The sequence below is a fragment of the Erinaceus europaeus genome, chromosome 5 (genome assembly GCF_950295315.1).
Source record: "Erinaceus europaeus chromosome 5, mEriEur2.1, whole genome shotgun sequence".
NCBI classification, from domain to species: Eukaryota; Metazoa; Chordata; class Mammalia; order Eulipotyphla; family Erinaceidae; genus Erinaceus; species Erinaceus europaeus.
Genome location: NC_080166.1, coordinates 124,112,141 through 124,226,621, shown reverse-complemented (window position 1 = coordinate 124,226,621; position 114,481 = coordinate 124,112,141). Strand labels below are relative to the sequence as shown.

Sequence of the window (114,481 nt, the reverse complement as noted above, 5' to 3'; positions counted from 1 at the left end):
TCTTGTTTCTGTAACCTTGCTGAGGAAAGCCATGTGTTCTTTAAAACTCAGTATTAGTTTTCATTCCTGTTATCAACCCCCAAGGTACTCAGCTAGAGGTTTCCAAACATATTCTGTTCACAAAGTGCTTAGTGCCTCAGTAATTTTCCCCACAGTCTTAGGCTCAAAGAAATGTTGAACACCTCTTTTACTAAGTACTCAGGCCCAAGTAACCTGTTAAGTATTTATGTCTGGCAACTTAGTGACTGGTGGGGAAAATTATACTCCCCAATTAAAAGAAAACTTATATTTTTCATTCATTTTTTGAGTCACCATAATTACATACCAGTGGGCAGTGTGCACCTATGAACACGTAGTATGCAGTTTCTTGAGATGTGGAAGCAGGTAGGGCACATACACCGTGTTTCCTGCAACAGTTATTTCTGTGGGTGCTTGCTTTGACTTATATTGTAAAACTGAGCATCTAGAAAGTTGTGGTATACATACACAATGATACTACTTACCTGTTAAAAATGATGAAGTCACCTTTGTCACCTCCTTTTAGACGGAGCTTGAAGGTATCATGCTAAGTGAGATAAGCCAGAAAGAGAAGGATGAATATGAGATGATCCCATTCATGTACAGAACGTAAGAAGCAAGAATAGAAAGTGAGGTACTCTCTTCCCTGATCCAGCTTTCTGTTTTTTTTTTCCAGCCATGACATCATCTCCCCAGACAATAACTTGGGTCCACCTGTGTATCTAATTTCAGGGTTAGGGGAAAAAAAACAAAACTAGTATAGCCACAGGCCCTTCAGAATATAACTAAAATATGCCTACTAGCTATCTACAAAATGGAGGACCCCCCAACTCTTCATCTGCATTACTCCAGTCTTTAGGTTCATGATTAGTCAATGATTTGTTTGGCTTTGTATGTTAACTCTCTTTTCAACCACCAGGTTCCAGATGCTACCATGATGCCAACCAGACTTCCCTGGACAGACGGCCCCACCAATGTGTCCCGGAGCCCTGATTCCCCAAAACCCCACCCTACTAGGGAAAGAGAGAGGCAGGCTGGGAGTATGGATTGACCTGTCAATGCCCATGTTCAGCGGAAAAGCAATTATAGAAGCCAGACCTTCCACCTTCTGCACCCCACAATGACCTTGGGTCCATGCTCCCAGAGGGGTAAAGAATAGGAAAGCTATCAAGGGCGGAGATGAGATGTGGAGTTCTGATGGTGGGAATTGTACCCCTCTTATCCTATGGTTTTGTTAGTGTTTCCTTTTTATAAATAAAATTAAATTAAATTAAAAAAGAAAGGGGACACATTAAGTAAAACTTGGACTGGCTTGGTGTATTGCACCAAAGCAAAGGTCTCTGGGAAAGGACAGTGAGTTGGGGTCTGGGAGTGGGCTTGAGATCCTGGTATGTGATGATGGACCTAATTTGAGGGTGAGAATGTTTTGCAGACATCTTAGTGAGATGAGAAATTGTACCCATGTGCCAACAACTGTACTGCAAACCATGAATATCCCAATTAAAAAAAAAAGATCAGAGAGAGAGAGAGAGAGAGAGAGGGAGAGAGAGAGGAGCCAAAGGACCACTCCAGCACATGCAGTATCCAGTCTGGAGCCAAGAGTCTCAGGAAGGAAGCTTCTTCACTCTAGCAGTGGAGTGACATCAGCAGAGCTGTCTTCCCAGCTGTGAGGGTGTCTCTTTTACATCAAGTATCAACAGGCAAGTTGTGGCTCTCAGTTTAGGATGTGTACATGGGCCTTCCTGAACCTTATGGCCATTGGCCCAATCAATCTCCCTCACGATCAGGGGAGGGGATGGGATACAGAGTTTCTGGTGATGGGAATTGTGTGGAGTTGTACCCCTCTTATCCTATGGTTTTTGTTAGTGTTTCCTTTTTATAAATAAATTAAAAAAAAAGATTATAGAAAAAAAAACAACAACAGGTTAAGGAGGAATTAGAAGAGTCAGCCTTTGGAGCAAAGCAAGAGAGGATACAGGGTGACCCATTAATAAATTATTATTTCAGCAGGACTCAAAAGGGGAGGGGGTTGGAGATGACAGTTTGATGGTGAGTGGGTGAAGTATGCTGGCAGTACAGCTGAGACAACAGTCTTGTTTCCTCAATGAAGGGATTTGCAAAAAAAAAAAAAAAAAAAATCATCTCATTCTGTTTTGGTTCAACTGTGAATGGGCTAATGCCTTTCACTTCCCTTTGCTCCGATTCTTCATTTGTGTACAGGAAGCCGGTGCCTCACAATATGCTGCCTTTGTATGCTAACATTATGCTGAATTTATTCAGTTTCTAGTACTCCTCCCCACGCCTCCTTTTTGGTGGTATTTTTAGGATTTTCAATGTACAGTATTGTGCCATCTGGAGGTAGTAATTAACTTGACTTCTTCCTTCCCATTCTGGGTTATTTTAAGGCCCTTTCCTTGTCTGACTGAGGATTTCCAGGCTTAATAGGTGAAAGGCAGAGGCAGTCTTGACACAAGAGTTGGCAGAATTCCCTCTCTAAGCAGCTACTCCAAATTTCTTCTTACACTTCAACGTCCCTCTCACCTACCCTTCACAAAACTCTGTTCCAGGACACTTCATTTTCTCCTCTCCTGAGTCACTAATTTTTTTATTATTAAAAAAAAAAAAACTGATAAATTAATTTTATTGTTAGCTAAGAGCACTAGTCAACTCTGGCCTCTAGTGCTGCTGGGGACTGAACCTGGAACCTTGGGCATGAAGATTTTAGCCACTGACTGCTCTTAATGACTTCTTTTGCCAGAGCACTTGCCCAACTCTGGATTTTGACAGAAGGGAATGGAACCTGGAGTTCTGGAGCCTCAGGCATGGAAGGTTTCCACATATCCACCCTGCCGCTTGCCATCATTTTAAAAAATCTCACACATTTCTGTTTGCCAGGATTGGGTTTATCAACAGAACCCAGAAAGCAACTGCCAACAGATTTTCCATATTCAAGATTTGCAGCACGTTCCACGTTCATTTCCACTTTTTAAAAATTTCATTCTGGAAGGGCTGCATCCACTTTCAATGCCCAACTCCACGGGGAGGGGAGGAGAGGGGAGGAGAGGGACACGGGGAGTGGAGAGAGAGAGAGAGAGAGAGAAAGGGAGAGAGAGATGGAGTGTGTGTGTGTGTGTGTGTGTGTGTGTGTGTGTGTGTGTGTGTGTGGTTGGGGGGTTGTGAAATCACCCTGGCTTTCAGAAAACTGTTTAGTGGGAGGGACCTAGGGGTGAGTCAGCAGCTGCAAAACCCCTTCTGTAGTCTTAAACCAGAAATTCATATTCTAGCAAAGATTAAGCATGGGAAGAACCTGCACAGAGCCCCCATCAGCCTGTTAAAAAGTCAGAGGCAAAGGGAGTGCGTGTTTTGCAGACAGCTATCTAGGTGAGATGAGAAATTGTACCCACGTGCTGACAACTGCACTGTGAACCATTAACCTCCCAATAATGGAAATAAAATAAAATAAAATAAAATAAAATAAAATAAAAAATTCAACCCCCCCCCCTGTAATATAAAGAAGCTGTAAAACCCAGAAAGTCAGGTGAGGGGGGAGGGGTAAAGGACAGGGCAAGTTCAATCACAGTTTACGCCAAGGTCCTTACACCGGGTGCCGAAATAGCTCAGTTGGGAGAGCGTTAGACTGAAGATCTAAAGGTCCCTGGTTCGATCCCGGGTTTCGGCAGCGTCCATCCAGTTTTTTTGGACTAAGGATTCCGGCTTCGTAGAACCCTTCAACCACAGCCTCCCAGCTCAGTAGAGTTACAGTGAGAGAGAAATAGGAATCCAAAGGGAAGGGAGACCCGACAACTTCCCTTCTTGGCCTCGGGGCTGCTGGGACGCGCCGCTTTCGGAGCGGCGCCATGGCGACCTGGGCGCTGCTGCGCGTGCGCGGTGTGGGGTCCTCGCGCGCCCCCTGGTGGTGAGAGCGGGTCATGTCCTCTCCTCTGAGCTCCGTCCTGGAGGCAGATGGTGTATAACTAAATTCTAGTTTATGTTGCTGCTGTGTGTGGATTTAACCTGGGATCTCAGAGCCTCAGGCATCAGTCTTTTTGCATAACCATTATGCTGTCTCCCCAGCCCACTCTCAGGTTTTTGTTTAGCCACCAATCTTCACAGCTGCCCCATGAAGTAATACCAGACTCTTCATTGCAAACCTCACCCCTCTTGGATGACCGCAAGGATTCAATATTCCTCCTGCCACTCTTCTGACTCACCCTGGCCTGAATACTACTACATATGAGTAGTTTAGTTTGGGGGCTGTTTAGCAGAGGAAATAGAGCGTGGGTTGTCTCCTAAGTAGTTAGTACCAGGCAGTTCTGGGACAGATCTTTGCAACAGGAGGAGGTAAGAGGGGGAAGCATGTTTTCAATGGAAAACATGTGACAAATGAGAAGTCCTTGTAAGGCCTAATGTTCACCTCCATTCTCAAGGGAAAGATCGAATACCTCGCCTTGGTTCAGACAATTTACTCAGGTTGGAGGGGGAAGGCATCGATCAGCTTCTTACCGAGATCCTTGGAAAGCTTTCAGGAAGCAACATAGGACACCTGCCAGAGTCTTCTGAAGTTTTTTCTCCCAACCATGTACTAACCAGGATCGACTCTGCTTAGCTTCTGAGATGAGACAAGATCAGGCAATGGTGGGGGTGGGAGAGTTGTAAAGGGGGACGGGGTGGTATGATTATAAAATCTGGGGAATTTCTTACCTTGTCTTTCAAACCCAATCCCAACTCAGGGTGTTCATTCTGGCGGTGGGGATTCAGAAAGTGTTTTGAAAAACCCACTTTCTTTTTTTTTCACTATTGAAAATTGAGATATATGGTGAGACATTCAAACAACAAAGGAGATACAGAATGGAAAGTCCATCTATTTGAGCTTCATGCCTAGTTCCTCCTTGCAGAGGCGGCAATTGTTTGTACCTTCCAGAATATTCTCCAGTAAATAACCTTAGTGCATACAAGGGTGTGCTCATTTTGCAGAAGCTATATTCTTGTACATATGACTGAAGAGCTTTTGCTGAAGATGCCCATTACTTTGCCCTTTTCATACACACAATACAGAACTCACTTTCTTAGTCAATTGTAAACCTGCGCTGAACTTTTAAACCCTACTTAGTGGCCTATAAAGTATCCAGAGATAATCTCACTCAATTCAATGGTGCTTACACTCCCGACTTTATAATCAGCTTCTTTTATTTTTTAATTGGCTTAATCTTGGTTTACAATTCAAGAATGAATTAAATTCCAAGGGTATGATTGGGAAGACTAGAAATAGCAAATGATCCATCAAATACATCTACATCTTACAAGTCTGATAGTTTCTTCCAGGAACAGTTATTAACAGGGGAAAAAACAAACAAACAAACAAACAAATAAACAAAAACACCAAAGTGTTTTATTCCTTTGGCAAGAAGAAGGTGGGACTTGGTTAGCAGGTTCAGTTGTCTCCACCTGCAGGGAGAAATCTTGGGTGGTGAAGCAGGTTTCTCTCTTCCCCTCTCTTTCTCTTTTAAAATATTGATTTTTAAATCTTTATTTATTGTATAGAGACAGCCAGAAATTGAGAGGGAAGGGGGTGATAGAGAGGAAGAGAGACAGAGCGACACCTGCAACACTGCTTCACCACTTGCAAAGCTTCCCCCTGCAATGGGAGGCCAGGAGTTTAAATCCAGGTTAGCCTTGGACATTGTAACATGCACTCAGCCACCTCTCTTCCTCTCTGTCACCCACTTTCCTCTTGATTTCTGGCTCTCTTTATCCAATAAATATATAAAGGTAATACCAGAAAAGGAAAAAAAGAAACATCTTCCTTTGAGGAGCTGGGTGGTGGCCCATTCGGTGAAGCATAAGTGTTACAGTGTTCAAGTACCTAGGTTCAAGCCCTTGGTCCGCACCTGCAAGAGGGGAAGCTTCACGAGTGGCTAAGAAGGGCTTCAGGTCTCTCTCTTTCTCTCTTCCTCCCTATCTCTTTCTTCCTTCTCCATTTCTGTCTCTATTCAATAAATAGATAAATAAAAAAATTGTAAAGAAAAAATAGTATCAGTAGTAAAAACGAAATAAAGATCTTTTTAAGCACTTGCTTCACCAACCTGGTGAATTACTCCGAGATTCTCTGGATTCCTTTCTTCCACTTTTTCTTCCTTGAACATCTCAAGCCAGGTCTAGCTTTCAGGCTCACTCTTGACTTTTTTTTTCCCCCTCTTCTTAAGACTGGTCCCCAGAGTTCAAATTAATTTGAGCTCCCCCATTTCTCCCCACCCCTCCAAGAATTTGTATCTACTAGGCACTGGCTTGATTTCTTTGATGCTGTGCCTATTTCCTTATGGAAACATGCTCCCTAAAAAAAACCCAAAAAACAAACAAAACCCCCCCCCAAAAAAAAAAAACAAAACAAAAAAACAACTTTGATTTCAGAAAGATAAACGTCAGAACTTTTATATTCTAGCTAAGAGTCTTGCAGAAGCTTCAGCCCTTCAGTCTAAGTGAAATGGAGTGTTACTGCATTTTAAGAGGTCAACAGGAAGCTCAGACCAGGTAGGAAGGAGAACAGTTAAAAACCCTAGCCCTGCGCTGCTGGAAACAGAGAAGATGATGGTGACTCCACAGCTGAACCCACAAGAAGAAAGGAAGGCTCAGAAAATACTTTGTCAGAGAGAGAGAGAAAAACTGCAAGACAGTCTGATAGCAGCTTTCTGCCTTTTACATCTAAGCTTTTGGGTGGGTGATAGCACAGTGGTTATTCAGATGATTTTCATGCTTGAGCCTCTGATGTCTCAGGTTCAGTTCCTGAGATAAACGATAAGCAAGAGTTGAGCAGTGCTCTGATGCCTCTCATTAAAGAAAAAAATATATTATACATATGTATATTTGCATATATATGGAGAGAGAAAGAAAAGCAATGAGGGCAGGGCTTGAACCTGGGTCATGCACACTGTAAAGCAGCATACTATCCAAGTGAGCTCTATTGCCAGTTGTAAAATAAAATATTTAAAAAAAAGAAATTTGAGCTCTCAATTTCATTCATGATGGGAAGGAAGCAGGGCACATGCCGGCCTGGCTGCACAGTCCCGATAGGCACCCACTGCAGTGACTTGGGTTTCTAAGCTGGAGCTCACACTAGCATAGAGAGACATGCACACCTGTTGGTATGTTTCATATTGGTTTTCCCCCTTCCCCCCAACTCTGAGAGAATTGGTTTGGCCCTTGCTAGTTTCGCACCCCTCTTTCTCCCCACCCCGTATGCTAAGGAAGGGCAGAGTCCCAGCAGCAGCAGCGGAGGAAGAATGATAGGGAAGCACATGGTGTGGTGATTTGCCCGCTCATGAATAAAGATTAAACTGCAGCTTCTCAGCCCAGTTGTGTGTCCCCGAGTCTCTGTCTCTGTCTACCACCATGAAGCTAGCCCAGCCTGCTGGAGCTCCGAACTTTAACAACAAATGGTGCCCAATGCAGGAGCCCAATGCCAGCCCGCATGAGCTGGCTTTCCGCCGCGTGGCACGGGGCATTGGGCATGGGCTCCCTCCACGCTGCTCAGCCGCTGGGAGCATGGTAGCAGACATGGCAGGGCCATGGGGCAGGGCCGCGACAGCCTATCCTGGCTGCCACCCCGTGGCACCTCGGCCCACGCCTTCTGCAAGGCTGGCCCACATGCCCTCGTGCTATGAAGTCTGGAAGGATCCTGGACCACCTGGAGACCGTGGGTTCCCTGCCAAAACTGGGCCCCCTGGCCGAGATCCTCAGCTCGGGTCTGAAGGCAGACGAGCTAGAATACGCAGAGATTCGTGCAGAGATCGCAACCTACAATTTCTAGAAGTGAAGTTGCCCAAGAGGCCACCACTAGACAATGCACTCCCTGAACGGCTAAGACAATACAGATCTGAATTCGTGTTTGAAATGACATGTCTTCATAACAAAAGTTTCTCTCCTTGTGTATTGAAGACCATGTTTACCTGTGTGTTTAAAGTTTGGTAACATTAACTTTAAAGTTAAGAATGTAACTTTAAGGCTATATTCTTACCAGACAAAGTTAAATGAAAAAAGTTTTCAATGTAATTATCATAAAGATAAAATAAACTTACATTTAAAGTCTGAGGTAAAAATTAGTTTAAATATGAATATATTTTAACTAAGTTGGTCAAAAAAAAAAACCTGCGCACACCTAGGGTGTGTCTCCATCTTGAATGGGTGTAACAAAAGGTTAAAAAGACGTTGTTGATATGTAAAAGTCTCAAATTCCTTCTCAATTAGAAACATTAGATTGCGCTATGGTTATGCTAATAATTCTCATGCCTGAGGCCTTTTTCTTTCTATGGTTCATGTTTGCCTTTCCACATTTTATTGTGTGAACTTTAAATAGCCTTGGAATCGTGCTGGAAGAGACTTCCAATTGTGATAGAGTTATCAATTGTGGTAAACTTCTAACCAGCTATAAGTTTTGTTTCATAAGTAAGTGAATTGCAACTGTCAAGCTCTCTACAGAAAAGCAGAATTCTGATGGCTGACATTTCCCGAGACAGACGTATAATTCTTCGGTGGACATCTGCTTTGGCCTCGCACTTCTATCAGACTCACTGGTACACCTCGGATACTTTGCACAAAACTAGCAGCTTCCCTTATGCTGCTGGGTTTCTCAAAGACTGTAGCCATGCCTTGGGACTCTAGGCCTCACCCTCCTCCCATGCTAGAAAATGCTCGTCGAGGCAAGTATGCCCCCCAGAGGCAGAAAATGTTTTTTTTAAGCTGATAAAGTTTTGCCCACAGAGGCAAAAAATGGCCCCCTCAGGCCTTCCCTTGGCAGCACACTGGTTCTTGTTACTCACTTACATGTTTCTCCATGTTTGTGCCAGTTTCTTTTTTGAAAATGCCTGTACGATATAGGTTTCTGTTCACCCCACACCCCTGATACTGTAGTCATTTAGTTAAAAACAGAAGGGGGAATTGTTGGTATGTTTCATATTGGTTTGTCCCCCTTCCCCCCAACTCTGAGAGAATTGGTTTGGCCCTTGCTAGTTTCGCGCCCCTTTTTCTCCCCGCCCTGTATGCTAAGGAAGGGCAGAGTCCCAGCAGCAGCAGCGGAGAAAGAATGATAGGGAAGCACATAGTGTGGTGATTTGCCCGCTCATGAATAAAGATTAAACTGCAGCTTCTCAGCCCAGCCGTGTGTCCTCGAGTCTCTGTCTCTGTCTACCACCGTGAAGCTAGCCCGGCCTGCTGGAGCTCTGAACTTTAACAACACACACCAAACAAAATGGCATGCTTTTTTCACTGCGGGAGAAGAAGGAAGTGGAGGAAGACGGTTCAACAGAAGGCAGAGAAGGCTAGCCTCAAGGTAGCCCTGTTGCGTGAATACCCATGGAGGGGCAAGTATAAATGATGAGGACAGAGGTGAAGGGCACCGTGTGGAGATGGGCAGCCTGCTCTGATCAGGCCTGAGCTCCACCTGCTGCTGTCAACAGACCTAAATTCCAGAACTGTTCCAGACTGTAAAACAGAGAAAGGCAAAAATACCCACCGTAAGCCTTTTCATGGAGAGACCGGTGATGGAGTACCAGGTACACCCTGAGCTTAGAACACCAATACACGGGTATGTAGGCTGAGCTCTTGTACTTTACTGTATCCTGCTAATCTGGTTTGCTGCCTGACTGTTAAGAGCTCTGTCATTTGTCTAAGCAGGGAGCACATAGTAGAGACTCAATGCATTTAAAAAAATATTTATTTATTTATTCCCTTTTTGTTGCCCTTGTTGTTATTGATGTTGTTGTTGTTGGATAGGACAGAGAGAAATGGAGAGAGGAGGGCAAGACAGAGAGGGGGAGAGAAAGAGAGACACCTGCAGACCTGCTTCACCGCTTGTAAAGCGACTCCCCTGCAGGTGGGGAGCCAGGGCTCCAACAGGGATCCTTGTGCCGGTCCTTGCGCTTTGTGCCACCAGCGCTTAACCAACCCGCTGCGCTACTGCCCGACTCCCTCAATGCATTTTCATCTAATGCCTCGCCTTTTTCTCCTCCCAGTGGTGCTTCTCCACCATGCCAGAGTGTCTGCCATATTTATTTATTTTTTTGTAAAGGATTTTTCAATTATTTAAACATTTTTGTTAACTTTTACCATTTCTTTTTAAAAATTATTTTACTTTATTCTTTATTTCCACCAGGGTTATTGCTGGGGCTCAGTGCTGGCACCACAAATCCACCACTTCCGGCAGCCATTTCTTTCCTTTTCTTTCTACTTCATTTGATTGGACAGAGAGAAATTGAGAGGCGAGGAAGAGATAGAGAGGGAGAGAGAAAGGGAGACACCTGCAGCACTGGTTCACTGCTCACGAAACTTCTCCCCTGCAGGTGGAGAATAGGTTCTCAAACCTGGGTCCTTGCACATGGTCATGTGTGTGTTCAATCATGTGCACCACTGCCAGACCCTTCCTCAATTAATTCTTTTAGATGAGTCATTTATTTCAATGAGAGAGAGTTAGAGGGAGAGGGAGAGGTATCAGAGTAACACTCCAGTCACATGCAGTGTCATGGCTTAAACCTGGGGCCCTAGGTTTGCAAAGCATGCCCCCTAACCACTGAGCCATTCCCCCAGCCTCTATGGTCATGGGTTTACTATTACATTGCATACCAAGAGAACTAATGCTTCTAGGGTGTAGACTGCAGTCCCTCATTCTTTTCTAAGTCTTAAATCACCTTGCCCTTTGCGGACCACATTGATGACTCTCAAGAAATGTTTCTTGACATCTGTTGATTTGGCAAATAAGCAACTTTTAGAGGACTCAAAAGGACCATGTAGCTCATTCAGGATTATGGGTGATTCTTACTTATTTGTATTTAACTTTTTTTTTGTTTTGTTATTATGTATGGGGACAGATGTCAAGTAGCTTTATTGTGGTGATAATTTTGAAATCTGTACAAATAGCAAATCAGGTACACCTGAAGCCAATACAATGCAATGCATCATTTACATTTCAATAAGCAGAAAAGGATCACTTTAATGGGGTAGTATGCAGAAGCACATCGGAATAACTTGGGGGTTACCTCCCTGCCCCACTAGGGAAAGGAAGACACACTCTGGAAATATGGATTGACCTGTCAATGCCCATGTCTAGTGGAGAAGCAATTATGAAAGATAGACCTCCCACCTTCTGCACCCCATAAAGATCTTGGGTTCATACTCCTAGAGGGATAAAGAATAGGAAAACTTCCAATGGGGGGAACGGAATGGGATACAGAACTCTGGTGGTGGGAATTGTATAGAATTGTGCCCCTCTTATCCCACAATCTTGTTGATCATTATTAAATCACTAAGAAAAAAAAAACTATGGGATACCAAGACCATCTCACTGTTAAATGCCATGTCATCTTAATAGTCTCATGATATTTATCATTTGATAAATTTATAATGCAGAAAAAAAGAGAATTACTTGGGATTTTCAAGATATTTTTTATTAGTGCCTGGGTTCTTTATAAGATGAATTAACTCCATTGTGTTGACTGCGGTTTGATCATTGTTGGGTAACTGATATTCCTATCCCTCGCCTCCTGGAGAATTTACAAATAATTTACAAATCTGGGTTTGTAAAAAACCCTTAACATAGAATTATCAGATTTAATTGTATGGTACAGTAAAGCCTAGCCATGGGATTTTCAAAGTAAACTGAATTTCCAAGTAACTTGGTTATAGTAATAACTATCTATTGCCTTCTCAAACTCTAAGACAGCAGGAACCTCACCCATTCTCTGTATAATCTGTATTTCTCCCAGTCCCAGAACCTCTGGGGTGTGGCTTGTTTTCCTTCATGCTTCTCTCAATTTGTATTATTTGATCCTGCATCTGCTAATCCCAACCTAAGCAATGCAACCAGTGCCACTTCGACATGTTTCACTTGCCGGGCTAGCTTTGTGGGTGTTTCTTCTTCGGCACGAGCTCTCTGGGTTGGAGAGAACTCGACCAGAGCCAACCTGGGCTGTTGCTTACTCAGCGATGCGGGAGAGGGACCAGGAACTTGTGGCGAGCAGGAACACAATGCCATGCCTTTATTGATCAGAGACAACGCCTTTATATATATCTATCTTTAACCGGAAGTGGCAAGTAGGAAAAGGAAATGGCTAGGAGAGGGGGTGGAGAAAAGAGTTCAAAGGTAGAAAGCTTCCATAGCAGCTATTATGTTATGAAGGTTCTAACCAGTGGGGTTGACCAATACCCTGCAGGCAGGATGGGTCTCAGGCAAAATAATGATTATGTAAATAGACCACAGCATCAGAGCGGGGTGGAGGGGGGGGCTGCCCGACATTCACTTAGGAATATGTCCAGAGATGCCAGGCATGGAATGTCAACCTTTCAGCTCCAGCATTCTGGTGAGAACGTTCCTAGCTCATAGGAGTCCTCAATTCCATTTCAGGTGGTGCACTCCCTAACAAAGCCACAGAACCTAGATATAGAGCAGGGCCCATGAGACATAACACATGTGCACACGTAGCCATAAGTTAGGGAAAATGTGTACCTTAAAGTAAAAGTGCTCAATAGTTTGCAGTGACTCGGTAAGTCCAACAAGAAAGTAGAAAGACAGCATAAAATATTTAATCAAATAGTTCCTACTTTGACCTAGATGCCCTCCTTACGTACTTCCTATTTCACTTCCCTCAATCACTCTAAGGCTAACCTTGTCAGATAAAGTAAGGACTACAAAAGCTGGATAAGGGCAAGAGACTGGCACACTTTAATGACGGCTCTCTTGGTCACTACCAGGCCACCTCATCATCCAGGGTCCTAGTCAGGGAATCCTGAGATTCCCACATATATATGATGTGCCTAGCCCTCTAATAGGTCCCTCTCTCTCCACCATCACTGGTCACCTCCATCAGAAACAGTACTGTGGACCTCTACAGGATCTTGCCCTTAATGTGGAACAACAATAGTAGGGACTGCCCCACTTTTTGAAGGGAGGCTGGGTCAACATACTCTGCCACTCGAGGAAGACAGGTCCTGAAACGAATGTTCTTGAAACAAATGTTCCTAGCTATGGCCACTGAACGTGAGCCCAGACCTACAGGGATGCAGAGGTTACACAGGCTTCTGTGCTGATTATGGGCCCCAGATCAGATCAATGGGGTTTACAGTTAACAATATTTATATACTTTTCCTATATTTGGGTGATACTCCCTTCCCTGATCCAGCTTTATAGTCCTATTTCCAATTCTGACACCATCTCCCCAGACAATATCTTTAGCCCATCTGCATATTAGCTGTCAGGCTCAGGCAAAAATTAGTAATGTCACAGATACTTTGGAATATACCTAAAAGAGACTTCCTAGATTTTTCCAAAATGGAGACCCCAAATCTCATCTGCTATATTTTTGCCCCTAGGTTCCTGATTATTAAACAATTTTTTCTGCTTTAATATCTTAATACTTTTCAGCCACCAAGTTGCAGATGCTACCATGACACCAGCATGACTTCCCTGGGCAGACAACTTCACCAATGTACCCTGGAACCCCACCTCTCCAAAGCCCTGCCCCACTAGGGAAAGATAGAAATAGGTTGGGAGTATAGATTGACCTGTCAACACCCATGTCAGTGGAGAAGCAATTACAGAAGCCAGAACTCCCACCTTCTGCACCCCATAATGACCCTGGACCCATAGATGGGATATAGAACTCCGGTGTTGGGAATTGGGAATTGTGTTGCTTTCATCCAATGAACTTGTCAATCACAATTAATTCAAATATATATATTATATATATATATATATATATATATAATATATATATATATTAACTAGACTTAGTGAGTAGATCTGAATTCTGGACAGAGAGACCCCTTTAACATTCTTCAATATAGCACAAACATAAAGCTGGAACTCCTTGCTAGTACTCCAGAAATAAAGAACAAGAGAGAGAGAGAGAGAGTATGGATTGGGGGGGTCATCTTAGTGTAACAGAGACAAGTTGAGGCATTTTGGGAATGAGAATCTGACAGGGCACTAACTGAGATTAATTTCAGTCATAAATCCATGAGTTAGTATGGTTAATATTCAATAAATGTCTTACCAAGAACAGCAACAATAACATTCTTTCCATCTTTGAAGCTGCTTAAGATGTTCTAACCTCTATTTTTGAATATTTGATTTAAATAACTTCATACAAACAGCCTTTTGAAAGAAAACCTTCCAGATGTAACTGGGAGACTAAGAGCTGAATGAAGCTCTCATGCTTTGAGAGATGTAAACAAACAGTCCCCATGCAGACAAGTCTCAATAGAAACCCTTGGCCGAATCACTGATTCATTCTGGCTGGCTCTGAGGCTTCACCGGCAGTGTCCTTACAGGTGTGCTTGGGAGGGGCCTTTGGGAGAGCAGTCTGGATATGACAGGCCCCGGCAGCTCACAGACAGTACTCTGGTCAATGCCAGTGTTCAATCATCAGGTCCAGGCCACTTGCTAAATATGGCCTCCTTGACAGTTTAAATCATCATTCCTGGATCTTAGCCTGAGTCACTGAGTCTTGGGGAGCGGCCACCCAACACTCTCACTGTCTTCTAATGCATAATGCATCCCTCTCTTCATCACCTACCTGACTGCCAAAAGATGCAAAGCAAGCAAGGAGTTTTCCTTTCAAACCAAAGACTAAGTCTCCTCCAAGGAAGGGCTGTTCAGTTCTCAAGTCCAGCTGAATGGAAAGTCTGACAGGTAAAGAAAGGACTGAACTGCTTTACCAGGTATTTGGTCAGTATCAGCCGTGATTCATTTGACTAAGACTTTTGAAATAATTCAACATACGTTTCCCTGATATGACAGTGATTTGTCTCTTGCTCTCCCTACGCCTGAAGTGAGAGTATCTGCAACTGGCAGGCCGACTCAGGAAGAGAACAGCAGTCAAAAAGCTTTTGCCAAGCTGACAAGTCAACTGCAGGAAGCAAAAGGGCTCTGAGAGACTGGAGGGCGACATTGAGTCATGGGCTCTCTGTGGCATCCTGATTATCTTGTGATTTGTTTCAAGGGGGTAGAAATCATAGGCAGGTCAACTGGCTAAATGGAAAGGTGTCAACACAGCTTCTCCTGAGTTGTAAGAAACTGCTGTTTGCAGGAAGTGAGATCTTCCAAGAATATTCCTTAGGAAACCTTTTATTTATTGGTTCCACTTTGACCCCCTCCTGTATACTTCCTCTACCACTGGCCTGCAAATCTTGCCCTCACTCAGAATTCCCAGGTTTTAAGCAGCTGCTTTGCAGAGAGAAAGTCAGGAGATGACATCACGCTGCCATCTTGGCTCCACCCAACATTTTATTTATTTATTGGATAGAGATAGAGAGAAACAGAGGGAAGAGGTAAATAGAGAAGGAGAGAGAAAGACAGAGACTTGTAGCACTGCTTCACTGCTTGGGAAGTCTCCACCTATACGTAGGAACCAGGGGTTTGAACCCAGGTCCTTGCACATGGTCACGTGTGCACCACCACCCAGCCTTTAGCTATTCCAAGGATAGCCTTTTTTAAATAATCTTTTTTATTTTATGATTTTATAAATGACATTATTTTATTTGATAGGACAGAGGGCAACTTAGAGGGGAGGAGGATATAGGGAGGAAGAGAGAAAGATAAACAAGAGGGGGGAGAGAAAGATAGACATATGCAGACCTGCTTCACTACTTGTGAAGTGACCCCCCTGCAAGTGAGGAGCCGGGGGCTCTAACGAGGAACTTTATGCCAGACCTTGCGCTTTGCACCACCTGCGCTTAACCCAGTGTGCTACCACGTGGCCCCCAGTTTTTACCTTTTATGGATGGGTGGGTGGGATGATTATTCTAGAAAAGTTATCACCTTGAGGCTAGGCACTTTGTTGAGTGCACACATTTACAGTGCACAAGGATCCAGGCTCAAGTACTTGGCTCCCACCTGCAAAGGGAAAGCTTCACAAGTGGTGAAGCAAGGCTGCAAGTGTCTCTCTGTCTCTCTCTCTCTCTCTCTTGCTATCTCCCCCACTCCTCTCAATTCCTGTCCCTATACAATACTAAATGAATATATTTAAGAAAAGAAAGAAAAGTTATAACCTCAATTCAGTGTTTGACTTTACTACAAGGTGGATGTTTAGGTCTTGAGTTCAAATGAAATGGAATGAGTGACTTTTTAGTTCCTCATCTCATGAAAAACCAGCAATTCAGGTCTTATTTCGATCTGATGCAATTGTGTGGGAGGTGGTGCAGTAGACAAGATGTTGGGCTCTCAAGCATGAGTCCCAGGTTCTGTGAGAGGCAGTAACTCTAGAATAGTTATAAGTATAGTTGCTTTTTGAGTTTGAGTTTTAAGAATAGTTTAAATATAGTTGCTTTTTGCCCTCCTGCCCAGTGAGGTGGAAAATTCCTTGCCCTTTTCCCCACGACAGAACCTAAGAGGCCATCAATTATTTTGACAGACCCTGCAGCGAGCAGGACTCATCATGACCTCTGCAACAGAATACTGTTACCAGACAGTTAAAAATGGCCTGACAAATGATGACCTGATAGATTGCAAACAGATGGTCAGTGGTCCCAATAAAGAACAAAAAAAATGTGGTGACCCCCACTTTGGCTGGGACCTATTGGTCTGATATGATGTCTAAAACTAGCCCATGCTTTGCTCTGAATAGATCAGGCTTTTGCTAAGTTTGAAATGATTGGATATAGGCAGATAAGGTGATGTGTTCCCCCTCCCTGAGTGTAGTCTGAATTCCTATAAATTGTATGGTTTGAGCTTTGTTCAGGGTCGAGCTTGGTAGACTAACACCAGTCACCATCTCGGCCCGGATTGCAATTCGTGAATAAACATCTTTTACTTCCTTGCAGTGGATGGTGGTTTGATTCCACTCGCTAACATTTGGAGGCCCCAGCGAGATCTCCTCGGACAAGTGATTCCCGAGGACACCCCATCCCGGGTCCGGACCCCAGGAGGCCTTGGAAGCTTTGCCCGGCGCCGGTAAGTCAGGCCTGATTTTTCTTTTTGAGTACGGTACCGTCTGTGTGTCCCTGCAGGGCTTGGGGGTCTGTGGATTGCGGGACGCCGCATTGAAATCCCAGACTGCAGCACTGGGAAGTGACGACTTCCAGGCTGCTTGGGTTGGGTGATAACTGGATCTGAAACAGGGTCCGCACCCTAAGGATCTGAAACAGGGTCTGACAGCCCAGGGTTGGGTGATAACTGGATCTGAAACAGGGTCCGCACCCTAAGGATCTGGAATAGGGTCCGACGGCCCAGAATATTAGTTCTGTCTCTTGTGGCCACTCTTTGTGTCTGTTCTCTCCCACTCTCAATGTGGAATCCAGGGTGTTAGATATTGTCTAGACATTTGTTAATATCAGATTGATTAAGCGCGCTTGTCTGTCTGTGTGTGTCTTGTCTGTTTGTCAGTCTGTGTTTTGTGTTCACTCACTTTCACTTTGCAGGAATGGGCCAGGCAGCAGCTCTAGTGCAGGGACCACACCCCTGCCCTGCCTAGGTGTGGCTGTTACCCCAGACGGGCCCGTGAGTGCTCCCTCCCTGCCTGCTGTTCAGGTCTCAGCTGCAGGGGCATGCCTGGCCGGCTTGTGAGCCCCCCAACATTTAAAGCTTTCTGCCCACTCATGGTAGCTGAGTTTCCCTGTTGTCTGTTATCCTAATGATTGTTGAACTAGATATTCTCATTGCTCTCCTCTTCCATTAGGGTTTGGTTTCTGATACTCCCCAGCTGGAAGAACAGGCTCCTGGTAATTTTAGTTTTTATCTTTGGAGTACCTAATTCCTGGCCTTTTGCTGTTTTGGTCTGGACCTGACCTGATCTTCAGCACTGCCTGACAAGCTATGTTTTGTGAGTGAGTGTTTCAAATGACTGAATTCTTGGGTGTGTGACCCATTTTGGAAGAAACTTGGTCAGGGTAACTCTTAAAGATGGGCACAGCAAGAGTTTTGTGAAGATGAGCTGAATGGAGATGTCTGGAAACTGTCCTTAATCCTCTTGGGCTTCTCGTGGAGAGAAGCAGAAAGAATTTGTTTATTCCTCTTGTTTTTTCTAGGGCTGGTTAAGGTCGTCCTAGGAGCTGTTAGTTTAAAAAAAAAATCTTAGTGTATAAATGTGAGATGTTTCATCTTGAAAAACTGTGTGAGTGCAGATCTAAATTTGTGTTTGACCAGGTATGTTGCTAAGATGTGTCTGTACTGGTTAAAAGCTGCTCTTTTCCCTTAAACAATCAGCCCAGATATATAAATGATAAAAAGGTGACTATGATGCGTCTTACATGTTTATATGCGTGTTTTAGGTTTGTTTTTGTGGCCTGAAAAACATTAATCTTAAGGTTAAAAGTGTAAGTGACTTTAAAGCTATATTCTTATCAAAGTTCTTTAAAAAAGGAGTTTTCAGTACAGTTCTTATGTGTTAATATAAGGGTAAAAATTAATTTGCTAAGGCAGCTAAAGATTTAAAGTATTAAGTATTTAATGTGACAATTCTTCTCCAAATTGATATGCAAATTATCTATGTATTTAACTGATATTGGTCCACAGCAAATTTGCATTTGTCTGACACTGGAGATGTTTTGAGAAGTCACTAGTATGTGTTAACTCTCTAAGTAATTAAAGCTCGTTTAAAGTTTAAAAAAAATTAGTTAAACTGAATTTGGTTTAGAGATCCTGGTTATGGGAATTGCTACAGGAGGTTAAAAAGATAACTTTTAAATGTATGCTCTTTAAAATTCAAACAGAGCTTCTCAAGTTAGGTATCACACACTGAAGATGTGTCTCTATCTCCTGTGTAAAAAATGGCAGAAAAGGTTATTGACATGTAAGAGTTTTAAAATACCTTCTCAACTAAAGAAGTAGAACTGGATTAGGTGAGTGAAAAATAACACAGTGGTTATACTAATGATTTTCTAGCCTAAGGCTTTTGCTCTGGTTTTCCTCTTTATTATCTTTCTGCTTTTAAAAATTATCTGGTTTGTTTTAAGATGCTGTCAGAGATTTATTCTTGGCAAATGGTGTTTTTGGTCTGATAGAAAACTTGTTTTGGCAAATCCTGATTTAACAAAATTATTGTTTTGAATATTAATTTATGAGGTTTATTTTAGCCTTTTAAGTTGCCATATTAGAGCTCTAAGGGGTAAAATCTATTAAGAGTTTTATATCTATGCCTACTCATGATAGCTTTGTGATGAGTAAAGATCTTAACAAAAACTGTTTTAATATTGTGCTTAAATTGTTTAAGCAGTTTTAAATAATGCTAAAGAAATGGTAATCATTTTATCATGTCAACACATTCGGTATTGACTTTATATACTGTACTGGTATATTTGTTTGTTAAAAAGGCCTTCTAAAATTATATAGAGATGTATAGGCCAATTCTGGTCATTAGATTGTCAATTTTGGTAAGCTCTTAATCTGGTTTTGTGTATGTCTTACTGGTTACAAATGTACAAGTACAGCAGTGATACCCCTTCAATCATATTGCCAGACTCTCTTAGGGGGTCTCCAAGGGGCAGTAAAATGGCCCACAAATCTCTCTAAGGTAAATAAAATGGCACTAAATTTGGCCTTTTGTTGCTCAAATCTGCCCCAGGTGTTAAAAGAAAGTTACAGAAGACAGAAAGATTTTTTTTAAAAAAAAGCTGAGAGATTGCTCAGAAGGTTTTTTAAAAAAGTTGGCAAATGTTTTGACATTAGACTTAAAAAAAAAAAAAAGAAAGAAAGAAAGTCAAAAAGATGGGTCTAGGGGTAGAGAAAGACCAGTGATGCTACTGAAAAGAAAAAAGACACTAGAAAAAAGGCTGTTTTACCAACAAGCCATTTAGACTGCTTGTGGATGAACTTAAAGGCATAAGCCGGGGAGTGCTGACCCAAAAAAAACTTGGGCCATGGCACAACATTGCTTATTTGTCAAATATTGGGCCCAGTAGCTGCTGGATGGACAAAATGCCTGAGGACAATAGCACCTGTGGCACAGCTGGTAAGGAAAGCAGACAAGCCATCACTGGGGCAAGTCCAATGCCCACCTAACCTGCTACCAAGTTCTGTTCCTAGACCAGCCGTGAGTGAAATTCAGTGCTGCCACCGGCCTGAACCCTGCCACCCTGATGTTGGAGATGGATCCTGAGGCTCCCCACAAAAAACATGACTACCAAGAGGTATGCCTTTGCTACATGGCGTGTGCATGGAGCACGTGGGGAGGGAAGATTCCTGACTCCCACCGGGAAGATGACCCAGCACAAAAAAAAAACCTACTGGAGGCCACATGGACCCTGCAAGAAGCAGCCGTGACCCATTGTTCCGGACATCAGAAAAGAAACTAGAGGGCAGATGAAGCAGCTTGTGCAGCTACACAGCAAGCAGGGCCAGCCTTGGCATTGATTCCACTAGACTCCCTGCTTCCAAAGGACCCTGGATACAGTAAGGAGAAAGATAAGATGGGCGAGAGATTAGGACTAGAGACTAAATAGATTTTACAGAAGTAAAATCAGAGACTTTTGGGTATAAGTACTTGCTGATATTTATAGACACATTTTCAGGTTGGGTAGAGGTTTACCCAATAAAGTCCGAGGGGGCATAGACGGTGAGCAAGAAAATTTTAGATTAAAAACAGTGCCCAGGTGGAGAGTTCCCTCTCACCATTGGTTCTGGTAAACAGACTTTCACTGTTTTTGTGCCTCAGTTAGTGGCCCGAGAAATGGGAACAAATTGGAAATTTCATTGTGCTAATGAGCCCCATATTTCTGGGCAGGTAGAGAGGTAAATTAGATCCTAAAGGAGATTTTAACTAAATTAACCCTTGAAACTGGCAGGGGATGGGTATCGCTCCTGGCTCAGGCCCTTCTGAGAGTGCACTATTTCCCATTTGTAAACAAACTGTCTCCCTTTGAAATGGCTTTTTGCAGACTGCTGCTGTCATGATCTGTAATTCTCTTGTCTCTGATCCATTCCACAACTGTTATCAAGTTCTTACAGATCTCCAGCCTATATTGCAGGACAAAGTAGAATGTTGTGCTACGAGTCTTTGGGAAAGACCTTATATCGTGATCCTGAGTACACCAACTGCTGCAAAGGTTGCCGGAAAGTGCCACTAGATTCATCACACTCGTTTAAAGAGGACAGTTGCGGAGCCCACTGAAACAGAAGACTCTTAAGATAATGGTTCTTAGAACCGGGTATGCTGAGGCTTCAACAGAAAGAGAAGATGAAGATGAATCAAGGATTTGATTCCCAGCTAAGACGAGTGGGGAATGTGAGAGGCAGTAACTCTAGAATAGTTATAAGTATAGTTGCTTTTTGAGTTTGAGTTTTAAGAATAGTTTAAATATAGTTGCTTTTTGCCCTCCTGCCCAGTGAGGTGGAAAATTCCTTGCCCTTTTCCCCACGACAGAACCTAAGAGGCCATCAATTATTTTGACAGACCCTGCAGCGAGCAGGACTCATCATGACCTCTGCAACAGAATACTGTTACCAGACAGTTAAAAATGGCCTGACAAATGATGACCTGATAGATTGCAAACAGATGGTCAGTGGTCCCAATAAAGAACAAAAAAAATGTGGTGACCCCCACTTTGGCTGGGACCTATTGGTCTGATATGATGTCTAAAACTAGCCCATGCTTTGCTCTGAATAGATCAGGCTTTTGCTAAGTTTGAAATGATTGGATATAGGCAGATAAGGTGATGTGTTCCCCCTCCCTGAGTGTAGTCTGAATTCCTATAAATTGTATGGTTTGAGCTTTGTTCAGGGTCGAGCTTGGTAGACTAACACCAGTCACCATCTCGGCCCGGATTGCAATTCGTGAATAAACATCTTTTACTTCCTTGCAGTGGATGGTGGTTTGATTCCACTCGCTAACAGGTTCCAACCCTAATATCACATATGCCAGAGTGATGCCCTGGTTCTTGCTCAGTCATTAGTAGATATAACTTTAATGTTTGTTAAAGATTTTGTTTATTAATGAGAGAAATTGAAAGAGAACCGGGCATTACTCTGGTACCTGCACTGGCAGGGACTGAACTCAGGACCTCCTGCTTTAGAGTCTAACACTTTATCCATGGTCGCATCTCCCAGATTACTAAACACACAAACAGACAGACTAAAGCAACTAAAGTGGATGCAGATGGTTGTTTTCTCAGGGAAGAAGGAATTCGGACACTTTTCTGTACGATTGGGGGGGGCCCACTGTGGTTTTGCGTTGTCAACAGAACTAGTTCTGAATCCAGAGGGACACCTTCAACCAACGGGCAGCATCTCCCTGGGTGGAGCTTGCTTCCCCTTTGCCGCCATGTTGGAGGCTGCTTCCCAGCCCTGGGTAGGCCTCACCACCAGATTAGATTAGTTTTTGTCATTACCCTTTTTCAGTTTCTGTCTTTGACCAGAGGTTAATTGTGTGTCATTTCTCAGGGGAACGAGGTACCAGCGTTTTAATTCCTGATATTTTATGAATCGTGGGCAGCTAATTAAAACTTAAAGATTAGAAGAGGAAGAGGCCATTTGCAGGACGGTGGGAGGAAAAGAACAAAGGGCTAGCTGTTCTTTTCATTCCGGTCGCTGAAATGAAACTTCGTATGGAAATAGCGTCTTGGGTTGTCTGACACAGTGAGCATTCATTCATTGTATTGATTTCCATTTCCCAGCTCCCGGTACAGTATCTGAAAGCTAGGGAGTGGTTAACAGAGATGACTGCAAATGTTAACTAGCACAATTTGTGTCTGAGGGCTCTGTGCGACCCTTGTTTGACTTCTGAGGGACATCTTAAAGTCAGATAGGAACCACTTCCAGTTTCTATTAGATGTCCTTAATTGCCGTCTCAGAACTCGAGATGTATGCAGATCTTCTTTCCTTATTCTTTCACACAATGAACTGTGAGAGTCTCTCCATGCTAGGTTAATGAACTTGCACAAAACAGTGGGCTTTTTGTTGTCTACTTCCTTGCTACCTGGTTGGCTGTCTACTTCATTGCTTCAGACACCATTGGTATCACTAAGGACTCCTGTTTTGGGGATGTGAGTCAAGGAAATTGCTAACTCCTACCACATCTTCGTACATATCTATGAACGTATTTTCAGCGCATGTGGTCCCATAGACATGTAATTTGGAAGGTCAAGTGAGCCTGCCCGAGTTTTAGCTCCTACCCACCTCCTGACCATGTGTCCCAGTACAGGGCAGTACTCACACAATAGATTACAGTGGACATGGGCCAAACAACTCTTTCTGGTTTCAATTTCCTGTGTATATCAATATATTTCTTGGTACAAAATAAGTTCGCTTTTCTGAAGAGGCATAGGTGAAATATGGGATTAAACAAGTGTCCAAATTCAAGTTCTTTGGGTACATAACTGGGCCTTGCTGGATATTTATAACTCCAACTACTAAAGTTTAGATTTGTTTTGTTTACTTTCTTTTCTTTTTTTCATCCAGAATCAAATAAACATCTCTTAGGGCCTAGGGACCACTGTTCTTGCTGAAGATTCACCAGAAACGATATAGATAATGCTCATTTTATAGAAATTGCAATATAGTATTGCAATTCATAATAATATTCATCTAGTACTGTGCAGTGAAGGTAAAGTGTGGAGGTCCTCGGGACTACATCATTAGCAATGGAGGTCAAGGAGGCTTCCTTGACTAAATGACATTTCTGCTGTTACTTAGAAGGTAAAGAATTGATTCTGGGGGTGGGGGGCAGGGCAGTGTGCACCCAGGTGAGTGCACACATTACCATGTGCAAGGACCAGGATTCAAACCCCCAGTCCCCACCTGCAGGGGGAAGCTTCACAAACGGTAAAGCAGTACTACAGTTGTCTTTCTTTCTCTCTACCGCTCTATTTCCCCATCCCCTCTCAATTTCCCTCTGTCCTATAAAATTAAAAAATAATAATAAAGAAGGAATGAACTCTTCAGAGGAGGGAGTGATGATGGTGCAAGGAAAATGTGCATTCCATCCAGACTGAAATTGGAGAGAATTCAGTGTGCTTTAAGAATGAAGACAAGACCCAAGAGACAGACATTGAGGGAAGTCAAATCATGGTGACACTGGAGTAAATGCTAAGGATTTAGGATGTTTGTTTTAGATGGTGCTGGAATCCACTCAGGTACTTAATTTTAAGCAGAGACACTAGATCATCAAATTTGCTTAAAAACTATAGTTTTATAAAGTGAACCAAGTGGAGGAGAAGAAGAATAGATGTGGGACTTCTGTATAGACTTAGTTCAGACCATGGGGGGGGGGGGGTTTGCTGAGTCCAACATAGCATTGTTAAAAGGGAACAGTTTTGGGAAAACTCTAGAAAGGAATGTCAACAGGATTTGGTGACTGATTGACCAAGGAAAGAGAGAAGAAAAGTGCATAGAATGATTCCTAGGTTTCTGGCATAACAGTTTTAGAGCTGTTTCCTGAACTTGATTTACAAATTGAAGAGTGAGATCATGAATCAGTTTTGGATGTGTTGGATCCAACGTGTCTGTGTTATCTCCAAGTTGATGCAGCAGTTGTATCTGTAAGGGCTGGAATGCAGCTGAGGGAAGCAATGAAGAGAACCCAGCTGTGGTTCACAACCAGCCACTTCTGGTGGCATGAGTCTCCCTGATTATATGGTTTTTCTGAGACAAGCCTTGGTTGCCCTGTGGCTACAGAGAAGTATGAGCTGGTAGAGTACACGGCTTGCATGCCTGAGGCTCCCAGTGTGATCCTTGGTGCTTGCTGCCTGTGCCAGAGTGATGCTCTGTCTTCCCTCCCTCTCCTTTTCTCTTATGAAGCTCTTTCTACACCATAAGAAATAAAGGAAATCTTAAAAAAAAAAAAAAAAAAAAAGACTGTTGCTTAAGATAATCCAGAGTAGAGACTAAGTCACTTGGACAGGGAAAGTGGCAAGAGGATTGTGAATTTTTGCAAAACGAAAATGGTGATCAGTGTGACCTTTTGGATAGATAGGGAGAGAAGCAAAGGCAAAGAGGAAGGCAGAGAGGGTTGATAAGAAGCAAATGAGCAAGAGAGTTAAATTTAGTTCTCACAATATTAAAGTTCCCAAACTGCTGGCTTTATGCAAATCTCGTCTGCTAATCAGGCCCATGTGGCCCTGCCCTCCTCTTTGCTCATTGGCTCTGACAAGTCATGTGTTCCCAACAGGAGCGCTCATAAATAGGGTGATGTTCGCAGGTTCCAGGGTTCATGACTAGTATCTCTGGAGACCGCTATTCTTTTACTATAGAGGACTTGCACAGGAAAGTAAGGGGAATGGAAGGTTGTGGTCACCGAGTTGAGTAGCTACATGTTGTCATTACTTTACCTTCAGAATTCTGTAGAGCTGTCATTTTTGGAAATGACAGTAGTTGGTAAGGTGAAAGGCAAGAAGAATACCTAGAGGATGGCATTGGTAATAGCAGACCAGAGGAACTTACTAAACGTGAGGTTAAGGAGGTGACAGCCCAGATACTGGATGGTTGTTTGCAAGGACTCTGAAGTCAGAAAGTGCAGTGGTCAGTTGACAAAGTCTTCAGAGGATGAGGAAAAGTTATTCGAAGTCAGAGGAGGACAGAAAAAAAAAAAGAATACCAGTGGCTGGCAGAATAAAATGCAAAAAAGTGTGTATGTGGAATTATCTAGAAGTTTTTTTTTTTTTTTAATTTCTTCATTGGAGGATTCATGGTTTCCAGTCAGCAGTATTATCTAGATGTTTTTTAATATTATTTTTTTATGGCCACTAGAGTTATCACTGGGGCTTGGTGCCTGTGTTGGGAAATTGTGCAGATGTGGCCGAACATTGGCAGGGCCCACAAACCACTATATTTCCATGCAAATATTATTTACAGATCCCCACCAGGTTATCCCATCAGGGTATTGCTAATTCAGTTTAAACCATTGCAACAGTTGCTAAGGACGCTTCCACCTTCCCAGCATGCCTTTTGCCTCTCTCCACCCCCTTTCCTATTCAATCCCGTCCTGACTTGCCACTTGCAGAAGTCTCCTATAAATGTCGCTTCTGTGTGCGCCTTTTCTTTTCCTCTCTCTTTTCCCCTCTCCTTCCCCTCTCTCTTTCTCTTCTGCATCCTGACCTGGAGAAGGGCAGGTGTGTATAGCCAGAGGTGGCATTTTGCTAGCTCCATGTGGCCTAAACTGCTGTGCTCACACACAGCTCTTGGGCATCCATGTGGATAAAGATTTGCGTTCCTGCTCCGCCAGGAGTTCCTGGTCTCTTCTCTCCCCCCCCATGACACAACCCAACAGCCTGCACTATGAATCACCCTTCTTGGTGGCCATTTCTTTCCTTTTTTTAATCTTCCTATTTATTTTGACAGGACAGAGAGAAATTGAGAAGGGAGGAGAAGATAGAGACAACATCAGACTTGCTTCACTGCTCATGAAGCTTCTCCCCTGCAGTTGGGAACTGGGGGCTCAAATCCAAGTCCTGGGGCATGATAATGTGTGCCTCCCCACTAGAAGCTCTTCCTTCCTTCCTTCCTTTCCTTCTTTCTTTCTTTCCTTGGGGAGGAGTAATTTACAGTCAACAGTACAATAAGTAGTTTGTACATATGTCATATTTCTCAGTTTTTACATAACAGTTCAACCCTTTCTAGTTCCTCTTCTGCCATCATATTCCAGGACCTGAACCCCAGAGTCTTTTACTTTGGTTCAATACACCAAACCCAGTCCAAGTTCTGCTTTGCATTTTCTTATTTTTCAACTTCTTTTAAAAAAATTATTATTGGTGATTTAATAATGGTTGACAAGATTGTGGGATAAGAGGGGTACAATTCATACAATTCCCACCATGAGTGCCATATCCCATCTCTTCCGATGGCAACTTCCCTATTCTTTATCCCTCTGGGAGTATGGACCAAAGATCTGTGGGGCACAGGAGGTTGGTGGTCTGGCCCTAGAAGCTCTTTCTAACTTACTTTTTTTCTCCTCTTTGCCTTATGTCACCACTCACCATCTTGGAATTTAGCAAATAATGGCATATCATGAGGGAATTTTAGAGACAAAGTCATCAGTATACTTTAAGATATATAATTTACACTATGTTAAACATTTTTTTTTTTAGAACTCATTTTTGATGTTAGTTTATTTGCCATTGTTGATTGGTAAATGAATTCCCTTTTTCACTGTGGTCTTAAAACATCTGTCTTTCCTCACCATTGCAAATAAGACAAACTGTGAAATCTTTAGCACAAAGAAGCACTTCTTAGTTTATGTGAATCACATGGCACTCATTAGACATTGAGAAGTTTCATTTACATAGAAGAGTTGAAACAACAGCTCATGAGGTAGTTGTGTGTTTTGCCATCCATAAAATCCATACTCCAATCCCCTTATCGTATGGGAGGAGCTCTGGAATTAGAGGAAGCTCCTTCTCTAACTTTCTCTCTGCCTCTTTCTCTGCCTCATTAAAAAAAGTTATTAACTTTATTTATTTACTGGATAGAGATAGCCAGAAATCAAGAGGAAGGGGGTGATGGAGAGGGAGACAGAGAGACACCTGCAACACTGCTTCACCACTCACAAAGCTTTTCCCCTGCAGGTGGAGACTAGGGTCTTGAACCTGGGTCCTTGTGCATCGTAACATGTAGGCTCAACGAGGTGTGCCACCACCAAGCCTCCTCTCTGAGTCTTTATCTGAATGAAAAAAGAGACTTTGCCATGTGCTTCTGATCCAGGTTCAGACCTCCAGTACATCACATGGGAATGCTATAGCACCGGAAGAAGTCGAGTGCTGTGGCATCTCTCTATCTCTCTCTGTTTCTATATGAAAAAAGGCAGCCCAGAGCATTGAAGCCCTGTTGATAAGAACAACAAAATATATGCCGTCTCTCACCATACAGCAACTATGTAATTTACCTAGTAGGCAATTTCTATTTGCATCATTCTTTTTACATTTTTCAACTAAATTATGTTGTCTCTTCTACTGTGATTATTTATTTATTCAATTACCTAGGTATATAGCAGTATGGACTCATGGATATTTATCCTTTGGATTATAACCCATTATGATAATTTACTTTTTTTTTTTTTTTACTTATTTGAGGCTAATTATTTTTGGCTCCTTTAAGTTGACTCCTTTGGCATATATATATATATATGTGTGTGTGTGTATACATATATATATATATATATTCTGTATTTATTTATTGGATGGAGACAGCCAGAAATCAAGAGGAAGGGGGTGATGGAGAGGGAGACAGAGAGACACCTGCAACACTGCTTCAGCACTCACAAAGCTTTCTCCCTGAAGGTAGGGAGGGAGGGCTCAAACTTGGGTCCTTATACATTGTAATATGTACATTCAACCAGGTGCACCACCACCCAGTCCCAACCTCTTTGTCCTTTATATATTTACATTATACTTTTTTTTTCTTTTAACCAGAGCACTGCTTAGTTCTGGCTTATGGTGGCGATGGAGACTAAACCTGGGACCTTTGGTGCCTCAGGCCAGAAAATCTTTTTTGCATAACTATTATGCTATCTCCCCAGCCTCCCCAACATTATTTTTATCCCTTTTTAAAATAACTTTTGGCACTGAAAACTATTTCAGACTCTTTTTTGCTTTTACTTCCACACTCCTAGAATCAACACATTTTTCTAATATCCCAAGTTCATTGTAATGGAGACTGATATTTGGAAACCAAGATCTAGAGGCTAAGCGAGCAAATAAAGCTTTAATTGGCAAAATAAGAAGCAGACAGAAGAATAGAAGATAACCATTGGCATTTTGGTCTCAAACCTTGTGCACGGTTCTGGTCTCATAGAGATCTGTTATTTATAGCCGTGCAGCAAATTGTCCCCACACTTAGCAACTTTAAACAGACATATGACATCTCACCATTTTGGTGGGTTAGGTAATCCAAACTCAGATTCCCAGAGCCCTCTGTTTTGGGGTTTCTCAGGCTGTAATCAAGGTGTATGGGGGTTGTAATCACTTTAATATTCAACTCGGAGGGTTTACCACCAAGCTCCTTTCATTGTTGGTTGACAAGGTTTTTTTCCTTGTGGGTTGTTGGACTGAGGATCAGTGTTCCTGACTGTCTCGTGTCTGGAGACTGGCCCCAGTTTTTAGTCACGTGGTACTCTTTGGCATGGCATGTTGTTTAAGGCTGAGAAGGTCGTAGAGAGAGTTTGCTAGAGGTCTCAGACTTTTTATTACCGAATCAGCACGTGGCAGCCTATCTTTTTTGGGGGGGGTCCATGCCTGTGCTACACACTTGTTCTCTTTCAACTTTGGTTGCATAGAACAGCTCTTAGTTTTCTTCCTTCTTTCCTAAAGGGCTGACAAGAAAGACATTCAGCTATGGAAACTATGACCACATAATTCACATTCTAGAATGAGTTATATTTGCCTTTCTGAAGTGCAGCTTCTCTAAAAGAACATTTGACCAAACACCTCCTCTGACACTGAATAAGGTAATAACTACTGCCACAGGTTAGGAGGGACTTTCCAACTGGTTACAATTGTTAGAAGGATTGTGGTGTCTAACCTGGATGTGCTATTAACTTTGTTTAAAAGAGAAGCAACTTTTTTCCTTTTTAATTTAATTTAATTTTTTTTTTTTTTACCAGAGCACTGCTCAGCTCTGGCTTATAGTGGTGCAGGGGATTGAACCTGGGACTTTGGAACCTCAGGCATGAGAGTTTCATTAGGCTATCTACCCCTGCCCGAGAAGCAAATATTTAAAATATTTGTTTCACTTTTGTTTATAGATGTTATTATTTATTTTGGATAGAGACAGAGAACATTGAGAACTAGAGATAGAGAGGAAGGCAGAGAGAGAGAGAGAGAGAGAGAGAGAGAGAGCTTGTGGAGCTTCCCACTCCTGCATATGAACCCTTATTCTTTTATTTTAATTTATTTAAAAGTTTATTTATTTATCATTGTCTTTATTTATTGGATAGAGACAGCCAGAAATCAAGAGGGAGAGGGAGAGAGACAGAGAGATACCTGCAGCCCTGCTTCACCACTCGTAAAGCTTTCCCCCTGTAGGTGGGAACCGGGGGCTCAAACTCTGGTCCTTACGCATTGTAATACATGCTCTCAACCAGGTGTGCCACCACCCGGGCCCTGATCCTGATTCTTGAGCATTGCAGTATGTGCATTCTACAAGTGCTCCTCTGCCTGGCCCGCAGAAACAGACTTTTTAGAAGATGAGAAGTAGTGTGGAAAAATGAGACCAAGCCCAACTCCCCTTATTTTCCAGATGAAGAAACTGTTGAAAAACATCTAGGAAGAACGTGGCAGAACCCAGACACCAAGAATCCAAGAACCAAGAGTAGGGTAGCAGGTGTCGTGTTCCTTCTCCAAAACTCAGCTGGAGCCTTAGACGATTACAAAGAGTGCTTCTGTAAGAGACATCATCCCAAACTTTTTTGCATATTGAACATTCATTTATGCACTTACCAGACCTTTGTTTTGTTCCTGACACTTGGTGGGGACACAGCAGTGAGTGGAGTACTCTGTCTCCATGCTTGGTGTAACATAGAGACTCGGGTCTCAAAAAAACCCATGTGCTGGGGTCTCTGGATGCCGGGGGGTAGAGTTTTGTTCATGTCTCAGGGTTACTAAATAAACCTCATTGCACCATTAGTAGTGAGGGAAAGAGGTTTTTTTTGCTATTGTTGTTTTAATTTTTTTTTTCATTGGGATGGTTTACAGAAAAGAGGTTTTGTGTCATTGCGGACTCATGACAACTATCTCACAGTGAGGTGCTGCCAAGTGTTGTTGGAATATCTCCTGTGGAATTTCTCTGCCCAGTCTTGGCTCGGGCTCACTGTCCATCTGTTGCTGGGTATGTGTGCCTACAGTTATGCCAAGTGTAAGCGTCTTAAGGGTATGCATAAGTCTTGAAATCTCCCATAAGTGAATGCGCTCCTAATATGTAGACCACATTCTATCAGACTTGTTATCTCCAACTCTAGTGATTACATCAGATTCTATGTTTACTCTGAAAATCCTGACCTTACCTCAAGGATGTATGCGTAACCTGTGGATATCAAATAAGGTCTTTGTTAGCCTGAAGGTCTTTGGACCTGTTAGCTGTGTTTACCCTCATATTAGCCAAATAATCCCCTGGAGTCAGCAATCAGAACTGCAGAGAAATCAGAGAATTTCTGACCAGGAGAAACAGCAGGTATTATAATCAGGGGTCTATCAAGAAACCAGGGATGCTCTAGCATGTTGGGAGGATGAATTTGTGAACTCACAGTCCAATGAGCAGAAAGTAGAAGGGTCTTGTGTATATGGTTCAATGCATGCCATTTTTTCAATTTTTTAAATTATATTTATCTATTTTCCCTTTTTGTTGCCCTTGTTTTTCTTATTGTTGTTATAGTTATTGTTGTTTTTATTGATGTCATTGTTAGATAGGACAGAGAGAAATGGAGAGAGGAGAGGAAGACAGAGATGGGGGAGAGAAAGATAGACACCTGCAGACCTGCTTCACCACTTGTGAAGCGACTCCCCTGCAGGTGGGGAGCTGGGGGCTTGAACCAAAACCCTTACGCTGGTCCTTGTGCTTTGCGCCACTTGCACTTAGTCTGCTGCACTACTGCCCGACTCCCGCATGCCATTTTTAAAAGTATGTTTCACAATCTGAGGACAAATGGCATGCCACAGATGTTTCCTTGGCAATCCCTGGCATGTTGGTATGCTTCTGGATTCTGCTTGTGAAACCTTCTGTTTTTATTATCACATTGGGTTCGCTTGTGTTGCTTGCTCTGTGTTCTGTTTGCACATCCACTGTTGGCTGGGCACCCCCTGGCTGGGCACCCCCATGCCTCCGGGATATTGGTTTGGTCCACCACCCCCCCACCCCCGCCCCTGGGACATTTGGTTTAGTCATCGCTGGTTTGTGCTTCTTCCTTCTCCCTGCCCCCTAGCCAACGTATTTCTTTTGTTCCTGACTTCCACGGAGGCGATGCAGGACAGAACTGGGTTGTGATTAGATTAGATTAGTTTGTTGAACCGCATCCCCGCTCATGAATAAAGACTGAACTGCGTTCTCAACTCAGCCATGAGTCTATGGTCGTCTCTGTCTCCCGCCCGCGAAGCCAGCCCTGCAAAAATGACACTGGCAGTCATTTTCATGGTGATGCATAAGGGCATTTTGTATGGGACAGTCCTGGCTCTTGCCTGCTATATTCCAATAACACCTCCACTCCAAATCAAAAACAAATGCCCCAGCAGTGCCAAGGGTGTGTACCACGGTGAGCAGAAAATCTCAGCACAGGTTAGCAGACTAGCATCGACCAGCTGTCGGGCATCTGAGCTCCCCCCGAGAAGCAGGCAGAAGCAGGACGGGGCTTTCCAAGCACTTTGAAGCACTGCACGTAGAGTAGAAACCTGGGACATACGAGTGGGGCTGCAGATTCAGTGCATGAGGCGGACGTGAGAATTGCTTCCTGTGAACATAACAAGGAGTTCTCCCTTTAGAGTAGCAGCTTGTTAACTTCTCCTCTTGCAAATTTGGCTCTGGATGAGGGCGGACTAACATTTATTTGTTGCCTCAACTTCAAGAGAGGAATTCACCATGCAAAGGCAGTAGTAAACAAAATGGGCGAAAATGTTTACACAATCAACACCACTGGTAAAAGAAAACATGCTGTTTGTTTATTTATAAGGCAAGGACTAACAGTTATGAAATGGGGATCTTCGCTTGATGACTGTGAGCAAGTTTTCAAAGTAGAGTAATGGCAGGTGTCTACCTGGGTTCATCCCCTTGGGCTGCCATAGCAAAAGACTACAAACTTGCGTGGTTTGTACACAACAGAATGAACGCTTTCACAGATGTGGAGCCTAGAGTCTGCACTCAAGAAGAAGGCCAATGGGAGTCTCTCTGGATGCCCTAGGGGAGAGCTTCTTCTGTCCCATCATGGGTGGCTCCAGCCCTTTCTTTTGCAAACTCTGTCCTTTGGAGAATCGGTGCATTGGTCATATTCTGATGATTTGCCTCTGGGTCTGTTCCCTGTACTTGGGATATTCACCTCCCTCTCTACCCTTTGGATCTGGTTTCTTAACATGACTCTTGGTAACCTTGTGTCCTCCATTTACTGTCCATGTGTACTGTGAATAAAGGAAACCTGATTCTTTTCCTCCTTGTCATTGAGACCTTGGTGCCCAGAGCAGTGCCCTGGTGCCCAGAGCTGGTGTATAACAAACATCCTTAAAAAAAAATATTTATTTATTTTCCCTTTTGTTGCCCTTGTTGTTTTTCATTGTTCTTGCAGTTATTATTGTTGTTGTAATTGATGTCATTGTTGTTAGATAGGGCAGAGAGAAATGAAGAGAGGAGGGGAAGACAGAGAGGGGGAGAGAAAGATAGACACCTGCAGACCTGCTTCACTGCCTGTGAAGCGACTCCCCTGCAGGCAGGGAGCTGGGGGCTTGAACGGGGATCCTTACACCATTCCTTGAGCTTTGCTCCACATGCGCTTAACCCACTGCACTACTGCCTGACTCCCAACAAACATTCTTTTCAATAAATATATCAACAAGGAAGGGAGAGTTGGTGAGATAGCTCACCTGAGAGCATCTACAGGAAGCTTCAGTGCTGTAGTGTCTTTCTGTTTTTCTCTAAAAAACTGGAGTGGTGAAGCCCTGGTGATGCAAAAATAAATAAATGAATAAATGAATCAAATCAATAAAGACAGAAAGAAAATAGTAAGGAAGGGTAAGCTGATGGAAGGTAAGAAGCTCAAATTACTCTTGATGTATTGGATGGGCTCACTTGTTTAATTTTCCCAGTAATCTGATCAGAGCAGTCTTCTGAACACCTTCATTTGGTAAATTGCTGGGATATTGTACAGATGTCGTTGAGTTAGGCAGGACCCACAAACCACCATATTTCCATGCGAGTATTATTATTTACATATCAATCTTCTGCCTTGTTTTAAAAATGACTCCTCTGCCACCATATTACCCCCTCAGGGTATAGCCCATTCCTGCGAGCTAAAAAACTGTAGCAACCATTGCTATGGAAGCTTTCTACCTTCCCAGAGTGCCTTATTTTCTCCACCCCCTTTCCTAGCCAAATCCGTCCGGACTTGCCACTTCTGGAATTCTCCTATAAAAGTCACTCCTGTTTCCACTCACTCTTTCTCTTCCGCATCCCGACCTGTAGAAGGGCTGGCATGCATAGTGGGAGGCGGCCATTTTGTTAGCTCCACGTGGCCTAAAACTGCTGTGCTCACAACTGACTCTGGAGTGTCTGAATGAATAAAGATTTGCGTTTCAGCTCCACCACAAGCTCCTGGTCCCTTCTCTCTCCCTCGACGCAACCCAACAGTAAATGGTAGAAAGAAAGACAGAGAGAGACATGAATGTGACCAGACTGCCTTACAGCATCTTCTGAGCAATTACTTAGAATGAAGGTAACATAATTTGTATGAAATTGACAATCCCAGGATGTCAACTGAAATTGAGAGAGGAGGAGAAGATGGAGAAGGAGAGAGACACCTGCAGTCCTATTCACCACTCATGAAGCCTTGCCCCTGCAGGTGGGGACCAGGGGCTTGAACCTAGAACCTTGTGCACAGTAATGTGTGTGCTTAACCAGGTGCACCACCACCTGGCCCCTAATAACACCTTTCAAGCAACTGGAAAATTTACTGTTTACTTACAGAATAAATAGACACCTTTCAAAATAAAGCAAGAGCTGTGTTTAGTTTTAGCTGTGTGTTGTATGCATAGCCTAGGCTGGGTTTTCAGGTAACCTGCTTGGAGATGGTGCCTAGTGGGGTATAATCAACACAGGGCTGAAGGAGAAGCTAGGTTAACATTTTTTGTGTCTTGGAGCTTGGGTTAAACTCCAGGAGTTACAAGATTTTGAACTTCAGATTTTTTGTTTGTTTGTTTACAGTGTAAAGTCAGAATACTGCTTAGTCACCAAGGGCATACACTGCTTGTTTGTCCACTAAGAATCAGAGATATCCTGAATGTGTTAAGTTTGATGATCTGATTCATACTGCCAATTTGGCTTTTGAACATTCTGCAGAGCCTCTGATGCTCTGTGATACTGCCACCAACAGCTACTGTTTGTTTCTTCAGAAGGAGAGAGAATGCCTCTCCTTGTGTGCTTCTTTCTTCTGCTCTGGGAATTGTCTCTGTGTTTCTCATTTTCTGTTTGCTAAATGTTTACTCAGGGATGTGTATGCACAGTTCCTGCTTTTTTTGTTTTCCTGTTTATTTCTGCTTCATCCTCTTAAGTTTCTTTGACAGTTTTAACTGTGGGGTTAAATTGAAAATCCGCTCATTTCCATCCACTAAACCACATTCTCTTGCACTCTCTTGCATTCTCATGCTGTGGGACAGTGCAAGGTGCTCAGTGTCTGATGGGTTTCCTTGTACATTTTATCCACACACTGACCTTGGGGCCTTACTTGTCCAACATAATTCCCCTACAAGGAGAAAGGAGACTGACTTATCCATCCATCTATCCATTTATCCATATAGCTATCTGAAGGGAAATAGACAGATTTATTTTAAGGAATTATCTCACCTATTCTGACTTTGGAATGTTCAAAATCTCCAGGTGAGCCAGGGTTGGAAACCCTGGGTTGGAAGAGCTGATATGGTAGTTCAAATTCAGGGGTTGTTTGCTGACAGAATTCCTTCTTGATTGGGGGATATCAATCTTCTATCTACTAAACCCTTCAACTGGAAGAATCAGACTTACTAGGGAATATAATCTACCTTATTGAAAGTTCCACAGCTATTTATTTGCTTTATTGTACAGTTATTACCATATTACATGGAAATATTTATTTTCATTCAGGTAAAATTGGCTTACAAAATTGCTTATGTTTAAAGGGTACACATTCATACCTTATTAAAATATTTTATCACACCATACCCTCCACCAGTGTGCCAAGATCCTTTCACCAGAGTTCATTAAAAATCCACCAGTTTGATTGGGAGAGGTAGTAGAATGGTTATGCAACTCTAATGCCTGCAGCTCTGGGGTCCTAGATTCTACCCCCATATGATCATAAGCTAGAGCTGAGCAGTGCTCTGATAAAGATAAAATTAAATTAAATAAATCCACCAGTCAATGAGAGAAAGAGAGAGAGAGAGAGAGAATAGAGTACTGCTCAGCTCTAACATCTAGTGGTGGTGCTGGGGATTGAACCTGGGGCCTTGGGGCTTCAGGCATGCAGATTGGGTGTGCTAAGCACTGCACAATCTTACCGACAACCCCAATCCCAGTTTAAATGTTAATTTCACTCCGTAGAAAACACCCTCACATATATATCCAAAACAATAATCCACTGAAGATTAGGGAGTACAGTCAGGTGTGCACATCAGTCACACCTTCCTGCTAGTTCAGAAATCAGACTGAAGAGTCTTCTATACCAGATGTGTTCCCTGCAGGTCTTGAATGGAGCCCAGGACATGTGCGGCCATGTGGCGGGACACTGAGATGTGCCTACTATGTCCCCTTTACAGCTCCTGCAGAAGCCTGTTCATCCATCTTGCCTATAACCAGGGCATCAGAAGGGCATTGAAGTTTGCTGTTCCAGATCTCCCCTGGAGAGCATGTGGGACTGGCCCTCACAGTGACCTTTTCTTCTCCCAAGATATGCAGATGTGCTTCGGAGTCTCACCTGTGTTGTCATAAACTTCAGGGGCTCATGGGGTGGGAGTGGGAGGCAGCGAACACGATCTTGTCAGCAGGAAGCTGCACTTGTCTCCAGGGGCTGCTGAGAAGTCAGTTGCACAACCTCCCCAAATGGAAGGAAGCATAGACAATGGAAAGTGACCCCGAGTCCTAAGGGTTAAGTCTTTTCCTGGGTTTTCCCACCCCTACCTCAGCTAAGGTTGCTTCATTTGCTTTGGCAAGAGGATGTGGTAATGTTGGGGGTCATAAAACCAAAGATTAAAACAGCACCTCAACCAGCTCCAACCACCCCAACTGAACGTCTACTGTGGGGGAGGGCTGTGTCCTGGCAAATAGAAGTGCTTCTCTTTGTCCCGCTGCAGCCTGAGAACTGTCAACAGGTGGGCCACAATATCACCATTGCAGCAAACTGCAGTGAAATTTGGTGTTGGTTACACTAGATTGGCCCTTCCTTCCTTCCTTCCTTCCTTCCTTCCTTCCTTCCTTCCTTCCTTCCTTCCTTCTTTCTTTCTTTCTTTCTTTCTCCCTCTCTTTTTCTTTTTTATTTAGTTAATTAAAAATTTTAATTACCTTTATTTATTGGATAGAGATAGCCAGAAATCAAAAGGTAAGGGGGTGAGAGATAGGGAGAGAGACAGAGAGACACCTGAAGCCTTGCTTCATCATTTGCAAAGTTTTCCCCCTACAGGTGGGGACCGAGGGCTCAAACCTGGGTCCTTGCGCATTGTAACCTGTGTGCTCAACCAGGTGCATCACCACCTGGTCCCCCTCTTTCTTTAATTTGTAATTGGCATTTAAAATTGTATAACTGTGTGTTTCTAGAGTGCTGTTTTGGCATTTTTTCCAAAGTAATCACCTACAACCCTTAAGCTCCACCCCACCTGATCCCCTACCCCCATCTGTGGAACCCTATCTTGATTACTTCCCATCAAACACTAACAATTTAAAAAGCAGAAGAGGTGAAGAGAAAATTGCCAAGGGAGCATTTTGTCTGAAGGATTTTCAGCAAGTAACAGGTAAACAAAAGTAAAATGCAGAAATAGTGAAAGTACATTGACTACATTCTTGAGATCTTTCTAGTTCTGGGTAATTTTCTTGGGCCCTGGCCCAACCTTTTCTCCTCTCTCCAATCAGATCTTCTAACACCTCTGCAAGTTCTAATCCTCCCCGGAAACAATGGATTTTTATTTGTACAACTTGAAGACCTAGCTTTCAGGGGAATCTAGGGAGTCCCTGCTTTGACAAAGAGCGAGCTAGAATTCAGTATAGCGGGTTAGGATCTGACTGGCTACCCAGGGTCCTGGGATCACTGTGATCACTGTGCTCTGACATTCTTGGGGAACTAGCCTGGGATGGTTTGGCTGATAGAAAAAAGTCATTACATTGAACTGGTGATCTCTGGAAGCCTCTGAGTTGTAGTAGGTAGAAATACAACTTTGGCTTTCTATTGGTATTTGAATGCCAAACCAGATTTCACACCCATGTTGTAATCTTAGCAATTTAAAAAGAACTTTGACTTTGAATTATAAAGCCAGAGCTTTCACAGTGTTGCAATCTTACTGCACAGCATGTCAAGTCTGAAATAGAACATCTTCATCAATAGGGTCTCTCTTCACATCGCCTGTTCCTATGCCTTCGTATATCCCAAATATTGACTTTACCACCACCCCCACTTGAAGAAGATCAACAAGATCTGTAAATGTTTTTTTTTTAATTTTTTTTAAGGCTTCTGAGGTGGGTGGGGATGTTGACAACACGCCATAATCCATGCCAATGACAACAAGTGTCTAGTATAGCTATTATGCTCCAGGCTGGTGACTCTGGTTTGCACTTTACAAGGTCAGGAGATTAGGCTGGGTAACAGCATCACGTCATTCCACCGAAGACACCTTGATGTTGACAACAAAATGAAGGGTATGAGAGCAGGAAGAGAGAGGTCAGTTGATAGTGCTTGGAGACAGACAGGTGTATTGTTCCTTTCGGGGAAGATGCTACTATCTAGATTTCTCATATACCACAAACTTCACATGCAGTATCGTAAGTCTTGTAGGATGATCTTTGCATGAATTCTGCCATACTGAATTCTCTATAGCCAGGTGTATAAGAGATTTATCATAATTGTGATATGAAATGTCTTTAGGAAACCTCTTATTACTCCAAGAAGTTTCAGACAGATCATGTTTCCCTGTCTCTCAGTTGTGGAATGATTAATGTATAGAGTGAGTGGCAATAAACATTTAACAAAAATAATAATATCAGACTCAGGACATGGCCCATAAAAGTCTCACCCTATGTCCATATGTCAAAATTTTTACATTTAACTTTTGATAAATACTCCCAAACCACTCAAATTTAAAATTTGATATATGAAATGCATTTCATTTCAATTTAGAACTGAAAAAAATGAAATTATTTTCTGGGCATGTGTACACTCTTGCTTTTGGGCATGGAGATGATGTAATCTTTCTGGAAGGCAATCTGGGAATATTTAGCAAAAGTATTAAAGCTAACATTTACTTTAATATGAGAGTCCTGCTTCTCAGAAATTGACCCATGGAAATGATTAAAGATAAGAGCGAAGATTCACCAACAAGACTGTCAAAGAAGTAGCAACACAAATGAAACAAACTGTAAGCAATACTAAATACTAAATTCTAACATCATGATGATTCCTTGCAGAGTGAGTTATTGTGGAGACCTTAAAAAATCATTTGAGGGAGACAGGCGGTAGCGCAGTGGGTTAAGCGCAGGTGGTGCCACGCACAAGGACCTGAGTCAAGATCCTGGTTCCAGCCCTGTGCTCCGCATCTGCAGGGGAGTCCCTTCACAGGCGGTGAAGCAGGTCTGCAGGTGTCTATCTTTCTCTCCCCCTCTCTGTCTTCCCCTCCTCTCTCCCTTTCTCTCTGTCCTATCCAATAATGACAACATCAATAACAACTACAATGGGATGCATTGGATCGACCTTCTCATGGTGTATCCCGTGAGTACCCATTCATTGGGGAAACTGATGATCCTTCCTAGCCGACTGAATCCACATGGATCCCAGTCACTTTCAAAGCCAGCAACATGCAGCTCCTGACAGCTTTCAACCTGATGCTGTTGACTGGCTACGGAAGAAGGGCAAACGCTAGAAGAAGAAGAACAACTACAATAATTACAACAACAATAAAAAAAAAGGGCGACAAAAGGGAAGATAAATAAACATTAAAAAAATCATTTGAGACGTGATACCTGATAAATTTTTCCATGGAAAACAATTATGATATAGAATGTACTATGATTACACAATTGTTTAAATTTATGTAGAGGTAGTGAAAAAATATTGTAAGTATAAATGTCAAACTATAAGCCATGATTATTTCTGAGTAGAGGAATAATTGATGATACTGTCCTTTGAAAAACACATACATATATATAGTGTCACTTTTTTTTCTGCCACCAGGATTATCTCTGCTTGTCTGACAAATGTACTGCTTCTAGTGGACATTTTAATTTTATTTATTGTTTGTTAGTACAGTGAGAAATTGAGAGGTGTGAGTGAGAGAAGAGAGAGCAAGAGAGACACCCACAATACTGCTTCTCTAAAAGTAAAGCTTGCAGTTGGGAACTGGGGACATGAACTTGGTTCCTTGCACATTGGAATGTATGCACTCAACCAGGTATGCCACCACCTGGCGCCTTTATACCACAACTTTCTTAACCACTCATCTGTCATTAGACATTTGGATTATTTCCCAATTTGGGGCTATTACAAACAGTATTGCTGTCAGCATAGTTCACTCATACCACAGAAGATGGTTATACTATTTTTATAACAATATTTGTTTATTATTATTACTGTATTTTATTTTAATACAGATGCAGGAAGAAAGATACAAAGAGAAAAATCACAGCACTGCTCAGCTCTGGGACCTCAAGGCCTCAGGCATGAAATTCTTTTGCATAACCATTTGCTGTTTCCCCAAGTCTCACACTGAAAGTAGAAGACTGGGAAGTGGTGTAGTGGTGCTATGCATATGTGAGATCCTGAGATTGATTTCTCACACTGTCACAATGTTACAGAAACAAACAACTGCACAGATTTCAGGTTTTATTTATTTCTTTAATTATTTATTTATTTTCCCTTTTGTTGCCCTTGTTGTTTTTCATTGTTGTTGTTGGATAGGACAGAGAGAAATGGAGAGGGGAGGGGAAGACAGAGAAGGGGAGAGAAAGATAGACACCAGCAGACCTGCTTTACCAACTGTGAAGCGACTCCCCTGCAGGTGGGGAGCTGGGGGCTTGAACTGGGATCCGTACATGGGTCTTTGTGTTTTGTGCCACATGCACTTAACCTGCTGTGCTACCGCCTGACTCCCAGATTTCAGGTTTAAGATTGGTGGGCTTTCATATAAGCACATACCAGTGAAGTCATTGACCAAGTTGACATCATGAATGTGTTAAGCATGCCCCAGAGTTTCTCATGAGCCTTGGTAATCCCTTACTCACACTCCGTCTCCTACTCTTTCCCCAGGCAGACACTTGCCTGCCTTCTATCACCTGAGGTTAGTCAGCATCTTCTAAATATTTATATACATAGAATCATGCAGTATGAACTCTTTTTTTTGACTTTACTATCACTTTATTGAGGAAATACTGATTTACAGAATTGCATATTTCTCTATTTCCCTAAGATAGATGTCAGTTCATCTCACCCTTCAGAAACCATCATCTTGTTCTACCACAGGACTTGGGATCCCCAACCTCTCTTTAGAGCTTCTCCTTCTTTACTTCAGAGTCCCAGGATCCAGCATGAACATTTTTTTTTTGTCTGACTTCTTTTACACCTCAGTTTGAGCAGGGGTGGTTTCTTCTGGACTCTCTAGCATCTACACTTCAAGAAGGTGGTCCATCTTCTGAAGAAAGTAATGAACAAGATGGAACCAGATGTGTTCTAAGGTCAAAAGTCCTCTTGTCTATTGCCTCATGCCCTTATAGACCACATTAGTTAAGAAAAGAGACCAGGAAGCTCTAGGGTGGGGCCTCACTTTCCTGCATGTTTCTCTCAATTCATACCAAATAATATTGCATTCCATGATCCCAACCTAATCAATGCAACGAGTACCACCTCAGCATGCTTCACTTCAGACTGTGTCCAGAGACATCAGGTATGGAATGTCAGCCTTTCATCCTCATTACTCGGGTGAGACCTTTCCTTTCATAGGATTCTCTGATTACATTCCAGGAGGTTCACTTCCTAACAAAGTCCCAAAACCTAGATATAGACCAGGTCCCATGAGGTAGAGCATATGTTCACATGTATCCATAAATTAGGGCAAAATATATTCCTGAAAGCAAAAATACACAATAGTCTGTAGTGAGTCAGTATAAAGTTCATAATGAAATAGTGTCTACTTAGACTTAGATACCCTCCCCACCTACTTTCTATTATAGTTCTCTCACTCAGTCCAAAGCTAACCTTATCAAAGCAAGGACTGCAAAAGCTGAATAAGGGCAAAAGACTGGTATACTTTAACGATGACTCTTTAGTCACTATCAGGCCACCCCATCAGCTGGGGCCCTAATTGGGGAGTCCTGAAATTCCCAAACAGACATGATGGGCCCAGGCCTTGAATAAATCCCTCTTTCTATTGTTACTGATAATTTCTATCAGGAACAACACAATAGACCCCTTTGTGGGCCCCCCCATAGGACCTTGCTCTCAACGTGGATCAACAATGGTAGAGAATGTCCCATCCTCCAAAGGAAGGATGGACAACATACTCTATGCTACACCTGAGGAAGATGGGTCCTGATATTGGGGCATCTTGGAATGTTCCTACTCATGACCACAGAATGTAAGCTCAGATCTACAGGGATGCAGAGGTCACATAGGCTCCTAAGCTGAATATGGGCCACAGATCACATCAAATCGATGGGGTTCACAGCCAACAATATTTATTCCCCTTTCCCCTTTCCCATATTAGGGAGCTACTCTCTTCCCTGATGCAACTTTCTGGTCCTTTTTCCAGCCGTGACATCATCTCCCCAGACAACTTGGATCCACTGGCATATCAGATTTCAGGCTCAGGGAAAAAAAAGAAAAAAACCTAGTATAGCCACAGGCCCTTTGGAAGTTAACTAAAATATGCCTACTAGCTATCTACAAAATGGAGACCCCTCAACTCTTCATCTGCACTATTCCAGCCCTTGGGTCCATGATCTGTCAACAATTTGTTTGGCTTTGTATGTTAACTCTCTTTTCAACCACCAGGTGCCAGATGCTAGCACGATGCCAACCAGACTTCCCTGGACAGACAACCCCACAAATGTGTCCTGGAGTTCTGCTTCCCCAGAGCCCTTCCCCACTAGGGAAAGAGAGAGACAGGCTGGGAGTATGGATCGACCTATCAATGTCCATGTTCATCGGAGAAGCAATTATAGAAGCCAGACCTTCCACCTTCTGCATCCCACAATGACCTTGGGTCCATACTCCCAGAGGGTTAAAGAATAGGAAAGCTATCAGGGGAGGGGATGGGATACAGAGTTCTGGTGGTGGGAATTGTGTGGAGTTGTACCCCTCCTATCCTATAGTTTAGTCAATGTTTCCTTTTTATAAATAAAAAAAAAAACAAGGGCAACAAAAAGGAAATAAATATATAAATAATTATTTAAAAAAATGAAAAGAGACCAAACTCTTCTTTCCTTTGGGGTCACATTGGTAAAATGGTCTCCACTCTTTTCTGTAATGATGAGCATTTTCAGAATTTGAGATAATGAACCTTCTGAGCACGATGGACTCCTTGTGTGTGACTTCTCTCTATGACTGCCTTACTACTGTCATGTTTTTATGTTAATAGATGTTAGAGTACACTGAGCATGTTAGATTAGCTTCAGGTGTCAAATGCAAGGATTCCACATAGTTTTACTCTATTTTTTAATTGCCATTAGGGTTATTGCTGGGGCTTGGTACCTGCTGGACAAATCTACTACTCTTGGTGGCCATTTTATTAATTTACTCATTTATTTATTGATATAGACAAAGAGAAATTGAGAGGGAAGGGGAGATAGAGAAGGAGAAAGAAAGACTCCCACAATACTGTTTCACCATTCATGAAATTTATCCCCATAAGGATACCAGGGGCTTGAACCATGAGCCTAGAGCATGGTAATGTGCGTGTGCTTTATTGGGTGCACCACTGCCTGGCCCTGGTATGTCATCATTTTGATTGAAGGAAGTTTCACAGTCTTCCTCTGCTCTGTATTTTGACAACTGCCAATTATAGAAAAATACTTTCAGTATATAATTAAGTAGGGGATAAAAGTAGATTATAACAATGTGTATACTATAATTCCAATTTGATTAAAAAGATTATAGAGGAAATGAATAATTACACTCATTTACAGTGATAACGTGCCAGAGGTTCATTATAATAATTTCTCAGTGGTGTGCTCATGAGTGGTTTATACTTATACTTCACTTTAAGTGTTTTCCCAGAGATTCTAAAATGAATGTGTAGGCTGTAAAGAGACAGAGTGTGAGGGAAAAAATGATATTAAGACACAGGCTTGGGCTTTGGTTTGTAGGAAATTGGCATATTATACGGAATAGTCCCAGTCCCTTTCCTCCACTAACTTAAGCTCAAAGTTGAAACAGTAGTTGAGTGTTATCTATCACTCATTCATTCACTTATTCATCTAACAAGAATTTTTTTTTCCATTCAGTTGCTAGATGCTAAACTATTGACATGGACCTACTTTCAATTAAAGCAATTCCTCTCCTGGCAAAATATAAAGGAAGCAAATGCACCCACCCAAAGAGCCCTATGTACACCTCTATTCATAGCAGCACAGTTGGTAATAGCCCAGAGGTGGAAGCCCAAACTTGGAACCCAGATGCATGTCTAAGAAAATGGTGTTGTTACACAGTGGAATACTACTCACTTACTATACATGATGAAGTCCTCTCTTTTGCCTCATCTTGGTCGGAGCTTGTAGGCATCATGTTAAGTGAGATAAACTGAATGAGAAGGATGAAATCTCACTCAGGTGGGACTTAAGAAACAGAACAGAGTAAAACTAGCACAGTGTTTGGTGTATTGCATGAAAGCAAAGGACTCTGGGGAGGAGGGGTAGGGTGTGGTCTGGGGTGCTGGTGAATGATGGTGGAAAAGGAGCTAAGTTGGGGGTAAGAGTGTTTTGCAGACACGTCTCTATCACAGGGAGAGACGAGCTTGTGCCCATGTGTCAACAACTGTACTGTAATCCACTACTGTCCATCTTCCATAAAAGAAGAAGGAAAGGAAGGGAGAAAGCAAGGAAGGAAAAAAGGAGAAGAAAAAGGTGGATAGATGAACAAAATAGTAGTCCTCGTTCCTTGGTAGGATACTTCTCCAACTGATTAGTGACCTGCTCTGTGTTTTCAAAGTGTTAGCCGAGAGGGACTTCAGATTTCAATTTGGAAGCACATTTTCCAAGAGAAGGTGCCATGTGCTTTTAATTCTCAAAGATGTGGAACCCATTCCAGTGACAGATGCCATATTGCAAGATTGGGTTGGGCCTTCTATCAGGAAAGTGAAAACCAGGATGGGCCTTGCAGTGCTCTGGGCCGTGATGACTGCCTTCTACTGCCACGAAGGCTGACGCTGTCACTGTCAGAGTTTCTGAGTGCTGACTTTTGATCTTATGATATTTGTGGTTTCCCAAGCACTTGTCAGAAATTACACAGGGTAGTTCCATGTGCACTCTTTACTTGGTTTCTCTCAGTGGTAACATCTTGAGAAACTATGGTATAAAACAGCAGATTCTGGATATTTCACTACCTGGGACAATGAACAAGAGACAACTGTCACTCCTCACTGGTCTCCTTTTCCTTTTTTCTTTCTATCAGTTTTCTTGCTGGGGCTTGGTGCATGAGGAATTAAGTCACTCCTTTGCTTTAATCCTGTGTCTTCTGTAGATTAACTTGGACTCTAATTTCTAATGGAGGAATTTTCTCAGCCACTTCCATGTTGTTGCTCCATGATTCAACTGAGCTTTGCTCCCATCAGTTCTCACAAACTTTAACATGTTTCAGTTTATCAGTTCTTTATGGGAGCTGTTGCAAAATATTTACCATCCGTGTCATCTTGGACCACTCACACAAGTTCTGTGAGCTCAAATTTGCTCAGCAGAAACTGAAGCAATAGATGTTTATTCATCTTATTATTTTAAAGGCAAGTTTTGTTTTATCTTTTGCATATACTTTATTCTTTAACTCAGCAGTTTCCAGTTCCCATGTGCACTATGACCTTGCTTGTTCAATATCCTTTTTTTTTCTTTTATTTTTCAGGGAGAGTTAACATATTTTCACCAAGAAGATTGGCTGACCCTCCATAATGTCTGCATATTTTTCTGGGTTCTGACTTCAGCCTGCTAGGGGAAGAACAGGGCTCTGAACCCCAGTTCTATGAGGGACTACTTGAGAATATGGCTGTCTTGTTTTGTTGTCACCTGCTTCCTCCATGAGAAGGGAAGAGTTTTGAGGGAGCACCAGGGAGGAGTGGGAAGAATTTTGAGAACACACCAGGAAGCATCACCCACTGTGAAAGAGATTTTAGAAAGCCATACCTGGAAGACAGAATAGAAAAGACAATCTTGTGGTCTGGGAGGTGGCACAGTGGATAAAGTGTTGAACTCTCAAGCTATGAGGTCTTGAGTTCAATTCCCCAGCAGCACATGTACCAGAGTGATGTTTGGTTTTTTCCTCTCCTCCTATTCCTCTCATTAGTAAATAAATAAAATATGAAAAAAAGAAAAGAAAAGACAATCTCAATGGATCAATGAAAAGTTGACTCCAGATGGAACTAAGGTGGGGAATAAATTAAGCAAGAGATCTCAGGGAAGAGCAAAGGTAGATAGCATAATGGTTATACAAAGAGACTCTTATGCCTGAGGCTCCAAAGTCCCTGGTTCAATCTCCAGCACCACCAAACCAGAGCTGAGTAGTGATCCGGTAAAATATAAACAAACAAATAAATAAATAAATGTTCAACTACAAGGAGGACAAACTATACAGAAAAGTAGCACAAAACAAAATGATTTCTTAGAGGTTCTGGTTATGTCACTGTAAGAGCAGCTCATAGAAATCCAGTATTTTTAGGGAGTCGGGCGGTAGTGTAGCAGGTTAAGCTCAGGTGGTGCAAAACGTAAACACCAGCATAAGGATCCAGGTTTGAGCCTCCGGCTCCCCACCTGCAGGGGAGTCATTTCACAAGCGGTGAAGCAGGTCTACAGGTGTCTTTCTCTCCCCCTCTCTGTCTTCCTCTTCTCTCTCCATTTCTGTCTGTCCTATCCAACAACAACATCAATACCAACAACAATAACTACAACAATAAAACAACAAGGGCAACACAAGGGAATAAATATATATATATATATATATATATATATATATATATATATATATATATATATATAAACAGTATTTTTGTAGTCACAGAGGTCTGTGGAAATGTATAAACACCAACTGACTGTTTATGCAATAGCAGTGGATTTCATAAGGAGGAGGAAGATTTGAAGGCTGTTGTGGGAGGGCTGGTCATGGGTCCAAGAAGGGAACCTAACGGTCAGTCCCTTTCTTGGGGCTGTTGGTTCATTCACAAAAGATGCAGGGGTGTGTGTGTCAATATGTAAATTCATTCAAAGAACTGAGGCAGATAATATGCAGGTGCAAATAGATCTGAAGGTGCAAATAGTCCAAGACTAGTCATGTGAGGGAGCACTGCTCAGGTTGGGTTTACAGTGGTGCTGACAACTGAACCCGGGACTTTGGAGCCTCAAGCATAAGAGTCTCTTTGCATAACCATTATGCTATCTACCTTTGACCTTCCCTGAGATCTCTTGCTTAATTTATTCCCCACCTTAGTTCCACCTGGAGCCATCTTTTCATTGGTCCATTGAGATGATCTTTTCTACTGGACTTCTGTCTTCTGGGCATGGCTACCTTTCTAAAATCTCACTCACAGTGAATGATGCTTCCTGGTGTGCTCTCAAAGCTCTTCCCACTCCTCTCTGGTGTACTATATATGTTTAAGCCAGTGTGCTACCACCCAGCCCCCTGCATATATACATTTCTTATAATTAATGGTGGCAACTCCTCAGCTCCAAACTAAGAGATCCCTGTAAATATAGCAATCATCACTTACTTAACTTGGCAGGCATTAATATGAGTCTAAGAAAGAACATTTATCTTCATTTCTAGGTGTTAGCACTGTATAATAGTTAAGAATATTTTCCTTACTGTCTGGACACTCATCGGGACATTAGAAATGGACTTACTCTATGACCTAGCAATTCTTCTTCTGAGGATATATTCAAAGGGCACAAAGACACTTTCCCAAAGAGACCTGTCCACACATATAGCAGCACAAGTTATAATAGCCCAAGCCTGAAAGCAACACAGGTGCCCAATGATAGAAGAAAGTTGTGGTATTATATACAACAGAATACTATGCAGCTGTCAAAACGATGAAGCCATTTCCTTTGCCATATCTTGGGAGGACCCTGAAGATGTCATGTTGCGTGAGATAAACCGGAAAGAGAAGGATGTGTACCAGATAATCTCACTCATAGGTTGAACTTAAGAAGCACAAAGAATAAAGGAAAATATAAGGTGAAACTTGCCAAAGTGTGATGCATTGTACCCAAGTAAAGGACTCTGGGGAAGGAAAAGAGGGTTTGGGCTAGCGGCCCTGGATGTAAGATGGTAGAAAAAGGACCTAGTTTCGAAGAATGAGGGTCTTGCAGACATCTATCATGGGGGAGAGAAGAGTTTGTATCTACATGTCTACAGACGGTACTGTCAGCTATTAACCCCCAATAAAGTAGAAAAACAAAAGAAACATTTCCATACTCTAAATTTAGAAGTACAGATGTAGTTACCTGCTGGTATGCTTTAAAAACCCCTTCTGTTTCATTTGGTTTAATCCCCCCTGCATTCTATTTACATAACACTGTATTCTATTTACATAACCTCTGTTAACAAGCTCCACCCTCCCTCCAGGGCATTGGTGGTTCAGTGGCAGAATTCTCGCCTGCTTCGCCCCCTCTCCTTGTCACACCCTGATTTTCACCAGTCACTTTTCTCTCCACCCTCTCTGCATCGCATCCTGTTCCCACACTACTGGGCTAGTATATTTATAAGGACAAGATTGTAGTTTTAGTTAGTTTAGCTTAGCTTGCTATAGTTTGCACTGCATCCTGCATGAATAAAGAGATACTGCGTACAGCTCAGCCATGAGTCCCTGGTCTTCTGTTACCCGCCAGTGAAGCCAGCCCAGCGAAAACAACAGTTACCAGAAGGAAAAACTTAATAGAAACTTTATGATTAGCTTGTTGGATTTGATGTGTATAGTAGGTATGAATATATTTATGTTTGCATGCTTGTGTGTCTCTGCACATATGTTCCCCTGTGGGATGACCTTTCAGCATCCTGATGGGACATTTCCCCTGCCTAGATGTTCACTGCAAGAGAGGAAGTAATGTCTTTTTTATTTCTCAGTTTTTAAAAAATATTTATTTATTCCTTTTTGTTGCCCTTTTAAAAAATATTTACTTATTCCCTTTTGTTGCCCTTGTTGTAGTTATTATTGTTGTCATCGTTGTTGGATAGGACAGAGAGAAATGGAGAGAGGAGGGGAAGACAGAGAGGGAGAGAGAAAGACAGACACCTGCAGACTTTGTTCACCGCCTGTGAAGCGACTTGCCTGCAGGTGGGGAGCCGGTGCTTGTGCTTTGTGCCACAAGCACTTAATCCGCTGTGCCACCACCCAACTCTGTGCCCTTGTTGTTTTATTGTTGTAGTTATTATTGTTGTTGTTCTTGATGTTGTTGTTGCTGGATAGGACAGAAAGAAATGGAGAGAGGAAGGGAAGACAGAGAGGAGGAGAGAAAGAGAGACACCTGCAGACCTGCTTCACCATTTGTGAAGCAACTCCCCTGCAGGTGGGGAGCTGGGGGCTCGAACTGGGATCCTTAAGCTGGTCCTTGCACTTTGCGCCACCTGCGCTTAACCCGCTGCGCTACCGCTAGCCTCCCTTCTCAGTTTTTTAATCTTTGTTTATTGAATAGAGATGGCTGATAAATATTTTTATTTATTTACATATTGCATAGAAACAGAGAAATTGAGAGGGAGAGGGACTGCTTCACCACTTGTGAAGCTTTCCCCCTGCAGGTGGGGACCGGGGACTTGAACCTGAGTCCTTGTGGACTGTAATGTGAGCACTTAGCCAGGTGTGCCACCACCTGGCCCCTAAGGCAGTAATGTCTTTAACATTTTGTGAGAACTATGGTGGTTATCATGGGGGTGGGGGGACATTTCACAGGACTTGGATAGTGGATACAAGGTAGAACTAGACCCCTGTCACCTTACCATCTTGTAAACCACTCTTAAATCACTCGTAATAATAAAAAAGGAATAAAAGTAGTATGCACCATTGATTAGGAAGGTGATAGTTCAAAAAAGAAGGCAGTGGTTCACCAAACAAACATAAAGGACACAGTGAGTCATACAAATTATTCACTGGTGTAGAAATGTGAAATATTGCCCCACTAGCTCCAATTTGATTATGGAGTTAATAATTGTATTCACTCTTTGCTGAGTGTCACAATAAGTAATGCAATGTATTTTTTTTTTTTTGCCTCTAGGGTTATTTCTGGGGCTCAGTGCCAGCACCATCAATCCACTGCTCCTGGAGACCATTTTTTTCCCCTTTTGTTGCCTTGTTGTTGTAGCCTTGTTGTGGTTATTATTATTGTTGATGTCGTTCGTTGTTGGATAGGAAAGAGAGAAATGGAGAGAGGAGGGGAAGACAGAGAGGGGAAGAGAAAGACAGACACCTGCAGACCTGCCTCACAGCCTGTGTAGCGACCTCCCTGAAGGTGGGGAGCTGGGGTTCTAACCGGGATCCTTACGCTGGTCCTTGCACTTCGTGCCACGTGCGCTTAACCCGCTGCGCTACCATCCGACTCCCAACGCAATGTATTTATGGTGCCATACAGAGTCCTTACAGTTACACTTAGTAGGTGCTATCATCTTAGAGTCACAGAGGAAAGTGACACTAAGAGAGAGGGAGCAGATTGTCCAAGCCCATTCAACTCAGCAGCAAAGCCAATAAACAAAGAGGTCTGTGTTGCATTAGATCTACGTGTCAGCTTTACTAGTTGACAGGCAGTTTCTCTATGTAATGACATCCTCACAGGTACCCATCATTTAAAATTTTAGCTTAAACTGCTTTATAATGAAACAAAAAAAGAACTCTGCACCTGGTTGAAAAGTCTAAAGGTCTAAAGCCATAAAGTGAAAATAAATCTCTTTCTCTTTCTGATTCCCCTGCCTGTTAGATCACTTTCTAAAGACAACCCACTCAAGAAGATTCTTGTGTATATTCAATACATGCAATATTATATATGAAATATAGGCAGCAGTGTGTGTTCAGTACATGCAGTATTACAGATTATGTATCTGCAGCGCACACCTTTACACTAGATCTCTCTCTTTCTCTTTCAGTGTCTCTCTCCCTCTCTCCTTTGCTCTCTTTGTCTCTCTCTTTACCCTCACCCTTTCACAGGTAGATTGCAGTATAGTGAATTCACAATTATGTACCTTAAGGTTTTGAAGTGCTGGTTTATTTTGATAAGCTGTCAGGCCCTGAAGAGTCGTCATTGCACGTTCATAAGCTCTGGCAGCTCTGACAGCACTGATGGAGCCTAGAAGATTCACATTCCCAGTCTGCACATCCCTTGCAGAAAGACCAGAGGAGTCTGCTGGATTTGCTCAAGAGCAAAATAAAAATCGGAGGGTACACATGTCTACAACAAAAGAATGAATGTAGAAATCAATGATGTACAATCCAAAATTTTAAAAGACATTTCCAGATGGTTTGATTCATATATGGGATGAAGAGAACTGATACACATGAACTTGCAAAACAAAACAAAACAAAAACAAACCCAAAACCCCCAAAACACAAACAGAAACAAACACTCTGCTTCTAAGACTTGTGAGAACTATAGTGGTTCTCTTTGGGAGCTAGCACGGTGGGGACACAGAAGTTTTGGTGGTGGGTGTGATGTGGGACTGTACATTGTCATCCTACAATCTTGTAACCCATTATTAATCACAAATAAAAAGTGTGTATGTGGTGGGGGGAGACGCTTGCTATGCAAACACAGCTTTGAGCATGGACTGTTGAAAACCCCAGAAACCACACAGCCCACTTCCAACTCGCCAGTCCTCTGAGGAGCAAATCCCACCACCAGGAAAGGCAGAGCTCTTAGATGTACAAAGCAAGAGAAACCTTTATCAAGACAGATGCTCAACGGTTAGGAAACAATTTGGTCACAGGGAGGGAAAAAAAACAAACAACTAATCTCCTTTCCCCATGATGTGGCAACAGAGAATAGATCAAAAAACATCAGACAGAGGAGTCCATTAGGGGCTCAAATCGGGGAGGATTTTCACACTCAGAAGCATGAAGAAAAAAGCAGGCGACATGCTAAAAAGCAGAAGAAAAATAGAGACGATTTCTCTGTATTAATCTTAGCAAACCCACTCTGAACACACTTATCACCCCATCCAATTGCATTCCGGGCTCTGAGTCATTTGTTTCCTCCTTTGAATGCAGGGAACGCAGGGTCTGGCTCCCCCCTCCCCTCTTTTTTATTGCAAAGATTTTACTTAGCGCTAGCCATAAATTTTGTCATCAGTCAACACATAAATGTAGACCATTATTCAAATGGCACAGTCCTTTCTTCCCCACAAATCACTACGGAAGAAGGGCAAACGCTAGAAGAAGAAGAACTTGTGTATTTACAAACTTTATAATCTATACATAAATGTATCTATCAGTTAAAGGCTAGCACTTAGATACAATACAGTAATCATGGTATCTGAGGCTTTGCACAAAGCCGGAGATGCATTTTTAATCACCTTTCATTTGAGTGAACTCATTAACCCAGAAGTTCTAAGTCCCCAAGGGAGATTTTCAAATGCACTTGTAGAAATAGTGAGATTTTAAAGAAATATCTTCCATGTCCACATCTTGCTGTCGTTTCTGTACCGTTTCTTCTTCCAGCTGCTTTCCTTTGCCTGCAAGAGGGGACTGGATAAGGTGAATGTTTCGCTTCACTTCTTTGATGTACTGAACTTTCTGTAGCTCTTAATTTTAATTCAACCTGTTGATTATAAATTTAGCTTGACATTTCTGTTTGATCTCTTCAACTCTCTTCATTGCATCCACAGTCTTATTCCATAGTTCTCGCTGATATTTTGACAGGTTCATTTCTTCATTTTTCAAATTCAAATGAATTATCCACTATAAGCTCTTTACCTGCTGCTTTCCGGAATGCTTTTAGTCCACCTGACTTGGAGAGGATTGCGTTTCTTTTTAAAATTTTTACGACATTTTGACTTACAGAATCTGAACACGTTGTAGTAGTTGCGGACGAACATCATCCCTTGGCAGGGGTAGATGGGCCCCGAACAGAAATAACACTTCTCTGTCTGCATGGCGAACCCGCGTAGGGCCTCCGCGGCCCAGCGCCGAGTGCGACGTCACACTGCTGGCTCCCTTTTTACAGAGTCTTGCATGTTCTCTTGGTCGCATCCGCTCCCCTAGTCTCTAAAGCATCCAATTCTCTTTCCTCTCGCCAACACGCATTGAATCTGTGTCTCGTGGAAAATGGGGTCAGGTGCTGAAATGCAAAATAAAAGTGTACAGAACCATCTCTTTACATTCAGCTCCTGGCTGGGACTGTAAAAGGACAGGATAAAGCAAATTACCTTCTCATGCTGTCCTTTTCTTCTCCCAGATCCTTCAGTTCTGTGGTACACAGGGTCTCTCTCTCTCTACTGGGCTTCAGACCATTCCTTAGAGCAGTCCTGAATCGTACGCTGACTTCTTTCAGCAATATGTGGCCTCTCTACACCTATGAGCTAGCTCCTTCTGGAGTCTGCTATTCAGTTGCCATCAAAGCCCTTTCCTTTTGTAAGGCAATGCTTCATGACTGATGCCTATGAGCTGAATTTAGCTGGGCTGATGTCCTGAGGTCTGTGTTTACTCATACCAACTTCTCAGGAATTCTTGAATTATTCTCTACAGCCTGGTTCATTTACGAACAATAACTCTGTTGGGTGTGTCTTGCCTTTAGATTGCTACAGACATTTGAGATAGTCTTGAGAGATGCATATATTTGTAAAAGGATATAGTTTTTAAAAAAATTTTTTAAAAATATTTATTTATTTCCTTTTTGTTGCCCTTGTTATTTTCATTGTTGTTGTAGCTATTATTATTGTTATTATTATTGTTGTTGATGTCGTCATTGTTGGATAGGACAGAGAGAAATGAAGAGAGGAGGAGAAGACAGAGAGGGGGAGAGAAAGATAGACTCCTGCAGACCTGCTTCACCGCCTGTGCAGTGACTTTCCTGCAGGTGGGGAGCCAGGGGCTTGAACCGGGATCCTTATTCCTGTCCTTGCACTTGGTGCCAAGTGCGCTTAACCTGCCCGCTGCTCTACTGCCTGACTCCCAGGATATAGTTTTTGTATATATCTGTAAAAGGATACAGGCTAGCATAGGTAGAGAAATATAGGTAGGGAAATATTATGCCAGACCCTGGGTGGATCAGCTGATTGAAGAGCTGGCTGCAGGATTAATCAATAGAGCTGAAGAGTTGGAAGAGATAATAGTGGTGACAACTCAGATGGAACAGCATGTAGAAAAACAATGTGTACAAATATGTAAGGGTCTTGTGGAATTTCATCAAGAGGAATAGTACCCATATTATATGAGGCCCCAAATGGAGAAGAGAGCAGATTGGGCAGGGCTCTTTAAAGGAATCATAGCTGGTGAGTTTCCTAGTTAGGAGGAAAGCCTAAGCATCACAGTACAGGAAGTTCAACGTGTGCAAATCATAATTATTCTAAAAAGACTCACCCCAAACCTATTATAATTAAAGTGCTAAAAATGAATTCTTACTATGAAGCCCCTCTAGTGTGTCTTTTTGCTCATTTGTGATTGCCTTTTTTAAATTCAGTGTTTCTATTGCAAGTGTTTCTATTGCAAGTCCTTGTTATAAAATCGTTTTTTTGTTAATCAACTGCTTTACACTCATTTGTACTGACATGAAGGCAATCTGGTGGAATTAATGCATGGGCTTTTTTTAGCAGACTTTTCAAACATTCCCTTGGGATTGTGCTGGATTCTTTTTTTTCTTTTATTTATTTTAAAAATATTTTTAAAAATATTTTTATATTTATTTACTTATTTGTTGCCCTTATTTTTTTATTGTTGTAGTTATTATTGTTGTTGTTATTGATGTCATCATTGTTGGATAGGACAGAGAGAAATGGAGAGAGGAGAGGAAGACAGAGAGGAGGAGAGAAAGATAGACACCTGCAGACCTGCTTCACCACCTGTGAAGTGACTCCCCTGCAGGTGGAGAGCCAGGGACTTGAACCAGGATCCTTATGCCGTTCCTTGCACTTTGTGCCACGTGTGCTTATCCTGCTGCACTACCGCTTGACTCCCAATTTTTTTTTTTTACAGATAGATGCAGAGAGACAGATAGGCAGAGAAAATGAAAGCGACTTCAGCAGCCAGGCTTTTTCCGTTAGTGCAGTGGGTGTCATACTAGAGCATGAGCTGCACACTGCAGAGGAGCACACAGTCTTAGTGAGCTATTTCACTGACCCTGGGATTTATTCCTATGCATCAGTTTTCTTTTTCTTTCTTTCCATCAGGGTTATTGCTGGGGCTTGATGCCTGCATGACCAGAGCCAGGGGGTGGGAAGGGAGCTAGACACAACCTTTTAATTGTAGGGACTTATTTTGGGTCTAACATGCTGTGCCTTTATGCCCACAGAGAAAGTATTCTCAGAAATTCTCTCAAGTCATTTCCCTTCAACTGCCTTTACACACCCTGATGGCTGAGACAGTCCCATTCTCCCCCTCAATAAACAGAACCTCGACAGGTGTTCCACCGTTACTGATCTCAGGTTGCTGTTTGCTTGTTTTATCAGAGAGAAAGAAATCGAGAGGGGAAGGAGGTGATAGAAAGGAAGAGACACCTGCAGCACTGCTTCACTGCTTGTGAAGCTTCTCCCCTGTAGGTGGGGACCGAAGATTTGAACCCAAGTACTTGTGCATGCCAACATGTGCTCTCAAACAGGTGTAGCACCCCCAGTCCCTGCAGGCTGATCTCGCTGTCTCCAGAATCACTGGGGAAAGGCCCTGCTTTCCCAGACTGTAGCTTGGCAATGCCCAACTTGCACATGAATCCAAAGCTGTCACTGGCAGACCCTTGCTCCAAAGAGTCCTGAGGGCCATTCTCACAATCTCCATGACAGTTCAGATTTCTGGTGGCACACTACCTCATGCAATTAAAACAGTCTGCAGCATATCCCAGCTGAACAGGAGAGCCACACATCACCCTGTGGAAGGAAGCAGGTCCCTCATTGTGGAACAAAGCAGTGCCTTGTTCCATGGCCCTAAATCAATGTTGCTTTCTGTCAGGGGAGCTGGGTTACCTCCTGCAGTGGGCTCCCTAGCACATCAGAGAGCAGTCAGGAGTGCATTGTCCCGAGCAAAGCTCCCTTGTCTGCTGACTGGCTCTTTCACTGGGAGTCTATTGACTCTCCAGGAAGCCTGAGGTCACAAGCTTGGCTGGAGCACAGGAGTTCAGAGAATGAAGATGCCTTTGCCCTCTTGAACCAAAGCCAGAAACTTTATCTACTTCATTGTGCACTGTGGGTCATGTGCTCGCAGGGAGGCTTTCTCTGTTGCTAATCCCCCTAATGATGGCTGCTCCCAGTCCCTCCAGGCCCCATGGCCTGGCAGGCTGCATCATATAAAGGCAGCCTGGCGTTTGGCTTTTGAACTGAGTTCAAGGCAATTAAAGTCAAGGGCTAAGGAGGGGGAAGGTGAGGGGAGCTTAGAAATATCAGCCTAATAAGCTGCCTGACGGGAGAATTTGGCAAATTAACTCAATTAGACAAAGCCTGATTTAACAGGGGGCAAGAGGAGGCTGAGGAGGGCTCCGCTCATTAAACCTGGATCTTCCAGGCGTTGCTAATGGAATAAGATTTGTTTCGGCCGCTTGGGTCACAGAAAGCTATCTGTGCCTGTGTACGTGTATATGTGCTCACAGACAGAGGTGCTGTGATTCTTTGGGGCATTACTTTGTTTTTCTAAGAGGAGAGAAATAGAAGGCATAACAAAAATTGACTCTCAAACCAAGACCACCTTCCATTCCAACAGAAACCCATCCTACCCTGACAGTCAGACACTTGAGTGAACCATCCAAGAAGTCACCTTAGAAGTCAAGGAGGAAGCAGGTTAGAAGTAAGGGAGTGGGAAGCCATGTGGGCCTGGAGCTGGGGGCTTCTGCTCGCTTCCCTGGGCTGTGACATCCTGCCTGGGGTCTGGGGACAGTTCCCCCGGGTCTGTATGACAGTAGCCAGCCTGCTGTCCAGGGAGTGCTGCCCACCACTGGGCGTGGAGCTGGCCAACATCTGCGGCTCCCAGGAAGGCCGTGGGCAGTGCACTGAGGTGCAAGCCGACACCAGGCCTTGGAGTGGCCCCTACGTCCTGCGAAACCAGGATGACCGAGAACGGTGGCCGAGGAAGTTCTTCGACCGGACCTGCAATTGCACAGGTGAGGGGGAGGCCAGTAGCCCCTGGGAACTTTGACCTTGAAGGGAAGGACTGTGGCTGGGAAAGGAGCCCCCTGGGAAGGAAGAGATGAGACTTGAGGTTTTGGAAGGCCAGTCTGGTTTGTGCTCTGGGCGCTTAAGTAAGGAGTGGGAGCCAATCTCCTTCCTTCGCACCTTCAAGTACATCGTGCTATGGCAACTAACTAGCTCTGACATGGGCCAAGGCAGTTTATATGAAGTCCTGCCAACACACCATTGGCTTGTTTGTTGGAAGGGGAAGCTCAGGAGCTCAAGAGGCAGCTTGGAATGCAGAGCAAGTCTTCTCAAGATGGACTGGTGCCCCCTCCTTCAGGACTATGTTTGCACTTGTTGGAGAGAGGCTGGGTGAGGCATGGTATTCACAAGGCAGGCATCCAGGACAGGTGCTCTGTGGTCCTATCCTCCATGTTTTTAAGGATTCCAGCAGATGCCAAGTGGGGGACATCTTGCTTGTTAAGGGGATGGCTGGAGTTTGTGTGGGGGACTCTTTGTCAAAATTGAGGGGGACTGCATGACTGAGAGAGGGGAGGGCTATCAGCAGTTCACAGTAGCTTGCTTCACTCTGCTCTGCTCTCCTCTGGCTGGGATCTAGGCCACTGAGCATTTGCCCAGCAGCTGTCTCTAAGATCTGACTCTTTTTTCTTACCAATTCTCTTTGAAATCTCTGTGTTTCATGTTCTCACTCTGGCCTTTCTAAACCTTCTCCAGTTCTCTTCAGTCTGCTCCCCTTTGGAGCTCAGCACCTATGCACAGCTGTGATAACCACATAGAGCCTGGCAAGGCATTTGAAACTCACAAAACAAAGGTGACAAGTCTGGAAAAGCCCTTAGACTGTTCTACAGAGTCCAGCTACATAAGAATTTTTTCTTTTCAAGTTGTGCATGTATTTTGTGATGTTCTTTCATGATGCTGGTACATCAGAAAATGCAAATGATTGACTTATATAAGGGTATTAAAAATAAGCTGAGAGAATGTACAAAGGATTTTGATTCCGGTATAGAAATAGTAGTGTTATTTGTTTGTTTTTAGCTTTAAAAAAATCTGGCCTTGTTTTGTAATCATTTCATTAATTCAGAGTTTTGTTAAATTTCTGTTAGTTCTTGATGAAAATTCCATGGTTAATTCTCTGCTAATTCATCTTGGTAATTCTGTTAGTTTTGCCCTAGAAATTCATAATGACAAACATTTTTAATATCAAATAGCATAGTGATATGTGGTACCCATCTTTCTAAGTGGGCCAAGCATTTGCTTCTAAAGATGCTATCTCAAAGATTCTCATGACTTTACAGTCTAATGAGAAGAAGCAAGTTTTACATAAACTGTGCAACTGCAAACTGCACCACACAGTAGCTATTATGTTCAAAAAAAGGGAAAAAAACCTAGAACACATACTTCTAGGCCAGTTGGTGATAGAGTACTTCACCTTACAGAGACTGGGCATCGCCATTTTATAGAATCCCGGGGCAGAAATTATTAGATATTGGAGAATCACATATAGTCATTAACCCCTCTCATCATCTTCCTTGTCTTCTTGACTTGGCTAGCAAGTTATTTTTGTAAAGCGAGTATAGAAAGGATAGAAGGGATAATTCTTTTTTTAAAATTAGTTTATTAATTTTAAAAAGGAGACAATAACAAAACCGTAGGATAGGAGGGGTACAACTCCACACAATTCCCACCACCAGATCTCTATATCCCATCCCCTCCTCTGATAGCTATCCCATTCTTTATCCCTCTGGGAGTATGGACCAAGGTCATTGTGGGATGCAGAAGGTGGAAGGTCTGGCTTCTATAATTGCTTCCCCACTGAACATGGGCATTGACTGGTTGATCCATACTCCCAGCCTGTCTCTCTCTTTTCCTAGTAGGATGGGTCTCTGGGGAAACGAAGCTCCAGGACACATTGGTGGGGTCGTCTGTCCAAGGAAGTCTGGTTGGCATCATGCTGGCATCTGGAACCTGGTGGCTGACAAGAGAGTTAACGTACAAAACCAAACAAATTGTTGAGCAATTATGGACCTAAAGGCTGGAATAGTGCAAATGAAGTGTTAGGGGGTACTCACTGCAGGGTATTGTGTACTTTTGCTTTCAGGTATATATTTTGTCCTAGTTTATGGATACATGTGAACATATGCTCTATCTCGGAGATCTGGTCTATATCTAGGTTTTGGGACTTTGTTAGGAAGTGAACCACCTGGAATAGAATTAGACAATACTATGAAAGGAAAGGTCTCACCCGAGTAATGAAGCTGAAGGGTTGTCATTCCACACCTGAAGTCTCTGGACACAGTCTGAAGTGAAGCATGCTGAGGTGGCACTCGTTGCGTTGATTAGGTTGTGGTCGGCGAGTACAATATTACTTGATATGAATTGAGAGAAGCATGCAGGAAAGTGCACCCCACCCTAAGATTCCAGGACTGGGGGAAATATAGGCTCTATAGTGGAAATGTGAGGTTCCTGCTGTCTTAGGGTTCAGGAAGATAATGGATAGTTATTGTTTTGATTATTCTTTTTTTTTAATTTATTTTATTTATTTATTCCCTTTTGTTGCCCTTGTTGTTTTATTGTTGTAGTTATTATTGTTGTTGTCGTTGTTGGATAGGACAGAGAGAAATGGAGAGAGGAGAGGAAGACAGAGAGGAGGAGAGAAAGATAGACACCTGCAGACCTGCTTCACCACCTGTGAAGCAACTCCCCTGCAGGTGGGGAGCCGGGGTTCGAACCGGGATCCTTCTGCCAGTCCTTGTGCTTTGCGCCACCTGCGCTTAACCTGCTGTGCTACAGCCCGACTCCCATGGATAGTTATTGTTATCATCACATTATTTGGTAATTGGGTTAACTTTGAAAAGTTCCCTTGTTAGGATTTGTTGTATAAGAAGGGATAATTCTATCCTCATTAGCCTCTCTATATCCCAAGGATATATATAGATATTCCTCTACAAGTGTCCATGATTTAAGATCATAGTGACTTTCTTTTAAAACAGACAAGAAACACCTTGCCCTGAGGAGATTAAATACACCTAAAAGGCTACTGAGCCAGAAACAGGATCTGTCGTGTATGTGTCCATGCTGTGTCAAACATCACGAATCCACAGCCCAACCCATGGAAGGAAGGCTTCCTCAGGGCATATGGTCTCCATCTTTAGTCAGTGTCAAGATTACAGCTGTTCCCAAACCCCTTGTGACTGAATTCCTCTTCTCCATCATGATCTGCTTAGACTTATTCAGGATCACAGCTCTTTGCAGACTATTTTGGGATAGCTCCTGGCCTCTGAATCTCAGAGCATCATATTCAATCTTCAGTGGCTAAGCTGGACACTTATTTAATATGCACAGTAATCATCAGTCTGTGATGTGTCATGTAGCTCAAAGCAAGACACTTGTCTTGTAATCTGTCTTCTCCGAAGAGTGAGTTGCTTGTCTTCTGAGGATAGTTTTTGTTCATGCTGTGGGAAGCAGTCTTCAGTATATAAAGCCTGATCTTGAGTCCTCCAAAGCCTTCCTACTTGGCAATCTGGTCATTGTTTTGCAAATGGCACTCCATTTTCAACCCCCACCCCACAAGATTCTTCTGGGGACAGTCAAAATATATTAAGAGATACCCATCTTCAGATGACAAGACTTAATTAATGACTTAAACCTTGTTAAATTGATGGCAAATAATTGCATGATAAATCTCCTGCTGATGGCCTAGATGGGTGTCTCTACACCTTCCTCTTGTGAATGGTGCTTCAATGGTCATGAGAATGCTAATATCTCTTTGAGATTCCAATTGTAACACTACTGGATAGATACCTATAAGTGAGGTTACTAGGTCATAAAACCATTCTATGCTTTAATATTTTGATGGAACAGCGTGGTGCTTTCCACAGCAACTGTACCATTTTGCATTCCCACACATTTCTCCACGTTCTTGCCAAATGGCATATAGTACAAATGGATACTATTCAACCTTAAAAAAAAGAAATAAATTCTAAACTATGTCACAACATCAATAGTCCTGGAGGTGATTGTGCTAATTGAAATACACAAGCCACAGAAAGATAAATAGTACATATTTCCATTTGAGATATACAGTCCAATTTATCAACTCAAAGAGTAAGTGGCATGGTGGTTACCAGGGGCTGGGGGCAGTAGAGGGAAATTAGTAGTTATTAATCAACAGGCAGGATATTTCGCTTAAACAGGATGAGTAAGTTCTAGAGTTCTGTATAACATTGTGCTGAAAATCAATATAACGCATTGGATACTTAACATGTGTTAAGAGGAAATTCTTACAATAATAATAATAATAATAATAATAATAATAATAATAATAATAAAACATAGCATAGTCTATACGACCTCAAAGTTGATGAAAAGATTTGAGGCTCATAAGGAGAAATAAGTGTAAGCTCTGATGGGGGAAATCCCCTAAATTAAGACTTCAAGTTCTCTAGTGAGTACTTCTCTATTTTCTATAGGACTAAAATAAAACACAAAAAGACGGCACTTAATTGTCAGGAAGACGTGAATTTCAGCAGATCTTGGCATGAGGCCTTCACTTTGAGTCTGATTTGCCAGTTGGCCTTTCTGAAGATAAACTGATTACAGCTGTGCCTCTTGACTTTGGAGAAACGTGTGCACCAAATAGTTTTTGAACAGTTGTCTGAGAACTTGTTTGTACAAGTGACTAAGTGTCTCCATTTTCCAATCTCTGAAATGGGGATAATGATGAAACCACACTTGTAAAAAAGCCTTTTGAGCTCTGCAGATGAAAGGCCCCTTGGGAGTGTAAAGTATTGTTATTAAAATAATAGAATCTCTAATTAAAAGGGATGGGCTATTTAGAGCACCTTATAAATCCACTAATCAGCGCTCTTATTTATTCTAATAGCTTCTGAGTTGGAGCTATTGCAGTTCATGTAGGAACGTGCATTGTTTGGTTGTTCTCACTCTCTTTCCATTTTGACTTCAGTCCTTCGACTTTTTTTTTTTTTTTAATTTCACTTTTGTTCAAGTACATGCTCAAGGTTAGATGGATAGGTATCCAAGGATCCTTTTTTTTTCTCTCTCTCTCTTTCCATTTCCCAGTAAAACAATGCAGTCCTTTCCTCTGTATTTCACTACTGATATTGGTGGATTAAGGCAAAGAATGAACTCATGCAAACTTGATAGAAACTACAAAGGAAATCTAACTTAAAGGAATACACATTTTGCTTGCTGGAGTTTCACATTGTTGCTGCACTTTTCAGACGTTACTGGCATTCGAACACTTTCTTTCGACTGGATTTAGGAGTTCAGAAATGAAAGGGGCCTGACTTTAGTCATAGCTTTGGCACATTTTCTCTGAGACATGCTGGAAATGAGAAAAAAAATATCAGTGAAGACACTTCTGGGTCATGAATGAGTGCAAATGCAGACACAACCACCATATTAGTATGTCTACACTGCTCTTTGAAGGCAGCACTGGTTTTGTGAAAAAAAGTGTCTTCGTTTAGCATAATCGAGAATATCTCTGGTCTTCTGAGTTAGAATTATTTATTTTGTCTTTTGTCTTTCATGACACCAAGTTATTTATTTATTTGTTTGTTTGTTTTTGCCCTGTGTTTTCGCAGTTAAATTTGTTTATGTATATATTTTCTTGTTATGACAGTCCTTGATATCCAGTAGGTGAAGGTACTATGCCTCATTTCTAGTTTGTTCCCATTCTTCCTTTCACGTTGTACTATGTGTGCTTAACCCAGTGTGCCACTGCCTTTCTCCTGCTTGCTAAATACCCTTTAGTCAATTATTCATAACTCTTTTTTTTCTACATGCATCCAGTGTATATTTAATATTGGCCATACTAGGGCCCACCGGTTACCAAACAGAAATAAGTTTTGGCATGATTTTAAATTTTTTTCTTTCATATTTATTTATTTTTTACTTTATTGTGGGGGGAGTTAACTGTTTACAGTATGGTCTTTAACACATAGGCACAGCCTCTCATCTTTTCTTGATTGGTGTTTAGGAGACAAAACCAGATCTCAATGTCCTTTCATCCTCTTTCTTTCTCCCTTACCAGAGTTCTTTGCTCTAGTGCTATATATCAAACTCATTTAGAGCTTCACCTTATGTTTTCCTAGTGGAGTATTTGACATGACTTTTAAGAGGTCATCAGCATAGTAGAGGAATAAGGGGGATACAAAGACAACTATTTATGATAGTACTTGATGTGTGGTCTCTAGCTATACTAGTAAAAATAACACCTGACATAAAACTTTCTCTGAGCCAACCATTATTTGTAGTGCTCTAGTAGGTTCATGTACTTGCTTTACATTCAGACTATGAAGTGGAGCCCTTACCCTAATATGACAGATCTGAGAGGTTAAGTTCGACATTATCAAGTGTGACAACGTATCTGAATGGACAGGAAGTTGCCAGAGCACAGAGGGAGGCTTGCTTCATGTTGGCTACCCTTTAGGTAGTTGATGCTATAATAGAATTCTTGTTAAGTGAGTGAGCAAGGGGTAGAATTAGTTACTGATGACTTTTTGACTTCTAGCAGCCAAAAAGAATCATGGTAAAAAAAATGCAAGAACCTTAAAATGTGATTTCAGTGAGATGACCCAAAATTCAAAGATACAGTTGTTTTTCCTTTGAATATAGAGATGTATTGAATTGATTATTATTTTCTTGACAGTTTTGAAGGAAGGGGGCGGCTCTTTTATTGAAGAGTACTTCTATTCCTCAGAGTCTAGGTAGTTTGGGGAGTTAGCTGGAATTCAACTTAATATTCTTCAAATCCACTTCATACAATTGGTGCTCAAAGATACTCTATTCCTGTAAAAGCTGTGAGGAAAAGTGAAATGTTTTCATCAAAGATAATTTTAAAACTAGATGTTGTACAAATTTAGAAAGTACTCAGTGAAAATGAAGTGTCCAAGCACCATGAGGCCTGACGTATCTATGCCTGGTGCAATTTTAAGTTGCTTCTCAATAAAAATAATTTGTACTTCGTAGCTTCACTCCGGTCATCAATATAGATTTTAACATTAACTCCATGGTTGTAAAAAACAAAACGCAGCTATCTGTCTGATTGTTACTCAGTCTTGGAATGTGCTTATTTTTTTCTTATGTTCTCATGTAGTATTTATTTATTTATTTCCATAAGGAAATAAAGATAATTGAGCTTTGTAAAGGTTAGTTGGCTATTTTGTATTTGTTAAAGAGCATGGATCCCAAATAAACAATTGCTTGAAAAAACATTTGTGAGACTAGCAAGAACATCTTCTGTAGCCATCAAAAAGCCCATGGGGTAGTGATTTAGTGGTAGAACACTGGACTTGCATACATACATTCTGGTGTTCCATCACTGCCAGAGTGGTGCTCTGGTTCTTTGTCCCCAACCTCAGTCTCATTAGATATAGAGAAACAGAGAGATCTCTGGAGGGTGGGAGGGGAATCTCTATATTTTCTTCACCTGGCATAATGCTGATTTTCTTTCTTTTTTCTTAATTGCCTCCAGGGTTATCACTGGGGTTTGGTGCCAGCCCTACTAATCCACCACACCTAGCAGCCATTTTTTTCTTTTTCTTTTTATTTGATAGGACAGAGAGAAATTGAGAAGGGAGGAGGAAACAGAGAGGGAGAGAGAAAGACACTTGCAGACCTGCTTCACCACTTGGGAGGTGAACACCCTCCAGGTAGGGAGCAGAGGCTGTCCTGCTGATTAGGGATGTCTAGGTCACTATGCAGAGTTAAAGGGAAGAATATTCCTAAAACTCCACACAAGTGGTGACTTTTTGGAACCTAGGTGCTATCTTTTCCTATAACCAAATATAGTCTTTGCTTGCTGTTGCCATGGAGATTGCCAAGGGTGATAGCAATGGGGGGATGCTTTTAGTATGTTAATGAAGGCTGGATGAGTCTTTAGGTGACTGTTAGTCCCGTTATGCTGCCATCTTGGATCAAACTTGTTCAAGCTGGTTCTTGGAGGCTTTTTGTCCTTATCTTTGCTAACGGGGCTTTGTCATTTTCCCTGCTTCTTTAGCTCAGGGAGTCGCTAGGAAACTCATCTGCTCATGATTCTGGAGGCCTGAAGTGCCAGGTCTAGGGTTTGGAACTGTCTGTGTTCTCCCTTTGTTTTTGTATGTTCTTCCCACTGTATCTCTGTGTCTAAATTTCCTCTGCTTTTCAGGACATCGGTCCTTATATTGGGTTAGGGCCATCCCTCATAACCTCCGTTTAACTTAATGACCTCTTAATGCCCTACATCCAAACATAGCCATATGCTAAGGTACTAGGACTTAGTGCCTCAACATATAAATGGGGGAGAGAGTGGTGACACACAGTTCAGTCCGTCCCAGCATGTGACTTATTTCCTACTCTGTATATGTGGAGGGGAGATACTGGGAGTTGAACTCAGTCTTATATATATCCAAACATCTACTGTCCCACTGAATTACCTCCCTAGTCCTCATATTCTGTTCCTCTGTTGGATATGCTGAGGGGCATTCTTGAAATGTTTAGGTCACTTAGAGATAAAAACTTTGCAAGAGGAGAATAAGGGAATAGAATAAGGGATATAAATACCTTCCTTTCCATATCTACTCTGGTACTCAAATTTAAAACTCTCTCGCCAACTATATGAACTTACTCCTTTCATTCCTCATCTTTATTGAAACATACCAGGAAACTTCGCCGGCTACAACTGTGGAGAATGCAAGTTTGGCTGGACTGGTCCCAGCTGTGATCAGAAGAAGCCACCAGTCATCCGAAAGAATATCCATTCCTTGACTCCTCAGGAGAGGGAGCAGTTCCTGGGTGCCCTAGACCTGGCAAAGACCACCACCCACCCCGACTACATCATCACCACGCAGCACTGGCTAGGCCTCCTGGGACCTGACGGGAACCAGCCACAAATCGCCAACTGCAGCATTTATGATTTCTTTGTGTGGCTCCACTACTACTCTGTGAGAGACACATTATTAGGTGGGTTCCCCCCTTAGTTTAAGGTACATTATGATAGATATGGAATTGTCCATAGACCATGGGAAGTCATTTCATATGAGGGAATGAACAAGGAGAGAGCAAACCTCAAGGAAAGATTTGGTTTATTCAAAGTCACAGAGTTATCGAATGGTGCCTGGAGTTAGAATGGAGTGACTTTTCCAACTGAAAATATTTTTTGCTGTAGTTTGTATGTGTGTGTGTGGGGGGGGTGTCAAAGTCTAAGCTCTTCTATTTGAAACTGTTAATCCTCAAAGGCATGAGATGGTAAAGGGGAAGCAAATTCCTTTTGGTGCCTGGAGAAAACCTTTCTAACAGTGTGACCTTGCAAGCTCTCTCTGACCTTTCCTGCACATTAAAGGAATTATCCAATCATGTGGTAAAGCACATGGTGCTTCCTTGTACAGAGCTGGAGTGTTTGCATGAAACACATGCATCTCACTAAACATGCATGTATTGTCTTTAGACCTGTAATTCATTTATTACAGGAACCCCAACTTTTGTGGGTCTGGGCTGTCCTGGAAAGGCCTCAGATGAGTCCTGTAAGATTGGATGCTGGAGCAAACGGTGCCCTGCAAATTGGGGTCTGCGTAGGATGGGGAGTGTGGGGGGGTGTTGTCTATCAGCACCTTTATTCATCTAGTTGCTCCAGATTGGTTCTCAGTTCCTTTCAGTCAGGGGGAAAGTTGTAGGACACTTGTGTTAGGAGGACTTGAATCCAGTCCAGGTTCTGAGATGGAACAAAACCATTCAATACCGTGACCTCTGACATATTCTCTACTTATGTCAAGACCAGGGAACTCATAGAAGTGCAGGTTTTTTTAAATTTCTTTATTGGGGAATTAATATTTTACATTCGGCAGTAAATACAATTGTTTGTACATGCATAATATTTCCCAGTTATCCATATAACTAGGAAATCCCCACTAGGCCTTCTGTCATCCTTTTTGTACCTGTATTCTCCCCACCCACCCCAGAGCCTTTTACTTTGGTGCAATATGCCAATTCCAGGTCAGGTTCTATTTGTGTTTTCTCTTCTGATCTTGTTTTTCAACTTCTAGAAGTGCAGGTTTTAACCCTTGCCTATACCTTATAATTACTCCATCTGGGGAACCCCTTGTTAGAGTGAGGGGAACTGAAGACACCAAGGGCACTTTGTGTGTCTCTGTGTGTGTGTGTCTCTCTCTGTGTGTAGATAGAATCTTGTGTGTATGCTATGTTACTGCTTTTCCATATATGTCTGTGTAGGGAGAGAGGCTGAGAGACAGAGAAATGGAGAGATCTCACAGTACTGGAGCATCTTCCAGCGCCACAGCACTCCCATATGGTGCTCAGACTCAAACCTTGACTATGTGTGCAAGACAAGGCTTGTACTCTACACGGTGAGATATCTCTCTGGCCTCCACCAAAAGTACTTTGAGTGATGGCATTCTCATCTGAATGAGAATGATCTGTCCATGTGTTTGCCACTGGCATCCAGATCTGATTCTTCCTCCTCATTGTTTTTTCTCTGAGAACTTTAAATTTTATTCTCTGGAAGAACTGCCTCACCAAGAGTGGCCAAAGCAGTTTTCTCCTCAGAGTAAGGCTTTGCAAAACTTGCCTCACAGGGAAGCCTCTGTCTTTCTTTATCAGTAGATATGGAGGCGTATAGCTCCTGGCTATAAACCTGTATGGTTTTCCTGTCACTACTCAAGAGGAATTTTTTGCTTTATGTGAGGGTTGTCATCTCTCCAGAGGCAAAGAAAACTGCAGTTTCTGGCCATATCTGGGAACGAAATTTATATTCACGTCTGCTCGGCTCTGTGAAGTTATTATAGGTACTTGAGAAGGGAACTAACATTAGCTAAGGTTTCTATATAACCATCAAAAGCCATTATGAAAGAGAGAAGAAGGATGAAACAGGCAGTAAGAAGGTCATTAAATTGCCCAAAGCTTTTCACTAAAATTGGCAGTTCCAGTGCTCGGCCAAATTGGTTTGAATGTATTTTTCTCTCTTCTGGTTTCAACAGCCATGCTTGTCAGTTAGTGATTGGAACTGATTGATGGCTGGAGCAGAACCCTTGGAAGTTCTTTTTGCTTCTATAAATGCTAAAAGAGGACAAAGGCAGCCAATGAGGCTTTATTATTAATGAATCTCTCTCTTATAAAGTCCTGTATTTATAAGAATAGGTAGGGAAATGTCCTCAGAATTTTTATTTCATCTAGGTTTTAACAATCTATTCCTCTGGACACTTTAAAAAATCTCTATGAAATATTGCCTTAAAATTAAATTTGTGATTAAAAATTAAACTATTCAAGTGACCTGCATTTCTCTGATCTCTGCTGCTGATCAAAGATGTGAGAGATGATGTGAGTTTATCCTAAAAGCTGGTTGTTTCTGAAATTGTTGCTTTTTATTTCAGAGAAGTAAATAACCAAAGCATTGTTTGATTCATTTTTTTGTATTATGTTTATTTATTGGATAGGGACAGTAGAAATTGAGAGGGAAGGGGGTGACAGAGAGGGAGAGACAGAGGGACATCTGTAGCACTGCTTCACCATTCATGAAGCTTCCCCCTGCAGGTGGGGACTGGTGATTTGAACCCAGGTCCTTATGTACTATATAACATGTGTGCTCAACTAGGTTTGCCACTACCCAGCCCCACCCTCAAACGTTTTTGATGATAACATCAAGGACTTAAAAATAAACAAACAAAAAAACCAAACCTGGAAGCAATCGAGGTGCTTAACAACAGGTGAGTGGCTGAGAAAGTTGTGGTCTATATACACAATGGAATACTGCTCAGCAATTAAAAATAAAAAATTCACCATTGCACCATCTTGGATAGAGCTTGAAGGAGTGAGATAAGCCAGAGAGAAGGATAAATATGGATGACCACACTCCTAGACAGAACTTGAAAAATAAGAAGAGAAGGGGGAACACAAAGCAGAAATTGCACTGGGTTCGGTGTATTGCACCGAAGTAATGGATTCTGTTGGAGGAGGGGCTTATAGGTCCTAGTACATAATGGTGGAGAGAGATCTAGCCTGGGGGATAAGAGCTTTGCAGAAAAACGTAAATTTTATACATGTACCAACAACTGTATTTATCGTGAACCATTAATCCCTCTAATTAAAAAAAAAATGAAGCCCCTGCTCTTTATCTGGAGGGGACACTTCATGAGTGAAGCAGATCTGTAGGTATCTATCTATCATTCTCTCTATTTATATTCCCTTCCCCTCTCAATTTCTCTATGTCCTATTGAATAAAATTAAAAAAAAAAAATAGCTGCTGGGAGTGGTGGGTTTGTGGTGCTGGCACCAAGACCCAGTAATAACCCTGTGGGGAGGGGAGAAGAAAAACAAATATACAAAACCGTCATGAACTTAATAGTCCCACGAAAACATCCCAGGTTAAATATAATATCAAAAACACTCATCTCTGATATGTTTCTCAATTGTTTTAGGACCAGGACGACCATACAAGGCCATTGATTTCTCACATCAGGGCCCCGCCTTCGTGACCTGGCACCGGTACCATTTGTTGTGGTTGGAGAGGGATCTCCAGGTTGGTGTAATGTAGCCATTTACTTATGTAAACTTTTGCTTCACCTACATTTTGGCCGAGACCCCCATGGGTCTCTGCTTTGTATCTCTTCCGGTTGTACCTGATGGCATGGACCAGATGACAGTGTGCCCTTTGCATTTAGCGTCTCACTGGCAATGAGTCCTTCGCTTTGCCCTACTGGAACTTTGCCACTGGGAAGAACGAGTGTGACGTCTGTACTGACCAACTATTTGGGGCGGCGAGACCGGAGGACCCGACTCTGATTAGCCAGAACTCCAGATTCTCCAACTGGGAAATCGTCTGTGATAGGTAATGGCCTAAATGATCATCTTTACTTACACCAGAGAGATAAAGTCTCTTCTTTTGTCAGTTTCAAATGCATGCTAGCTTCTGTTTATGGTTCCAAAATTTGTTTTCCTAACACTGGTGGGATGCAAACAAATCCTGAGTTCCTGAATTAAAACAGTAACATCAACAATTATACGTTTGGAAATCCTATCTGCAAATTGAGGACACTTGGCCAGCATTTTGAAATCAGCTGCTTTAAAATTTGGAGTAACTCCTGAATTCCGTCAGTATTTCTTAAGCACTGATGATAGTCTAAGCAATGTTCTCGTGCTGGGAATACAAGGAGGAGTCAAATATGGTTTCCCTTTTGCGTACACAGGCAGGGTGCTGTAGACACATGGCGGCATAGTGCACGTTGTAGCGTAGATGCTGCATGTGCAAAGTCCAGAAGAGAGTGTTGGGAACCTCCAGAACTTGGTGGAAGCACCAAATTTATAAGAGTGGATGGGAGGGGGATGGATGTGTCTGCTACCCTGGGTGGAGGGATCATTACGTAGGATGCTAGAAAAGTCTTTGCAGGTAGTCTAAGCCTGGACCACAGGAGGCTGGAGAACTGAGAGGAATGAGAGATGAGGGCAAGGATGAATGGCTTTTGAATGACCAGAGAATTCATAAACTGCACTCTGAGCAGCCCACAATCCATGAGGGATTCCGTCCTGTCCTCAGAGAGCCTTTGCTTTGTTTCTGCTGCCCTGGGACACTGCTCAGAAAAAGTGCCAGCAGGCTCCTCTTCTGCTGCCTGTTGTTACTCATTTTTTCTCCTGTATTATCTTCCTGTACTTTTTTGTTTATTTTATCTGTTATGACAGAGAGAAATTGCGAGGGGAATGGGAGATAGGTGGGGTATGAGAGAGACACCTGCAGCACTGCTTCACCATTTGTGAAGGTTTCCCTCCTACAGGTAGGGGTTTGGGGGGCATCTTGACTCCAGGTCCTTCCACATGGTAATACGTTTCCTTTTATCTAGCCCTGCTTTTTCTCTCTATTTATATCCCTTTGTCTCTGTTGTTTTGTATTGTTCTGCTGTTCCAGGGCACATAGATTTATTGCCAGCTCTTTTTTTTTTTTTTTTTTTGATTCTTTTTATTCCACACACTGAGAGAGACTTCAGCACTGGAGCTTCCTCCAATGCCATGGAACTCTCATGTGATATTGAGCCTCAAACCAGACTATGTATATGGCAAAGCATACACCCTACCCAGTGAGCTATTCTCTAACTTTCTTGTAGCTTCTTTTTTTAAAAAAAAATTATTTATTACATAGAGACAGAGAGAAATTGAGAAGGGAGGAGGAAGACAGAATGGGCAAGAGACAGAGAGACACCTGCAGACCTGCTTCACCACTTGTGAAGCTTTCCCCCTGCAGGTGGGGACCAGGGGCTTGAACCTAGGTCCTTGTGCACTGTAATGTAAGCGCTTAACTAGGTGCGCCACCATGTGGCCCCAGCCAGCTCTTTTTAAAAAAATTATTTTTATTGGGGGATAGTTTACAGTACACAGTAAATACAGTTGTTGGTACATGCGTAAACTCCTTCAGTTTTCAACAAAACACTCAACCCTGTCCCCCACCCCCCACACACCCCTAGGTCCTCCTCCATCACCATGCACCGGGACCTAAAAGCCTGCCCTCCCCCAAGTCCCTTACTTTAGTGCAATATACCAACCAGCTCTTTCTTGTTTATTTATTTTGGAGACAGAAAGAAACTGAGAGTGAAAGAGGAGATAGGGAGAGCAAGAGAGACATCTGCAGCACTGCTTTACTGCTAGTGAAGCTTCCCCACTGCAGGTCAGGACCTGGGGCTTGAACCTGGGTCTTTGCCCACTGTGATGTATGTGCTTAACCAGGTGTTAACCAGCCTCCATGGCCAGCTCTGAAGATTGGCCGTGCTCGTGCTTTGCGAAGTGGGTAGGCCTGGTGAGACCTAGCGGGGACATCATTTCTGCATCCTAAGATTCATGTACAACTCCCCCGACAGTGCTCTGCACCAAGCAGGGGAGTCACAGGTGCTTTCCACGGGCCTTAACTTGACTCAGTGCAGTTGATTCCATGTCTCCTAGTGCCTTGGGCTGTCACCAGGTGATGTGTGAAAAAGGGATCCTTACAGCTATATCTAGGGAATTCTCAGTTGTTGTTAATTTTTGTTGTACCAGGGCATTGCACGTGTGCTATGCCATGACTCACTTTTCAACTTTCTTTTTTTTTTTTTTTTCCACAAGGACCCAAGTTCAAGCCCCTGGTTACCACCTGCAGGAAGGAAGTTTCATGAGTGGTGAAGCAGGGCTACAGGTCTCTCTGTGTCTCTCCCTTTCCATCTCCCCTCTTAATTTCTCTCTGTCTCTATCCAATGATTAATTAATTAATTATGTAAAAAATTTATCTAAAGATTCTTAGACCCTGAATCTAGGAATCCTAACTATGTAGAAGAACCCCTGGGGAAATCTTAGAAAGAAGGTATCCACTTACTGAGATGCCCCAGGTAATTAAATTTATCTGTTTATTACTATTGTTTTTTATTGGGGAATTAATGTTTTACATTCAACAGTAAATACAATAGTTTGTATATGCATAACATTTCCAGTTTTCCATATAACAATATAACCCCTACTAGGTCCTCTGTCATCCTTTTTGGACCTGTATTCTCCCTCCAAAGCACCCCAGAGTCTTTTACTTTGGCGCAATACGCCAATTCCAGTTCAGGTTCTACTTGTGTTTTTTCTTCTGATCTTGTCTTTCAACATCTGCCAGAGAGTGAGATCAACCCATTTTCATCCTTCTGTTTCTGACTTACCTCACTTAATATGATTTTCTCAAGCTCCAAGATCAGCTGAAAACAGTGAAGTCACCATTTTTTTTATAGCTGAGTAGTATTCCATTGTGTATATATACCACAACATATACAGTCACTCATCTGTAGTTGGACACCTGGGTTGCTTCCAGGTTTTGGCTATTACAAATTGTGCTGCTAAGAACATATGTGTACACAGATCTTTTTGGATGGGTGTATTGGGTTCCTTAGAATATATCCCCAGGAGAGGAATTACAGGATCATAGGGTAGGCCCATTTCTAGCCTTCTGAGAGTTCTCCACAGGGGTTGGACCAGTTGACATTCCCACCAGCAGTGTATGAAGGTTCCTTTGACCTCACACCCTCTCCAGCATTTGCTGCTGTTACCTTTTCTGATGTATGACAGTCTCACAGGAGTGAAGTGGTATCTCATTGTTGTCTTTATTTGCATTTCTCTGACAATCAGAGACTTGGAGCATTTTTTCATGTGTTTCTCGGCCTTTTGGATCTCTTCTGTGGTGAATATTCTGTCCAAGTCCTCCCCCCATTTTTGGATGGGGTTATTTGTTGTCTTGTTGTTGAGTCTGGCAAGCTCTTTATATATGTTGGTTATTAGCCTCTTGTCTGATGTATGGCATGCAAAGATCTTCTCCCATTCTGTGAGGGGGTCTCTTGGTTTGGGTAGTGGCTTCTTTTGCTGTGCAGAAGCTTTTTAATTTGATGCAGTCCCATAGGCTTATGCTTGCCTCAGTCTTCTTTGTAATTGGATTCGTTTCATTGAAGATGTTTTTAAATTTTATGTTGAAAAGAGTTCTGCCAATATTTTCCTCTAAGTATTTGATAGTTTGTGGTCTAACATGCAAGTTCTTGATCCACTTGGAATTGACTTTTGTATGTGGTGAAATATAGTGGTTCAATTTCAGTCTTCTGCATGTTTAAACTCATTTTTCCTAACACCATTTGTTGAAGAGACTCTGCTTTCCCCATTTAATAGTCTGGGCACCTTTGTCAAAGATAAGATGTCCATAGGTGTGGGGGGCTTACTTCTGGGCTCTCAATTCTATTCCACTGGTCAGTGTGTCCATTCGTGTTCCAGTACCAAGCAGTTTTGATGACAATGGCCCTATAATACAATTTGAGATCTGGGAGTGTGATGCCTTCAGTTCTGTTCTTAAGCTTGTTTTGGCAATTCTAGGTCTTTTCTGGTTCCAGATAAACACTTTTAGCATTTCTTCTATTCTCCTAAAAAAATTGGTTGGGATCCAGATGGGGATAGCATTAAATTTGTATATGGCTCTGGGTAGTATATTCATTTTGATGTTAAGTCTGCCAACCCATGAACATGGAATGTCTTTCCACTTCTTTGTGTCTTTTTCAATTTCTTTGAGTAGTGACTCATACTTTTTAGAATACAAGTCTTTCACTTCCTTGGTTAGGTTTCTTCCTAGATATTTTATTGTTTTAGGTGCTATAGTAAAAGGAATTGAGGGAGTCGGGCTGTAGCGCAGCGGGTTAAGCGCAGGTGGCGCAAAGCACAAGGACCGGCATAAGGATCCTGGTTCGAACCCCGGCTCCCCACCTGCAGGGGAGTCGTTTCACAGGCGGTGAAGCAGGTCTGCAGGTGTCTATCTTTCTCTCCTCCTCTCTTCCCCTCCTCTCTCCATTTCTCTCTGTCCTATCCAACAATGACAACAACAATAATAACTACAACAATAAAACAACAAGGGCAACAAAAGGGAATAAATAAATAAAATAAATATTTTTAAAAAAGGAATTGATTTCTGGATTTCATCTTCTTCAAACTTAGTGTTTGCATAGAGGAATGCCACTGACTTTTGAATGATAATTTTGTAGCCTAATACCTTACTGTATTGCCTGATGATTTCTGAAAGCTTCTTGCTGGATAACTTAGGTTTTTCTATGTATACTACCACGTCATCTGCAAATAGGGAGAATCTGATTTTTCTCTTCCAATCTGTATGCCTTGAATTCCTTGCTCCTGCCTGATTGCTATGGCAAGAACTTCCAACACTATGTTGAATAGTAATGGTGATAGTGGGCAGCCCTGTCTAGTACCTGATCTGAGGGTAAATGCTTCCAGTTTTTCACTGTTGAGTATGATGTTGGCTATAGGTTTGCTATACAGAGACTCCAATACCTTCAGGAATTTCCATGCATTTCCATTGTTTGTAGTGTTTTGATCATAAAGGAATGCTATATTTTGTCAAAGGCTTTCTATGCATCTACTGATATGACCATGTGGTTTTTGTTCTTGCTTTTATTGTTGTGATGGATCACGTTGATTGATTTACATATATTAAACCAACCTTGTATCCCTGGGATAAAACTCACTTGGTCATGATGAGTAATCTTTTTCATATACTGCTGTATCCGGTTGGATAGAATTTTGTTCAATATTTTATGTTCATCAGAGATATTGGTTTATAGTTTTCTTTTTTGAAAAGAAAACTATAGTTTTATAGTTTTATAAAAACTATAGTTTTTATAGTTTTTCTTTTTTGGTTGTGTTCCTGTCTGCTTTTGGTATCAAAGTGATATTGGCTTTATAGAAGGTGGAAGGGAGTATTCCAGTGTCTTCAATCTTCTGGAAGACTTTTAAAAGTAGAGGTATTAACTCTTCCTTGAAGGTTTTGTAGAATTCATATGAAAAACTGTCTGGTCCAGGACTTTTATTCTTGGGAAGGTTTTGATAACTGTTTCAGTTTTGTTAGCTGTGATGGGCATGTTCATGTTATCTAGTTCGTCTAAACTTAATTTTGAAAGTTGGTAGGTATCTAGGAAACCGTCCATTTCTTCCAGGTTCTCTAGCTTGGTGGCATATAGTTGTTCATAGAAGCCTCGCAGATATGTTGAATTTCTGCAGTGTCTGTTGTGTTATCTCCTCTTTCATTTATGATCCAATTTATTTGGGCATTCTCCTTTTTTTTGTTTTGTGAGTCTGGCTAAAATTTTGTCAATTTTGTTCACTCTTTCAAAGAACCTACATTTACTTTCATTGATCTTTTGTATGGTTTTCTTATTTTCAATGTTATTTATTTCTGCCCTAACTTTAGTGATTTCTGTCCTTCTGGTTACTTTAGAGTTCCTTTGTTCTTCTTCTATGTCTTAAATATGTGCAATCAGGCTGTTTATTTGTACTTTTTCTTTGTTTCCTAATGTGTTCTTGTATGGCTATGAACTTCCCTCTCGGTACTGCCTTAGCTGTGTCCCAAATATGTTGATAGCTTGTGTCTTCATTTTCACTGAACTCTCGAAACACTTTAATTTCTTCCTTTATTTCCTCTTTGACCCAGTAGTTGTTAAGGAGTGTACTGTTGAGCTTCCACATTTTGGGACTGTTAGTAGTCTTTTGTTGATTGTTAAGTGTTAGTTGAATTCCACTGTGGTCTGAGAAGATGCTTGGGATGATTTCAATGCTCTTGAATTTCTGATGCTGTTTCTGTGGCATAACATATGGTCTATCATTGAGAATGACCCATGTGGATTTGACTAGAATGTGCATTCCAGTTTCTTGGGATGAATGACTCTGAAAATGTCCAGTAGTTCTAGTTTATCTATTTGCTCATTTAGCTCCCTCATGTTTTTATTGATTTTCTGCCTGGGTGATCTGTCAAGTTGAGAGAGTGGGGTGTTGAAGTCCCCTACTATTCCTGTGTTGTTGTTAATTTATTGCTGTAGCTCTTTCAGTAGATGTTTGATGTATTTAGATGGATTCTCATTGGGTGCATAGATGTTAATAATTGTTAAGTCCTCTTGACTGGCTGATCCTCTGAGCATTAAGCAGTGTCTATCCCTATCTTTTAAAATTTTATTTATATTGAAGTCTATCATGTTAAATATGAGAATAGCTGTTACTGCCCTTTTCTGTGGGCCATTGGCTTGTATGATAGTTTTCCATCCTTTCACTTTGAGTCTGTGTTTGTCTTGTTGAGTTAGGTGGGTTTCCTGTAGACAGCATATTGTTGAGTTGTGTTTTCTGATCCATATTCTAACTCTGTGTCTTTTTTATAGGTGAATTCAGGCCATTGACATTTATTGATATCAAAGATTGAAGATATTTTAATGCCATTCTTGTAGAGTTTTAGAGTGTTTTGATATATGGCATATTTATGGTGGTCTGTTTATAGGAGATCTTTCAGAACTTCTTTTTTTTTTCTTTTCTGATTTTTTTTTATTGGGGAATTAATGTTTTACATTCAACAGTAAATACAATAGTTTTTACGTGCATAACATTCCCCAGTTTCCCATATAACAATACAACCCCCACTAGGTCCTCTGAATCCTTCTTGGACCTGCATTCTCCCCACCCACCCAACCCAGAGACTTGTACTTTGGTGCGATATGCCAATTCCATTTCAGGTTCTATTTGTGTTTTCTTTTCTGATCTTGTTTTTCAACTTCTGCCTGAGAGTGAGATCATCCCATATTCATCCTTCTGTTTCTGACTTATTTCACTCAACATGATTTTTTCAAGGTCCATCCAAGATCAGCTGAAAACAGTGAAGTCACCAATTTTTACAGCTGAGTAGTATTCCATTGTGTATATATACCACAACTTGCTCAGCCACTCATCTGTTGTTGGACACCTGGGTTGCTTCCAGGTTTTGGCTATTACAAATTGTGCTGCCAAGAACATATGTGTACACAGATCTTTTTGGATGGATATGTTGGGTTCCTTAGGATATATCCCCAGGAGAGGAATTGCAGTATCATAGGGTAGGTCCATTTCTAGCCTTCTGAGAGTTCTCCAGACTTCAGAACTTCTTTCAGGGCAAGCTGGGTAATAGATGATTCTTTCAGTTGTTGCTTGTCTGAGAAGGTTTTGATGCCTCCTTCTAGTCTGAATGACAGTCTAGCAGGATACTGTAGTCTTGGTTGAAAGCTTTTCTCACTGAGCACTCAAATAGATATCTTGCCATTTTCTTCTGGCCTATAGTGTTTGTGTGGAGATGTCTGCTGCTAATCTTATGGGTTTTGCTCTGTAGGTGACTCTGTTTTTGGCTTGTAGCCTTCAGGATCTTTTCTTTATCCTTATTCCTTTCCATTCTAAATATGATGTATCTTGGTGTCTTTAAGTCTGGGTTAATTCTGTTTGGGTTCCTCTGGGCTTCTTGAACCTTTATGTCTTTGATGTTGTCTAGAGTAGAGAAGTTCTCAGCTGTTATGTCCTGAAGAATGCTTTCTTTCTCTCCTTCTCTTTTTCCTCTGGTAAGCCAATAATGTGTATATTATTTCTTTTGAAGTCATCCCATAGGTTTGTTGTTTTCAGTGTCTCTTAATCTCTTTTTGAAATCTCTTACTTCTTATTTAGTTGTCTCTAATTCGTACTCGATCTTGCTAATTCTGTCTTCAGCCTCATTTATTCTATTTTCTCTCCCCTCTACTGTTTTTTGGAGTTCATCTATTTTCTTACCCTGTTCTGATACTATTTTAGCTTGTTCAGCTAGTTGTGTTCTTAGCTGAGCTGTTTCAGCTTTCAGCTCTCTAATAACCTTGAGATAATTAGTGTTTTCTTCCAGAGTTTCATTTGTTGTTTCTGCATTTCTGATGACAATTCTTTCAAACTCTTACTCACTTCTGTGATTATTTCCTTAACTAGTGTTTGCATGTTGACCTCATTATTTTGTGCTTCAGCCTTTGGGAGGCTTTTAGCTGGGCTCTTGTCCTGGTTTATTTCTCCAATATTTATTCTTGTTGGTTTAACCATTCTATATAGTATGTTATGAGGTCCCTCTCTCAGTACTTTTCCAATTACTGATTGCTATTGCCTGGATTGACTTGTGTCTAAGTAAGGTACTTAAGGGGTTCATAGTTGTGGAAATTGACAGTTGTTTCAATAGTATTTTAATCCCTGAGTTGGAGCTCAGTGGCTTAAAAACCTCTTTTGTTCTTTTTATTCCCTGTAGGCTATGGGAGCCTGAGGGATTTTAAACTGTAAGTAGGCCTTTTAGCTCAAACCCTCACTCCAGACCAAGAGTTAAAGCAGGGTGGGGCATAGATAATACAGTGTTTATGAAAAGAGACTCTCACAGCCCCACCACTAGTCCACTGAGGTATAGATCTTTTCCTGAGTTTCTTCGTTAGTTCTCTGTTCCCTAGTGTCAGCACAGGGCCTCCCCACTGCTAATGCATCTTCTGAAGGCTGCAGCAATGGAGACTCACTGTTGCATTTGGTGAGTCTTAGGGGAGACCTCTCTTCCCTTAAGCAGTCTTTTTGTTGGTGAAACAGACTGGAGGTGGTGTCTCAACTGGTAAACTGCAGACTGTTACCAGCCACTTAAACTCTTGCTAGGCTCCTCTCTGTCCATGAGTGTTGGTATGCATGAGATCCCTTCTGTTTCATTGGTTTAATACCTCCTGCTTAACACTGTGTTCTATTTACATAACCACTGTATTCTATTTACATAACCACTACAGGGCATTGGTTCAATCCCCACTGGTTCATGATATGTTTTTGCTCCGCCCCCTCTCCTTGTCTCACACTGATTTTCACCAGTCACTTTTCTCTCTACCCTCTCTGCGTCGCATCCTGTTCCCACCCTACTGGGCTAGTATATTTATAAGGACAAGATTGTTGTTTGTAGTTGTTAGTTTAGCTTAGCTTGGTATAGTTTGCGCTGCGTCCTGCATGAATAAAGAGATACTGCATACAACCCAGCCGTGAGTCCCTGTTCGTCTGTTTCCCACCCATGAAGCCAGCCCGGCAAAAACAACATGTGAGCCACATGCATTTGCACTCACTGGTGATTTGGTGGGTTCCTCCTGAAGTCTTTCTAGTTCTGCCTTGTTCTGATCCCAGATGATCTCTTGGTATTCTTGGTTGACCCGGGAGAGGAGAGGAAACACAACTGCTGCTGCTCCATAGCCATCCCTTTGGAAGTCTCCCCACTTTTCAACTTTGAATAGAGAGACACTCAAGAACAGAATAGAGAGTGTGGGAGAGACACCATGTTGCCAGAACTTGCTCCCAGTCCCACGAAGGTGCCAGAACAAGGCATGTGCCATACTGGAGAAACTACCTCCTGGATATGCGGGATTTAAGGATGTATAAAAATTCTAGCACAGGGAGTTGGACGGTAGTGCAGAGGGTTAGAGTTAAGTGCAGGTGGCACGAAGCGCAAGGACCAGCGTAAGGATCCCTGTTCAAGCCCCTGGTGAACAAGCGGTAAAGCAGATCTGCAGATATCTATCTTTCTCCCCCCTATCTTCCCCTTTTCTGTCCATTTCTCTTTGTCCTATCCAACAACGATGACATCAATAACAACAATAACTACAACAATAAAACAAGGGAAACAAAAGGGAATAAATAAATATTTTTAAAAATTCTAGCACATTCTTGAGCTTTCTCTTTTTCAAATTTGATCAGACAGAAAGTGAGTGGGGAGGAGAGATAAAGAGGAAGAGAGAAAGAGAGGCACCTACAGCCCTTCTTCACCATTCATGAAGCCTCCTTTTTGCAGGAAGGGACCAGGAATTTGAACCCAGGTCCTTGTGCTTGGTAATAGCCTGACCCCTTCCTGAATTATTCTGATATAAATTTATTGCTCTTCATTAAACAAGGCCTCAGTTTATCTGAATCCATCACTCTTCTTTTACTTCCCAAACCATCTTGCTGGAAAACATTTTAGGACATGCTGCCTTGGCGGTCATTTTTAGCCAGTTTTATAAATGCTGCTTTTTTTTCCCTCCACCTGTTAGAAAACACAGAAAAACACTGTAGATGGTTATACCTTTTATTTAATTAATTGATTTTTTTTCAAATTCCTTTTTTTATTTCTTTATTGGGGAATTAATGTTTTACATTCAACAGTAAATACAATAGTTTTTACGTGCATAACATTCCCCAGTTTCCCATATAACAATACAACCCCCACTAGGTCCTCTGTCATCCTTTTTGGACCTGCATTCTCCCCACCCATCCACCCCCACCCCAGAGTCTTTTATTTGGTGCTATATGCCAATTCCATTTCAGGTTCTACTTGTGCCTTTTTTTTTTTCTTCTGATCTTGTTTTTCAACTTCTGCCTGAGAGTGAGATCATCCAATATTCATCCTTCTGTTTCTGACTTATTTCACTTAACATGAATTTTTCAAGGTCCATCCAAGATCGGCTGAAAACAGTGAAGTCACCATTTTTTATAGCTGAGTAGTATTCCATTGTGTATATATACCACAACTTGCTCAGCCACTCATCTGTTGTTGGACACCTGGGTTGCTTCCAGGTTTTGGCTATTGCAAATTGTGCTGCTAAGAACATATGTGTACACAGATCTTTTTGGATGGGTGTATTGGGTTCCTTAGGATATATCCCCAGAAGAGGAATTGCAGGATCATAAGGTAGGTCCATTTCTAGCCTTCTGAGAGTCTCCAGACTGTTCTTCACAGAGGTTGGACCAATTGACATTCTTACCAGCAGTGTATGAGGGTTCCTTTGACGCCACACCCTCTCCAGCATTTGCTGCTGTTACCTTTTCTGTGTATGACAGTCTCACAGGAGTGAAGTGGTATCTCATTGTTGTCTTGATTTGCATTTCTCTGACAATCAGAGACTTGGAGCATTTTTTCATGTGTTTCTCGGCCTTTTGGATCTCTTCTGTGGTGAATATTCTGTCTATGTCTTCCCCCCATTTTTGGATGGGGTTATTTGTTGAGTTTGGCAAGCTCTTTATATATGTTGGTTATTAGCCTCTTGTCTGATGTATGGCATGCAAAGATCTTCTCCCATTCTGTGAGGGGGTCTCTTGGTTTGGGTAGTGGCTTCTTTTGCTGTGCAGAAGCTTTTTAATTTGATGCAGTCCCATATGTTTATACTTGCTTTAATCTTCTTTGTAATTGGATTCATTTCATTGAAGATGTTTTTAAAATTTATGTTGAAAAAAGTTCTGCCAATATTTTCCTCTAAGTATCTGATAGTTTGTGGTCTAACATCCAAGTTCTTGATCCACTTGGAATTTACTTTTGTATTTGGTGAAATACAGTGGTTCAGTTTCATTCTTTTGCATGTTTCAACCCATTCATTGTTTCCAACACCGTTTGTTGAAGAGACTCTGCTTTTTCCATTTAATAGTCTGGGCCCCTTTGTCAAAGATTAGATGTCCATAGGTGTGGGGGTTATTTTATTTTTTTTATATATATTTATTTATTTATTCCCTTTTGTTGCCCTTGTTGTTTTATTGTTGTAGTTATTATTGTTGTTGTTGTTGGTATTGATGTCATCATTGGATAGGACAGAGACAAATGGAGAGAGCAGGAGAAGATAGAGAGGGGGAGAGAAAGACACCTGCAGACCTGCTTCACCACTTATGAAGCGACTCCCCTGCACATGGGGAGCTGGGGGCTTGAACCGGGATCCTTATTCTGGTTCTTGCACTTTGCACCATGTGCGCTTAACCTGCTGAGCTACCACCAGACTCCAAGTTATCTCTTTTTTTTAAAGAAAAAAAAATTTTTTTATAAGAGAGAGAAAGAGAGCGAGAAGGAGAGGAATAGGGAGTAGAATGGGGGGGAGCCTGAGCTCTGCTCAGCTCTGGCTTATGGTGATATAGGAGATTGAAGCTGGGACTTTGAAGCCTCAGGCATGAAAGTCATTTTTCATAACCATTATGCTGTCTCCCCAACACTAAATTTTTTTACTTCTACCAGTGAAATAATTCTCTGAAGGTACAATTCCAGGTTTCAAGAGCCATGAGGATATTGTTTTGCCATGGATTGGAACTGTCTTAGTCTCCTGTTTATCACACAACCATTCCCACTGCCTAGACACTTTCTAATTAGGTGGTCCTCTGATTACTACTCATCTCTAGAGATTCATCACTGTACCTGTGACTTCCTCTACTTGCCTTCCATTTGCTTAAAATGATTTCTAAATTTGACATGGTCTTTTCTGACCAAACTGGCTTATCTCAGTATACTGTGGGCTAGTTACCCTATTCTGTCATTAGTTAACCAAGAGCCAAATACACAGTATACTGGCTGTCGTCTTGCCTTGTAAATGTATTTATGTCTTTCTGGTTGCATGACATTCTCCATATTTATGCATGTATGCATATTTTATGTGTCTATGTTTTGAAACCCTTTAGTCCATTGTTACCTTCAGAAGTGGTACTTTTACTACATGTTTCTAGTCCTTGTAAGGCAATTATAGTACAATTTTATCATGACTGAATTGTTTGCTGAGTCCAATGTTTTGATGCTATCTAGAAAGACCTATTATTTTTCATCATATAAATCTCAGCTTAGATGACTACAACCGACGTGTCACACTTTGTAATGGAACCTATGAAGGTTTGCTGAGGAGAAGCCAGGTGGGAAGAAACAGGGAGAACTTGCCTACCTCAAAAGATATCCAAGATTGTCTTGCTCTTACAACGTTTGACAGTCCTCCTTTCTTCCAGAACTCCACCTTCAGCTTCAGGTGGGTGTATGAACTCTACGAGATTGGCATTTTACAATCCATTTTAGACCTCCAGCAGGGTGATTGCAATGGACTGAAAGGAAAATCTAGATGTTGGGAGCCATCTGTAAAGCTAAGGAAAGGAAGAAGGGTTTTGTCAGAGAGAATAACAAGGTATCCTATTGAGAAAGTCACCATTCACTCACTACAGCTAATGGTGGTACATTAATATCTTCTAGCTTAGCAATCTAAAGTCATATTTTATATTTCTTCTTTTTTTAATATTTTATTTCCTTTTGTTGCCCTTGTTGTTTTATTGTTGTTGTTATTGATGTTGTCATTATTAGATAGGACAGAGAGAAATGGAGAGAGTAGGGGAGACAGAGAGGGGGAGAGAAAGACACCTGCAGACCTGCTTCACCGCTTGTGAAGCAACTCCTCTGCACGTGGGGACCTGGGGGCTCGAACCAGGATCCTTACGCTGGTCCTTGCGCTTGGCACCACCTGCGCTTAACCCGCTATGCTACAGCCCAACTCCCATGTTTTGTATTTCTAATTACTTTATGTTTATACATATGACCTTCAGAACAAGAGCATGAGCAAATATTCTCCAATAATATATTTAATAATGTCTCATTGAGCAAATATATAAAGATAATTGCTCGTGTTCTTCCTTTTCTCATCTTTAAAATTTTTATTAGCCACTGAGCTTAATGTTGGATTCTGAAATCTCACAGTAGTACAAATTAGATTTAACTGAAATTAGCACACAGGAGGGACATTACAATACTTGAACTTTAAATCCACTGACTACAGAGTATTAATGCTTCTCCAAAAAGGTTTTAAGAATTATGAGAAATATATATAAATGTAAATAATATTTTAAACAAAAAATGAATCAAAGTTTAATAAAAGGAATGGTGGATAGATTTACAGTCTTCCAAATAGAATTCTTTCATGCTTAACTATGTTATAAATGGTATGATGGATTTTTGTCCAAAGATTAGGGCATCTAGGAAGTTGGGCGGTGGCGCACCAGGCTAAGCACACATAGTTTGAAGCACAAGGATCCCGGTTTGAGCCCCCGGTTCCTCATGCTTTACAAGCAGTGAAGCAGGTCTGTAGGTGTCTATCTTTCTCTCTTCCTCTCTGTCTCATCCCCTCTCTCAATTTCTCTCTGTCCTACCCAATAAAATGGCTGCCAGGAACAGTGGAGTCATAGCACCAAGCCCCAGTGATAACCCTGGAGGAAAAACAAAAAAGATTAGGACATCTGAGCTGCAATGTAAAGGTTGTATTAAATATAGCAGTGTTCAGAGTCTGTGCTGAGGTTGAATAGAGCTCTCAGAGTAGTGCCAGGGTAAGGCAAGGGATCACATTTAAGATTGCTTTGAAAAGGAATCCACATTAATGTTTTTGTTGTGACAAAAATGCTATTAAAACAGAGTGCATTCCATATGAACTCCAACAAAGGGAGTGGTTCTTCAAGTGTAGTAGCTGGACTGTCATAACTGGTATCACCTGGGAGCTGGTTAGAGGTACAAATGGCTAAGACTCAGTATATACCTACTAAGTCAGAAACTATGCAAGTGAGGCATTTTTTTCCCTCCAGTGCTTCCAATGTATGCTTAAACCTGAAAATCACTGAGGTCGGGTATGGACAATTAGAATTTCCTGAAAATGGGGTCAGGAAAAGCAGAAAGGGCAAGGGAATTTTGAGATAAGTTTAGAATGTTGAGTTTTCCCCTATCAAGTTGCAGGTCGATTTAGTCAAGAAATAAGAATGTAAGAGTATACAGTCATTCAACAAATATTTACTTATTGATCACTGAACATGTATTGAGTCCTAACAGTTAAGTCTGAAGAGAACACAGCCTCTACTGTCCAAAAGCTCATACCTGAGATGGGAGAAAGTTAGGAAGGCAAAAGATAGAACATAACTGAGCAAGAGCAGACATAGTAATGATGTAAGAGTTCCCTCCCCTTCTAGGTCTTCATTAAAATTTGTGGTTATATCTTATTTAATTAGCTATAACAGAACTCTGCATTTTCCTATCCAGTCTCAGATGAAAAGGCTGTTATCTAGGTTGGAAACACCTTAAAGAAACCTATATCTAGCCATGACTGTTTCTGATGTGCTGATCTTTTTTTCCCCCTCAGGAATGCCCTGGAAGGGTTTGATAAGGCAGATGGGACCCTGGACTCTCCACTGATGAGCCTTCATAATTTGGTTCATTCCTTCTTGAATGGGACCAGCGCTCTGCCACACTCTGCTGCCAATGACCCCATTTTTGTGGTATGTGCCAAGACTCAGAAGAGATGAATAACATTCCAGCGAATATCTGGAATCTTTTATTTATTTATTTTAACCAGACCACTGTTCAGCTGTGGCTTATGATGGTGCGGGGGATTGAACCTGGGACTCTGGAGCCTCAGGCATGAGAGTCTGTTTGCATAACCATTATGCTATCTACCTTCTGCCATTTTTAAAAAATAAGATTAAGGTTAGGGTTTATGCATTATTCTGAGTGGACAATGAAATATATGCATAAATTAAATTTAATCTACACCATAGGGAGTGGTTGGTATTTGAAGTTCCTCATGAGAAACTCATGCTTCAGAGAGGATTCACTTTGATCCTAGACTGGAGCTTGAAGTCCAGAGGTAAGTTCATAAATTAGTATAATGATATTAGGAATGACATCATATTTTAATGTGCTCTATCACAAACTAGCATAAAGAGAAATAATTTTTCAATGGGAGCATGAGTGGTGTTGAAAATGCATGGTGGGCTAGAAAGGCTGAACAGGTGCCATCAAGGACGTACATGAGGACTGTAGGGCCCACGAGGACTATAGGAAGAACAAGAACCCCCCAAATCCAGCCAGTTGCCCCCTTTGAAGCAGCCCATAAAATCCTGAGCTCTGGTGTTTGGTCCTTGGCCCTACACAACTTTACAAAACATTCTTTATTGAAAATAAGTGGATCCTGCTGTCAGAATATCATGGTGTTCACATCAGGGTGAATTTTCCACAAGAGACAATTGTCAGAAAAGCATTGATACGCTCCTGGACATCCAGGAATAGGTTCTTTAACTCATCCCATGGCTATTTGCCAATAAATGTTAGGAAGCTTACTAGGATGTGATCTTTACTTGCTTTCCTGGTCATGCACCGCCTAGGAACATGCTTATTCAAGATGGAGGCATGCATGGCCACAAGGCGACTGATACAGAAAAGAATCTGATAGTGCCGATCAAGTTGTATCTGTGCAAACTTGAAGGTATATCCAACTTCTCTTCTGTTGGCAAATAAAGGGAGTCCACTTAAACTAATTAAGGATAAACAACATATGGTCTTAAATGACGTAGGAGTGCCTTTGGTTTTAGGCATTGCTCCATCTGGGGAATACATAGCATGCCACCTCGCAGTCTTTAATTTCCTCTGCAGTTTCTGTTCCTGTGGTAGCCAAGCTGATCACAGGCAACCATAGATGTGCAGGGTTCAGGTTTAGCATGTGGCAGAGAGCATCTCTATTTCCATAGCAGCAGGAGAACAGCCCCAGGATTGGCCACACCGGGGTTATCCACCTTCCCTAAACCAATCAGCAATGTTAAGGGGAATGAGATCTTCAGACTGGTCAAGTAGAGGTCACATGCTCACTTTATTTTGTATGTACATATGGGGGGGGGTGGGGGAACAGTATGAGCTATAGTGTTAGTGTGTGTACCCCACCCCCAGTCCCAAAACACAGCCATAAGTGATTTCCCTTCAGGAAAAAAAAAGTAGCTGCTAGTCAGTAGAAGAGAGGAAAGTGGAGAAGGAACACTAGATGGACACAAACTATAAACGACTTCAGTTGGCAATAAAGCCATGTTTGATGTCCTTTGATTTGTAAACCAGCTCCATAACAGTGAGTGGCAGGGGACTGTAGCCAGCAGAAGAAGTTGCTGTCAATAGTGAACGAGCCTCATGTTGCTTTTTAAGTTCACTGTGATTAAATGCCCTTGGTGACTTTGAGTGTTTCTGTTTCACTTACAGAAAAAAAAAAAAAAGCAGAAAGTAATGTAGCCACAGAACTGTACATGTTAGAACCCCAAACTTAACTAGTTTAAGAACCTCATCCACACAGGGGCTTGCTTTCCTGAGACAAGTCAGGCTCCACAGTTCTAGGTCAGCAGTGCTTTCCAAAGACCAAAGGGGGACACACCTGTGAAGGAACTCCATAGGTTCACTGTTTATTGTGGCCATGGGACCTGAGGAACCTGTGGAGTGTCTCAGGTTTTAAGAAAGGAGCAGCCATTACTGTTAGATACTGACTTCAACTGGGCTAAGACAGAACCTTGCTGACAAACACCCCAAACCTTGGGCCAGGCAGGTTTGATCTGCCAAGACTACACAATGGAGCTCTTCTTGACCTACAGACCAAGCCACCATTTTCAGTACATGCATTGTACTGTTACATTGTGCATGTTACTCTAATGAGCACACTTGTTCTTCCCCTTCACCAATATGCATGTTTTTTAAGGAGAGAGAGAGACAGAGAGAGAGAGAGACAGAGAGAGAGAGAGAGGGAGAGAGAGAAATTGCCTAGCTCTATCATATGTGGTTCCAGGGACCTATGTTCTACTGCTGAGACAGACACCTCCCTAACCCTGATGGCTATCATTTTGGTTCTCTGCTGCTCTTATGACCTCATTTATTTACCTCCTTATCAAGCTCACTCCAAAGAGTCACATTAGGCTTGGGGTCTGTGTAGGTAACTGGCAGACACATTTCAGTCCAGTCAGTGTCATCATAAAGCCAGGAGTTTATAGCAGTTTGTCTTTCTTAACTCCTGGGAGAGCAGGCAGCAGGTAAGTGAGCACTGGTTACAAGTCGAGTTAGTGCGACTTAGCTCCAGCTTGTGCGATCTTGGGGGCGTCATTAAACTACACGGAGAGGTCTGCCCCATCTCTGTACAATGTGATCAACAGATCCAGGTGGGTGTGGGGAAAGTTCTGACTCCTTAAAAAAAAATCTTAGTAGATTTGCATAGTACAAAGCTGTCAGGTACAACATACATGCTCTCATAAAAATAGCAGTGCATTTTATGGTAGTTAGTGGGAATGAGTAAGAGAACTAACTGTGTTAGCTTTGAATTTCCAAAACTTAATTAAGGTTCCTTACTCTGTTCTCCATAGCAGACAGTTGTGCCTTATGGCAATTTACTCAGCTGTGCAAACTCAAAGTTATTTCAAAGGTGATTTATTATTGTTGATGTTATTATTACTGTTATTATTTTACTCCATGCAGGAAAAGGGGGGGAGGGAGCTATGAAGAGAAATGTAAGCTGTTGGACTAGCCCTGACAGAATTGGAATGCTTAAGGCCCCAGATTCTCTCTTTTTAAAAAATTATTACTTACACCTGCAGACCTGCTTCACCACTTGTGAAGCGACTCCCCTGCAGGTGGGGAGCCGGGGGCTCGAACTGGGATCCTTACGCACGGAGGTCCTTGCACTTTGTGCTGCCTGCGCTTAACCCACTGCGCTACCGTCCAACTCCCAAGGCCCCAAATTCTATCCCTAGCACTGCATGTACCTGAACTGAGCAACTGAGAAACATTCTCTCCCCGTCTCATTGAATAAACAAATCTATACTTTTTAAAAAGAGAAGGTAAGATGTCCAAGGGCCTGACTTCTATCCTCTGTTTCCCATCTGCAAGAGGGAAGCTTCCTGAGTGGTGAATCAGTACCACTGGTATCTCTCTTTCTCCCTCTCTTTCCTACCCCTCTCAATTTCCTTCTGTCCTATCAATAAAAAAATGGGGGATGGCCTCCAGGAGGAGTAGATTCACCATTCAGGCACAGAGACCCAGGAGGGGGAGGGGGGGGGGAAGAGCACTACAAATACTTCTAAGCTTCTTGTGGTATAAAAATACAGACAACTTTCTGGATACTCAGATCTATGAAAGCACATTATAGTTGAATTGTAGAAATTCCAGATATGGGGCAGCTGATGGAGACTTTCTTTCTTTCTGATAGTCCTTTGCCTTTGATATTTGTGTGAGAGCAAGAGATAAAGGGCAAAGTGCAGGGGGGGGGGGGAGGTTACTTGCTATCTTTCTCTCCTGAGGATGTCTGCCTTGTTCAACAATTGTAACTGCACATTTCACCTTACCTTCAGCATCTGCAAAGTGTTTCTGATGTCTGTATTCTCTCTCTCCTTTTTTAAAAAAATTATTTATTTTATTTTAATGAGAGAGATAGAGAGAAAAAGACCAAAGCACCGTGCTCAGCTCTGGCTTATGGTGGTCTTGGAGATTTGAACCTAGGACTTCAGAGCCTCAGGCACAAGTCTTTTGTATAACCATTGTGCTGTCTTCCCAGCCTGTCTCTGTATTCTGTGGTGTGTATGTATGTATTTATCTGCACCATGTGGCTAAGTATGTTCATACGAAGACATCCTTTTTCAAATATTTAATTCAGACACATGACTTATATTTATAAATGTCAAAGCACTCCAGAATAGTGTGGGAAGAATAGCAGAATCTTCTGTCAAATGAGCATTATACCCTAAACCTTTTTCATTCCAATAATGAAAATAATGGTGACACAGGTAATTAGATGTTTGCCATCCTAAGACATAAGGACTGCTCTCATTTCCTTCTCTTGAGGAAGCCCACTAAGTACACAGAGAGTGCCGTCATCTTGCTGTGAGCGGGCAGAGGGCATGCATTTCAGGCAGTGCAGGTAGATGCTGTCTGCTGCAACTCAACTCTGCCACTGGAGCATGAAAGCAGCCACAGACAATACATAAACAAAAGCATGCGGTGTGCTAATAAAACTTTATTTATAAAAATGGGTTGTAGCTCTATTTGACTTGCAGGCTTCAATTAGCCAGTCCTTGCTCTAGGAGAACAGCATCTCTTTTCCATAGCCGGGATATCTCTGTGGCCATATTCCTCATCTTGATCCAGGTGGAAGCCTACATCACAACTTTATGAATGGAGAATCCTGTGACTTAGTTGTAGTTCAAAGATCCTAGCTGTTTAATCACTCTTGGCTTTGTTAATTTTAATACCTTTAATATGTACAATGCTGTTTTTCTTTGGTCTGGCATCATGTATGTAAAATAGACAAAAGGTCACAGTCTTTCTTTGAAGGCACGGGAGGAATAATGTTTTGGCATCGGCTCCAGAATTCACAATGACTTCAGGCTATTTATAAAAAGTTTTATATTGAAGCCAATTCAGCCATAATTATTTTCTCCCACATATTGAGATCTAGGTGAAAGCATTTAAATGAACAAAGTTAAAGCTTCTGGAATTTCAAGTCCACAGGGCTATTCATGTAAATACATTGCACGCCACATTTATTAAAAATATATTTTGTGAAATCTCTTCAGCAAGAGAGGTACAAAGTGGTATGTGATCAAAAGGATAATGATTCTAATATTCCCAAGGTAACTTTGAAGGCAACGTACACATTTATCATGGAAACTAAGATTAGGTTACAAGAATGCTAAGTAACACTGCATTCAACTTTAGATTTAGATATGATCTAGAAAAGAAATGAGGGACACCACCAGACTATTAAGTAGTCCATGGAACTTCCATGAAATAAACTATGTTAGAGACTAATAACTGCCTCCCCAGTTCCTATAGATAATGTTTTTAAGAGTGTATTTGGGGGCCAGATGGTGGCGCACCTGATTGAGCATAACTGTTACAATGTGTAAGGACCTGGGTTCAAGCATCCGGTACTCACCTGCAGGGGGAAAGCTTCACAAGTGGTGAAGCAGGGCTGCAGGTGTCTCTCGTTTCTCCCGTTCTATCTCCCCCTCCTCTCTCAGTTCCTCTCATTCCTGTCAAATAAAATGGAAAAAATGGCCACCAGGAGCAGTGGATTCCTAGTGCCAGCACCCAGCCCCAGCGATAACCCTGGAGGGAAAAAAAAACAAACCAGAGTATATTTAAATGTCTCTCTCTCTCTCTCTCTCTCTCTCTCTTTCTGTCATTACTGTGGTTTTACTGCTTCAGGATGACATCTTTCCCCCAGACAGAGAAAGTGGCTTTACAATATTGCAGTAAAGAGTCAAATGAATAAAATCACCAGGCCAAAGGTTTAATAAATGCTTTTGAAATCTTGGTAGACATTGTCAAAATGCCCTCTGGAAGATTAAATGACCTTGCCTACATGCTAAACAGCAGGGGAAGACCCCCCTCTCCTTCATGGATCAACTGGACTCTTCCACTGCCCCATCTTTGCCGATCTATCTAATGGTTGGGAATGGTGTTTCAGTGAGCTTTAATTTGCATTTCTCTTCTGATAGATGAAGGTCAGTCACTACTGTTCACACAGTTAAAGAACGATTTGCATTTGCTTTTCTGTGATCTGTGTGTTCAAGTAAGATAAGAACTCCTGGAAAGGTGGGGGGGGGGACTAAGGGTTTATGTATGAATGTGTGAAAGTGAGCTAGTCTCTATGTAAATCAGTAACACAGACATCTTCTCTTGATACTCCATTTTTAGCTAGACCTAATGTTCCATTCACAGCTGTATTTGGTGAGTTTCACTAGGTTAGGGGAAGAGAACGTGACCACTGACACCACATCCAACCTCTAGAAGAGTGTCTGACATTTAATAGATGCTTAATACATTTTGTTAGCAGAACGCTATATGACTGTTCACATACCAACTCCTGTCTTAGCTACGCTACAAACATAATCTTCTAGTTTTACAAGAATGTGTGGCGAACTACCCTCCTTACTTTCCTTCCCTCTTCCATCCCTCCCTTACTTCTTTCCTTCTCTCCCTCCATCCTTTTTGCTGTTATCAGTTAATCACTGAAGCCTGCACGACAAATCCACTGCTCCCACTGGGTTTTCTTTCTTTCTTTTCCCTTTCTTCCTTCTTTCTTTCTTTCTTTTTTTTTTTTTTTTAGGATAGGAGAATTATGTTGTTTTCTTTTTTTTTTTTGGACTCCAGGGTTATAACTGGGGTTTGGTGCTTACACTACAAATCCACTGCTCCTGGAGGCCATTTTGTTGCCCTTGTTGTTATTGTTGTTGTTGTTATTGTTGGACAGGACAGAGAAAAATCAAGAGAGGAGAGGAAGACAGAGAAGGGAAGAGAAAGAGAGACACCTGAAGACCTGCTTCACCGCCTGTGAAGTAACCCCCTGCAGGTGGGGAGCTGGGGGCTCAAACTGGGATCCTTGAGAAGGTCCTTGCACTTCACACCATGTGTGCTTAACCCACTTCACTACCACCTGGCCTCTCTTTCTTCCATTTTAAATTTTGTTATTAACTTTATTTTCACTTGATAGAGGTAGCCAGAAATTGAGAGGAAGGGGGATATAGAGTGGGAGAGAAACAGAGAGATACCAGCAGCCCTGCTTCACCACTCATGAAGCTTTCCTCCTGCAGGTGGAGACTGGGGGACTTGAACCCGGGTTCTTGAGCATTATAACCTGTGTGCTCAACCAGGTGGGCCACCATCTGTCCCTTGGCCTTTTTTCTTTATTTGATAGAACTGAAAGAAATTGAGAGGGGGAGGTAGAGAGGGAAAGGGACAGTGAGACACCGGCAGTACATGCTCTATCACTTGTGAAGCTTCCCCCTGCAGGTGGGGCTTGGGGCTTGAACTGGGGTCCTTGTACATGGTAACAGGTACACTCAACCAGGTGAGCCACCACCTAGTCTCCTGTTTTCTGGTTGTTGCCTTTCTCATTTAATGAACTGTCTGTGAAGTAGCCACCTCCTTGAATACAACTTACTTAGTGAAATAAATACTTGGCCATTGATTAACTATGGCATGACATGAGGGCCTGGTACATAGTGAAACTGTATGCATGTGTCAATAAATGCAATGTCAAGCAGTAACCTCCTCAATACAAAGAAGAAGAAATAAAGAAAAAATAATCAGGGGTGGTGGTAGATATTATAATGGTTTTGCAAAGAGACTCTCATGCCTGAGGCTTCAAAGTCCCAGGTTCAATCTCCAGCACCACCATAAGCTAGATTTGAGCAGAACACTGGGGAAAAAAAGTCAGAAATGTCAAAAAAACAAAAACAAATAACAAAAAAATTTTATCTTGAATATTCATGGCTTCAAATCCTCAGTAAAACTGAACACGATTTAAAAAAAAAAAAAATATATATATATATATATATATATATATATATTACCGTCAAATAATGAGTATGATTAAAGGTCTTTTAGGAAATTGTCATAAGGAATTCTCTCAGTGGAAAATTAGATGCAAGTTTTAGTTTTATGGTTTTTTTTAAATCTATCTATCTATCTATCTAGCATTTTCATAAGAGATTAGACTAGCACTCTGGTATATGGTATCGTCTAGGCAGAGTTTGAACCTGGGCTCTTCTGATACCTCAGGTATGTAAGTCTAATGTTCCAATGTACCTTTCCAAACCCCAACTATACTCTCTACCTAAAATTGTATGTATTTCTAGCTTAAAGTTGTATTAATTTATGATGACGCTGAGAGAAAGAATAAGAGGATCAGGAGGACCAGAATACTGTTCGGCTCTGGCATAAGATGATGCCAGAAATTGAATCTGTGACCTTTGAGGCTCTGGCATGCGAGCTGGTGCTCTAATGAGCTGAAATATCTCCCAGATTCTATACCTTAAAATTTATATAGGAACTTCCCATGTTGAATTGTATATGCATCATATGACTGTTAAGCCATCATTAGCGAATTCTCTGCTGCCCAGAGCACCACCATGCTGATAGAATCACATTCACATGGGTGGCAAATGGAATCTTTTGGATAGTAACACTTGTATTCAAGAGGTGAAAACTACAGCATGCTAGCTTTTGGTCACTTTTTTTTGTTTGACTGTACATTTTATTTATTTATTTTCATTTCATTTTATTTTATTATTCAATAGAGACAGAGAAACAGAGAGAGAAAGAGATCACAGCACAGAAACTTTTTTCAATGCACTGGGGGGCCAGGCTTGAACTTAGGTCACACACATGGCAAGCAGTGCACTTTGGACTTTGGTCACTTAGACATGTCTTTGGAGTCAGCTTCAGTTTGCCAAGGAGCCCTTTCTCTCCATGCAAATCCTCTGCTCATGTCAGCAGTGTGTCATCTGGATTTACAGTCATTTACGTTAAGTTTGACAGCAACTCTTCCCTCCAATAATCCTGAAAAAGACTTGTATGCTTCCCCTGTGTTTTATTAAGTTTCTTTACGTCTGTAAGCACAGCATCTGCTGATTCATTGCTTTCCTCAGCAAGGGTGACATTTACAATGATTTTACCTCAAAAGCCCATGTAATCATATTTTCTTCCATACTGACTTCAAGCTGAAACTCAGTGGTTTTCTTTTCCTTCCCACTCTTATTTTGTTGAAGAAGAACAAGTTTATATACCAAAATGTGTCACCACATTTCTGAAGCCTTCAAGTTTTAATAAAAAAAAAATAGTTATGCCTCTCTAAAGCAGAAATAAGACAACAAAAGTGTGTTTTTACTTTGCTCTTGATTTTATGTATCACACACAAGTTACAATTTGCCTTCACAGAGGTACTCCCTGAATTCATTTTCACTAGCTCCAGCAAAAGATACCTTTATTCTCTTAAAATCAATTTAAAGTCTCTCACCTAAGAACAATATCTACGACAACAACAAAAACAACAGCAGCAATGGCAAAAACATATTCTACAGGTGGCATTGCTCTTCTTTCTAGTCTAGTGAAGCACACATAGCTCACAGCGTTTTCTTTATTGCAGTCTTTGCACCTTGGCACATGTTAGCTTTTCTTTCTTTTTCTTTTTTTAACTACACTCTATAAATTGGGCACTTTGTGTATAGTTCCTATTAGAGTCTTTATTGTATCATGTTTTATAGTTCCTCTGAGACCTATAATCTCTCCTGATTATTTTTCCCTGTTCTTTTATCTCCCCAAATTATGAACTGCTTTAGAGTCTTATGCCTTTCTTAATTATTAATATTTACACTTTGTACTGGATGGCTCTGGTACTTTCCAAGAGCTATTTGCCTCTGTAGCACTGAATCTGGATCTCTCTCTGTATCTGAAGAATCCCTGGCTCTTCTTCTGATTTGATTTTATCTGTGATGTGAACTTATAGTATCTACAAGTTCAGGACATCCTATATGGCCCTCTTTGGTAAACATGCTCCAGTACCCCAGACACTTCTGTGTATCCCATAGGATCTGATTCAGTTGCTCAGGACAGAAAACCAAACACAGAATCCTAAGCAAAAAAGAGGTATTTTCTCTTTCTGTAAAGCAATGCCCGTAGCACAGTGTTCCTGGATGGTATAGTATCTCCATAGCCATTAATTAATTAATTAATTAATTTATTTATTTTTGCCTCCAGGGTTATCACTGGGGCTCGGTACCTGCACTAAGAATCCACTGCTCCTGGAGGCCTTATTTTATTATTTTTTTTCCATTTTGTTGTTCTTACTGGATAGGACAGAGAGAAATTGAGAGAGGAAGGGAAGACAGAGAAGGGGAGAGAAAGAGAGACACCTGCAGACCTGCTTCACTGCTTGAGAAGCGACCCCCACCCCCGCAGGTGGGGAGTTGGGGGCTCCAACCAGGATGCTTACACTGGTACTTGGGCTTTGGGCCATGTGCGCTACCCCTGGCCCCCCAGTGCCCCTCTCCATAGACTTTAAGGAAGCCATGTCTTATCACTTGACCATTGCTGGTGAGGGGTGTCATTTCTTAATTTTGTTTGTTGGATGGAAAAATAGCTGCAGCAGATTCCTCCATCGCATCTATGTTCCAGGAACTGGCAAAAAAAACCAAAAAAACAAATGGAAGTAGAATTTTCATTGAACTTTTCTACAACGCTTGAGCAAGCAACCTCCAGTTCTCTCTCTGGGATAACTTGGTGCACTTTTTAAACTCCAAATACTACTGCAAATACTAAGGATAAGAATGGACATTGGGTAAGCAGCCAGCTGTGCTTGCTACCTTTAGACATACTACCCTTTACTTGGGCTGCGTGTCTGAGACCATGAGTCTGCTGGGCTCTGCAGGCTGCCTCTGGGGATAAATGCAGCATCTCTACCTGAGAACCTTGTAGCTTTACCTGGAATTCCTAGGTTTCAGAACAGCAGGCACCTTTTTCAGGGACCTGCAATGACAACTAACACTTAGCTGCTTTCTCAGCATTAAGACCTCTTCTCTGGGGGCCAGGGGGTGGCGCAACAGGTTAAATGCACATGGTGCAAAGCGCAAGGACCGCATAAGAATCCCAGTTCCAGCCCCCAGCTCCCCACATGCAAGGGGGTGGCTTCACAGGCAGTGAAGAAGGTCCGCAGGTAACTTCCCCTTCTCTGTCTTTCCCATCTCTCTCCACTTCTCTTTGTCCTATCCAAACAACAACAGCAATGGCTACAATAAGAAGGGCAGAAAAGTGGGAAAAATGGCCCCCAGGAGCAGTGGATTCATAGTGCAGGCACCAAGCCCCAGCAATAACCCTGGAGGCAAAAAAAAAAAAAAAGACCTTTTCTCAGAGGTGACTTTTCCTGATGTCTATTTGTGGGAAAGGTCAACCATTTATAGCATTGTGCATTCCTCCATAGTTATGGCGTGTGCAGTAAATTCTGTGCTTTTATTCCTTTGTAGCTTAAATCTTATTAATCAAAGAAAAGTCTAGGTCTTAAAATTTGTATTTTAACTTGTTCATCTCTACCATGAATGTTATAAATCTATTCAGGAAAAAAATAAATTCTGCCATTAAATCGTTTGATACCTTCTGCAATCTCAAAAGTAGACGCAGGACAACTGTTGTTGCTTGAACGGGGTTGGGGGGTAAATACAAGACAACTAACTACAAGGAATTTACAGGAAAGATCTGAAAATGTTACCTGCTAGATAAACAGCAGCAATGCACTTTGCACTGTATGAATTTGCTTTCCAAAAACGACCTGACACCTGTAGTGCTGAATCTGAATCTTTCTATGCCCAGGGAACCTCTTGTCTGTTTGTTTTTTCAATCTAGAAGGACCATGCCGTTAATAAGTGTAAAGAACAAAAAAAATCTGAGGCGGGGGTGGCACACCCAGTACAGTGAGGCAGGCGGTGGCACACCCAGTAGAGTATACCTATTGCCATGCACCAGAACCAGGGTTCAAGTCCCTGGTCTTCACCTGCAGCAGGGGAGCTGCAGGCATCTCCCTCTTTCATTCTCTGTCTTCCCCTTTCTTCTCAATTTCTCTACCTCAGACAACAGAAGAAAGGGGAAAACTGGCCATTAGTAGCAGTGACTTTATCATGCAGGTACCAAGCCCTAGCAATAGCCCTGTTGGTAATAAATATATAAATACACAAAACAAAAAAATACAAACTGAAGGTCATCAAAGAAGACATTTCCCCAAGGCAAAGAAAATCAAGTTGGTCCTTGAAAAACTATGTTGTCAGAAAACAGAAGGACTATGATCAAAGACTGAGAAAAACACGTGAACTACATAGGAACCCGTTTGGCTGAATTATAGAAGAGATTAATGTATTCTGCCAGACACATTCATTAGCCAACAGATATTAAGCATCACTTCTTTTAAAAATATATATTTATTTATTCCCTTTGGTGTCCTTGTTGTTTTATTGTTATAGTTATTATTGAGGTCGTCATTATTGGACAGGACAGAGATAAATGGAGAGAGAAGGGGAAGACAGAGAGAGGGAGAGACACCTGCAGACCTACTTCACCGCCTGTGAAGCGACTCCCCTGCAGGTGGGGAGCCAGGAGCTCAAACTGGGATCCTTGTGCCGATCCTTGTGCTTTACACCACCTGTGCTTAACCCACTGCACTACAGCCCGACTCCCTAAGCATCACTTCTGTGCAAGCTCAACCTGTGTCATCAAGAGTGAAAAGTTCTTATTTCTGATCTGCAAGAGTTGAGAGTCTTACTAAAGGGGATAGATAAATAACATTCTATTACAATGCCAGTAGTGTTATAATTGGGGTACAAGGCAGAATGGTGAGTGAATGAGTCAATTCACTTCACAGGTGTTTACTGAAATAAACACTTCCCTGCCCTGATATCACAAGCTTGGAGTGACAGGTGCTGGGGATATTGAGGGGCAGGGAAAGTAGGCATTGTCTCTGAGCTTCCTGAATTTATAGTCTAGGAATGAAGGAGGAACTCTTAAAAGCCTGGCACAAAAGCAGGGTTGAAGTTCCATTTAAATCCTGTTGCAAAGTTGGGACTATAAATGTGGAGATTTTCCCATTAATATTCTTTTTTATCGTTGTTGTGGTTATTATTTTTGTTGTTGTTGTTGGATAGGACAGAGAGAAATGGAGAGAGGAGGGGAGACAGAGAGGGGCTGAGAAAGACAGACACCTGCAGACCTGCTTCACCGCATGTGAAGCAACTCCCCTGCAGGTGGGGAGCTGGGGACTCGAACTGGGATCCTTACGACGGTCCTTGAGCTTCTCGCCACGTGTGTTTAACCCGCTGTGCTACCGCTTGACTCCCTAATATTATTTTTTTTTAAATATATGATCTTTCCCTTAAAATTTTTAAATCTTTATTTATTGGATAGAGCTAGAAATCAAGAGGAAAGGGAGGAGATAGAGAGGGAGAGAGAAAGAGAGACACTTGTAGCCCTGATTCACCACTAAGAAGCTTTCCCCCTACAGGTAGGGTCTGGGGGCTTGAACCCGAGTCCTTGAGCATTGCAACATGTGCACTCAACCAGGTCAGCTACTGCCCAGCCTCCCCATTAATGTTCTTAAGTAAACCATTAATTCTCCCTCCAATAAAAAAGAGAAAATATTCTTAACAAGTATTAATTGTGTTATTTGAAAAGGACTTTAGCTGCTTCCTTGAGAAAATAAAAACATTACAACATCTTAAAACTTTCTGTCACTGGCAGGACCCTGAGAATTCAAATGAAAGGGATACTGAAAGAGGTTGTCCTGGTGAGAAAAATCTAGATGTACTGTGCATATTCCTTCCTTCCTCCCTCCTTCCCTCCTTTCCTTCTTTTCTGCCTTCCTTCCTCTCCCTCTCCTCTCTCTCCCTCTCTTCCTCCTGTTCCTTCTTCCACTGGTTTGGCTGCACTATGAAACTGGGAAAACACAACCGTGCCCATTCTGCTGATACTGAGTATCTGGAAGTGAAATGGTACTTCTAAAGCATGCACAGTCTGGTGAACTGACCTCAGCTCGTTGCAGATAAATGAATAAAAGAAAGGGGAGGGGGAAAAAGCATATGAATGTTGACTTTGGTATCAAATATGTCTATCATTATATTTGCCTTTTTATAAACTTTTCCATAAACTACACACTCCTTGAAGATTACATATGCTACCAAGCCAGTTAGTTATAGCTCCAGTGTGAATTTTCATTTGTTTACTTGGCAAAGGGGGTTTAGGATCCTATTTAGAGAATTGTGTCAGACATTTGTGAAAACTTAAAAATGTTAGGGGGTATGTCAGCCAGGTTCAGCTGAAATGTACAGAAGTTTCTGGCAAATCAAGGAGAGCTCCCCTGCCTGCACCTGAAATCTGCAGATTGTTCTGATACGAATCAGCCTGTCCGTGCTAACCACATGTTCAACTATCTTGCAGGTACTGCATTCCTTTACTGATGCCGTTTTTGATGAGTGGTTGAAAAGATTCAGCCCCCCTGTGGATGCTTGGCCTCTGGAACTGGCACCCATTGGTCATAATCGGATGTACAACATGGTCCCCTTCTTCCCTCCAGTGACTAATGAGGAATTCTTTTTACCCGCAGACCAACTTGGCTACAGCTATTCCATTGATCTGCCAGGTAACTCGCAGGACTTCTAAACAGATGATTCATTTGTCTCCTAAAGCAGTTCTCCTCTTTCTCCTCCCCCTCATTCTTCTTTCTCTTCTTCTTCTTCTTCTTCCCCTCCCCGTCCTCCTCCTCCTTCTCTTTCTCCTTCTTCTCCTCCTCCTCTCTCTCTGTATAAACCAAAATTCTAAACAGAATTGTTCAGATCTCCTTAAGTTTATCAGCACTATTCTAGAATATATAGCTATTGAGCCTTGAAGCATGAGCTTTTAAACTGCCAGATAAAGGCAAGAAAAGAGACTGGCTGGGTGATAGTTACAGAGAACTGAAAACTGTCAGGAGACCTTATTCACCAAGGAACACCTCTATCTCTGATTTAATAGCGCGATCTGAACACATCAAAAACCGGTGATGGTCTGAACCATCTATCCAGTAAAGTCAAATTGTATAAGTCACAGTTGGACAAGGAGTAGTTCCAAGGATGTGGAACTCTTTGTTTGAAGGCAGGGCTGGGTTTAGGGTGAACAAGAGCAGTTTTGCCTCAAGCATGAAGTTCAAGGGGAGACTGAAAAAATACCGAAAAATTCAATAAACAAGCTAAACAATGCTATAATATAATGCAACGAGGTATGCAAAAAATTACAATAACTATGCATTTTAAATAAAGCCAGGCTGTTGTTGTTTGTTTATTTTATACCATTATGTTATCTTGTAACTAGACTCATTTTTTCCAATTAGTTCAGATACCTTCCACCACCAACTGGTGGGTTTATGAGCTTAATTTTCACCTGCTGACAGATCAGGCAGGCTACCATGGGGCTTCATGTCTCTGTTTTCTTAATTTGTGTTTTTTAAGTCATGCCTTTAAATTGTAGACTATTTTTACTAGCTTTTGCCACTTGGCTCCAAATACAGGTACGTGTTTGAGAAGTGTATGTACAGGTATGCATTTTTAATTTCCCCAGGCCCCAGTGTAACTCCTAGTGTCATGTAAAGACTCCTAGAACAAGTTGAGAAAAGGTTAAAGCAACAATGTGAGTGTGCCAAGGAGCTGAAAAACATACTGCTGGGGGGGGGGGGCTTTACCTGCTTGTGTCTATATTCTGTCTTCTCTCTCTCAACCCACAGTGTGGTAAAGACGATTTCTGAGCTCACAGTTCTCTTTCTCCCCAACTTCAGAGTCTCCAACTTCTGGGGACTTTCTTTTAGTTTTATTTCTCAGGTTGTTTCTACTTATTCTTAGTTCTCCTTGCTGATTTGAAATTTCCTTTTTGGGAAGTTGAGGATAGCTCTGTGATATCTCTCTCTCTCTCTCTCTCCCTCTCATCAAGCACAAAATACTCAGAGCATGGCCAAGCTTCCAGAGACTCTAGCCATCCAGATATACCCATTCACGAAGAAATACAAATGCATGTTCATTTATTGGTCTAAGGAAGAAAGTGACACTCCTGTCTAGGGAGACATAACTATTACTTGAGGTGAAGAAGTAAGGAATTTGGGAAAAAATTCTTGTAAGGAGAGGATCTACTATAAGATTTGAAAAGATGGGCAGATCTTAGATGAGAGGAAAATAAAGGGAATGTTACGGACTGAAAAGGACAGGAAGATGAATTGTGAAAGCCACACTTAGAGGAATTAGATTAAAAAGCCTGGTTCTAGTGGAAGATGACTAGCATGAATGAGGGCTGGTTCTGTGAGACAGACCTGATTACTGAGCCTTAAAACCTTGCCAGAAATCATAAGAGGTTCCACTTTCTACCCATTAGGGTAACTTCTGCCAAAATCAGTGGATAGGAACAAGTGTTGACTAGTATGTCTAAACGTTGGTATCCTTATTCACTGCTGGCAAGATAATAAAGTAGCATTGCTTCTGTGAAAATCAGAATAGCAAGTCCTACAAAAAATACATAAATAAATAAACAGAAGGCCAGGGAGATAGTGAAGTAGTAGAACATAGGACTTTCATGGAGAGGTTCCAGGTTTGATCCCCAGGACAGTCAAGAGGCAGTCAATTGAGCAGTGCTCTGGTCAAACAAATAAACAATGAGTTATTATATCACCCAGATATTCTAACTTTGGGAGGAAGAATATTAAAATTTCTTGCAGGAATCCCTTTGAAATGGGCCAGAGGTCTCCATGAAATTAGAAGGGAAGGACTAGAAAGAGAAACTCACATTTAGATAAATCCTGGGTCGAGAACAGAAACCCAATTCAGAAAAACTGAATTTAAGAACACCTGGCCCAGGATAAGGTCAGCTTCAAAGAATACTAAATTAGCATAGAAGTGGTCTAACAGAAGCATAAGTTTACAGATGAGTGCTTATTAAATGTATCCGAGGGAAGGGTTGGATTTACCTTGTGGATGATTCAAATTTTATATACAAGAATTTCTTTTTTAAATTTTTAATTAATTAATTTATTTTATTTGATAGGACAGAGAAATTGAGAGGAAAAGAAGATATGTAAAGAGAGATAGAGAGAGAGAGAGAGAGACTTGCAGAATGCTCCACCACTCAAGTTTACTCTCTGCAGGTGTAGACCACACATAACACCCCATATACACAACTATCTCACTGGGTACTAATTTCCTCTGCTCCTGCTGTTGAATGTCTCCTGCTATAACGACCCTTCCGGGATGCTTTCCACACTTCTCACCCTGTGACAAAGGTAGAGACAATAGCAGAGTTTCCCCACCAGAAGGACATAAAGTTTGTGGCTCCCCAGGTGCCATTTTAGCATGAACTTTTACAAGTGAGTTTCTAACTCCCAAAAGCAGTGATAGGCTTCCTTGAAGGGTTATTCCTTGGAGGATTTATTGTAAAAATATATATATATTTTCTGGTCAGTGAGCTGTGTTTAAATAAAAGGATGCCACTTTCCACTTCCTCAAGAGGAAACTAGAGTGGGTTTGATAAACAGTCTGGAAGGGAAGGAGCTAGCTGCATTATATGCTGGCAAGTACGGCTTCGCTTTATCAACAGAAACGCGTGCGAAAAGCAAATTGGTTTCTTCTTTATGAAGAAAATTCAGCTGACAGAAATCTCAAATGCAGGCTGTTCTCTTCTGCTTTCCTCCCAGTTGAAGAAACTCCAGGTTGGACTGTAACTCTCTCAGTGGTTATGGGAATCCTGGTGGCCGTGGGGGTCCTTCTGGTGTTGCTGGTTCTCCTTCAGTACAGAAGACTATGGAAAGGCTACGCTCCTCTACTCGAGGCAGAGTTCAGCAACAAGAGTTACACTGAAGAAGCCTAAAGTACTCAAGACTTACCCGGAAGGCAACGCTGGTCAAATCCTAGTTCTGCGCCCAGCAATGAACACATCTTCACCGTTCTCCCTTTAGTGAAGGCTCTTTGGCATCACTCCTCGTGAATGTGGCGATGTCTCCAAATACGAACGTTGCTTAGGTGCTGTTTCTGGCTTGCTTGTTTATTTCAAATTAAAGTACTTGAGCCTATCAAGCAACTGCAGAGTTTGTTGGTCATTGATTTGTGGTTCCTGTAATAAGCATTCCTCAAACAACGGTAGCGCTGCTCATTGGTGTGTGGTTTCTTTCATAAAAATTCCTCATATTGGTTCGAGCCCCCGGATCCCCACCTGCAGGGGAGTCGCTTCACAGGCAGTGAAGCAGGTCTGCAGGTGTCTTATCTTTCTCTCCCTCTCTCTGTCTTCCCCTCCTCTCTCCATTTCTCTCTGTCCTGTCCAACAATGAACAACATCAACAACGGCAATAATAATAACCACAACAAGGCTACATATGCATAACATTTCCCAGTTTTCCATATAACAATACAACCCCCACTAGGTCCTCTGTCATCCTTTTTGGACCTGTATTCTCTCCCCCACCCATCCCAGAGTCTTTTACTTTGGTGTAATACGCCAATTCCAGTTCAGGTTCTACTTGTGTTTTTTCTCTTCTGATCTTGTCTTTCAACGTCTGCCAGAGAGTGAGATCACCCCATTTTCATCCTTCTGTTTCTGACTTACCTCACTTAACAAGAATTTTTCAAGGTCCATCCAGGATCAGCTAAAATCATTAAAGTCACCATTTTTTTTATGGCTGACTATTATTCCATTGTGTATCTAGACCACAACTTGCTCAGCCACTCATCTGTTGTTTGACAGCTGGGTTGCTTCCAGGTTTTGGCTATTACAAATTGTGCTGCCAACAACATATGTGTACACAGATCTTTTTGGATGGGTGTGTTGGGTTCCTTAGCATATATGCCCAGGAGAGAAATTGCAGGATCATCGGTTAGGTCCATTTCTAGCCTTCTGAGAGTTCTCCAGACTGTTCTCCACAGGGGTTGGACAGTTGACATTCCCACCAGCAGTGCAGGAGGGTTCCTTTGACCCCACAACCTCTCTAGCATTTGCTGCTGCTACCTTTTCTGATGTATGACATTCTCACAGGACTGAAGTGGTATCTCATTGTTGTCTTTATTTGCATTTCTCTGACAATCAAAAACTTGGAACATTTTTTCATGTGTTTCTTGACCTTTTGGATCTCTTCTGTGGTGAATATTCTGTCCATGTCTTCCCCCATTTTGGGATGGGGTTATTTGTTTTCTTGTGGTTGAGTTTGGCAAGCTCTTTATATATGTTGGTTATTAGCCTCTTGTCTGATGTATGGCATGTAAAGATCTTCTCCCATTCTGTGAGGGGTCTCTTGGTTTGGGTAGTGGCTTCTTTTGCTGTGCAGAAGCTTTTTAATTTGATGCAGTCTCATAGGTTTATACTTGCCTTAATCTTCTTTGTAATTGGATTCGTTTCATTGAAGATGTTTTTAAAATTTATGTTGAAAAGAATTCTGCCAATATTTTCCTCTAAGTATCTGATAGTTTGTGGTCTAACATCCAAGTCCTTGATCCACATGGAACTGACTTTAGTATGTGGTGAAATATAGTGGTTCAGTTTCATTCTTCTGCATGTTTCAACTCATTTTTTCTAACGCCATTTGTTGAAGAGACTCTGCTTTCCCCATTTAATAGTCTGGGCACCTTAGTCAAAGATCAGATGTCCATAGGTATGGGGGCTTACTTCTGGGCTCTCAATTCTATTTCACTGGTCAGTGTGTTTATTCATGTTCCAGTACCAAGCAGTTTTGATGACAATGGCCCTATAATACAATTTGAGATCTGGGAGTCTGATGCCTCCATCGAACCAGGATCCTTACACTGGTCCTTGCGCTTTGTGCCACGTGTGCTTAACCTACTTCGCCACTGCTGGGCTCCCCTCCCAGCCTGTTTCTCTTTCCCTAGTGGGGCAGGGCTCTGGGGAAGTGGGGTTCCAGAACACTAGGTGACTTTGTTCAGAGAAGTCAGGTTGTCATCAAGGTAGCCTCTGCCTTGTGGTGGCTGAAAAAAGCATTAAGACACAAAGCAGAACAAATTATTTATTTTTTGCCTCCAGAGTTATCACTGGTGCTCAGTGCCTGCACTACAGATCCACTGCTCCTTGTGGCCATCCCCTCCCCCATTTTATTGAATAGGACAGAGGGAAACTGTGAGAGGAGGGAGAGAGAAAGGTAGATATCTGTAGACCTGTCTCACGACTTGTGAAGTGTCCCTCAGGCAGGTAGGTGAGGTGAGGGGTGAGGCTCAAACCTGGATCCTTTCTCAGGTCCTTGCACTCCCTACTACTTAACCACCTGGCCCCCACCTACTTGCACTTCCTACTACTTAACTGAGTGCGCCACCACCTGGCCCCAAAACATAAATCTTGAGAAGAAAATTGTGAGCCACTAAGATGTTAAAATCTTCCAAAAACTATAAACAAAACCTCGAAGTTCCTACTCAAAGCCTGTACCCTCTAGATCCGGTCTTGACTAAGACTCTGTATATAAACTCGCCTTATTAGTTGTCACACCAACTCAGTTGAGAGTCTTTGTCATGAAACTGAAACTAGTCTTTTCTTAAAGCTCTTCTCTATTCCCCTGGCAGTTTATAGACACAGGCTGAAACTATTCTAATGCCTCCTAAGGAAAGCCGTTCTCTGTGTTGTAACTAATGCCGTGTAGAAAGGCTTAAGCTTGTCCCGCTTTGTTGACACGCTAGAGATTTCACTACCAGAGCACACACCCTGATTAGTCACTCACACTATAGGCAATGGAGTCCTTCTGAATTTGTCATTAGGGGAACAGCCATCCAGATGAACAGCCTAGCGGAATTAGACTCACAACAAAGCAAAACCTGCCCTCTTGTGTTTTATGAGGATATTGCACAATGAAGTAAATTACAACACTTAATTGCCTGGGTAAAAAAAAAAAAAAGAAAAAAGAAAGAAGGAAGGAAAGAAAGAAAGAAAGAAAGAAAGAGAGAAAAAAGAAAAAATGCTGGGTGATTAGTCCTAAATTCAGAACAGATAAAACACAGTATTGAGGAGGAAATGACTTCCTGGGTGGACAAAGCAATCATATAATTAAGTCTCTTTGAATTTCCTGTTTAATATATTTTGAAATGTTAAATGTTCACCAGCAGGCCATAAAAATAGGGGGAAACACTTTGGGCGGCTGGGTCAGAACTCTTTTATGCTTGTGAGATACACACAGGGTGTAATTTACTTAAATATTGTTTATGTGTTCTCGCTGCAGCTGCAGGTGGGGGAAACTTCTTTCTCAATTAGAAATTGTTAACTGGGAAGCTGGTAAACTTGGGAAAAAATATATTCTAAGTACTGATCACTGAATTAGAATCAGATACACGTATCTGAATTTGGCTGTGGGTGTGTCTGAAAGTTGAGAAAAATTCACTTTCTCTTCTTTCTTTTTTAATAGGATAGATAGAAGTTGGGAGGGGCATGGGAGATAGCAAAGGAGTGAGAAAGTCAGACACCTGCAGACCTGCTAATGAAGAGTGACCCTGCAGGTTGGGAGTGGGGGAGTGGATGAAACCCCCATCCTCGTTCATGGTAATGTGTGCTCTTAGCTGGGTATGCCGCTGTCTGGCCCACCAAAATCTACTTTTTAAGACTGGACTATGGACATACCAGGGTTGAAAGCAAATCTTTCCTTTCTCTTTCTATCTTTCTTACTTTTTATTTTTTAAGTTTTTAAAAATGTATTTATTCCCTTTTGTTGCCTGTGTTGTTTTATTGTTGTGGTTATTATTGTTGTTGTTATTGATGTCGTTGTTGTTGGATAGGACAGAGAGAAATGGAGAGAGGAGGGGAAGACAGAGGGGGGAGAGAAAGAGAGACACTTGCAGACCTGCTTCACCGCCCTGCAGGTGGGGACCCATCAAAGCTTCCTTTGCTGTAGTGGGTGACCAAACTGGAACCATGATGGCACACATGCCCAAGTTTTTTTACTGGCTTCCTATTTACTTTTTTTTCTTTTTCTTTTCCCTTTTGTTGCCCTTGTTGTTTTTTTATTGTTGTTGTTTTCAGATCGTCGTTGTTAGAAAGGACGGAGAGAAATGGAGAGAGGAGGGGAAGACAGAGAGGGGGAGAGAAAGATAAACACCTGCAGACCTGCTTCACCAACTGTGAAGCGACTTCCCCGCAGGTGGGGAGCCGGGGCTGGAACTGGGATCCTTACGCTGGTCCTTTATCTTCGCGCCATGTGCGCTTAACCTGCTGCGCTACTGCCCGACTCCCCCATTTACTTTTATGAGAAAGCAAAACGCCACTAGAGCACCACTTAGCTCTGCCATGTTCATGCCAGGGGGTGACCCTGAAGGCTCACACATTCAAATCCCTTTGCTGTCACCCTGGCATTGTCTGTGTCCAGTTTTCGAGGTTTTTCTTCTAGCACCTGGACGGGGATAACATTAATGGGGTAAGAGCAGCAGGACACTCATATACTCGGAACTTTGAGTAAAGTTGTGGTTCCAGTTCTCTACCTGGTTCTTCATGTCATTCTTTCTCTGAATGAGAAATACAGAAAAAAAAATTTTTTTTTTTTTGAGCAAAGGAGCGAAGGAGGAAAAGGAGAAGATGGTGGTGGAGGAGGAGCTAAAGGAGGAGGAAGAAGAGGAGGGGGAGAAGGAATTGGCACGTCAGACTCAAAATACTTTGAACATCGTCAGCTGATACCCGTTATCCCTGGAGGAGAGTCACTCATCTGCTCCCTTTTGATCAACATATAGGCCACACCTTGCTGAGAGCTCGAGAACTAACTTTTCCCTTCTTCTTCTTTTTTTTTGGTTTTGTTTTTGTTTGACCAGCTGGAGCTTCTGCATATACAATTTTGTCTCTCAGACATTTTTGTTGGTAAGACTACTTCTATTTCTCTTGTCCTCTTTAAGAAACAAGTTTTGTCTTTTGAAACTTGACTAGTGCCACTACCAGTTTTCTTTTCTTGTTTTTCCCTCTAAAAACATTTGGACATCAGCAACCTTGTTTTTCTCACACAGGAGGCCTACTTGGGCCCTCGTGCAGAGGCTTCACCAGTCACAGGCCCACAAACTGGTAATTAGCCCAGCACAGCCAAGGGCGAGCTCAATCACTCTCAATAGAGAACTTCTGTTCCCAGCTTCCAGCGGGCAGGGTGCATTCCACTTCCAACCTTCTGTTTAGCCTCACAAGTTGTCTTCAAACTGTGTGAACTTTCTTCTCCTCTCAAGCCTTTCACAGTTCTGAGGTATCTGAGGTATGGCTTTTTTTTTTTTGTCTTAAGGTTGTCTTCTTTCAGAACATTTCTCTCCTCAGCAAAGTCCTCCAAGTGTGTATATATATGTATCTTTTAACACTTTTACTGGAGACAGTCCCCACTCTTTGATCCTGACTGGAAATGGTTAGCTGTCAGCTATGAAAGTTTTTTGTTGTTGTTGTTGTTAATATTATTTTTGAGTGACTTTAATACTTTTGTGGTGATATATGTCATGGCATTTCTCAGTCTGACCACTTTTCTGTGGACAGTCAGTGGCACCAAGTGCACTCATGATGTAGTCCATCATCTCTTCCCAGAATTATTTGGTCTCTCAAAAGGACACTGTTCCCACTGGACAACAATTCCATACACCCCTATTACCTTAACAGAAACCTCTAAATAGGCTCTATTTTGTAGCCCTGTGCTCTGTGAATTGGGTGGGAATCTGTCTTAATCCAATGACTCTATTCAATCCTGCTGGCAACATGTTTTTGTTAGAAATATTAGACAGAAGTGAGAGCAGAGGGGCTAGCTCCATAGCTGCGTGTCCAATCACGTCCCCACCAGTCTGTTTCAGCAGGATAAATTCTTTCTGTGAGAGCAGGGGGTCAGGCCTCAGCATATTTCCTTCAGTTTCAGTTATGAAAGTAAAACAGAAAGCCAAAACATCAGACAAGAGTATTTACTGAAGATTCTAGGAAGAAGAACCAAATGAAACATCTTCTCTTTAAGTGATAATGGTGTGAGCAAGTGAGGTCTGGAATCAGTGCAGCCATTTTGCTTTCTTGAGCTGAGAGTGTGAAGAAGCCAGGGGGTTCCAGGTTTCTTTTTTCCCTTTCTTTCTTTCTTTCTTTCTTTCTTTCTTTCTTTCTTTCTTCCTTTCTTCCTTCCTTCCTTCCTTTTTCTTTTTATTACTTTTATTTTTGCAAATTCATGTGTTTATTTCAGCTTAATCACCTCCAGTTCCATCCATTTTGTTCCAGATGATACAGTCACATTTTTGTTTTGTTTTGTTTTGTTTTGTAGAGAAATGTTCCTTTGAATATATACCCCATACCTTCATCTGGTTGGGCATTTATCAATAGTTTGCTTCCATGCTCCGGCTATTATGAATAGTGCGGTTATAAACATTAGGGTGTGTATATTGTTTCGGATTAGTATTTTCATGTCCTTTGGATGTATGCCTAGGAGTCCTATTTTTTTTGTTTTTATTTCTTTATTGAGGTATTAATGTTTCACAGTTGACAGTAAATACAATAATTTGTATATGCATAACATTTCTCATTTTTCTTTTTTTATTGTTGTAGTTATTGTTGTTGTTATTGATGCTGTCCTTGTTGGGTAGGACAAAGAGAAATGGAGAGAGGAGGGGAAGACAGAGAGGGGGAGAGAAAGATAAGACACCTGCAGACCTGCTTCACCACCTGTGAAGCGACTCCCCTGCAGGTGGGGAGCTGGGGGCTTGAACCAGGATCCTTATACCGGTCCTTATGCTTCGTGCCACGTGCACTTAACCCGCTGTGCTACACATTTCTCGTTTTTCCACACAATACAACCCCCGCTAGGTCCTTTGCCATCCTGTTCCAAATTTATTTATTTTTATTTTTTAATTGAGACCAGTTTGAGTTGGAGATTCTCTTACAGGAAAACCCTCACCTTCCAATAATTTAAAAATAAAGTGAAGAAATAAAAAGAAAGATGCTTCTAGGTACCATGTTTCACAGAAAGGGGTCAGAGTGGGGGACAAAGGACTGAGACAAGGACAGGAGTTTCTACTCAAGCACTAAGGTTTTGCTGCTTTTAATTTACAATATTTTAAATTTCTAAGTAACCCTCCTAGTCTCTCCTGAGGTCAAGAAGGGAAGAGACCTACTCTGGCCACATTAAGAAGATCCCAGTTGGTTCTGTGGGGGAAACACATGCCACAGGGTTAAATCTCATTGACCAGGGGCTTTTGAAAACTCTGTATTGGGCATACAGATTTATTTTAAAAACAAAGTAGGTCTCTGCTGCTGGGGGCTGTCAATTGATTTCATGATAGAATGGCCTGTCACTTCCGTATGCTTAGGTGGGGGCTGGGTGTCTCTAAATGAACCATGGAGGGCTTCACTTGGACAGGAGGCAGGAGGGAGTGACAGAGAGAGAGAGAGAGAGGGAGAGGCAGCCATGTTGCTAGGCCCCAAAGGACACTGCTGCCTGTTTGTCTTGGTGGAGAGAGAACTGAAATAGAAATGGTGTGTGAAACGTTAAATGTGAGTGAATTTCAAGCATTTGAGATGTTGCTTCTGCTTCATTACCAGATCTTTTTTTTTCCTCCCCTGCTACTGAAGATAGGCAAACATTTTCCAGCTTCCAGATCTTTCTAAGAAAGAAAGGACTTTTGGGGGGACCATAGGTTGGATATACCTCACACAGACCCTGGGCTCTGATTTACTTTAATTTGCATTCCATGCTTTGGGGCAGGGAGAGACAGAGGGAGGGCTGAATAATTAGGAGGCTAAAAGTTGACTCCACCTCTCTGTCTGGAGCTTGAACTATTTACTGCCTGGCAGAACAGGCCAATAAAGGAGAGGATTCTCTTTAGTCACTACTTAGCCCAGACCTGGATACTTGAATGTTCTATTTAGAGGTATTTTTTTTTTTAGTTATTATTATTTCTTTATTGGGGTATTAATGGCTTACAGACAACAGTAAAATACAGTAGTCTGTACATGCATAACATTTCCCAGTTTTCTACACAACAATACAACCCTTATTAGGGCCTCTGCCATCAGGTTCCAGGACGTGAGCACTCCCCCCAACACCCCCCACACACACACATACACCCCAGTCTTTTACTTTAGTGCAATACACCAAACCCAGTCGAAGTACTGCTTTGTGTTCTATTTACAGTTTGAACCTTACAGCAGTCACTCTAATTTTGTCTTTGCATGTTTGTCTGTTGTCTTTTCATAGTTGTAGGCTGTATTCACTCATGTATCGTGCCTTTGCTACCTCTAGACTGTCTCAGGATTTGCACATCGGGTTTGCTTTTGTCGTTGTAAACTAACAATGGGAATTGTTAGTTTTACACACAGGGGCCCATGTGTTGTTGTTGGGTATCTGTGCTTTTGCTTTAATGTTTACACTTGAACAGTTTGGAAATGTGGAAAAGGGGCCTGGTGGCGGCACACTAAATCAAACACAAGCACAAACACAGGCACAAGCGCTCAGACTGGCAGGCAAGAGGACCTGGGTTGAGCCCGCTCCCCACCTGCAGAATGGGGGCGGGGAACACCTTACAAGCGCTGAAGCAGGTCTGCAGGTGTCTGTTTCTCTCTCTCCCTCTCTACCTCCCCCTCCTCTTTCCAATTTCTCTCTGTCCTATCCAGTAAAATGGAAAAAGTGGCCGTCGGGAACAGTGGACTCATAGTGCTGGCCCCAGTCCCAGCAGTAACCATTGTGGCAAACAAAAACAAATGAATGAAAAAGAAAGACTAACTCTTGGGGTAAATTTCACAGATTGACTATATGTAGGATAAAAATGCATAGCAAGTAGGGGGAGAGTTTTAGCCTCAACAAAATGTGGATTTGGGCTGCAGAGAAAAGTAATAGAAATCCTGAAAATGGACCGTCTTGAATGGAAATGATGATGGTGTAATTTAAAATCTAGAGTAATTTTGAACTTTCTAGAAATACTATATTTGTTGAGTTTTCGACATCACAGTTTTTGGATATTTATTATCATTAAAACTAGAATTAGGGAGTCGGGTGGTAGCGCAGCAGGTTAAGCAGATGGCGCAAAGTGCAAGGATTGATAGAAGGATCCAGGTTTGTGCCCCTGGCTCCCCACCTGCAGGGGAGTTGCTTCACAAGCGGTGAAACAGGTCTGCAGGTGTCTATCTTTTTCTCCCCCTCTCTGTCTTCCCCTCCTCTCTCCATTTCTCTTTGCCCTATCCAACAACAATGACATCAATAACAACAATAATCAGAACAATGATTTAAAAAAAAATACAAGGGCAACAAAAGAGGGGAAAAATGGCCTCCAGGAGCAGTGGATTCATGGTGTAGGTACCAAGCCCCAGCAATAACCCTGAAGGCAAACAAACAAACAAAAGTACACTAGAATTAGAATCAGTGGCCAGGCAAACAGTATTTGACTTAGGCTCATTCTAATTTACAGTCACAATTCTATTTTTCCCCCTAAGTGCTACTGTTTATGTTGGGCTGTTCTTTTTTCATGAGACTTAAATGTATCAAAACATCCTCTACTTATCTAAACTAATAAGCCTGAGGTGAATTGCATTCTCTTTACCCCTGGAGATTAAGGACTTATTGAACAAAATATAAAGAAGCAAAGGCAAATAGAACTCAGTTTTTAAAAAAATTCTTCATCCCAGGGGCCAGGCCGTGGTTCACCTGGTAAAGCCATGGATGTCACATCAGGATATCACAACTGTAGAGGGAAAGGTTGGGAAACATGGCCTTGGAGACATCCAGGTGTGGTTGAGACCAAGAGACTGAAGAGATCTAAAATGCCAGGTGCTTGAGGGGAAGCTCAAGAGAACACCTTTCAAACGGATGTGACTGGACTTCACTGCAAACATTATCAATTTTGGTTTGAGTCAGCTGAATAAGGGAAAGTGATTTTGATGACAGAATTGATTCTTTTTATTCACACCACCTATGCTCTATAAGGTCATAACAAATAGTAAACTAATGAATACTGAATCATTGGCCCTGGGGAAGACACAGTATCAGGTTCCTGCAAGTCTGTGGCTACTCCGTGTTCATCAACTGATCAATACATGACTTTGTTGTATGTGCACTGCTTTTTAAAGACATTCTACTTAATATATAGTGAGCTCACAGCCAAGAATGCTCTAACATGCCTGGACAAAGCTTAACTAACACCTGTATTTCTCTGTAAAATGTATCAGACCTCTTTGAGTTCAGGAATGCTACATTAGCGCTTTGCCAATGTGATTAAGGCCATGTTAAATAGCACAATCACCAACAATAAGCTTAACAAGTTTGAAAAACATGGTATTAAATAGACTGTGGAAAGGTTTTTTTGTTTTGTTTTGTTTTGTTTTTATTTTTTTAACCAGAGCATTGATCAGCTCTGGTTTATGGTGGTGTGGAAGATTGAATCTGAGACTTTGGAGTCTCAGGCATGAGAAATTCTTTGCATAACCATTATGCTTTCTACCCACATCCAAGGCTCCTGGGGTCCAGGGGGCAGGCTCATGCCAAGAGCCTCTGAGGGCACAGAGGTGACACCAAGCTAAGACTCCTAACCAGGGGCACACAGAGGATGGGCTTTTCTATAACTTTTTTCTTAATTTTTATTTATTTTATTTGGTAGAACAGACAGAAATTGAGAGGGGAGGAGGATAGAGAGGGAGAAAGAGAGAGAGAGAGAGAGATCTGCAGCACTGCTTCACCTTTCATGAAGCTTCTCTCCCGCAGGCGGGGACTGGAGGCTTGTACCCAGGTCTTTGGACACGTTTGTGTACCTAATGAGCGTGCACAACCTTTACAACTCTTAGAGTTGATCTTCACCTAGTGTATACACATACTGATTTTCAGTGATGCTTGCCTAAAGCTTATATATTGTTACACAGCAATATTACTCCAATTAAAAAAAATAAATAGGCATTGGCTAACTGTATTTCTGCTCTCAGATCCTTAGACCTGACCATTCTTACAACTGCATTCCAGGGGGCTGGGCAGTGGCACATTCTTGATTATGTACAAGGACCCAGATTCAAGTCCCTGCAGGCATCTTTCTTTCTTCCTTTC

At 41.9% G+C, this 114,481-nt stretch overlaps 2 protein-coding genes and 1 non-coding gene across 3 annotated transcripts; 2 read left to right on the top strand and 1 right to left on the bottom strand.

Moving 5' to 3' along the window:
• The first annotated feature begins 3,624 nt into the window (after window positions 1–3,624).
• On the top strand, window positions 3,625–3,697 carry TRNAF-GAA (transfer RNA phenylalanine (anticodon GAA)). Its single transcript has one exon. It is a non-coding gene; the product is annotated as a tRNA-Phe (tRNA).
• Window positions 3,698–52,396: 48,699 nt separating this feature from the next.
• Window positions 52,397–53,099, bottom strand: LOC103116899 (probable ribosome biogenesis protein RLP24). The gene is given in 3 exon segments (XM_016189894.2): window positions 52,397–52,860; window positions 52,862–52,942; window positions 52,944–53,099. Coding segments are annotated over 3 exon segments (522 nt in total). The 3' UTR covers window positions 52,397–52,575.
• Window positions 53,100–56,461: 3,362 nt separating this feature from the next.
• On the top strand, window positions 56,462–103,572 carry DCT (dopachrome tautomerase). Its single transcript, XM_060191756.1, has 8 exons — window positions 56,462–57,244; window positions 65,937–66,236; window positions 69,704–69,804; window positions 69,947–70,113; window positions 83,192–83,371; window positions 85,511–85,646; window positions 99,922–100,123; window positions 103,190–103,572. Exons 1-8 carry the CDS (start codon window positions 56,950–56,952, stop codon window positions 103,360–103,362), a joined length of 1,554 nt encoding a protein of 517 aa, XP_060047739.1. The 5' UTR covers window positions 56,462–56,949; the 3' UTR covers window positions 103,363–103,572.
• Window positions 103,573–114,481: the final 10,909 nt, after the last annotated feature.

Excerpts from the sequence above, each read along its gene's own strand:
- DCT (XM_060191756.1), top strand. The coding sequence starts at position 56,950 with ATGTGGGCCTGGAGCTGGGGGCTTCTGCTCGCTTCCCTGGGCTGTGAC. Across the intron at positions 66,237-69,703 it reads TGTGAGAGACACATTATTAG|GACCAGGACGACCATACAAG; the intron begins GTGGGTTCCCCC and ends CAATTGTTTTAG. Across the intron at positions 83,372-85,510 it reads AACTCCACCTTCAGCTTCAG|GAATGCCCTGGAAGGGTTTG; the intron begins GTGGGTGTATGA and ends TTTCCCCCTCAG.